Raw genomic sequence first — 136,163 nt, forward strand, 5'->3', positions numbered from 1 at the left:
AAACTATACCGATTATAGTTTGCATGTATAGCGTAGTGAATATCGAGTCCGGAAAACTATACAATTTAGTGATAAGTTGAAAAACTTCCCTTATGCTGAACATAGCACAAAAGGGTTAAAGTATGAGAATTGCATGAGTTTTATACTTGTTAAAAGCTCTTTGTATTAGTTCACAAAAGCATTTATGTTTGGCTTGCATTCCCCCTGAAAACGTTTTAAAAACCAGTAAAAGCGTAGGGGTATGAACTCACTGTTATTGTGTGAAAATGTCGGCTGGAAACGAAGATCCTCAGGTTGTTGCACGTGACACTTAACGGAATCCTATTATCAAATAAATACATATATGTATCTAAATTAGCGATTTCGTTAGATAAAGTGTTAGAAAAACACCTGTTTTCGGTTAAGAAATGTTACCGGGACTTGATCGAATCGAGGAAAGTGGGTTTTCAGCCAAAAGCACCACTTAAAAAAAGTGTTTACGGCCGTGAACTGTTTACGGCCTTTGAAGATTCGATGAATTTACGGTCGAGAACGAGTTTACGGTCTTTGAAGTTTGACCGTAAACGGGTTTACGGCCTTTGAAGATTGGCCGTAAACTCAAGAACAAGGGTGCTGATTTCGAAGAGAAAAGTGCTCTAGACGTCCCGAAATGACTCCAAATGGTGTTTCTCGATGTTTTCCCGAAGATTGAAGGTGTTTTTAGGTGTTTACGGTCAAGGTTTTTTAGAGAGAGAAGGAGAGAGTTTTCGGCCAGCAATGTTCAAATGAGGGTGGGGGTCTCATATTTATAGGGGTCTTGTGGTCGGTGGTGGTGTAACAATTGGCAAAAATCAGTCCAAGATTTGTCAGTCAATCATCCCGAATATTATTATAATAAAAGCTATTGTGTATTAACCGGTATTATTATAAATAATTTAAGTCATTATTCACCTATTTGCGATTAAATCCTTTATACTCAAGTGAGATCAATATTTTATATTTAAGTTTCATAATATCTTAGGATAAACGAAATCAAACAAATGGAAATGATTGAGTCGGAACCTAATTAAAGTGAAACTTGAACGATATTTCACGAATTGCCGGAAAAAGGAAATCATTTCCGGTTACGCTTTTGAAATCATTACGAGTAACGATTATGTATAAGATAATCCCAGTGGATAAAATCATTTTCTAAAATTAGACTACAAAAATGCTTATAAGAACGTATTTATGCAAATATGGGTATGAATCACGTATCTTAAAATCAATTATAACATATTTAACGAGTGAATAACTTGGGTACAAAAAGAATAAATAATATATAAAAAAACCCTTCGAATAATGATATGTACGTATGAATAAACAATAGTCAGTTATAATTTCTCATTCCCCTCTGGTTAGCTTCACTCTCACATTCCCACATGCAAAAATTGAGGAATTAAGTTTTGTACTTCTAAACTCCTTATTAGATTGCATCATAATAGTATCTTTCTCAAAAACTTCCAGAACATACATGTAGAACATGGTAGGATGGTCCCACTTGTCACTCACCTCATCCTTCTCTCTTCCTACTCCATACTTTACTCCATACTTCTCAGTTCTCACCATACACAAACATTTTTCATACGATTTATCTTGGGGATCACTCAAAAAAAAATCGTACTCTCATATCTCAATTGATTTACAATAGTATAAAGAAATCTCAAAGAAATTTGCTCAAATAATCTATCCTACAGCTGATTTCATTCAACCAAAACACCTTCTTTCCTCTTGAATACTCTCTCTCTCTCTCCCTTTCCTCTCTATCTCTCTCACCTGCATTCTCACAAATACCTCACATGCTTGATATCTTTGGAACTATTTCAAATGTACTTCCACATCTTCATTCGATCATCAAATTGCACAAGAAATCTGATCAAATATCTCACCACTGAATTCATTTTTTTGATAACACTCTTCACACTCCCCCTTCATCTTCTCAACTCCCTCTCTCTCGTGTTCCACTAGATCACAGAAAAACCCAGAAACAACCGAAGTGGTTGCCTTCTTCAACCCAACCTCTCGTCTTCCTTCCATTTTAATGGCAGACTGACCCGATAACCATCAAACCACCGCCATGGCCAGTTGAAGCAAGCCTCCGATCGCAAACAGGACCGTCGACACTACTCACTGGAGAAGAAGAACCGGCGACAACCACTATTTACCCTCCTGCTTCATCTCTTTTCGACCCTCAAGCAGTTGCTCGTTGTTCTTCCTTACTCCTCCATTGATCTCAGGTAACCGTCTTTCTTTTCTGTTCAGAACACATTCAAAAATCTCGAAGAACAGTCACCACCTGCCATGGTGGCCGGTGGCATGAACAGTTCCGACGAGATAATCCCGATGATGGGTTCGGTCCTAAACAAACATATATAGTTTCCTTATTCCGTTACCTTTCTGTTTCGAGGTGTATAGGTCGACTCCAAGAATCCCGGAGCAAAACCCGCTCAAAACTCAATCTTCCCGACACTTCCCGACTCTCGCTACTAACGTGAGTCTCCATGGCCCCTTTTTACTTTGTTAAACAATTATGGGGGGGAATACACACATGCATATGATATTACAGGTTCAAACTATAAGAAATTGCATGGATTCATAAAATTTTAATGTTACATTTATTACTTATATGACACTTTTAAACATATTGTGACAGTTTTTGTGTCGCATAAAAGCTTTTATCCACAAAAATACATTATTCACGTAAAATGGAGTTATGAACTTCTTACCCTATAAAACTTGATGTACTTATTATTATATCAAAATGAAACATTAAAAAGCTCCAAATTTTGTATCTCTACCTTATTGCATGTTATTCTATTATTTACATATATGTAAATAATTATACATAATATGTACAAGTGTACTGTTATTATATATATGTCACTTTTTGGTATAAAAATATGCAAAATTATAGATATATAGACCTAATAAGACATACATATGTATATGTCGACTAATTGTTATATTTATAAAAATAATAATAATAGTAGAAATTTTTGGATGTTCGATATTGTCATCTTATAAAATATTAAATTTTTGGTTACTAGAATATTCGTTAAATTTCTAGCTTTTATTATAAACTGTAGGTTTATATCTAATGATCGTTAAAATTGTGGATTTTCACTTGGATTGAAAATTTGCTATTGTTCCGAATACAACCATTATGCGGCTTGAGTTTCGCTAATAAGTTTTTATTTGTTAGTGTTCAAAGATAAATAAACTTTATATAACTAAAGAATTGTGAACAAAAATACGGGATCTTTATGTGAGTTTATTTTTCATCAAACTAAGAATATAAACTTAGTGAAGCCCTCTGTAATAACCGTTAATCCCCAAGGAGCGGAGAATGTTATGTATAGATCTATACGGATTGACACCCCGTCCGCGGTTGCTAGCTACAACCTTCGTATGACGAGACAAAACGGACGATAACTTCTTATTTTATCTCATTGTTGTTTTGATGTTGATGAAGCGTCGTTGGAACTATTTTATATTTAACAGAGGCGGATACAAGTCTTATAGCTCGGTTATTAAACTCTACATAACCCCGGAAATCCATTACCAAAAATATTAATATAAATCAAAACGGAAGGTATTGGTGTTATTGTTTTAGTGATATTATTTATTTACATAAGGTAAATAATTGGTAATTCACTTATTGAAAATATATAAATTGCTATTTATATATTCTAAATAATATTTATTTTGAGATCTTATATTGATTCAAGAAAATATGTTCATCTAATTTATATTTATTTGAAATTTATAAAGATGTATGTTTCCTTCATTTATAGTTCTTACATTCATAAAAATTGCATTTTATTTTATAAAACTCTCGGCGTCAAAACCTATGGAACTCACCAACAATTTTTGTTGACGTATTTTTAAAATGTGTGTATTCTCAGGTAAATAAGAAGCCGAAGGTATGACGTCGGTGCTAAGGAAATATTATTTCCTTACTATTAAATAATCGCGATATGTTTCTTTTTCTATCGTTAAATGTTAAAGTATTGTAATGCTTTCTAATTAAAAATTCGAAAGTTTGTAATATATTAATTATCATATTTTAAATGTTCAATATATGTGGTTGACTGTGATTCAATTTATAACGTCGCGACTCCGGCATTTTCCGCCGTTGGTCGGGGTGTGACAGGTGGGGGGTCCACCCTTTGCTGGCCGTAAACGGGTATACGGCCGTAAAAGAGTTTACGGTCGTAAACTCACTTAGGCCGGAATTTGTTTGATTTCTTTCGAGATATTCGGGTTTTCGTGCGATTTTGGTTCCGACTCGTAAATAAATTTAATTATATATAACTAGATGATTTTCTAAACCAAGAAGTTTGACGGGAAATTAATGAAATTTAAATTTTATTAACGGAAATCGCGTAACGGTAACGGAAAAAGTTTCGGGTTGTCACAACATACTTCAAGAATAAAAATGTAATCACTATAAATAGAAGTACTGCTACGCAAGCATACTTCTGAGATAAAAATATAATAATAGAAGTGTAGCACCCTGTTCCGAATCCTTTCCTAATTCAGGGTCGTGACCCGAAGATCAGTTATCATAAGGCCTTGGGCCCCGGGGAAAGAGAGATTTAGGCCCTTTGGGCGGGGATAATGTAGATTGGATGATCCGGGAGTTAGGTTTGCGTTTTGGAGCCCAAGGGTATAACCGTAAAATGTCAGTTTGGGCCTTATATGAATTTTGGATTTAAGTTTGGGTCTTATATGAATTTTAGATATAAATATCGATGGATGTATGTTGCTAAGTTCTCGAGGTAACTGGAGTTTGTATGCTACGGGACCGATCCTAGCGAGGATCTCGAATGGTCCGATGTATCTTGGGGTTAGCTTTCCACGCTTCCCGAAGCGTATCATGCCTTTCCAGGGCGAGACCTTCAGAAGGACACGGACACCAACCTGGAATTCCAAGGGTTTTCGTCTTTTATCGGTGTAACTCTTTTGTCTATCTCGTGAGGCTTTCAGTCGTTCCCGGATTTGTACGATCTTTTCTGTTGTCTCTCGGATGATTTCAGGACCAGTGAGAGTGCTGTCGGGGACTTGACCCCTGGCTAGCTGCGTGTCACCCACCTCAGCCCAGCACAGAGGGGATCTGCACTTGCGGCCATAGAGGGCTTCAAATGGCGCAGCCTTGATGCTGGTGTGGTAGCTGTTGTTGTAGGAAAATTCGACCAAAGGAAGATGAGTGTCCCATGACGTGCCGAAGTCGATGACACGGGCTCTCAACATATCTTCCAATGTCTGAATTGTCCTCTCACTCTGTCCATCTGTATGTGGATGATAAGTCGTGCTCATATCCAACTTAGTTCCAAGAGCCTTCTGCAGTGATTGCCAAAATCTCGAGGTAAACCTGCTATCTCGATCGGAGATAATGGATACAGGTACCCCATGGAGGCGAACTATTTCTCGAATGTAGATTCGCGTGAGTCTCTCCATTTTGAAGTTTTCTTTGATTGGCAGGAAGTGGGCGGATTTAGTCAACCGATCGACAATTACCCAGATGGCGTCGTGCCCACTCGGAGCTCTGGGTAACTTGGTGATAAAATCCATTGTTATCCGTTCCCACTTCCACTCAGGTATTTCTGGCTGCTGAAGTAAACCTGAGGGCTTTTGATACTCCACCTTCACCTTGGCGCAAGTCAAGCACTTGCCCACGAAGGTTGCAATTTCCGCTTTCATGTTTGGCCACCAGTAGAGTTGTTTGAGATCCAGATACATTTTATCTGAACCTGGGTGAATGGAGTATCTAGACTTGTGAGCCTCATTCATGACGGCATCCCTGTACCCGCCGTACTTTGGGGTCCGGATCCGTTTCATGAAATAGTAAACTCCGTCTCCCTTGACCTCTAAGTTCTTATCCATTCCCCGCATCGCTTCATCTGCTATGTTTTCTGGCTTCAAGGCTTTCAGCTGAGCCTCTCTGATTTGCGCGGATAAATGGGAATGAATGGTCATTGTTAGTGCCTTCACCTTACGCCCTGAATACTCCTTTCGACTGAGGGCATCTGCTACCACATTGGCCTTGATAGGATGGTAGCGAATTTCGCACTCGTAGTCACTGAGTAGCTCTACCCATCGCCTCTGTCTCATGTTTAGCTCTTTCTGATCGAAGATATGCTGTAGGCTCTTATGGTCGGTAAATACTGTGCACTTGGTTCCGTAGAGATAATGTCTCCAGATCTTTAACGCAAAGACCACTGCTCCCAACTCTAGATCGTGAGTTGTATAATTGACTTCGTGTGTTTTCAACTTCCTCGAGGCATAGGCAATAACCTTTCCTCGTTGCATAAGCACAGAGCCTAGGCCCTGATTGGATGCATCACAATAGACAACGAAGTCTTCCGTCCCTTCGGGCAGGGACAAGATAGGTGCGCTGCATAAAGCCTACTTCAATGTTTGAAACGCAGTGTCTTGCTTGACTCCCCAAATAAAGGTTACACCCTTCTGTGTTAGGGTAGTTAAAGGCTTGGCGATTTTGGAGAAGTTCTGGATAAACCTGCGATAGTAGCCCGCGAGACCCAAGAATTGCCAGATTTCTGTGGGTGTTTTTGGTGCAGACCAATTCTCAATCACTTTGATTTTGGAAGGGTCCACGTGTATGCCTTCCTCGCTAATCACGTGATCGAGGAAAGTCACCTTCCTGATCCAGAACTCGCACTTTGAGAATTTTGCATAAAGCTTCTCCGCCCTTAACGTTTCCAGTACCTGCCTCAAGTGCTGTTTATGATCATTCTCACTCCGCGAATAGACAATTATATCATCGATGAACACAATCACAAAATTGTCTAGGAAAGGGCGGCACACTCGATTCATCGGGTCCATGAATACTGCCGGTGCGTTGGTTAGACCAAAGGGCATTACTACAAATTCGTAGTGTCCATAGCGAGTTTGGAATGCTGTTTTAGGCACATCATTCTCGTGAATCCGTAACTGATGGTACCCTGATCTTAGATCTATCTTTGAAAATTAACTGACTCCCTGAAGTTGGTCAAAGAGATCGTCGATCCTGGGTAAGGGATAACGGTTCTTGATGGTCAGCTTGTTCAGCTCTCGGTAGTCAATGCACATCTGAAAGGATCCATCTTTCTTTTTCACGAATAAGATCAGAGCTCCCCAAGGTGAGGAACTCGACCTTATGAATCCTTTGCTGATCAGCTCATTGAGCTGGCTGGATAACTCTTGCATTTATGTTGGCGCTAAACGGTAAGGATACTTAGCTACAGGAGTAGCTCCAGGGATTAAGTCGATACGAAACTCGACTTGATGCTCGGGAGGGATTCCTGGAAGATCTTCGGGGAAGACATCAGGAAAGTTGCAGACTTCGGGGATGCTCTCGAGATCTTTAACATTTTGCGTCTCATCAACCACATGAGCTAGAAATGCATGGCACTCCTTCCGCAGATACTTTTGGGCTTGGATGCATGATATGATACGAAGGTTCGAACTGGGTTTATCACCGTAAACCATGAGAGCTTCACCAGAGGGAAGATTGAAACGGATAGCTTTCTCGCAGCAAAGGATATCAGCACGATTGGAGCTCAACCAATCCATGCCGATAATGACATCAAAGCTTTTGATGGAGATTGGCATAAGATTGATGGGGAAGGAATGGTTGTCTATGGTAAGAGTACAACCTATGAATATGTCGTTAGTGCTCTCTTTCTTCCCGTTAGCCATCTTGACGGTGAATGTTTTGGTTAAAGGTTGGGATTTACATTTAATTAGATGTTTGAATGCATGACTAACAAAACTCCTCTCCGCACCAGAATAGAAAAGAATGCATGCATAAGAGTTGTCAAGGAGGAACGTACCCGTAACAACGGTAGGGTCAGCGATCACTTCCTCCTGGCCCATCGCCATCACCCTTCTTGTATTGCCACCTGTTGTTGCCTTGGGGCAGTTTCTCCTAAAGTGCCCAGCCTCTCCGCATCCATAGCAAGCTTGACCAGCAGCCGCTCCCGGAGCCTGGTGGGTTGGTTGGGCTGGTGCCTTGCAGTATCGAGCTGTGTGTCCCTTCTTTCCACAGTTGTTGCAATTCAAATCACGGCAGAGTCCATGATGATGGAAGTTACACTTTTTGCACAGTGGTAGGTTTCCAGCATAACCACCAGTAGGAGCTTGAGTGGGTGGAACAACAGCTGGAGTAGCAGCAGGAGTAGTAGCAGCATGAACTGCCACTGTTTGTTGTTTCTTGGAAGGCTCCTGCGAAGACTGGCTCTTCCGCTTGTTCCAGGATTTCTTCTTCTTTCCACCACTTTCCTTTTGTGGCTCAAAGACAGCTGCCACTTCATCTAGATCGACTCCATGATCGATCAGAGTCTGCGCCAGATCCTTGGCGCTTTTAAATGTAGTCGGCCTAGCAGCCAAGACGTTTCTTTTGGTTGGTTGCGTCAGTCCCCAGATGTACCTCTCGATCTTTTTGCTTTCCGGGGTGACCATTCCCGGACAAAGGAGAGCCAGATCACAAAATCTAGCAGTGTAGGCAGCGATGTTAGATCCCTTCATCTTCAAATTCCAAAGTTCGTGCTCCAACTTTTGCACCTCGCCCCTCGGGCAGTATTCCGCAAGCATGAGTTCCTTCAGTCTTTCCCAACCCATGGCATTAGCCACTGGCAGGGTTAGGGTTTTGACTCGACCATTCCACCAGGTCAAAGCTCTGTCAGTGAAGGTGCAGGCGGCGAACTTCACCTTGTTGGCTTCGGAACAGGCGTAAATTTCGAAGATGGATTCGATCTTCTCGAACCACCGAGTTAGAGTGATAACACCTCCATTTCCGTCGAAGGGCTTGGGTTTGGCGGTCATGAAGTCCTTGTAGGAACACTCCTTTTGGTGTCCCTGACTTCCGTCTTGTCGTTGAGGGTCGGTTCCACCTCCATCCCCACCAGAGTTCACTTGTGCCATTGCTGCAGTTACAGCGACGGTAACTGCTGCCTGAAACATGGCGGGGTCGAACTGAGGGGGTGGTGGTGGTGGCGGAGTGTTGTCGTTTCTTTTGATGGGTCTTCTTCGCGGAGGCATTTTGTTCTAGAAACAGTCAGGAAGAAGAGGATGGTAAGTCCTCAAGATATATGAAACAAGATATATCTCATCCTGATAATAAAAGTGTTCTACCAAGCGATAACAAAGAAGAGATTACTAACGCAAGTAAATTACCGCTTAGGAAGGAAAAGGTAGCAACACTTGGAATGAATCTATATACGAAATTCGGCTCTAACTAAAATACTCCTATAGTATTTTATGTTGAATGTTTTTGTTATTGGTAAGTTTTAGGCTTGTTGTAACACCACAATCACTCCCACGCACATGTTGGTCATGTCTCGACTGAATATAGTTGATCAGGCTATATTCACCCTATACATGATTACATAATTGCCCAGGCTTAACCGCAGCGTCCCAACATCCAAATACTTTTGTTTTGTTCTACCTATGACACGGATTCAGGTACCTAGGTATACTTGTATACTTTTATAAAAATACTTATATTTCTAAAAGTATAGTTTAGAGCACTTAGGCCCCTTAGTATTTATAGTTGTATACCATGTAAGGTTTGGTATACTTAGTTCACTATAAACAAGGGCTCTGATACCAATCTGTCACACCCCCAAACCGGAACGGCGGAAACGTTCGGGGGTGGATGACGTCATGTATAGCATCACAACCAATGGATAATAGCAATCATAGCAACACAACCATTACAATGAATACTTAAATGAAAATGATTACACCAGTTTGGAACTTTGTCTAAAACTTGTTTGAATTACATCAAATAGTTTGTAAAATATAAACATAAAACTCTTATTGCTCCCGCTCCTCAAAAATCCAGCAGGTACCTGTCTACTGATTTCCTGAGAATACAAGCAGTTTGAAAAATATCAGCATAACGATGGTGAGTTCATAAGCGGTATTTTGTAATGAAAACTTGTTGATGAGCTTGTAAAGGTGTTCGTATAGTTTTCAAGAAAATCTGATATTTTTTTAGTGAAAATGTAGTGTTTTCAATTCTGTATAAAACCATGAATGTTCGTTACTGAAAACTGTAGTGGTATACGAAAATAATACTTCATGTGACTAGCTAATGCTAATCATGATGTATAAGTATTTCGTACGTGAAACCATTGTATGATCGATTTTGTTTGAAAACCCTGGAAATTCTCCAGTTGTAGTGTGTATTAGTTCTATTTAGTATAAATAAAACTGTTGAAGAGTACCAACTTGCAAACTAAAGGTGATTTATACATATTGTGAGTTGTATAACCATACTTGATATGACTAGAGACCTTTCCAACGTTCTCCAGGCGTTGAGTTAAATGACATTTGTCACCCCAGGCATGCCTGCCTAACTGTAGCTAGCAGTTCAGGTGTGAGATTGTCAGTCCCGAATAGATCTATTCACAAATCTCACGCTCTCCCTCCAGGAGACTCTGGTTATACTATGATAGGATTTATCCATGTACACCTAAGGGTACAGTGTTGAACTAGAGCCTCACAGTATCGTACAATCTAGTTTACATGTGGTGTTGTAGCGTTATACCGTAGTGAAATCCGTATGTATACCGTATGTAGTGACAATTACTGTTATGAAATACCATGTTCATGTTGTGATGTAAACTATAATTAAATTTGTCATATATGTTTAGTAGTGAAGGTTTTTGTACTTGTTATGTTTCGAAAATCCCAAACTATACCGATTATAGTTTGCATGTATAGCGTAGTGAATATCGAGTCCGGAAAACTATGCAATTTAGTGATAAGTTGAAAAACTTCCCTTATGCTCAACATAGCACAAAAGGGTTAAAGTATGAGAATTGCATGATTTTTATACTTGTTAAAAGCTCTTTGTATTAGTTCACAAAAGCATTTATGTTTGGCTTGCATTCCTTCCTGAAAACGTTTTAAAAACCAGTAAAAGCGTAGGGGTATGAACTCACTGTTATTGTGTGAAAATGTCGGCTAGAAACGAAGATCCTCAGGTTGTTGCACGTGACACTTAACGGAATCCTATTATCAAATAAATACATATATGTATCTAAATTAGCGATTTCGTTAGATAAAGTGTTAGAAAAACACCTGTTTTCGGTTAAGAAATGTTACCGGGACTTGATCGAATTGAGGAAAGTGGGTTTTCAGCCAAAAGCACCACTTAAAAAAAGTGTTTACGGCCGTGAACTGTTTACGACCTTTGAAGATTCGATGAGTTTACGGTCGAGAACGAGTTTACGGTCTTTGAAGTTTGACCGTAAACGGGTTTACAGCCTTTGAAGATTGGTCGTAAACTCAAGAACAAGGGTGCTGATTTCGAAGAGAAAAGTGCTCTAGATGTCCCGAAATGACTCCAAATGGTGTTTCTCGATGCTTTCCCGAAGATTGAAGGTGTTTTTAGGTGTTTACGGTCAAGGTTTTTAGAGAGAGAAGGAGAGAGTTTTCGGCCAGCGGTGTTCAAATGAGGGTGGGGGTCTCATATTTATAGGGGTCTTGTGGTCGGTGGTGGGGGGTCCACCCTTTGCTGGCCGTAAACGGGTATACGGCCGTAAACGAGTTTACGGCCGTAAACTCACTTAGGCCGGAGTTTGTTTGATTTCTTTCGAGATATTCGGGTTTTCGTGCGATTTTGGTTCCGACTCGTAAATAAATTTAATTATATATAACTAGATGATTTTCTAAACCAAGAAGTTTGACGGGAAATTAATGAAATTCAAATTTTATTAACGGAAATCGCGTAACAGTAACGGAAAAAGTTTCGGGTTGTCACAACATACTTCAAGAATAAAAATATAATCACTATAAATAGAAGTACTGCTACGCAAGCATACTTCTGAGATAAAAATATAATAATAGAAGTGTAGCACCTTGTTCTAAATCCTTTCCTAATTCAGGGTCGTGACTCGAAGATCAGTTATCATAAGGCCTTGGGCCCCGGGGAAAGAGAGATTTAGGCCCTTTGGGCGGGGATAATGTAGTTGGATGATCTGGGAGTTAGGTTTGCGTTTTGGAGCCCAAGGGTATAACCGTAAAATGTCAGTTTGGGCCTTATATGAATTTTGGATTTAAGTTTGGAAAGCTTTAAGTTTGGGTCTTATATGAATTTTAGATATAAATATCGTCGGAATCAGACTTAGAACAAAGAAGTTATGGCCTTCGGAAGTTTGGTGGTATTATGGTTAAGCCTAGTACGCTGGGCGTACATAGGAGTACGTTGGGCGTACTTGGCAGAAGGATCGCAAATTCCCTATTGAGTACGTTGGGCGTACTCCAGTCAGCTGCAAACCCTAATTTAGGGTCTTGGACCCTATTTAATGGCCTCAACTCGACTCCAAACCCTTCTACCTTCAGGCTCCATCCCATTAAACCCTAGCCTCCATTGGTGTGATTCTTGAGTTCTTTGGGTGATTTCATGTGTTTTGGTGCTCATTTAAGAAGAATGAGCTTCTTCAAGGAGTATTGGATTGCTTGAAGCTTGTGGATCCGGACTTTGTGTATCTTGATCTATCTTCTGGAGGTATAAAGCTTCAAACTTTATTGTTCTTTAGTGTAGATCTAGTTATGAGAGTTGTTATAAGCATGTTTGGTCCCAAGATTGTGGTTCTTGTGAGTAGAAGCTACTCCAGGACCTTTAAGCCTCATATTTGGTCTTTGTTGAGGTTATAAAGTCATAAAAATGTCATCTTGTGGGGTTTTACTCCTTCTTGCAAGTATTAGTGACCTTTTATGAAGATTAAAAAGCTTAGATTATGGTTTGGGTCCCATTAAGTCATGCAAAGAAGTAAAGTTGCCAACTTTACGTGTTACGACACCCCTTAAGGGTCAGATCTATGTTTGGACGTTCTTGACTTAATAAATAAGAGCTTATTATGGATTTTGGGATGTTACAAGTTGGTATCAAAGCCTTGGTTTGAAGGATTTGGGCATACTCTTGGGTGTGTTTGAACTCAAACTGAGGGTTTGATAGATTTTTCATAAAATAAAAGTTTTATTTAAGGATTTTCTAATAACCAAAAGGGGTGTGGTGTGTGCAATCAACCGAGCTCAAGTAAGTGATTCCCATAATACTCATACATGTTTGTTATGATTTTATGTTATGAGAATTGCATGCTAGATTAGGGATAAGGATTTGCTTAGGATTTCATGCTAGGAGAGATGCCTTTATATGCATAATTGGTTGAGCTTATGGAATTGCATGCTAGAATGGATTTTCATATGGTTGGATGGATTTGCCTGATATGTGATGCCTCGTATCCTAGGAGGATCAGATGTTGTGCTAGATTTGGAAATCTGTATTGGTAGAAGTAATTGCTAAGTGTATGCTTTAAAAATGTATACGGTTAGGATCATATAGCGCTAGAATGATTGATTTGGCCTTATTTCCTATTCCTCGTTTGGATGTGGTCCTAGGGTAGTCTTTTATTCGACAGTCTATTTGATCCCATATTCTATATAATTTGCATGCATAAGGCAACCAGTAGTGAGAGTGGAAGATCCTAGCATGGGTTGTAGTAAGTGAGCTTCAGAGGTTCTTTGTTGTTCTGTGGATTAGAGTGTTTCTGCATGAATGCTGATTGCTTTGTGCTTTCTGGGACTATTAGTGATATGAGTTAAATATTAAGTGAATGTGTCAAGTCACATGATGTAAAGGTTAAATAATCTCAGAGTGATGGATTTGACTCTATTGCACAACTCTCGTTTGAGTCTAACCGTTGTAGGGTTGAGTCTGTTACTTGAAGGATGATCTAAGCTTTGTGGAATGTGATTATATTCATGAAGTAGTTAGTTGGTACTAGTGGGAGTTCTTCAGTAGCTGATGGCATGGGGGTCGGGAACCTAGGAGAGCCTAGGAAGTGTTTTTTAGCGGGTTCGGATACGCTGTTTAGCGAGTACTTGGAGTAACAGTTTGAGAAGGTGACTTAGAGGATTTGGGATGATTCTTGAGGAAAGTATGGATAGGTATGGAAGGTAGTATTGGGCCCGTACTGAAAGCACAGGATCCATACTCGAATCAAGGATAGTTACGGAGAATCTAGGAAGCCTATGGATGAGGATTCTTTGGGTATGTTTTGATCATGTGTATGGTTTCTTTTCAGTATGGTGATAAGCACTCGTAGAGGAGGATCTGATTTCAGGCTCAGGTGCTGGTGTTGAGTCGATGGATGAGCGCATGTGGGAATTTATCTCGTCGGAGATCACCCACGATATTTTGGACCAAACTCCTGTATTGTTTGGTACCATCGAGGAAGGGATCATGGAACTCTTGGATGATCGTCTTGGATCTTTTCGGTCCGAGATTACAACCGAACTGTTGGATTCTCATCGGGAGCTCAAGGATTGTGGATCCTTAGAACTTTTCAGGGAGAAGGACCCTATTGCTAGATCTTTCCAGGAGGGATCGAAGTTGGGGTATTCATCATGCTTTCAGGGGGATCGATTCCGTGATTGGATTGCCACTGAGATTTTACAAACTTTATAAGAGGATTTACCTTGTATTATTGGTCTTGTCACTGACAGATTGGTCGTCAAGTTCGAGGATCATATGACGGTCGTTCAGGCAACTGATGGGATAGTCGAGGTGACTCGGGAATAGGGATGCAAATGGGGGCGGATATTGGCAGAGGCTGCATTATCCATCCCCGTACCCGACCTCCGATCCCCACACCCATCCCCGCCCCCGCCCCGCCTAATCCCCGATGGGTTCGAGTGAAAAAATCCCCGCCGGGTATGGGGAACCCGATGGATACCCGTTTAATGGAATAAAAGTCAAAAATGATAACTACATTCTCATTTGGTACATGGGTTCTTGTTATGTAACGAATTTAAAAAATGATAACATTCTCATTAAAAAAAATTATAACAACCATCCATATTTTTGTCAATTAACAGCATAAACAACAGTAGTTGATTTCACAATCTTCTTGGCGTGAATGTATCTAGCAAGTGCTTTTTATCCGAACATAAATACTTTAAATGAAAATTTTCTCATTCTTTTATAAGAACCCACTCTTTCAGCTCTATGTAATCATATGAAATTCCCATTATATTCAACAAATTTGTTTTGTGCTAACTGGAAAGTTACCTGCAGAAACAACAATCAAGTTTCTAATTAAAGTCCAATCAAAATAGAAAATTAACAAAATAAAGTCAACAAATTAGTTCATGTATACATCAATTTTCTGTAGTTGACAAAATAAAGTCAATAATTAACACCTGTTGGAAAAGGCAAATTGAAACTTTTTTAACATTTGTACAAATTGAACAATAACCTCAATTTTCTGATGCCAATTCTAGACTTCACATACATACATGTGCTTACACGGATTGAGTGAAGAAATCAAGCGCTTTAAGATAAATTTCCAGACAAAAAAAACATTCAGATATTTGTTCTTAACAGTAATCGATTGCAGAATAGAAATCGAGTTCCATAACAGAAATCAAGTTGAAAGAGTGCAACAGAATCTGAAATCAAATTCATGAAGGGCTTGAAGATTAAAACCTCGACTTCCAGTCTTCGAATATAAATCGTTTGGTCAAAGGCTTCCAACTGGAAAAAATTGAAGAATTGAAGTACCGATAGGTCCGATACCCTGAATCTCTTGTATGTGATTTAAATTCAGTCTTGATTGTTGTAGAAATCGAAGTGTCGCTGCCTAATCGAAGAGCCAGTCTCGGGTTTGGAATCTTAAGCTGATAAATATGTGAACGAGAGCTAGGTCTGAAAAAACAACTAGGAAAGAGGAAGCGAACTCATGATCCGACTCTGCTAACATCATATGAGAAGTTTGATGTTGTCATGCCTGGTGTTAGGGATCTGAGTGGCCGCGAGATTTATGCTAAGGGTGGAGGAACCCATGAGCATGCGCGCGACAAGTCCAAATGCGACAGGTGCGGGTGTAAGGGCCACCTTCGCTAAGAATGCACCTTGGAGGTAGAATTATGTCATCGCTGTCATCAGCCTGGTCACCTTAGGGAAAGTTTCCCACGGTTATTGGTTGGGCGGCTCAGACCCCATCATCCATGATTTTTCAGAGGGGGGAGGAGCCAAGACTTCAGGACCTCGTAGGTATGTATTTTGTTCATGCATTTTAATTGCTTCTTCTTATGTAAGTGGGTGTTGAGACATTATGTTCAGTTTAGTGTAGTCCCCATCTAAGAATCATAGTCCCTTGTGATCGTCTAACTTATATTATCAAGGATTGCTATATGCCAATTTTGCATGCCTAGAGTTATGAGTGGGATACGTCTTGTTGAGCTGGATTTAGATGGTCAGGAAGCTTGTTGTGGGCCATTGGTGAAAACAATTATGGGGTATCGCTTGGAAGATCAGTATTCGGACTAGCGTGATTAGTCCAGTATCGGGGGCAGAGCCAGTTGTAATACAGGTTTATTGCCTTTTAGAATTATGGATAGATGAGGAATATAAAGGGTTGATTGGGATTCGAGTGAAAGTGTGTTGCTGCTAGGATGATATTCTCAGAATGTGAGGGTAGTCCTCACATCATAATCTTTAAGGAAATGATCTAATGGAAGTTGGTTGTCCCCTTCTGGGACAACAAAGTCAAAGTTCAGAAGTGATTGCGTCGCTCAGTATAGATGGCAGTGGTTATTGATGGACTCTCGGGTCTGATCGCTACTGTTACTTGGGAAGGAGCGGTGGCGAGTGGATGATAATGATGGTCGCTTGGGCTAGAACTGACAAAGGAATTTCATAATCATATTGGTTGAAGATGGTTAGAATGCAGAAATCCTTCGACGAGTGGGTAGTTGGAGTGGTGATCCGTCTGTTCCGGTCAAGGGTTATAGTTTTTGTCACGAGCAGTAATGACTTAAAGGTTTGGAGCTGTATCATGGGAAGTTCTTGGGATTATTGAACTTACAGAGATTTCGGGAAGTATTCATCTGGATATGGAATGTGTGTGTGATCGCTAAAATTGGCTAGTGATGGAACGCTAGTCCTTGTAAGCTCAGGTTGTCGATAATTTGAATTGTAAGGATGTAAGGCGGGTTGGAAACCCATCAATTTTGTGAATTTGAGAAGGTGTAGTCAAATCCAAGTGGGAGAAAACCGTTTGGATTCCGGGGATAGATCAGGTGCGAAACCAGGAGGAGTTCCACATCCTAGACGAGTGGGAAGCCAGTCCAAGTGGAAGTTTGGATTGAGTTTGCGCAAGGTTGGAGGTTCAGGACTTCCAGCGATAGGTTGGTGCATTCGTTGTTATGCATAGCATATATGAGTTTGGATCCAAGGTGAGGGTTGTGTTAGAGCCTCTCTTCCTATTCTTGTCTAATGAAGGCCTTGGGTTCGGGGCATGACCCGAACACCTGATGAAGATATAGAAATTGTGGTTTGACCCATGATTGATCATGGGTTGGTATGGTAGATGGATGGAAAGACCATGGGTTGAGACCATGGTAGTGTGGGAATGTTGTAAGACTACGGGGTAGCCGTAGCATACATAAGGATGAAAGGTTGTTAGGGAAGTGTTGTAAGTCTGTGACACCATAATGAGGTAGGCCATTGTGGGAGTGGTCGTGGAACTGAGGAATGATCAGTGCGTGCCCGGGTCGGGGCGGATGGTATTGTCGGAAGATTTCTCTTAGTTGGTATGAGGATTGTTGGAACCAATGCGAGGTTACGCCTGTACAACACTCGATTGGGTGAGACCAGTGGGCGAGGCTCATATGGTTATGATAGTACGGGTGAGACCCAATGGAGATTAGTTAACGTAAGGTATGTGATTACATTTAGAGTGGGACAACTTTGTGGTCAGTGATTGGTATTTTATGATGTATAGGCTAAGGTAGCCTTTATCAGTTAGACTCTCAATGGGGGCCTGGTGGTGGGACCAGGAGTGAGGCATCCATGCATCACGTCGTGGCATAGGATTTTTCTCCAAAACCCTAATTTTTTAGCCCTTTAAGTCTCTACCTGATACTTCTGGAAAACGAGTGTTACAGCCGTCGTCTCTTTCATTGCTGTTTGTGTTGGCCGTACCTCCGTTACTTAATCACGGTATCCCATGATGACAACGTGTCCCTAAAATTAGCTTCGATTGCAATCGAGCCTTTCGGTTGGCGGCAAAATTCAGTTTTATAGTTTTCCCAAACCCTAACAAGCAAGCAAAGAACCTTGGTTGTTACTTTCTTCAACATCATCAAGTCTTTTATCATTTGCAAAGCTGACCCAAAGGTAGGCGATGATCCTGGTTCAAGTTCTCACATATCACTTCTCAACCATTCCTCCTTGTCCTAGTCTTCTCTTCTCTTCTATTCTCGGCCCCTTAACCTTTAGGCAAAGGTATGACTAATTGATTAATGTTCTTATTCCTTGTTAATTTTCAAGATGTTACGTTTAGGAAGCAAGCAAAGAACCCTGTCTGTTCTGCAGCATCATCAAGTCTTTACGTTTTTTAGGGTGTTTGGCTAAACTTATTACTGGTTCCACACCGATATAAGTTAAAAAAAATATTTGGATAAGTATTTTTTTTTTAATAAAACAACTTATAACATTTTGGAAAAGTGATTTTCGGTAAGTTGAACCTAAAGAGTATTTGTGATTACTTTTTAAGTTTAAAAGCTCTTTTGTAAAAGTTTTTTTTTTTTTTTTTATATATTTTTTAACTTTTGAATGTAATTTAGCTTTTAAAAAACTAAATGTCACAAAAAATACACTTTGCTGATTTTTGAAATTTTTTTTTTAAAACAAAAAGTTACTTTGAATTTTTTTTTTTTTTTTCCCAAATATTTTTTTGACATTTTGAAAAAGTTAAAAACTAAAAATTCATTTCAAAGTAATCCTAAACACCGTCCTAATAAGTAATAACGTTTGAACCTAATAAACCTCATACGTACGCCTCCATCCATTGCGTGCTTCTGTCTATCGTTGCCTCCAAGTGAGGACTCCCCTGCTCGCCGCCTTCTCCCCTGTGAAGCCACCGGCCGGAGACCGTCGCACTCCCACAACTAGGTTCATTTTTGTTCAATTTTTCGTTCTATCGTTTTTTTTTTTTCTAGCTTTATTTTCCTTCTGTTCCCTGGTTTCCGTTAGAATAATTTGTTGGTTCATGAATTTATCAATTGATACATAAGAGCTGTAAAGTAGAAACATTTGTAATGAAAGTTGTTTATCTTTGAATGTGAATTGATTTTCCTGCTGTAAAGTAGAAGCATTGGCAACTCCTTTCATGGTTTTGTAAATCTGATTGTTTTGATTCTAAATAATTAGAAAACCATAATGAATTAAACATAATAAGTTTTTATCAACCATCATTCTAAACTAAGATTGTGATTCAGTTCAAGAACAACCTGTAACAATGCTGAATAACAATGTTGGCTTATGTTTAAAAACTCTCTTTTGACACCGCCCGCCATAAGCTAATAAGTTATAAGTCAAAAAAGTAATAAGCAGTTTTAATAAGCTTAGCTTTGTTTTTGATTTTTTTTTTTTTAAAAGTAAAATCCGGACTCGAGTTGAAAGATGGTGCAGCATAAGGCTCAGTTGAAGAAGCAGCAAAAGCGCGGTGTAGACTTCAAAGTAAGTCTGATTCCTTTCCTTGGATGATGATTTAAATTGCAACTGCAACTGTGTTTTGATATGATATTCTGCAGAAAATAAAGCGGAAAATTGGAAGGAAACTGCCGCCACCAAAGAATACCACCAATACTGAAGTCAAATCGAAAGGTGATCTTAAAGTATTACTTGTCATATCCCCAAACCCAATGTATTTTCTGGCTTAGTGCATGTCTGGAAAGTGATGCATTATTTATCTGACATGCAAACAATAGCCTCATCTTGCTTTGCTTGTCATAATGTAAAACAGCAGTTTCCCACTTCATATTAAAATTTAAATCGACATTAGACAAAGAAAGTGTCCGTTTTTATGACACCATCCCCCCTGACCAGCATAACCCTAACCCTGTAGTTCCACTTGAGCACACAGACTTTCCTCGCCCAACAAAACGAAAGCTGTTGCTGTTGATGTTGATGTGCAGGGATAAATTTGAAAAATAACCATCAACCCCTGTTTCCTTTGTTCTATGTGTCTGATAAGATGGATTAAATCAGGCTCACTCAACAATCCACAAAGGTTTTGTAGAGATTCAATCCCACTAAAAAGCTGGAGTGTCATGATGGTTTCTAAATACACCTGTCTGTTGATGTTAGTATGATAAGAAGAATATGAAAAGTATTAATTGGATTGATGTTAATTGTTATGTGCAGCAATCATATTACCGGAGCAAAGTTTGGCATCAGAGAAGGCTGGTCTAGCTGTCAGCAAAAAAGGTTTGACCTTAAAAGAACTGCTTCAGCAGACATCTCATCACAATGCAAAAGTTCGCAGAGGTACCATCTGTTTCTCTTCTATTAAGTATTAACATTTAATATTTAATTTGTTTCAAATATGATGAAAGGAAAACTCTAAGGCTTAGTTAAATAACTATATAATATGCTTTGAAGTTTGAAGTTAAAGTAGCTACTCTGGTATTAAGACTAAAAGCAGTTGAGTTGTTTCTGTTTGAAGATGCATTGATTGGGATCAGGGATATCTTCCTAAAACATCCAGCACAACTGAAAATGCACAGACTCTCTGTTATAGAAAAACTGCGTGAGCGCATGAGTGATGAAGACAAAATTGTCCGTGAGACGCTCTATCAACTTCTAAAGGCAGTCATATTTCCTGCTTGTAAAGAGGTCTGTAGCTGTAGGTTGTTTTTGTAATATATTATGTCAAACTGAAGTTATTTGATTTTTCCAGGATAACCAGGGGACTTTTATATCTTTGATGATGACGTATGTCTTCAATGCAATGACACATTTGGCATTTGATGTTCGTTTGATGGCTTTCAAATTTTTTGACTTGCTTGTCCAGCACTACCCAATGTCATTCTCCATGTATGCTGAAAAGGTATAGAAAAGAGCATGGCTGCATATTAAAATATTTAGGTCCAAGTGCCAGTTCAGTCGGATATTGAAAAAACTGTTTTCATGTTACAGATCATCCAACATTACAAAGAGATATTGCAGAAGAACCAGTTTAATTTGCATGACAAGGGAAAGCTTAAGAGTGTTCTTGCTGGCTTGGCATACTGTCTCTCTCTGTTGCCAGATGATAAATCCTCAACTGAAAATGTATTTTTCTAACAACTTTCAATCAAACAACATCATGTACAATGTCCAAAACTCCCTGCATTTTTTTTTTTTTATGTTTCCATTTGGGAAATCTTGATGTCACACTGCATGTTCAACCATAACTTGTTGTAAAGTTGTAATTTCAGACTTTTATATTCTTTTTGGATTTTGCTATCTTCTCCTTTTTCCCTCTTGCAAATAGGCAGTTGCTGACCCAAGAATTTTGCATGCTTTTGAGTCTCAAGTGCATGAAGATCGTTCTGGTAAGTGAAAGAACCCAGAATCTGATATTTTCTTCATAAGATTGTACATGTATGTTACTTAACATACAATTTGGTTCCTTTTATCAGCTTTTCCAGTGACTGCAAAGGAATTGATGGGCCTTTTGCCTATTTTAGTTGGTGGTCTCCAGGATTTTATGCCCTCAGTTCAGACAATGCCTAATTTGGAAACACAGTCATTTGATTGTGTGCTTTCTATATTGAAAAGTATACATCTTGTTGTCAAGTTTTTTGTTTATGGGAATCCGAAAGTCTCACCACCTTCCAACAGAAGAGATCAAGATGTGTTGCAGATGTTATTGAAGAAGTTGTTTACTGTGTTTCCCCTGAACCCAACACATCAGTCATCAGAGAAGGTAGTGTTATACAACTTCCTTATTATGATGTCAGTATTTTTTTTTTTCACCATCTAATTTTTAAAAGCTTCAACACTGTTAATGCATGCGCAGGAAGACAATAGGTATTTTATCTTGAATGTCATAGTTTCAGAGATCTTCTTTTGTTTAAGTGATTGGTCAGCTCCCCCATCTGTCTTTCTGGAAAAATTCCTGGTGTTCCTTGTAGATGCATTGTCTGAGAAGGTATGTAGTTTGAAGCATGTTTCTGATATTATAAAGATTTTATGGAAACTTAAAAAAAATAAAAATAAATAAATAAATGATTAGAAGGCTCCTCTGATGTGGTCAAGTGTGGAGTGAATTGGCATCATAACATAATGGAAATTATTTGCAGGTCTGTGGCACTGGCAAAGCATTTTTTCAGAAGCATTCACTTCCACTCATTCCTTTCATTCCTATACTGATGATGCAAGTGGATGGTAGTTGGAAATCACACATTCTCCAGGTATGATAGCTTAAGCATGTACAATGTTGGCATAAGAGGGAGAATGATGCATAATCATATGCATATATTTCAGGCTTTTACAGAGGTTTTCAAGAAGTGTGATCCGGAGTCTTCAATGAAATTAGTTTGTCTTTCAGCAATCGAAGAAATGCTGTTTCCTCCTGTAAGCCTGCCTGCCTGGTTGTATGTTTTTCTTAATCTGTTGTTATCCTGGCTGAATCTATATAGTTTGAATGATATATACAGAAAAACATGTGGGCGAATGCAACAAGTGATTCAGAAATGTTAGAGTTTAAGATTAGTTGGATACGAGAGATTCCTTTGGTGCTAAGTCTGTTAGGTGATAAAAATCCTTTGTCGTCCAAGGTATATTATATTATATTAATTTTCTTTTGTAAAGAAAGCAGATAAGAGCATTTGGGTATGAATGATGCTGTGGTTGTTGGATTGGAGTGCAGGCTGTGTTGCGTGTGCAGCTTGAGTTGGGACAAAGTGGTATTATGAAGTCGGAGTTTGACAGCATGCAGTTGTCGTTGAGAGAATTCTACAGTACAAGCCATGATGGTGATGCTTATAATTTTGATTTTGTTTTGTTGATTATATACGAATAATAGTAAAGTAATATTATTAATATATATATATATATATATATATATATATATATATATATATATATATATAATATTGTTATTGCAGGAGATATTTCGTATGGGGCTTTCATGAAGCTGCCAAGAGAGATTCAGGAAGTCTGTATATCTTGCCTCTATTACTTCTCCTTCCTAGACCCATCTCTGCTTCAGTCGGTGGCTGCTTGTTGCTTGCGTGAGTATTTGTTGATTTGATTTGATTTGATAGATAGAAATAAAATATAAAATATGAATATGAATATGATATGCAGGTGAGGATGTGGATCCATTTCTGTTATTTCGTTTGTTGGAAGTTGTGAGTTGTGGGTACAGAGCTGGACACATCCAGATTGCTGACTATATTAGTTTTCTCATCACGTTACTCTCACGATACACAGTTTTTCCTGGTTGCTATTCTTCTCTCTTTATTTATTTATTTATTTATTGATTTTGCCAATGCTTATGCTTATGCTTATGAATTTGCTTAATCATCAGAAAATAGTGACAAGTCAAACTCTGGATTATTTAGGCGCGTGACTAGTGGTGTTTGCTGTTGCCTGTCTCAGATTGGGGATGATCATCTTGTTTTGAAGACGGTAGAGGGAACGCTTATTCATCAGATTGTAAGTTGCTTTGCTTTGTGTGTGTGTGTGTGTTGACTGTTGATTTGATGCTTAAATTAATGGTGTGATATTAATATTTTTTTCAGTCGAATATGAATACAAGTAATGAAGCAGGCTTGGAGAATACATGTGCATTGCTTAGAATGATTACCACACTTGATTCGAAGCCCACAAGGCTTTCTGAAGAGAGCATCTCCAAACTAGGCAACCTCCTTCCAGGATACTTGCTCCATGTTGTTTCTGTAAGTCACTAGCTATTATTCTTAGATCTCATGTCATTTTTGCTTTGCTTGCTTACTTTTTTCTTTATTATGGAGCAGAATGTTGGGGAAGAGGAGGATGGAAGAAGCAGAAGAAGGGGTTACTATGTTTTGCCATGTTTTGTTTTGTTGTGTAGGAGTGACAGAATTGTAAATCATGTGTTGAAGGTGATGAGGACATGGACATGTGAAAAAGCAAGCATAATTGCAGTTGTTGGTGTCCTCCTGCTAATGCATGATGAGGATGTTAGAAGAGGTGGTGGCAGTGGCCAAATATTTAACAAAATAGCAGCAGCACGTAATTGCAAGGAAGAGATTGATGGCATACTCCACAACATAATCAGAGTAATGGTAATCAAACATTTCCAACTTTTTTCTTTCTGCTTTTATTTTTTTAAACGTGATGATCCAGATTGATTATATATATCTTGACTTGCTTAATGGTTTTTCTACATACAGTCTGATGATGATGATGGATACAAGTTGAACATGGAAGAGAAACACAAATTGCAATATGCATATGATCGCCTAAAGATCATTATTGGTGGATAATGTCATTATCAACATTTTGCTTTTAGTTAGCTGAGAGGACTTACTTTGATTTGACTTGGAAGAAACAAAATGCTGAATGGAATCATCACCCTCCCCTAATACCGATACTGATACGGAAGGGATGAGCGTTGAAACCGGACCGATTCGGAACCGGAACCGGTATTGCGATATTATAAGAACAAGTAACCAGACCGCGGTTCCAGTCCGGTTCTGGTTCTGGTCCCGTTTTTTCGGTTATTTTTCCAAACAAAAACTGGTTATAAATTAGGTGAAACCAATGACGATGCAATTCATAATACTTACATGTTAAGTTGGCTTCCAAAAAAACATAATATTCAATAATCAAGTTTCAAAAAAACATAATATTCAATAATCAAGTTTAAAAAAAAACATAGTATTCAAAAAACAAACCCACCCTCACATATCAAATTTAATACAATTCAATCAAATTTAATAACAATGTTGCATTGATATGTTGTTTTTTTGGGTTTGTATCTAATTCAATATTTAAGCAAAATATGATTTTTTTTACAGTCTAAACTGAAGTACAAACATTAAATTATACGTTGGAAAAAAAAACTCAAGAAGTTCGGACTTCATATAAGTGAGTTATGTTATTTTAAAAACCGGGACTGAATAACAAAATGTGCTAAAACAGAAAAAAAAATATTGTTTTGATAGACTGTCTTTTCAGTTTTGTATCTAATTCAATATTTAAGCAAAATATGATTTTTTGAAAGTCTAAACCAAAGTACAAACACTAAATTATATGATGGAAAAAAAGTCAAGAAATTCTGATTTAATATAAGTGAGTTATGTTTTTTTAAAAACCGGGACAAAATAACAAAATAGGCTGAACAGAAAAAAAGGTTGCATTGATAGGCTGTTTTTCCAGGCTTGTATCTAATTCAATATTTAACCAAAATATGATTTTTTTTAAAAGTAAAAACTAAAGTACAAAACACTAAATTACATGTTGGAAAAAAAAATCAAGTAATTTCGATTTCATATGAATGAGTTATGCTATTTTAAAAACTGGTACATAATAACAAAATGTGTGATATGTTGTCTTTCTAGGCTTGTATCTAATTACATGTTGGAAAAAAATCAGGTAATTTCGACTTCATATGAGTGAATTATGCTATTTTAGAATCAAGTACAAACACTCTTACACTTTCGGGCTGGTTCCGATTTTTAACCGGTTTTTGTTAGAACCAAACCGGTTTTAGAACCGATACCGGTTTTGTTATAAGTTGAGAAACGGTAACTGAACCGTTTTATTAATTTATGAACGGTTCTGGTCCGGTTCTAGTTCCAGCGGTTCAAAAGCTCATCCCTAATAGTGATACAAACGAGAGGCTCGTGAAGATTCAGGTAGAGAGTAGTTTGTTTGTTTGATTCATGACTTCTGCTACTCTCTCAGTCATGTGTTTTGTTTCTTTTTGTGTTGGATCCATTAACTTTATATATATATATATATATATATATATATATATATATATATATATATATATATATATATATATATATATATATATATATATATATATATATATATATATATCAAGGTTGTAAAAATCGTTTGACGGTAGCTCGACGGTCGACTGGTGTTAAGGGATTAATCGGTCTTGACGGGGATTAATGGGGGAGCATAGATTATTAATAAAATATTAAAATTAATTAAATATTAATATATCTTAAGAAAAACAAGTACTTCAAAATTAGAAAATAAGAAAATTTGTAATTTGGAAATTTGGAAATATGAAAATATTAACATTTTGGTATAATATTTGAAATTTTGAAAATTTGAAAATTTTGGAGTAAAAAAAAAAGTTGGTTTTTTGAATTTTTTAAAAAAAATTTTAGAATTTTTTTTACCTTTTTTTTTTTTTTTTTTTTTACTTTTTTTGACTTTTTTGACTTTTGTTGGCCGATTAATCCCGCCAAACCCGATTAATCCTAAATTTCCGATTAATGCTCTAATCCTCGACGGTTAGAGAACGTCAAGCGATTAATCTACGATTAATCGCCGATTAATCAACGATTAATCGCCGATTAATCATGATTTCTGCAACCATGATATATATATATATATATATATATATATATATATATATATATATATATATATATATATATGTATATATATATATATATATATATATATATATATATATATATTCTCATTGATTGATTTATAAATGTTGATTATTTGATGGTTTGGATATGGATTGGTAATAAATAGAGATGCACAAAGACCCGATTCGATCCGATCCGATCCGGTTTGATGACGTCACAGCAGATCCGAAGCAGCCCATAATCCGAACCGGTTTCAAACCGGATTTGACCGGTTTTTCGAGCCCCGAATCCAAATCGGTTTAATCCGATCCGGTTACAATCCGATCCGAAATCCGATCCAATTTTGGCTTCTTTTTTTTTTTTTTTTTTTTAAACATTTTTTGGACCTCATATATAACACAAAATGCAACATAGGTTCATTAAAATAGTTAAAACATACATCAAATGTCGAATTAGAAAGAGTTTTTAAACTAGTTAACTAATAATAATAATAATAAAGTGGCGTTGTAACATATAGCCAAATAGAAATAGTTTTTGTGGTCTTCCACTTCGTGTCGCCTTCACTAAAATATTCTTCAACCGCCACGCAAATAACTAGGGGTCTCATCAATACCATATTCTTCATCTTCGTCTTCGTCTTCCGGAGGTGTTGATAAGCCTTGTGCATATTCTTCATCCATGATCTCCGGTTCAACATTTTGTGGTAGTGGGCCTTCTAGTGATGCCAAGTGTTGTATACGTTCCACCGAATCCAAGTAATCCTTCAAGCAAACGCAAACCTCTACCACAACCGGGGTAAGATTCGTCCTCAACTTTGATAAAACTCTACCACTAAAAGAAAAAGCGGATTCCGAAGCTATCGTGGAAGCTTGGACGGTTAGTAAATCGCGGGCCATGACGGAGAGAATAGGAAATTGTGCTTCCTTTTCTCTCCACCAAGCCAAAAGATCCAAAATTTTAAATTGTGGTGCACTCATGAATTTTAAAAAGTTTGACCCCATATAAATTCCAAGTTCGCTACTAGGGGTTAATGTGCGTGCTCTTTTGTTTTGTTCCTCCAAAAGGTAGTTATAGAGGTCGATATGAAAATCTGTTCGACCCCCACCACTACCCGATGCACCACTAGTAGAGTCGGTTACACTTGCAAAAGTGTTTGACATATCGCCATACTTTGTAGCGTAAATGTCAAACAAATTAGTAAAAGTATTATTAAAAGTGTGTATTTGGTTACAGATGTAGTTTGAGTCATCTTTGTGCAAATTTAAAGACATAGAAATTTTGGTAATCAAAGCCTCTACACCCGTAACATTGATACATGGGTTTAATGCCGCGGCACAAGTAAAAAGTGGTGGCATTTCTTTGAAATATTTGACTAGTTTTTGTCTCATTGGTCTCGTAACCAAAACAAATATTTTACTTCTTTGTTCAAAACGCTCCAATTGTGCGGACATCAACCATAATTCATTTAGTAACAACGGACTTATAGGGTAATACACGCCCCATAAAAAAGTGGTTGATTGTTTAAAAACTTTTAACATTTCCACAAACTCTTCCATCAAATCTCAATCATAATCCGAAACCGGGTTTTTTCCTTTTGAAATTGTGTCGTAAAATAATTGTAAAGCGATTCTTTGACGTGTCAAACTTTCAAACATCATACATGTTGAACTCCATCTAGTGTCAACATCTCAATGAGGACTATATGGAGTTACGTTTATGGAAATGGCAAACTTTCGATATTTTTCCATTGTAGCTTTATTTTTTCCAAAAACTCTAGTTAACACAGTTTTGAATTTTTCAATCGTCGAATCTATCATTTTTAAACCATCTTGTACCGCAAGATTAATAATGTGACAAACACATCTAGTATGAAAAAACGAGTCATCCAAAATAGGTTTATATTTTGCAATTAATCTTTTTGACGCGGCGGTATTATTACTTGCATTGTCAAACGAAATAGAGAAGATTTTGTCGCGTAAATTATAAGTCTCTATAACGCTTACTATAATTGCAAATAATCGTGCCCCCGTGTGAGGATGCGCAAAAAGTTCAAAAGCAATAACTCGTTTGTTCATTACCCAAGTAGTGGGATCTATCCAATGTGCAGTGACGGCAAGATAGCTTTTGGGACAACTACCGGTGGAGGACCAAACATCACACGTTAAAGAAACACCGGTTTTTATATTTAAAAATCCCAATTGCATATTCTTTTTTGCTATATCCCAAAACTTTAAAGCATCACGTCTAAGAGAAGTGCGACTTACTTGCCGGTATCGTGGTTGCATTTTTTCCCGCAAAATCCTTGTTAATCGTGGGTTGTCGAAGTGGTTGAAAGGCAAGCCCTCTTAAATGACGAACTTGCAAAAGCTTTCACGAATGTCATCATTGTTGTAAATAAAGATCGAACCGTCGGGAGTAATATTTGGTTGATCCGGATCGCCTTGACCTTTTACAACCGGACACGTTTTTGTTGTATGACTCCTCAACGTACTATTGACATCTTTTCACAAAAACATCCCGCATTGCTTGCACCTTGCTTTTTCTTTCCCGTTCGACAACAAACACAAATCGTAATGTTCTCACACATCTTTACTCTGAGTGGTTGGTAAGATTTTAACCACCGTTGCATCCGACTCTTGAGACGCGGTAGAATTTCGGGAGCTCGTTTCTTGGAAGATTATGAAAATAGAAGTATAAAGTAGAAGTATAAAGTAGTAGAAATGTGTGTAAAATGTAAATGGAGCAAATGAGTTGTATTTATATGTGTTTGGAAGGGCAAAAAAGTCAAGAAAAGTCAAACTAGCCGTTTTTCCCCTTTCCAACAGCTATAAAAAAAATTCAAAATTCCCGTTGCTCAACAGTCAAAAAAAACAAAAACCGGTATCCGGTTCTCAATCCGGGGTTAAATCTGATATCTTGTCCGAAGCTTCAATCCGATGGCCGGTTTAATCCGATCCGGTTCGGTCAAAACCGGTTTTGACCAAATCCGGTTTTCGGATCGGATCGGATCCGAGAGCACAATCCAGTTTTTGTGCCCATCTCTAGTTATAAACAATACATACCTTGACTTGTAAGCAACATCATATCATGTAAAGCCAAGACAAAACTGTAAAAATGGTCCTTATGGTATGTTGAAAATTGTCATTTTGGTCCAAGAAGTTTTGGACTAACACCATTGGTCTAAAACTTTGATTTTGTTGCAAGTTTGGTCTAAAAAATCTGAAAATAATTAAAATGATGAAATTGCCCTTTTTATTTTGATTATTCAATTTTTTCATTACAACATTAAAAAAGAGAAAAAAAACCCCATTCCTCTCCCCCTCCCTCTATTTCTCTTACAATATGTTCACACAAAAAGAGCAAAAAACTTTTCAGATGAATCACTCTTGTTGGAACTGCAACCTTCTCATCGAAGCCAATGTCTCATCGGAGCCAATGTCTCATCGGAGCCAATGTCTGAATCGAGAACATTAGTGATGAACAGATCTACAACTCCCAAACGGAGAACGTGACCACCTTATCCAGAGCTCCAACTCCTCACCTACTCCGGCGACGAACAGATCTGAACCAAAGAACGTGACCACCTTCTCCAGAGCTCCAACTCCGTACCTACTCCAGCGACGAACATATGTGAACCGAAGAACGTAACCACCTTCTCCAGAGCTCCAACTCCGCACCTACTCCAGTGACGAACATATCTGAACCGAGAAAGGCAGCGAAAGAACTACGACCGTCAGAGCTTTCCCAAACGAAGATAGGGTTTACAATCCCTTAAATTGGTGAAGGTGAGAGCGAGGCAACGGCGGAGGATTTCCGGAGCAGCAGCAGACAAAGATTTCCCACACAGATTATCAGCAGCTACTCGTTCGAGGTGAGTTACCTTCCAGTAGCGGTGGGTCTACGGCCACAATGCCGGCCCACCAGTAAGAGTTGTATGTTGGATGATTGTCTTTGTGATATTCATCTAGGTTTGCTACTACCTGATATGTTATATGCTAGCATGATATGTATATGTGACTGTAGTAGAGTCCGGTTGTTAGGACCGGAGGGTAGGTCAGACACCCCAGATATGTCTGACAGTATGTTATGATATGTTTATATGCTGGCATGATATGTTATATGTGATAGTGGTAGTAGGGAGGGAATAGTCCTCAAGTTCGGTTGTCAGGACCGAAGGGTAGGTCGGACACCCCAGAAACGTCTGACAGTATGTTTACGTTATGATATATGTGATAGTAGCAGTAGGGGGTGGAATAATCCCCAAGGTTCGGTTGATGGGACCGAAGGGTAGGTCAGCACCCCAGAATGGCTTGACATGGGTAGGTCAGCACCCCAGAATGGCTTGACACGGGTAGGTCGGCACCCCAGAATGGTCGTACTGGGTAGGTCGGGCACCCCAGAATTGCCCGGCAGTATGAATGTGATATGTCTGTATGGTATGTGGTATGATGGGGGGAACTCACTAAGCTTTGTGCTTACAGTTTTAGTTTTGGTTTCAGGTACCTCTTCGTCTAAGGGGAAGGAGCCGGCAGTGTAGCAGCGCATCACACACACACATGATTTCCGCATGGAGTTTTCTGGGATTGTACTCTGATTGATTTTACTTTGACATTATGATTTCAGACACATTGTTATAGTTTTGTTTGCAAATGATATGGCTTGGGAAATGTTTTGGTAAACTATGTTGAGAATTACTTAATTTTAAAAAAAAAATTGGGCTTGGAAATTGGGATGTTACATTTTGCCACATAAAGTCTTAGGGTTTCAAGACTACAATTTTATACATCAGAAAATATAGGATTTTCTGGGGAAAACGATTTTTATACGATTTTGAAAACGATAAACTAAAACAGACATGCAACTACACTCAATTGGAAACAAAACTTATAACTATTTTGATAAGAAAATATAGGATTTTTTGGTTTTCCAACTATCACAGATTTTTATACAAAAATGCTTATGAACTCACCAACATATTTTATGTTGACGCTTTTTAAACGACTTGTATTCTCAGGAAATCAACAAGCAGGTTAATGGAAATGTGGATTCAAGTTTCTTTTGACGTAGTTTGAAATGTACTCAATGTTGTCTCTTTTGTGTAATTCAAGAACATAAACAAGATGTAAAACAATGTAGGTTTGTTATCTCAATGTATGATGTTTGGATTTGCTATGTTTCATTTATATTCAATCATTATGATACTGCACAATGACGTCACCCGCCTCCGGACGTTTCCGCCGTTCTGGTATGGGGGTGTGACAAAGTGGAGTCGCTTTGAACTGTGTATCGGAAGGGTTTTGTACGTCGGAAGTCAAACAAGTTGTGGATCTCTGGAAATTGGGCAGAGCAGCAATGATTATTCTTCATTGGTTAAATGAGTGGGACAAGGATTCATTCGTCGTCCGGGTAGGTGAGTCCTGCTAAATTTGGGTTTCGATTTTGGCATTATAGCCGCCGTATGTACGAGTCGATGTTTAGCCCGAAGAGGGGTTCGGGAAGAATTGGTCGGATCGTCTGGGTGCCTGGAAGGTAGTAAGGAGATATTTCGAGGACAAAATCCAGTTTAAGTGGGGGAGAGTTGTAGCATCCTGTTTCAAGAAGTTTCCTATTTCGGGAATTATTGGTCATTAGGCAATGAATGGATCAATTTAGGTCCCTGGACTCCAAAGGGTTTGGGTTTTAGACCCAATTTGATGTGGATTATCTAGTTTATGTGGTCCAAGTTCTCGGATTTTTTATTTTGGATTCAAAGGGTATAATGGTGAAAGCGATGCTTCAGACTTCTCCTTGAATTAAGGATTCTAGTTTGGAAGGTTTTAAGACAAAGGATATTAGATGGGATTATAGGGATTTTCATTACCTTTCCGAGCATATAAAGAAAGCCGAAAGCAGATTTGGGATGTAGAAGTTATGGCTTCGGAAGTTAGAATGGGAAAGGGGTTTGGCTTGTATGTTGGGCATACAAGGTATGTACATTGGGCGTACTTGGCTTAATTGATCGCGAAGGTTCTCCCTAGTATGTTGGGTGTAGCTGGAGTACGTCGGGCGTACGCGAGGCAGGGTCAAGCTCTATTTTGGGTCTTGGACCCTATTTAAAGACCTTAACTTATTGGAAACCCTTCTTACCTTCAGCTTCCACACTATAAAGTAGTTCCCTCGAAACCCTAGCCCCATTTGTGAGATTATTGAGCCTTTGAGTGTTTTAGACTATTCTTGGTGCATCTTGGAGAAGAATAAGCTCATTGGAGAATTGTTGATTGTCTTGGAGCTTGTAGATCCAGACCTTGTTCACCTTGATCTTTCTTCTAGAGGTATAAAGCTTTAAACTTTATGGCTCTGTAGTGTAGATCTAGTTTTAGGTTAGATTATGAGCATGTTTTGGTCCCATGGCTTGGATCTTGTGAGTAGAAGTTACTCCAGAACCATTGAGCCTCATCTAGCCATTTATGAGGTCATTAAGACATAAAAATCAAATCTTTATGGGTATATCTCTTCCATGCATGAGTTAGTGGTCTTTTGTTGAAGTTATGAATCTAGGACTTTGGTTTGGACACCATAAAGCCATGCAAAGTCATCAAGTCAAGAACTTTATGACTTAAGACGTCCCTTAGAGTCAAATTTGGGAGTTGGACTTTAAGTCTTAATGTATTAAGAACATGGAGTGGAGTTTGGGCAGCAGCGGCGTACGTTGGGCGTACCGTCCCGGTACACTGCGCGTAACGGGTTTCAGCCCGTTACCTTTTCTTTGAGCACGATGTACGATGGGCGTATAATGGTGGTACGCGGGGCGTACTCACCATAAGCAATTTTGGTCCATTTTGGGCTTTAGATCATTTTGGGTTTGGGCCATGATTGGTTAGGCCAAGTATGGGAAGGGTAAAATAGTCTTTTACCCCTTAGCATGATAGAATATGATTGGACCTTTGATTATGGGTTATTACCTTAATTATTGATTAGGATTGATATTTGATATGTTCGGTGTGAGAAGTCGTGGTAGCAGCAGCTCGAGTGTGAGATTTATTGACATCGGATTGAGGTGAGTCTCCTCACTATACTTGTGGGTCGAAGGCACTAATGTCGTCCCACTGGAATGTGTTATGTAGAATGCTAGTTGTCTTTATGACTCTTGCATTGTATGTTGGGTTGGGTCCATGGACATGCATGTAGGGCTAGGCCCATTGCATGAGTGGGTGGGGCCCGTTGTATGTTAGGCTAGGCTTATTGTATGACGGGCTAGGCCTAATTGTATGTTGGGTTGAGCCCATTGATTAGGACGGGCTAGGCCCATTATTATGGGTTGGGCCCAATATGCGGGCTAGGCCCAATGATATGTATGGTATGTGGTATTTTGGGAAACTCACTAAGCTTTGTGCTTACCGTTTTATGGTTATGGTTTTAGGTACTTCCAGTTTAAAAGGGAAGGGTCCGGCGTGACTGCACAACATACCCATGGTTTTATTCCGTAGTAGTTGTTTACGACTTTTACTTTGATGTTTAAATATTATTTTTCACATTTATTGTTTTTGGGAACAAATTGTTGTATGGATTAATACTTTAAAAATGAAAATTTTTCCATGTGATTTTCGAGACGTTACACAAAGTTAGGCCTTGACCCACCCGACACAGATGTAAGTCTTATATACCATATATATTTTTGTTAAGTAAAAAAATTGCTTCATATGGTCTGGATTTTTCCGATCAAAGATTTGATAACCGCCACTTTTTGAATTGTTAACTTTTTGAATTGTTGCTCATTATTTCATATTTCGTTCATTATTCACCAACATCATTATTCATCAGCCATCAACCATCAGGTTAGTATATTAATTTTTTTTCTATTATCTTAATACTCAACTACTTGTTTTTATTTTTATCATAGACAACTTTTGTTGGATTAGGTGTCTAAGCCCATAACTATAATTGGTATGTACTTGAATTGATAGCAGCACAGTCCTTTTGGGTTGCCCTCAACCTAGCAACTAGACAAGGAAATTATGAAAAGAGAGATATTAATTTATAAGATTAATGAATTAATATAAATGATTTATTAATATGTTAAAAGATTAATATATTAATTAGAAATCATTATGTTTAATTAATAGTTAGCCAGAAATTAATCAGAATTAATTTTGGGGTTAAAAGAATTGATTATAAAGTGCAGGGACTAGTTTGCAATTAACTAATAGTTGAGTGGAAGGTTCCAGAACCCCCTTGGAAGGAGGTGGACGAAATTCTTAGGGGAAACCCTAGAGATTTCGTCCAAGGGGTCCAAATAAGGCCTTTGGATCTTGCTTAGGCCCTAAGCAAAGGATAACTAGGGTTTTCCCTAAACCCTAGATCCCTCAGCTATTTAAGGAGCCTCCTGGCTCACATTTGAGGTCACTGATTTCTTTGGAAGAAACCCTAAGGCCGAAATTGCATACTCTCTCCATCCTCTCTCCTCCAAGTTTCCTTCTTGCTAGTTCTTGGATGTGATTCCATTAGAGGCATTACATTTGTGGTGCTAAGCTTCCAAGAAGATCAAGATCAAAATCAAGAGGATTATCAATTGTTTGCTATAACAATTGAAAGGTATGTAACTCCTAAACCCTAGTTTGTTAATTTCGAAATTAGCCTCTCTCCTCTAGGGTTCTTTTTTTGCAATTCAAAGTTGTATGTTCAATAGTTAAAACATAGATCCAAAGTAGGTTGCATGTGAACTTAGGAATTGTTTTCTAGTTTATTTGTTTTACCTAAAACCCATCAGTGGTATCAGAGCATTGTTTGTTTTAAATTGAATTGCTATAATTGTTGAATTACAAATTAGGGTTTATAGCTATTAAACCCTAAAGGCCAAATTTTCGATTTCTAGGGTTTTGGATAAAAGGGTTTTTTTTTCGAAAACCCTAGCCTCCAAAGAACCCTAATCGAAATTAGGGTTAGGGTTTTGAAAACCCTAGCCTCCTCCCTTGTAAATTTCGAAATTGCTAGAAGTTTTAGGGTTTCTTGTTTTGGATAATTGTTACTTAATTAGATTAATTGGATAATTATCCTTACCCTATTTTTCGAAATTTTGAGGGATAAGGATTAGGATTAAATTAATTGATTAATTTAATTAGATAATCCTTACAAGATTTAATAATTTGATTAATAGTTAATTAAAAGATAAATATTAAATCTAGTTAATTGGTTTATTTAAATTTAAATTTAATAGTTTGAATTTCGAAATTTATATAAACCCTTGAAGTTTTAAAATGTTTTAAAACACACCCTATATATGTATTATGATTAAAAGTTTAATATTATATATGTATAAGAATATGGCCAGTCAAATCGCTAGTATGCCTCATTCACGAAGCTGATCTATAAGGGGGGTATAAGGAAACTGCCTATAAAATGGTAGTTGAATGGGTGTCCACTCTCACCCACCGCTTCCTTGATTAGTGGAGGGTCGTTAGCAGAACGGATTTGATAGGACAACTACTTCTCATTAAAAGTATAATGACATTAAAGAAAGTACTAGAACATTATTTTTAAAATCCCAACTCTAGTTACTTTAGGAAAAATGTGAAAAGTATGCTAATCCATGAAATTGCACATTATGCTTTATTGGTCGTTAGTGGAGCGTGTGTGGTTAACCAGCACACTAAAGGGCACTAATAAAGAGTAGTAATGGGTATCTCATAATTGTCATTTTGATGGAGCGTGTGTGGTTTACCAGCACATCAATAGTTAATGATAAAGACAATGAGGTTACCAAGCACATTTGCATGGTTATTCACATCTTGTTTGTGATCCTCGGCATCCCAGTCACAAATAGAAGAGCATAATCTGAGATTAAAACATGCCATTGAATAGTTTCAATGTATCTCAAAAGAATTAGGAATTTCACTTCGTTTGTTTCGTCTAATGGTGGAATTGGTGAATCGTCATTCACCTACCTTTATGAAATTTACACTTGGATCTCGGCATCCCATTTCTAAGTTGTGAATCTTCATAGTTGGATCCTAACCTTGATATTTTATCTTTGGGTTATTATATTGAGGTATCTTGAAATCTAACTAAAACTTTCTTTCTTTTCAGATGGCTACTCCTGGAAACACTTCTGCTTCATCCTCCTCCAACCAGAACTTCTATTTGCTCAATATTTGCTCCAAAGTCGTTATGGATGGCTCAAACTATAACGATTGGATGCGCAACATCAAGATGGCTCTTCGTTTTGAGAACAAAGAATATGTTCTTGAAAAGGAGCTCAAAGAGCTTGATGAGTCTGAAGCTACTCCTGAAGATCTTGCTGCCTACAAGAAACATTACGATGATGCTACCAAAGTGGCGTGCATCATGGTGGCAACCATGTCCCCAGAACTGCAGAGGTACTATGAGGACTACTGGCCTTTTGAGATGAACAAGGACCTTATGGAAAAGTACCATAAGCGAGCTCGTCAAGAAAAGTTTGAAGTAGTCAAGTCACTCATGGCTTGCAAGATGAAAGAAGGGGAATCGGTTGTGTCACATATGCAAAGAATGCAACGCTACATAGAGCGTTTGGTCAAGCTCAACATTCACTTTGATGAGGAATTGGCCATTGACATGGTCTTGAACTCACTACCTGATTGTTATGGTCAGTTTATTCTAACTTACCATTTGAATAATACTGAGCAGACCTTGGCCCAATTGCACAACTTGTTGCAGACAGCTGAGGCAGGAATGAAGGGTAAAAGTATACCCTCCACGCCTACAAGTGCCCCTGTGTTGGCTATTGGACAGGGAAAGGGGAAAAAGAGGAAAGGTCCTCCCAAGCAAAACTGGAAGAGCAAGGCTCAAGCTGGGTCGTCTAGTAATGGCCCAAAGGCTAAGCCCAATGGTTCCACTCCCCATGTTTCTGATCCAAAAGAGGCCGTTTGCTTTTACTGCAATCAAAAGGGGCATTGGAAGAGATCTTGCCCACAATATTTGTAAGATATCAAGGATGGCAAAGTGAAGCCATCTTCGGCAGGTATTTACACTATTTCTGCTAATAACTCATTATCTTCTCGTTCATGGGTCCTTGATACAGGATGTGGTTTTCATATCTGTTCTGATTTGCAGGGACTAAAGGAAAGTGAGGAGATAGAGCGAGGAAGGATAAACTTGATCATGGGAAACAGAAAGTCTTCACCAGTGACCAAGATCGGAGTTTATCAGCTTCTGCTTAGCAATGATGTTAGATTAGATTTAATAAATTGTTGCTATTCGTCTGAGATGACGAGAAACATTATTTCATTTCATGCATTGTTCAGACAAGGTTTCAAATATTCTTTTAATGATTTGAATGGTTCAATTTCTGTTTATAAGAATGGTGTTTTTATGTTTGAAGCTTTACCTTGTGATGGTGTGTATGAAACAGTGACTTGTGTTGATAGCTTAGGAAATAGTGTACTTAATATTGACTTGTCTAATAGTGTAGACAAGGCATGCTTGTGGCATTGTCGTCTTGGACACATTAACAAGAAACGCATAGCCCAACTCCAAAAGGATGGAGTGTTGGAATCATTTGACCTAAAATCAGATGATATGTGTGAATCTTGTCTTTTGGGAAAGATGACAAAATCACCATTCACAGGGTCTTGTGAAAGAGGTGAAGGTCTGTTGGATCTCATACACACAGATGTGTGTAGGCCCTTCAGATCAACTACAAGAGATGCTAATCAATTCTATGTGACTTTCACTGACGATTATAGCAGATATGGATATATCAACTTGATCAAGCATAAGTCAGAAACTTTTGAAAAGTTCAAAGAGTTTAAGCATGAAGTCGAAAATCAATTGGGCAGAAAGATAAAGATACTTAGATCTGATAGAGGCGGGGAGTATCTTAGTATCGAGTTTAACGACTATCTGAAAGAATGTGGGATAGTCTCACAATTGACTCCTCCTAGGACACCACAGTTAAATGGTGTAGCTGAGAGGCGTAATCGAACCTTGTTAGACATGGTTTGTTCTATGATGAGTCGGGCTTCGCTTCCCATTCACTTCTGGGGGTATGCCTTAGAGACAGCCGCCCACATCCTCAATCTTGTCCCTACAAAGAAGGTTGCCAAAACACCTCAGGAAATGTGGACAGGGAAAGTTCCCTCGTTAGCACATATTAAAGTCTGGGGTTGTGAAGCTTTCGTAAGACGAGAGACTCACGACAAGCTAGCAGCTAGAAGTGAGAAATGTGTTTTCATTGGTTACCCAAAGCAGTCTTTTGGATATTTGTTCTACAGACCTAGTGAGAACGTGGTCTTTGTAGCACGAAGAGGAGTCTTTCTTGAAAGAGAGCTCATATTCAAAGAGGACAGTGGGAGCACTATTGACCTTGAAGAAATTCAAGAGTCAGCCAATGAAGGAACCTTAGATGACACTAGCACCCAACCAGAGGAAACAGTTCCTGTTGAACCAATCGATAACTCATTACCTCTTAGAAGATCCACTAGGGTGAGTGTGCCACCTGAGTTGTATGGTTTTCATATTACTTCAGATGGTGACACATTCATAAGTGACAGAACACTGGTAAACTTAGATGAACCAGTCACTTATAAGGAAGCAATGGCAGGCCCAGAGGCTTCCAAGTGGAAAGAGGCAATGGACAACGAGATTAAGTCCATGTATGACAACCAAGTTTGGAATTTGGTTGATAGTGCACCAGGTCGTAAGACAGTTGGGTGCAAATGGATCTTCAAGAAGAAGACAAACATGGATGGAAATGTGCACACATTCAAGGCTCGACTGGTTGCAAAAGGTTTCACTCAAACCCCAGGGGTTGACTATGATGAGACCTGCTCGCCAGTGGCTAAGATTAAATCTATTAGGATATTGCTCGCCATAGCTGCCTTTCATGATTATGAAATCTGGCAGATGGATGTCAAAACTGCTTTCCTTAATGGGAAGTTGGCTGAAGATGTTTACATGAGTCAGCCAGAGGGTTTTGTTGATGCAAAGTTCCCCAATAGAGTGTGCAAGCTTGAGAAATCCATTAATGGATTGAAACAAGCATCTCGCAGTTGGAATCTTTGCTTCCATGAGAAAGTCAAAGAGTTTGTTTTCTCTAGAAGTGAAGATGAGTTCTGTGTGTATATCAAGGCTAGTGGGAGTATAGTAACTTTTCTGGTGTTGTATGTCGATGACATATTACTCATTGGTAACGACGTTCCAACCTTGAAAGAAGTTAAGTCTTGGCTTGGAAAGTGTTTTGCCATGAAAGACCTTGGAGAAGCTGCCTATATTCTTGGGATTAGAATATTGAGAGATAGAAAGAAGAGACTAATTGGACTTAGTCAGAGCACATACTTGGATAAGGTACTAAAGAGGTTTAGTATGGAAAATTCCAAGAAGGGAGAGCTACCTATCCAGAGCAATACCAAATTGAGTAAGACTCAATGCCCGAGTACAGATGTTGAAATAGATGACATGAGTCGTGTACCTTATGCTTCCGCTGTCGGATCGATCATGTACGCTATGACATGTACTCGCCCTGATGTGACATTTGCTTTGAGCATGGTCAGTCGCTATCAGGGAAACCCAGGTAGAGCTCATTGGATAGCAGTTAAGAATATACTCAAGTATTTGCGAAGGACAAAGGACTGGGTCCTTGTGCTTGGTGGCAGTGATACTTTGAGAGTAGATGGTTACAGTGATGCCAGCTTTCAGACGGATAGAGATAACTTCCGTTCTCAGGTGGCTGATTCTACTTGTGAATCAGAGTACATAGCAGCAAGTGAAGCGTCGAAAGAAGCAGCTTGGTTGAGGAACTTCATTGGGGATCTCGGAGTTGTTCCAACCATCCAGGAGCCTATGGAACTGTTCTGCGATAATGAAGGAGCGGTTGCCTTCACAAAGGAACCGAGAGATCATGGTAAGACCAGACATATCGACAGAAAGTACCATTCATCAGACATAGAGTTGAAGAAGGCCATCTTATAGTAAAGAGGGTGTCATCTGAAGATAACCCAGCAGATCCCCTCACAAAGGGTCTGAGTAGGGCTAAGCATATTCAGCATGCTCGGAGCATAGGACTGAAAGATGATATTAGTTTTAGTAGTTAGATTAGTTTTATACTGAAACTTGTAACAAAGTAAATGTAATGGACTTTTGGTGATTAAATAATAAAGTATTATTTATAAGTTTGGTTTCTGCCTTTTGTCAATTGTTTATTATTGTGTTTCATTTTTGCATGTTTTACTTCCCGAATAATAAGATTATTCAAACTCCACAGTCACTCATACTTTTGGAAGTAAGTAGTGAATTAAGACTGTCATGAACTGGATTGTAGATTGTCTAAGGATAGACATGGCAATAGAATTGCTGCAACGTTCATGAGTACTCAGAAATTGAGATTTGAGTACTGGATAAACCCTCGCTCAGAGTATCACTTCATGGAATTCATCACGAGTAATACTGAGACGATAATATCTTATAATCTTGAAACGAAGATATATGAGTTGTGATTTACAACTCGGTCATGCATTGGTGATACGAAAACGCATCAGTAACTTGGTGTTATAAAACGTATTGTCATGCATAATTTGATGAGTAAAAGATACAAGCATATGAGTCAACGTTTATTCGTTCCTTTTGCCCTAACAGGAAAAGCGATATCTGTGGGCCCCTTGATGATTTGGTGTTGACTTATGTGCTGGGCCCAGCCAGGACTAAATTGATGTGTTCAATTAGAAGTCCTACATCATCACAAATCAGGAATCGGGAAACATAGATTCTGGACAAAGAGATTGATTACATTCCATGTCTTATGTCTAGGGATATCTAGCATAACGAAGGATTATATGATCACTTATCTTAGGACACGTAACTAACTGGGTCAGAGTTCGGCAGCAGCTTTTTGGAAGCTACAATTTGCTGGTCAAATTTAGAAGGCATACTAGCAATTATAGTTACAGACTTATCCAAGTGAGAGACTGTTGGATTAGGTGTCTAAGCCCATAACTATAATTGGTATGTACTTGAATTGATAGCAGCACAGTCCTTTTGGGTTGCCCTCAACCTAGCAACTGGACAAGGAAATTATGAAAAGAGAGATATTAATTTATAAGACTAATGAACTAATATAAATGATTTATTAATATGTTAAAAGATTAATATATTAATTAGAAATCATTATGTTTAATTAATAGTTAGCCAGAAATTAATCAGAATTAATTTTGGGGTTAAAAGAATTAATTATAAAGTGTAGGGACTAGTTTGCATTTAACTAATAGTTGAGTGGAAGGTTCCAGAACCCCCTTGGAAGGAGGTGGACGAAATTCTTAGGGGAAACCCTAGAGATTTCGTCCAAGGGGTCCAAATAAGGCCTTTGGATCTTGCTTAGGCCCTAAGCAAAGGATAACTAGGGTTTTCCCTAAACCCTAGATCCCTCAGCTATTTAAGGAGCCTCCTGGCTCACATTTGAGGTCACTGATTTCTTTGGAAGAAACCCTAAGGCCGAAATTGCATACTCTCTCCATCCTCTCTCCTCCAAGTTTCCTTCTTGCTAGTTCTTGGGTGTGATTCCATTAGAGGCATTACATTTGTGGTGCTAAGCTTCCAAGAAGATCAAAATCAAAATCAAGAGGATTATCAATTGTTTGCTATAACAATTGAAAGGTATGTAACACCTAAACCCTAGTTTGTTAATTTCGAAATTAGCCTCTCTCCTCTAGGGTTCTTTTTTTGCAATTCAAAGTTGTATGTTCAATAGTTAAAACATAGATCCAAAGTAGGTTGCATGTGAACTTAGGAATTGTTTTCTAGTTTATTTGTTTTACCTAAAACCCATCAACTTTTAGTTAACGTACTTTTTACCAATTTAGGTTTGCATTGATTTTATATTTTTATCGTATGTTTCTAATAAATTAGGTTATTACTTCTTGCTATGAACAAATTATTTGTATTATAAGTTTATTTTGTATAAAAATATTGGGAAATTGTCAATAAAGCCCTTAAGTTTTCCAAAAAGTGACGGTTTTACCCTTGGATGAGTTTTGGGGGCATTAAAGTCGGATACTTTCATTAAACCTATCAAATATCTCATTTAACAAGTTGGACCCTTTGTAGCCGGTTACCATGTGCTGATTTGGCACTTAATTGACATGTCAAACAACGTGGGCCCCAACCCTCTCCCCACATAACCCTTCCCCACCCCCTGTTTCTTGCATCCTCTCGCACCGCAATATCCCACGCAAAATATTCTCCCACGCAAAATGCCAACATCTTCTGCAAAATCAAGCTCGAATTCACATTCACAATTCAAGAAGAAGATCGAAGTGAAGTGTTGGTGTGAAGATTTATGCCATGTGTTTGTTTCACGCACACCAGAAAATCCAGGCAAGAAATTTTGGGGGTGCCCTAATTATAAGGTAAAAATCATTTTCCCTTTTCTTTAGCAGGATTGCAGTAAGGGTATTATGCACTGACCTAATTATGTAGGGAGAAGGAGGTTGTGGGTTTTTCAGATGGGTTGACAATGAAGGAATTCAAAAGCAAGACATGATGCCAGAGTCAAATCGCATTACAGAGCAGTGACAAATGATGGCATTAATGCAGATGGTTGTTGTTTTGTTAGGGGCTATATTGTTCATCCTTGTTCTAGTGTTATGCAAGATTTAATGGCAATAAAGGGTGTTTTCTGAAGGGAGTAGTAAAGGGTGGCTTTTCTGAAGGGAGCAGTATTGTGATCTTGAAATATGTAGCTTTTGAGCTTTTGATGGTATTTGATAGTTTGTTAGGTATATGTAATGTTAGGATTGTAATTTGTAATGTGTGGATGCTAATTGCAATGTATGGATGTTAATTTCTAATGTATGGATGTTAATGGATGTTAATTTCTAATGTATGGATGTTAACTGGAATTCAAGTTGGTTTGCAATGTATGGATGTTAATTTCTAATGTATGGATGTTAACTGGAGTGCAAGCTGGTTTGTTTTGTAAGTATATTGAATTAACAACTGGTAATTGGTATAAATTTCTGAATGGTAACAACTGGTGAATGGTAACATTTGGTTTGTTTTGTTTTAGATTGAATTAAAATGGTAATTGGTATAAATTTGTAGTACAAGTTGTTGAATGGTAAGATTTGGTGAATGGTAACAAGTGTTTTGGTGAATGGTAACAATTCTAAAAGACTGAACAATTGGTGTGTATTTGCAAGTTTGAATGGTAACAATTGGTGTGTATTTGCAAGTTTGAATAACATTGCATAAAATGGTATATTGCAGAAATAATTAGTGAATGGTAACAATTCTAAAAGATTGAACATAATATAGAAGGGGGTGTATCCATTACATATAGTTTAATTACATACTACCAATATGTAGCAGCCATCCATTTGTACCAAAATGCCTAAACATTGCACAAAAAAGGCAACCTAAATGGTAAGAAAATTAACAATTGGATGCATGCTACAATCAAAATGCCAAAAAACAAAGTTTACAAAAGTGGCAACCTATACCATTCCCCCTACACCCCCATCCCCCTTCTTGCTAACAAACTACTCCAAGTTGATTGGCTTTACAAAAGAAGAACCACCACCATCTTTGTCATAGACACCCTTTCTTAGCTTTATCTTGGTAATCCTCTCAGAAGTTTTCCTTATTCTCCTCCTAACGATTAGGACAACCTGATGTCCTTCATCATCACCCTGGTTTTCCTCACCATCATCAACATCTCCACCACCATGACCTTCTTCATCACCATCACCTTCAGGCCCATCACCATCATCAACATCTCCACCACCAGGACCTTCTTCATCACCATCACCAGCATCCAGACCAACATCATCATCCAGACCACCATCACCAGCAGCTTCATCTCCAGCACCTTCAGCTCCACCATCCAGACCAACATCATCATCAGAATGATGACCATCAATGAAATCATTTACATCCTAGTGTAAAAAGATATAATTAGGTCACAAGAATCACCATAAAAATTGTTAATTAATAAAAGATAATAGGTCTTACCAGTTCAACTGGTGGGGAATCATCCAATTCCACTTGTACCCCTGGCATAGCTTCTATTTCTGCCATGCTATAACCAGCTTCTAGCATACTAGCAATTTCTTTAGGTCCTAATTGTATCTTCTCTGGGAGAATATCATCCTCTTTGCCCTCAGTAAACTCAATAAACTGATTATCTTCCACCTCATTGTCACCATTTAGTGGACTGGACTTTGTTTTGTTTGTGAAGTTAACCCCTTCTAAAATTGAATCAATACCTTGTTCAATTTCATCATTTATTGATTTAAGCTTCCTACCAATACTGGACCCTACTTGCCCAAAAGTGTCACTACCTTCCATCACACTTGCTTGACTACTTTCTCCTTCTTGCATCATATGACCATCTTGAATATGAATTACTTGAACTTCCTGCACAACTGGAACTTGTTGAACTACACTTTGACCCACATTATCACCCATCACATTTTCACCCTCATCAACAACTGGAACTTGTTGAACCACACTCTCTTGAGTACCTATAGTTGCAGAACCAATCCTCCCACCACCTCTCCTTGTGCACAACTTCTTCCTTGGTACATCAATACTATTTCTCCTAAATCTTTTAGAACCTGCCTGTTGCTGATGTTTTCTGAGACTCATCCTCAATGTGTTATGTTTTCTTGGACTCCTCCTCACTGTGTTAGAGCATGGAGGTTGACTTGGGACATTTGGTTGACCAGGGCTTGTAGACACATGGGGGATGGGATGTTTTCTTGGCCTTCCTGTCTTCTTTGGTGGGGGAGGCACATATTGTTTTCTCTCATTCTTACATGCCCTCTTGTTATGACCATATTCCAAACAATTACCACATCTGGTAGTTCTTGCAACCTTCACTTTTGTTGTTGAAAACTTGCTCTCCTTCTCACTGGCATGCCTCTTTCTTTTGGTAGCAGGCCTACCAGGCATCCTCTTAGACATTGGAGGCAATGGCTTAATGTATTCAGTTTGGGCCCAAAGATTGCTGCCATTAACAGGTTCAATGTTTGTTGAGTAACATTGCCTAAATTTATCTTTAGAGAAGTATGCATTGATGTATGCATCTGGTGTTTGATGGATAAAATTAATTGCTGCATTTGCATGCACACAAGGGATGCCAGCCAAATCCCACAGCCTACATGAACATGTCATATCATCTAAGTCCACCCTATAACTGTCACACCCTCTTCTGGCCTCAAACACATGCCCTTGACTATGAATTATTCCCCAGAACCTACAATCAAGTATCTAGTTAGTAACAATAATTAATGATTAAGATAAGTTTTAGAAAGCATAAAATATTACCTCATATTTTTCCCAAATCTATTCATTTTTTTCAAAAATTTTGGACAAACATTTGAATTCCACTTTTCACTTTCCACATTCATGTAAGCAAACCTGTCCATGATATAAATCCGTATCTCTTCAAGCATAGTGATCAAAGGTTTTTTCCTAGCATCCAATATTATTGAGTTGAAGCACTCTGAGATCCCATTCTCAACTGCTTCACATGCATATCCTGTTCCAAAATAGGCTCTACACCATGTTTCTGGTTGCTTTGACATCAAGTATTCATATGCAGAAGGGCTCAATTTCTTGATGCTTTCCATATGCCTCTTGAAGTCACCTTCTGTGCAACTCATAGAGGCAGCCCAAAACAACTTCTTATACTCCACACCTGTGAAAGCCTTTCTAAAGTTGACATAAATGTGCCTAGCACAATTCCTGTGTTCAACATGAGGCAGTATATCTTTCACAGATTCAAGCAGACCCTACCAGACAACCATTTAATTAGTTTAATAGAGGACAAATATGTAATAAGATAATTATGCAATTAAGTAGAGGACAAGTATGTTAAATTTTACCTTGTGTTGATCTGATATCACTACCAAACCTCTTCCACTATCAAGATCTAAATCATCCCTTAGAAGCTCAAGGAACCATGTCCAGTTAGCCTTATTCTCAACATCGACAACAGCCCAAGCAATTGGGTAGACCTGATTATTGGCATCTCTACCTATGGCTGTCAACAACTCACCCTTTACTGCTCCCTTCAGAAAGCACCCATCCAAACCAATAACTCTTCTACACCCTCATTTCCAGCCTTCACATATAGCTTTGAAACCAATATAAAACCTATGAAAATAGTTTATCCCATCTGGATTGACAGTAACACACACCTTACATGTAGAACCTGGATTGGATCTTAACAACTCTTGTGCATAATCCCATATTTTGGCATAATGTTCAGTCAATTTACCTTCAATTAGCTCCTCGGCCCATTTCTTTGCCCTACGACATTGGCCTATAGACACAGCACACCTAAACCTTTGTCTGATGTCAGTAATCATCTCTTTAAGCTTCACCTTAGGTTTATTTGCAATTTCAGTTATGTAGTGTCTACCTATCCATTCAGGAGTAACCATACAACCAAGTTTGAACTTCTTACCACAAACATGAGTAGCTTCTAAAGTCTTGATTTGAATAGATCTTTCATTGAACATCCATGAGGCATATAGTCTAAAAGGGCAACAATTATCCTCATTTCTTTTCCCACATCTTACAACTATTCTTGTACTGTCACACTTCTCAAAGTAGGGTTGATACCCATTGTGGACTGCGTAGTTTTGGATACAAAACTTCAGTTGTGTAACATTCTAAAAAATATCACCAAGTTTTGGTTCCATTTTGTCCCATCTTGTTTTTGGATCATGTAATCTGTACTTGTTTATCACCTGTTCTTGCTCTTTTTCATTTTCATCACTTTGCAAGTCACCACGATGATACACTTGTGCTCTTACATCATTAGTCAAACTAGAGTTTCTAATATTTTCATCACTTAGTAACACATTAAGAAATGCATCCTTACACTTGTCCAGTGGAGTAATGAACTCTTCGTCTGGTTCATGATCCATGTAGATGCCATGAAGCTCAAAATCCATCTCATTAAGACCAGAGAAAGGCTCACGTAAACCAAAAAATGGGTATGTGTTACCTTCGTGTTCTGAATCCCAATCCATCATAACAACCTGAAAAAAAAACACAAACACATATTGTCGTTATTCGTTAACCTTTGAAGAACAAAGAACTGTAATAACACAATCTTCAAAGAAATTACACATACCCTGTGAAACCGACTCTTCAATAACCTAATCTTCTTCAAAAACCATAAGCCCTAATTTTAAGATGAATGATGTCGACTTTCTGAAGAATTCTGAGAAAGTGTACGTATATGTGCAAAAGGGTGAGATTAGGTGGTGGGTAAACGGACGTAACAGAGTAACGTCTGTGCCAACATGTCAATTAAGTGCCAAATCAGCACATGGTAACCGGCTACAAAGGGTCCAACTTGTTAAATGAGATATTTGATAGGTTTAATGAAAGTATCCGACTTTAATGCCCCCAAAACTCATCCAAGGATAAAATCGTCACTTTTTGGAAAACTTAAATGAGTACATGGAGTGGAGTTTGGGCAGCAGCGGCGTACGTTGGGCGTACCGTCCCGGTACACTGCGCGTAACGGGTTTCAGCCCGTTACCTTTTCTTTGAGCACGATGTACGATGGGCGTACAATGGTGGTACGCGGGGCGTACTCACCATAAGCAATTTTGGTCCATTTTGGGCTTTAGATCATTTTGGGTTTGGGCCATGATTGGTTAGGCCAAGTATGGGAATGGTAAAATAGTCTTTTACCCCTTAGCATGATAGAATATGATTGGACCTTTGATTATGGGTTATTACCTTAATTATTGATTAGGATTGATATTTGATATGTTCAGTGTGAGAAGTCGTGGTAGCAGCAGCTCGAGTGTGAGATTTATTGACATCGGATTGAGGTGAGTCTCCTCACTATACTTGTGGGTCGAAGGCACTAATGTCGTCCCACTGGAATGTGTTATGTAGAATGCTAGTTGTCTTTATGACTCTTGCATTGTATGTTGGGTTGGGTCCATGGACATGCATGTAGGGCTAGGCCCATTGCATGAGTGGGTGGGGCCCGTTGTATGTTAGGCTAGGCTTATTGTATGACGGGCTAGGCCTAATTGTATGTTGGGTTGAGCCCATTGATTAGGACGGGCTAGGCCCATTATTATGGGTTGGGCCCAATATGCGGGCTGGGCCCAATGATATGTATGGTATATGGTATTTTGGGAAACTCACTAAGCTTTGTGCTTACCGTTTTATGGTTATGGTTTTAGGTACTTCCAGTTTAAAAGGGAAGGGTCCGGCGTGACTGCACAACATACCCATGGTTTTATTCCGTAGTAGTTGTTTACGACTTTTACTTTGATGTTTAAATATTATTTTTCACATTGATTGTTTTTGGGAACAAATTGTTGTATGGATTAATATTTTAATAATGAAAATTTTTCCATGTGATTTTCGAGACGTTACACAAAGTTAGGCCTTGACCCACCCGACACAGATCTAAGTCTTATATACCATATATATTTTTGTTAAGTAAAAAAAATTGCTTCATATGGTCTGGATTTTGCCGATCAAAGATTTGATAACCGCCACTTTTTGAATTGTTAACTTTTTGAATTGTTGCTATTTATTTCATATTTCGTTCATTATTCACCAACATCATTATTCATCAGCCATCAACCATCAGGTTAGTATATTAATTTTTTTTCTATTATCTTAATACTCAACTACTTGTTTTTATTTTTATCATAGACAACTTTTAGTTAACTTACTTTTTACCAATTTAGGTTTGCATTGATTTTATATTTTTATCGTATGTTTCTAATAAATTAGGTTATTACTTCTTGCTATGAACAAATTATCTGTATTATAAGTTTATTTTGTATAAAAATATTAGACTATGTTTATAATTGATATCACTAAGCTTCTATTTTTAGACTCTATTCTAAATAATTTTAATGGTATAAGAGAGCATTGTGTGCTACTTAAATGAATAATTTGTTTTAGAATGCATACATTGTTACATTTTGTTATCATTTGAAGTATTTTGCTAATCGATCATATTTTATAAATTTATGACATATCCTAAAACAAAATCTTGGCTACGTCATGTAGGCAATGACATGCATCGATGGAGAAAGAAAGAGGAATTAAACAGGTATATTAAAGAATTAAACAGGCAGATTGCTGGAGAATTTGGAAACAAGTTACCCAAAAACCGAGAAATATTTTCACATGCATATCACCCAACACCAACCGAAGGCCAAGCATTCAAGCACATATATGAAATATCTAATAATTTAATCAAAGTATTTCAAATTAAGTTTTTTTTTTTTTTTGTGGTTGCTGTTGCCATTACACATAATTTCAGGATACGTGACAGTAATAGAATAAAATATAAATATTTGATAAATAGTCTAAAAGAATTTTCCAAAACCAACGTCGTCGAAAAGAATAAAGTGTCACAATTTTGATGATAAAGAGGAATATTAATATTAGTATAATGTGGGTCCATAATCGGGGTTTTAAGCATGTACTTATGCTCGTCTTTATAGGGACAAACTCAACACAACACAAGAGAAGAGAGCGTTTAGTTTTAGGGTGGCAACACCTTACCTTAATTTATGGGAGACAAGAACTTACAAGCACAGGATTCAAGTCTTATGTTTATGTTACCCATCATGTCTGTCTCTCCACTGATCTCATGACTGACCCCTCACCCATAGTCCATACTCCATAGTTTATATATATATATATATATATATATATATATATATATATATATATATATATATATATATATATATATATATATATATATATGGAAAAGTTCAATAGAGAACCATAATTATTGGTTCTTCAAGGAACCAAATCTTTTTTTCAATTTCTAGAGCATTCAAGCACATATATGAAATATTTATATATGGTTCTCTATTGAACCTCACCCTATATATATATATATATATATATATATATATATATATATATATATATATACTCCTTCCGTCCCAAAATAATAGTCCACAGACAAAAAACATACATTTTAAGAAAACATTAATTACCATTAACTTTATTAAAGGAAATGACAGTCTTACCCTTCTGTTGCATTTAATTCTATGGTAGTTGCATTTAATTTTATGGTAATTTAACTAATAATGAGGGGTATTATGGTAAAAGACATATTTATTTTTAGAAGTAGACAATTATTTTGGGACAAACCAAAAAGGAAACATGAACTATTAATATGGGACGGAGGGAGTATATATATATATATATATATATATATATATATATATATATATATATATATATATATAGAGAGAGAGAGAGAGAGAGAGAGAGAGAGAGAGTTGAGTTGAGTACTTGATAGAGTTCCAAAGTTTTCCTGTGGTTGGCATGCATATCACACATGTACATCTTTGTTTCTAAAAGGTTGGTTAATGGTAATGCCCAATCTCATGAGAATGAGTTGTACGTGTACCCACAAGCCCAACATTACATGGCTTTGTCTCATTTCATTATTTTTAATTGCACCAGAAACCTAAATTTATGATGACTCGATTGTTATTTGTGTTGTAATTTTTTGATGTTTTTTTTTTTTCTTGTGGATATAGACTGGTTTTTTGAGGGAGGGAAGCTAAAGAATGGAAAGTGAGAAGTCAGGAGAATTGATTCCACAACCAGAAACACCAATGGAGCCGATGGAATTTTTGTCCAGATCCTGGAGTCTTTCTGCTGATGAAATTTCAAAAGCATTAATGGCACATAAATCAAGAAAAACGGAATCATCATTGGTTGCACCACAACCACAACCACAACCTGTGAGGAGTTAGTTGATGATTTCTGAAATCCCAAAATTTAAGAAATTCAAAGGAATATTGGTTTTAACTGATAATTTGTTGCAGCAAACAAAGGTGATGAAGGTATCAAAAGTTGAAAGGGTTAGATGGTTTAATCACAGCAGCATACGAGGGGGAGGGAAGAAAGATAAAGTCCGGGCAGAAAAAGCACAGACCCATGCCGCCCTGTCTGTTGCGGGTCTGGCGGCGGCTTTGGCCTCCATCACAAGAGCGAGAAGCATGGAGGAGGATTCAAGAATGAGCAGTGCTGTTGCATCGGCTACAGAGCTGTTAGCAACCCATTGCTGTGAGTTGGCGGAATCCTCTGGAGCTGATCATCATCTTGTCTTGTCTGTCCTCCAATCAGCCATCAACATCCAAACTCCAACCCATCTAACAACTCTCACAGCTGCAGCTGCAACAGGTCCTCATCCTCATCCTCATCAACTCAACTATATTTTTAAATAGAATATATATATATATATATATATATATATATATATATATATATATATATATATATATATATATATATATACACTCAATTATTCAATTACAATAATATAGCTTTGCGAGGTGAAGCAGCCCTGAAAGCTAGATTTCCAAAACAAGCAAAAAAGAATGCTACTGTCATTCCATATGAAAAGGGAATGCCACCTCCTGCTGCTCACACTCAAACCATTAAATTTAAACCCCACGAGGAGGAGGAGGAGGAGGAGGACGACGACCACCATCACTCTTCTACTCAACACATGCTGCAACAAGTATACAAAGGTTGCTTGCTTTCATTTCATGATTTCATCTCATCGTATGTATCATGAAAATACTACTAGTAATATATATATATATATATATATATATATATATATATATATATATATATATATATATATATATATATATGAGAAAATAAGTATATGAAAGGCTGACCAGCTTTCTGATCAATCAATGCCCAGGAGGGTTACACTGGAAGCAAGTATCCATATACATAAACAACAAGTCCCAGGTAAAAAAAATTTAGAAAACCAAAGTATGAGATTTGTGTAAAACAAAAATTATGGCACTAAATTTTTGCATGACAGGTTATAATCAAGCTCAAAAGCAATTATGTGGGAGGGGCCTTTTCCACAAAGAATAAAGGCAAGCTTCCACTTCATGGCATGGCAAATGTAATTTAAACCGATGATAAAAAAATTTAAAAAAAAACTTTTTGTTTACTACCTAGGACCATTTTGTGGGTCCCACTCCCATCTCTCTTCCTAATATAATACTCATTTAATTAGTATATTTACATCTCAAGTGAAAGAAAGAGAGCATTGCTCCTCCTCACCTAATAATATATAGTATTATAGTAGGACTAGGACTAGAACTAGGACCGGACCCACAAACAGCAACACAAAATGAAAATGAAAATACTTGAATTAATCAAATGACAGGTGTTGTGTATGGTGTGTGCAATGAGAAAGGGTCTTGGCCATACTGCAAAGAAAGGGAAAATGCAGATACCTATTTTGGGGTTAAAACAGCCAAAGGTCTTCTGGAGTTCAAGTGCAAGACAAACATCCACAAACAGAAATGGGTTGATACAATTCAATATCTTCTACAAATCAAACAAACTACCAACCAACCAACATCAGGCATTCGCATTCCATCAAAAAGCTTAGACTAGACAACCATCAACCATGTGTCATGGACTCATGCTTTATGACTGCATCTAGTCTAGCTATTAATTATAGCTTTGGTTTTTGTAACCCTTGTGACTATGTACACACTACTCTACTTAACATATATGCATATGCTATGCGCCTTGTCTCATTGGTGATTTACTTTATTTTTTTTTTCTGTTTGCTTCCACTATATATATATATATATATATATATATATATATATATATATATATATATATATATATATATATATATATATATATCAATCAACATCAACAAAAGTTTCCGTGTTCAAACAAGTATCACACTAGAAAACACAAAGTTTGACAGAGAAGAAAACTCCAACAACAATGAATTTAAGAAGGAGAATTGAGAATGCACATATATATGATTATGAACACACAATTAGAATGACTCTTTATCTTATTATTATGCCCACTTGGATTGGATTGGAACAACTTAAATTAGAATGTGAAAACTGAAATACAAAAATTTGCAACAGCATCATTTTGACCTTACTCAAAATACAACAGTCCTGTTGTCTTCATAAGGTAGAACGCGTAACTCACAATATGACTTGATTGCCTTCATAAGGCATTGTTTTTCAAGATTCTCAGATTTCTGAATAAAACTCAGCAAATTATCCTTGTGGGAGACTCTCTCAACCTGCAACCCAAACAGAAACTACTGACTACTGATACTTGCTTTTGTTGAGAAACTGAAAACTCTTTTATTACCATCTGCTCAATGATTGGGCCTCCATCAAGCTCCTCCGTGACAAAATGGGTTGTGGCACCAATCAATTTGACCCCAGCTTCAAAAGCCTGCCATTCTCCAGTAAAAAAAAAAAACATAAAATAAAAAGCTTAAAATATATTTTTTGGAAATTGAAAACACAGAACCTGCCTGCCTAGATGGATTTCCTCCCTTGAATGATGGCAATAAGCCATGATGTATGTTAATCACATCCTTCCCATATCTTTTCAAAAAGTTTCCAGACAACACCTGTCCTGGGTAAAATGTAAATAAACAAATAAGACCTTTACCCTATCCTGCTGCTATACTAGAAAGAACATTTACCTGCATGTATCTAGCAAGGACCAAGAAATCTGTATCTTCAACCAACCCCAATATCTCATCTTCTACATTCTTCTCCTTTGACTTGGACAGATAATGATATGGAATCTCATGTCTTTCAAGGAACCGCATCACATGGGTATTCCCCACCCTATCATGATTGCTGTTCAAAAATACAGATATATATACAACATTTACTGGTCAAAGATAACAAATAAAAAATCAAAGTCCCATGCTTTACCTGATTACAGAGCTTATTTGAACCGGAAGTTTTCCATCTTGCCAAGCATGCAGTAGATCAACAAGACAATGGTCCTGCACCAGCAACCTCCTTACTAATCTAATACTATTTTTGGTTTTCGCTTTTGAATTATATCCTAGAAAGAACAAGAACAAGAAGAAGAAGAAGAAGAAGAAGAAGAACCTGCTTAGAAGCAAGAAGAGCAATTTTATATTTGGGGTCTACAGAAGGCACTCGAACAAGCGATTTAACTGCATTGAACATCTTTGATAGGTCAAGGAAGTCCTCGTTCATTTGCTTCCGCTGCCATTTAATTGGGTCGAACACAAACTCACTGAAACACAATTTATTCTTACTTGTTACTTATCAACTTCATGTGAAGTTGGGATTATTAGATTAATATACTTGCACTTGTAAAACCAACACACATCAAACTCATGTACAACACTAGGGTTTAATTGCAGAATTATGAATGATTTAGAGTAAAATCAAAGTGATTTCTCACTCAACTAATTCTGTTCAAAGATACTCACTCCCTAACATCCATCTCCTAACAGAATGACCAAAATACCCCTCAATCTCACAGCTATTGTAATTCTACTTATTTTCTACCTTTACAACTACTATCAAGTGTAGTGTAACACAAACTCTTCTGCTTAAATTTATTTTTTTATTTTTAAAAAGAGTATATATGAAGAACTATTCAGTGCAAATTTGGCAAGGAGCCTTGCAGGTATTGTAAATGCTTGCATGGGGAATCTTAGTAAGAAAGGCAAACTCCAGCGAGTCTTAGATTGGTGAAAAAAAAATGAAATCCAATGCGAAAAGATAAGTTAGATGGTAAACTGAGTATATGAGTTTTTGCAAGCCATTCAGTTATAACTTCATTAAAAAGCTTACAGTGACACCACTAGAATAATAATAATAAATAATAATAGTTGTACCATTTAGGGTTCCTGTTAGCAGCAATGGTAAAGGTTGCTGGTTGGGTGTCAAGCGAAGTGCATTGGGTATGGGTATGGGTATATGGCAGTGTAAGGTTTGGTTTGTTTGGGATTGGGGTTGTTTGGTATTTAGAGGAAGGGGCAGTAGGTGATAGGTGTGAATAAGGGCTGTTCATGAGGTGAGGTAGGTGTTGTATCTGCTTCTGGTGGGACAGATTGTGCATTAGGTATTTGTGAAAGGTAAGGCAGGATTTGGAATGGTTGTAAGAGGTTTTTGAAAAGGAAAGGATTGTTCATTAAATCGAACATTACGGGCCACACAGATACAGATGCATTCAGATTGTGGTTGGTAGTCATGTTGTAACCAAGAAACACACAAGGTGTAGAACGCAAGTCCATTTAGTGTTTATTGTATGGACGGAAATGAGGAAAGCACTGACATTGACATGACATCCAAAAACCCGGAGAAAGGAAAATCCGGGTTTATGCTTGAACACATGTTCAAAGGGTGAGGTGTTGGAGGACATTCGGTTAATAAAATAAGATATACAACGGTGTCAAAAGCAAAATGCCAAAACCGTTGTGGAGCAAGTAAAGTAAGACCGGACAAAACCATTTTGTTCACTAGTATGCGGACATGAAAGGCGATGCGTGATGAGTGATGCCGAGAGGAGAGAAGAAATGGGAGAGATTCCGAAACTCGCCTCCCCAATCCATTTGGACTGATTTTTGTTTGGCTTGAAACTGTCTTTCAATCATCGCAAGGAATTTTTTTAAAGTGACATAAACATCAGTTTTTAACTTTAATGGAAAAATCCACATAAATCTAGAGTAATGATCAACACACAACATAAAACAATTTGTGACCATCATAAGAGGTAACGGGAGCATGACCCCATCACAGAAAATAATGTGCGAACTTTTATGAATAGATGGTGATAAATGAAGTTTAGACGATTTACCAACAAAAAATATTAACACACTTATTTTGTAAAGGTAAATGATATTTAGATAACATGGACTTCAAAAGCTGAGGATGTAGATATCCAAATCTTTGGTGCCATGTGGTGGAAGAAGCACGACGGGTAGAAAACACAATTTTGTGAACCGGTTGAGTTTGAGGAAGACGGAAGGAGTAGAGACCTCCATTACTTGGATCCATGAAGAGGATAGTGTGTGTAAGCTTGTCCTTAACAACAAAGAAAGTGGAGTGAAATTCAAAGTACACATGATTATCAAGACAATTTTTGGACAGAAAGTAGGCCTCAAAGTTATCGAAGGTAGATAGGTCTGGTGCAACATGATGACTAGAGCCGGTATCTGGAAGCCAAGAGCTAGTCGTTTGTGAACGGTAGTCTATAGTAATGTTGGCCGAAGGTGGCTGCCTCGTCCTCATAGTAGTTGGATCACAATTAGGGCATTAAGACGGGATATGACCAATCCCACACCTATTGCATGTGCCAAAAACAATGTTTTGATTAGAAGCCCAACTAAATTGATTACGGTTACCTCTTCCTTGATGTTTGTTGTTGTAGTTTCCTCATCTACATCTAGAATCACGACCACAACCACGGTTATTTCCAGATCTGTTTGTGTAAAGGGCTTGTACAGGTTGTGCATGGACGAGCTGAACTTGAAGACCAAGCTGTAAAAGAAACTATTGAATAGCGCGTTGATCCGGTGAACGAATAGACGAAGTGGCACTTAGAATCGTTGAGGTGCGACTGTTTGTGACAGTCGTGAATGCTTGAGCCGGAGAGACGTCGATTGGTGATTTCTTGATCATGTAATCATGGTCAAATAACAAACATGAAGTTCTACAAAGGCAGATGGGAATTGACAACCAAGAAGAGTTGATTTCAACCCATTGTATTCTTCTTCTCTAAGACCCGAGATAACCAACATCACCAAATCTTTGTCTTTCATTGGTTCGCCTATATTGTCGAGCGCATTAGAGCATTCCTCATTCTTCTTGTCAGTTATGCAGATGAGGTTTCATCATCATTCATCTCTAGTTTGAGAAGTTGAGCCTTTAGGGTGTATTTCCTAGAGGATGTGTGATGAGCATACGCACGCAGAGAGTCAACTAGAGATCACAAAAAGTAATTCCTTGAACGTGTCGAAATGATGCCTCAGAGACCCATGTTATGTAATTAGGGTTAGGTTGTGGTGGCGGCACTGTGATGCTGTCGAGAACTTGTGCCATCAATATAACCGAACAGGTTGTTAGTGACAAGGAATGATTGAACCATTACTTCCAGAGCCATAATTATTTGAAGAAGAGCCATAATTATTTGGAGATAAAGTGAAGCCAAACTTGTGAGAGTTATGTGTGGTTTTCTCAGCTGAGGTGAAGGCTACAATGAGAGTCATTCATAGACAGACGACAAAAAAAAAAAAAAAAAAAGACATGTCTTGTCTTGTCTTGTAGTCGACAACAACGACAGGGAAGGGAGAAGAAAGGGCAATCGACAACTTTTAGGGTTTGTGGGATATGGCTCTGATACCAAGATAAACTTGGTAATCAATATGTTGTATTATTGTATGTAAATCACGATTACAATAGAGTATATATAAGAGATATACTTACACTCTAAACCCGCTTATATATATATATATATATATATATATATATATATATATATATATATATATGGAAAAGTGAATATACCATTAAGGGTATATAAACTTAGGTACGCAAACTCACAATACTATGTCGTTTTGTATCATATATATACATTATAATTGACCAATGTTCTTATTATTCAACTTATAACTTAATTTACTTCCAAGATTTTTATAAATTTCACATTTATCTCCCTCTTACATAATTTTCATTTTCAACTATAATATATATAGCCTAGTAGGTGTTCGGCAAAAAGATGTGATGTAAGAGGAATATAATAGTGAAATTTCGAAAATCTTGATTGTAAATCAAGTTAGGAATTGAAGTTAAAGAACATTATAATGAATATATCAAACAAAACGACGTATTATGGTGGGTTTGGGTACCTAAGCTTATATACCCTTAAGGGTATATATATATATATATATATATATATATATATTACGCTTAATTGTCTAATAGAAAATCATGGCAAACAAAAGTTTGCTTGATTTTCACATCTAGATGGTAATTAGTGGTTCACCAAAATCTTGACTTCAAGAGCAAAATAAGTGAAAAGTGAAAACACCTAAAAAATACAAACAATCTTATCAACATAAATAAATAAATAAAACACAAGTAGACCACACCACATACTAACCTTCTTGAGTAGAAGACATTTTTGTTGTGGGGCACAAAAATATCAGCTACCAATATGTTCCCTCCCCTTGACGCAATACACTCGGATATTTTTGCCACGATTCCAACTTGATCCTATTCAGAATACAATAAACTCCAAGTCATCGAATTGTCAATTTGTTTGAGACATAGTCAAAATATATATTATATACAATACAACTTGTAGAGTGGGTAGTGAAGCCGTGATCAAAAAGACACAAGACTTTCTTAATTACATCTACAAAGTAGGTATGGCAATAAGAATTTCTTAATTACATTACATCTTGTGGTTATAAGGAATTCAATGTAAACATTTATAAGTTGGTTAATGCTTTTGTTATTTTCTGCTAATTTGTATATACCAAAATAGCTCTAGTCCATACAATTCAATAAATCTATTCCTCGGTTCAAACACATTTAAATCCCTAATATGCTATTCCGATTAAGTCCTAATGATTTACAATAGTATTGTATAGTTCATAAAGAACAATGTTCACGACTTTTATGATAAAAAAAAAAAAACAAGAGCAAATTCAAATACATATGAGAGGAGGGGGAGACTTACAGGGCAATGAAAAACGTGTATACCATGAGCAAGGGAAGGATCAGGGGAGATTCTGAGGGTGTTAAATGATCTTTTCATGGTTGCCAGAACAATCGGCCAGCTTAAGGAAGCTCTTCCAAGAACGTTCATGACCTCTCTCTCTCTCTCTCACAGCGTCCACTCAAATCATCGCCATTCCCATCACCTGCGGCTGCGATTTAGAATCGGCATACTTTTCAAAACCCAACCGGATAATAATAATTAATCTTAAAATTATAAAATATATAAAAATATCTCCAAAATTAAAATACCCAACAGCAAAAACTTTAATCATTTAGTAAATCAACAATCATAGCGCATTCCTTATACAAACCAGTAGAGAGATTACAAGTATTGCACCGTGTAATCATTTGTTAAAAAGATTTCATATTTGACAACACATGGACCAGTAGACAGATTACATGTAGCAGCTAAAATCGACACTCAACAGGCCAAAATACTACCAGTTTACCAAATCACTATCATATGTGATTCACACGAGAGAAACTAAAAGCTTCAAACATCCATGGGTTCATTCTAATTCCAAACAGATTTGAAGTTTTGAACTATTTTAGTATTTTGTTTATTACCTTTGTCTCCAGTGGTGGGGGAGCTCGCTGGTGGTGTAGCTCACAGGTGGTTTGAGGAGCTCACCGGTGGCCTCGATGCTGATTTGAGAGTGAGAGGCGAGAGATCAGCGAGGAATGAAGAAGTGGTTCTCGTGGTCTTCTGGTTCGTATACGAAAGGGGCACAAACGTACGCAAATAGCTGAGAATTAGGTTAGGTTTAATTTTAAGATTTTTTTTTTTTTTTTTATGTGGCTGAACTTTTTAAGATGTTTTATTTGATCGTTATATTTTCTTTAAGTTACCATTAACTATTGAATTTTTTATTTTTGTTCATTTTGATTATTCTAACCGGTGATAGTAAGGTTACAATTAATCATTGAACTTTTCTTGATGTTTTATTTTAGTCGTTTCGAACAACATGTCAAGATTATACTTATAATTAATCATTGAACTTTTTCTTAGTTTTTTATTTTCGTCATTATATTTTGTTTAAGCTATCATTGGTCATTGAACTTGGTTATTCTTTTCATTTTAGTCGCTTTATTTTTTTATTATAATTTCAAAAAAATTTAAAAAAAACTACTATTTTTTTTCCTTTTTATTTTTTTCCTTTTTTTCAACAAGTAAATTTGTTACATCAATGATTTTAGAGTAAATTATATGAATAATCCTTGTGGCAACGTTACATTTAGTCTTTAACTTTTTTAACTCAAACGCTCTCAATGACTTTAAATGGATTATTGTCCCTTTATCCACCTCATCGCTTTTGTCGTTGGTAAAAACGTATCCAGTCATCATCAATAACTAGTTTTACTTTGGGTAACCCATGGGAAGTCTTCGTATCGGATGGCCCAAAGCAAACAATATCTTGGTACATAGGAATCAACCGAAAACACTAACAAATCCACTTCTTCTTTCAGAAGCCCGAATCAGGGGATACGATCATCCTTCAACGCACAAGGGCTATGTTTTGTATAAAGCAATTGAAAACATTAAACGTGCATACTACCCTAAATCACAAGAATTATTCATATAATTTAATCTAAAATAATTAATGTAACAAGTTTAGCTCAGGAGAAAATGTAACTCCCGCATTTTCTTGCTAGGCATTAATAAAATGATGTAATTGTAATGATCAACAATTGTAACCTTTTATGAAGTAATAAAGGAAATTATTTGAGTATTATGTGCTTTGGTGTAATTTTTTTTTATTTAGTACACACATATGTCTATTGAAATCAAATATAGTTCAATACATATCGATGGAAGGCAAACGGGTATGCCGCTAGCCCTTTCTGGATGGCAAAACTAATTCTGGTGTAATTATATGTAATATACAAGCTTATAGCGATATAATATGAATAAAATACGTGTCTAAAATAGAATAATGATTAGGCCGAATATCCTTGATGAAAGATGAAGTAGTAGCGATGAAGATTTCGCATATATAAGGAACGCTCTAATCCGACTTATAACGAAGAGGCTATGGTCATTTGAAGTTTCACGTTCAACCCGATACGGCAACGAGCGTTGTAAAAAGTGAATTTTAGATAGGTTGCTTATTAGACTAAGTAATCTAAACGAAAGTCGTAGTAATCTTAAAACCAAGAGTGTGCATATAAAGAACGTCCAAATCAGACTTCGTATGAGGAAGTTATGATTTTTCGAAGTTTCAGCGCAGCAGTGCAGACACAGAAATCGAATTTTAGATCGATTGATTTTTAGCCGAAACAATATAAACGAGAATTGGAGATCTCGTTAATAGAAGCTCAACGATATAAAGAGAGTCAAAAACGGAATCCATATGTGAAAGTTATGAATTTTACACGAACGTTAACAGTGTAATCTTCGTAGACTGTTAAATTTAAGATCAGCTGAGAATTAGCCGACATGGTCTAAATGAAAGTTGTAGTACTCGAAAATACATATGTGTAGATATAAAGAACGTCAAAAATGGAGTTTGTATGGCCGAGATATTATTTTTTGAAGTTTTAAATCTTACCTACCCATCAGCGACGTGGCTCCACCCACCAGACGTCGCGTGTCCATTTCTGAGAGGATGAGTAGCGACCACGCTTGGGCGAGGCGCACGCTCTATCTCTGTGTGTAACGCTTGATTTCCTGGTATGAATTTATTTCCAAGTTGTTTATGTTTTCTCTTTGGGGCACGACGTGTTGGAGCCTCAACACGGTGTGTTGAGATGTCTTTAGTCGCGGAGTTTAATGAGCCCACACGACGTGTTGAGATGTCTCAACACGACGTGTTGGTAGCTGGGAAGGAAACCCTAATTTTAGGGTGTTGCATCCTATTTAAAGGCCTTAAGTCCCCTTGACCGGCCTCCTTACCAGCCTCCTTTGTTATCTAAAACCCTAAATCGAGTTTTGAGCTTTCTTGGTGGTGTTCTTGAAGTTTTGAGTGAATTCTTGTGGATTTTTGTGCTCATTTGAAGGAGATTTGGAGTTTGAAGGTGCCTAGCTTGGAAGGAAGGTCATAGATCCAGAATCTCGCCAGTTGTTGCAGTCTCCTTGAGGTATCAAGTTCATACCTTGGTTTGTTGTTGATTATATCTTCTCTTATGGGGTTTTTGTAACATACCTTTTGCAGGTATTTCCGAATCCTCTCTTCTATTATTATTTTGTCATTTGTAGTCCTTGGGGTTATAAGAGTCAACCCATAAGAAGCCTAAGGGCTAAAGTTGCAACTTTGAGAACAAGACTAGTACGCTAAGTGTACACAAGGAACGTTAAGCGTACTAAGGCGCGCCTTAGTACGCTGCGCGTACACTTGTGTACGCTAAGCGTACTCGTGTCAGATGCAAACCCTAATATTTAGGGTTTGAGTGCTATATAAACAATCATACTTTGGAAGTAGGTAATGAGGTTAGACTGTCATGAATTGGCTTGTAGATTGTCTAAGTGTTTAGACATAGCAAGAGTTTGCTGCAACGTTCATGAGTACTCCTGAAATAAGATTTGAGTATTGGATCAAACCCACGCTCATATGAATCACTTCATGGAATTTATCACGAGTGATTCTGAGACGATAATATCGTATAGTCTTTAAACCGAGATATATGAGTTGTTGTTTACAAGTTGGTTGTGCATTGATAATGTGTAAACGCATCAGTAACTTGATGTTATAACACGTATTGTTGTGTACGATTTAATAAGTAAATAGTACAAGCATATAAGTCAAAGTTTATATGTTCCTTTTATCCTAAGAGGATTAAAAGCGATATATTGGGCCCCTCGATGATTTTCTGTTGACTTATGTGCCAGGCCCGGTCAGGACCGAATTGATGTGTTCAATTAAGTTCTATGTCAAACAAATCAGAAATCGGGAAACAAACTGTTGGACAATGAGTATGACTTTATTCCATGTCTTTGTCCACACGATATCTTGAGAACGGAGGATTACATGATCCCTTATCTAAAGGACGCGTTATTGACTAGGTCAGAGTTCGACAACGGCTTTTGAGAGCTACGATTGCTAATCGGATTTTGAAGTCATACTTGCAGTTATATTTATTAGACTTATCCAAGTGGGAGACTGTTGGATTAGGTGTCTAAGCCCATAACTATAATTGGTATGTACTTGACCCAATAGTAGCATGGTCCTTTTGGGTTGCCTTCACCATAGCAATTTGATAGGATGAATTATGGTGAAAGAGGTTAATTGTGATTTATTAATATATTATAAGAATAATATATCAATTGAGAAATCATATTAATTTAATTAGTATTGATCAGAAATTAATTTGGAATTAATTTGGTGATTAAAAAAGACTAATTAAATTAAGGGGACTGGTATTGCAATTATCTAATAGTTGCAAGTTGAGCTTGTGGCTCCTTCTGGAAGGGGTGGACGAATTATGTGTGTAGCCCACATATATTTCGTCCATATGATAGCTTCTGGAAGGATCTACTGTGTAACGCCCGTGTTTCGGGGCTAAGTATTATTAGATGATGTAATAGTCTAGGTCAACTATTGTAAATCTTTTTGAAGTAATAAAGATGAAGTATTTGAGTATTATGTGATTTATGTGCTTATATATTTGATTATAAAGAAATAATAAATGATAAAAATAAGCGTCAAAATTAAAGTGTGAGATAAACCCAATATCTCTACATAAAGTTGTAGTGGTCGAAACAAGGATTTCGGGTATATAAAGAGCGCCGAAATCCGGGTTATAACAAAGAAGTTATGACCCGTCGAAGTTTCGCGACAGAACCGGCACGGCACCGGGAAACATAAACAGTGAATTTACGATAGAAGAGTTTTTAGCCTTAGCAATCTAAACAAAAGTTGTAGTATACGTTAAACCGAGAGCGTGCATAAAAAGAACGCCCAAATCTGACTTCGTATGAGGAAGTTATGATTTTTCTAAGTTTCGGATCGGCAGTGCACAACCCGAAGTTCGAATAGTAGATCAGTCGATTGTTGGCCGACACAACCTAAACGAGAGTCGAATATCTCGTCAATAGGAGCTCAACAGTAAAAATACAGACGAAAACGGACGTCGGATGAAGAAGTTATGAATTTTTAACGGACCAATCATGTCCCGACCTTTTAAAAAAATATAACTTTTAAAATAAAGTCAAAATTAGTCGGCAGAGTCTAAACGAAAGTTGTAGAGTACGTTCCCTCTGATATTGCCATACTTATACATATTTTTAGGCAATATTTATTTGCATTTTTACTAATAATTTGGTTATTTGCATAGAATAATGTTACTTATAAGCTAAAATTATATTTTGCAGCCAAAGTAGAAGCATTTTCGAAGAAAGGGACCGAAATTGACAACACTTGGAACTTTGGAGACTTGGTGAATCAAAAGACAAGAAACCCACGAAATCTGATAAATTCACATCGTGAGAAGTTTATATTCACGACGTGAGTTGGAGTGTTCTAGAAGATATGCATCCGGATGGAGGAATCCTTGTCGAACACGATTATCTCATATTCACGACGTGAGACTTATTGGCTCACGACGTGAACTCGGCAAAATCAGAAAAGTATATATATCCTTGTCCATTACGACTTGGGGGACTTTTGGCTGATAGAAGGCAGACCTAGAGACGATTTTGAGAGAAAAAAAAGTTCTGGAAAAGGCTTTTATCACCTAAGGAGAGAAAAGTACATCAATAGTTTAATTGTTTGGTACTTTCATTATGATTTCTATTTCGATTTGTGTTTGTTTATTTGTTGCCATGAGCAGCTGAATCTAGCTACTCTTGTTTAGCTAGATGAAACTTCTGACTTATGGTTTAGCTTATTGATATTGGATTTGCTTAGTTGGTAATTTGCTTGTGTTCGATTTGTTATTACCTAGCATGTTAATATTTGCTTCTTTAGTTACTTGAATTCATGTTCTGTGTAATTGCCGGGGAACGGCTTAGTAATTGCTAATTTATTTGCTTTAAATTAATCGATCCTTTTTGTGGGGTAAAACCTGCAAAGAGTTATTTTTTTTTAGTTTCAATTTTTTTCCTGCATTACAGAACTCACGACGTGAGCCTTACAAACTCACGACGTGAATCCTGTGATCCTAGTTTTCTTTGTTTTTAGTTTGCTTTTCTATTTTAGTTCAGTTTTACGTTTTTATTTTGTTTATTTTTTCAGGAGTACATGACCAGAGGGTCCAATACACCTTTGGTGTCACCACTTGAAGATCCAGAGTCAGCCCTTCACAAAAAGAAAGATAAGAACGTAAAGGAAGATCAAACACCAAAGAAGACACCCTTACAAGAACTCAAGTCAGTGTTCTCAAAGAAGTCGGGGAAGAAAATGGGAGAGTCAAGTTCATCTTCAAAGGACAAGAGCAAAGTTGAGAGCATCGATCAAATACCAATCCCAAATGAATCTGAATACGAATCTGAAATCGAGTTTGGACTATTTATAAGTGAACCCGAAGACGAGCAAAGAGACGAGATGGCAAACATTGAAGAAATGTCCATGGGAGCTTATAAGAAGCGGATTCGAGATGATGTTGGTCCCGGTTTAGTACAACCCGCGATTCCTGCCACTGCCACATTCGAGCTGAAGGGACATATTTTGACTGCACTGAAGGATATTCCATTCTATAGAAAGGATCATGAGGATGCTTTTAAGAATCTAGATGAAGTGAATGACATTGCAGATTATTTCAATGTTCCAAATGCCAATAGAGATACTGTCTTGTTAAGGATGCTACCAATCACTTTCAAAGGAGCTTCAAAAGATTGGCTGAAAGCACTTCCACCTGGTACAATTACTACTTGGGCTCAAATGCGTGAGCAATTTCTAGATCAGTTTTGCCCACCTTCCAAGATAGCTAAACTCAAGAAGGCAATAGCCAACTTTGAGCAACAACCGGGGGAGTCATTATACGAAGCTTGGGAGCGCTACAAGGGGTTGTTAAGGAATTGTCCTCAACATGATCTAAATGTTCAACAAGAGATGTCTATTTTCTACGATGGGGTCAATGTTATGACAAGACAACTCCTTGACTCTCAAGGGGCATTGACAAAGAAGAATCCAAGGGAGGTCAAGGAGTTAGTTGAAGAATTCGCAAGACACTCTCGTAAGTACCACAACCCAAGACAAGATGGAGTAAAAGGCAGTGGAGGTACACATTCTGAAGAGATGGTTGCTATGATGGCGATGTTGAATACTATGGACCAGAGATTGACCCAAATGGACCAATCAATTCATGCAATAAGAGCTGGATGTGAAAGGTGTAGTGGGCCACACTTGACTAAGGATTGCCATTTGGATTAACATGGGAACAAGAAGGCTCAAGTATGCTACTCGAGTGGGGACGAGTATGATGAAGATTGGAGAAAACCAAAGAAAGAGTGGCTGCCATATGATGAATACAATAAGCAAAAGGAAGAGAAATTTAAGCAGACAGGTCGAGGCTTCTATCAAAAAGAGCAACCACCAGCCGAGAACAAAGTGAACTTGGAAAATATTTTGACCCGATTTATGGAAGCATCCGAGAAAAGGCATGATGATACTGATGCAGTGCTAAAGGAATACATGAATATGATGAAAGAACAGCACAAAATGATGATTGACCAGCAAGCTTCATTAAGAAATCATCAAGCATCAATCAATAATCTAGAAGTCCAAGTCGGTCAACTCACTAATTTGGTGAACAACAAATTATCCCCACAATTTCCCGAAAAAAATGCTCAATCCCATGTTATGATGATTGATACTGAAGAAGAGGCAATCTCTGAGTTCCTAGAAGCACTAGAAGTGGAGCCAAAGCCATCCGGACCAAAGTCAAAGAAGACGAAGCTCGAAAACGAAAATGTTGTTGAATTACCAGACTCACGTCGTGAGCCCGTCATGCTCACGACGTGGGCTCAGTCTGAACAGAAAAATTCAGATTTCATTCCGGTTTACCGACCACCTTTGCCATTTCCGTCTCGAGTACATCTTAGTCCACTGGAAAGAGAACATCTGGAGTTTATCAACCAAGTAAAGGGTATTCCTATTAATACCCATTTTATAGATTCACTATCCAAAATTCCAGAATACGCGAAGTTCCTACAAGATCTTGTAAACACTCGCCAACAACTAAAGAAAATTTCTAAGGTCATTCTTAGTGAACAAAGCTCAAGAGCTGTATTGGGAGAGTTGCCTAAGAAAATGGGAGATCCTGGCCGCCTCACTCTTCCATGTGAGTTTGGTAACAATTTGAAGACCTATGCTTTAGCTGATTCCGGGGCTAGCATAAATTTGATACCATTTTCATTCTATCAAAAGCTGAACATTCATAAAATGAAGGCTACAAAGATGACCATCCACATGGCCAATCGCTCGGTGACGCACCCAAGGGGAATTGTAGAAGACATCCTTGTTAAAATTGGGAAGTTTGTATTCCTAGTTGACTTTGTGATTATGGATATGAAGGAGGATGCAAATGTCCCAATTATTCTTGGTCGCCCTTTGCTTAATACTGCTAGAGCTTTAGTTGATGTTCGTGAATCCAAGCTTACATTGAGGGTTGGTGATGATGAGGAGACTTTTGGAATACAATATGGGTTTCAAGGAGAAGATGCAAAAGGTGAGGTGTTTAATATGGATGAAGATAATGATCTTGAAGAATTGGAGAAGCTCATGGAGGAAGAAATCAAGACAATTCATCGAGTCAAACGCACAAAACCAAGAGAATCTGTCCCGTTCTTCGTTGAAGTCATTACCTACACAAAACCAACAACTTTGATAAGTGAGGAAAGCGATGAATTGTCGAGTGATGAAGACGAGGCTACTTCCAAGGAAACGAGTCCATTGGTGAAGGAAGAAAAGATTCAAAGGGAACTTAATAAAAGTGAAGAAAAATTAGAGACTAAAGGGATCAAACGCAAGCTCGATGTAGGTGAACTAAAAGCTAAAAAAAGAGAATTCAAAGAAGGCGTACATTCGACGGGTCCAAGCTTACAAGAGGCGTTGGAAAGAGCAGAAAATTCAGATGGTGGAATCCTCTGACAGCTCAATGTAGGAGGCACGGAGTCCGGCTCACGACTTCATAAAAAAAGAAGCGCTTCTCGGGAGGCAACCCGAGTTGGTTTGGATTTTCTTTTCTTTTTCTTTTTAGTTTTTGCATTTTCATTTTTTTTAGGAAAATTGATCATATCATCTACGACATTTTATAAAACACTGAGTATGGGGTCCCTAAAAATTAAGCGGTAAAAGATTAAAAAAATATAGGTGATGAAATGAAAAATTATTAAGAAATTATATGATCAGACAGTATTCACAACGTGAATCATTTAGGATTCACGACGTGAGGCCAGGAGGACTTACGCACTTCTATTTGTTAGCCCAATGCACGTGTCATCCCACTTATTATTTAAATTGGATAAACCAACCACACAGCCCAAGGACCACTCATGACGTGAATCTTTAGGATTTACGACGTGAATTGTTAAAAAAACTCGGGACCATAGATAAGGGGCAAGGAACACTTTGACCTAGCCTCTTTCTTTATTCCTCACGAAGTGAAGGTGTTCTTTGGTCCCCCCCTCCCACTCTATTTTGGCTGCATTTGCTTCTTTTTACTTTTGTGCTCACGTAATCATCCATTTTAGGTAAACTAATCTTACTCTTGGAATTTAATTTTTTTACTTATTTGGTTGATTTAGGGGTCAGGGTTTATAGTTCGTTTGAATGTTAAAATCGTTGGTTTAAATATGTGAATCCTTACTGCATGTTGAATGAATGGCCTTAGAATCAAGTTAGCATAAAACCCCAACTCTTAATTTGGCCCGATTCAAACACTGCCATGGCCGACTGTGACTTCGCTGTCGAACTCACGACGTGAATCCTTAGGAATTCACGATGTAAATTCTGGGCGTAATTAAATTGGCTTCTATTTAATTCTAATATATGTTGGATCTTTCTTGTTTGGTTTTTGTTATTTCTTGTTTTGCAGGAATGGCTCCTAGGCGCGAGATTCCAGCAGGGGTGGCCAATTTGCACCCGTTTTATGTCTTCCCAACAACTTTGCCTCGGGATATTTTGACATGGTGCAACAACCGTTTGGGGTGGCTACACAACCGTGAGTTTGTTGTTGCCCCTACAGTTAATTGGGCAAGGTTAAGGGAGGTTGGGCTTGTTGATCGAATGTCCCAGTATCTCACAAAAATATTTTTGGGAAATGGATTTTCATTTACGTGTAAAGGGTGGAACAACTTGTTCAGGATTCAAGAAAGGGTGTACAAAGAACTTTGTGTGGAGTTCTTTGCAACTATGACATTTCATGAGAATGTCCAAGATCCTACCTATCAGCGAGCACTGGGTTTCCGTCTCGGGGGCGAATACCGAGAATGTAGTTTGGTAGAGTTCTCTTGGCGTATGGGGTTGTATGAGGCACATGAGGCCATGACTACTGAGTTTGAGATGTTTTTGAGGGAGGCTGTCCGTGGATATGAGGGCGGAATTTCCGAGTCCGAGTTCTAGAGCAACATTGCATCGGGGGTGTTTAATTCTGGGGTGTCACCAGAAAGCAGTATCAAGTCCCCAATTCACCGTCTCATTCACCGACTTAGCACTTTTTCTATCCATCATAGGCGCCATGGAGACAAGGTTACAAAGATTAATTTGTTCTTTTTATGGTCTATATTGCAGCCGGGAATATGTTGCAACATTCCGTACTTTTTAGCCCACTACTTGGCGGAATATGCTGTGAGTTCTCGCCCCGGGAGCCCTATTTGTGGAGGCCACTTTATCACCCGTTTGGCCCGGTCCTATGGGATAATAATTCCTAACATCACAGGAACTTTGACTTGCATGGATGGGGGTGAGTTTTCATTGGGATATTTGGAAACAATGCGGGTGGTAAGGAACTATGGGACGCACTGGGGGATGGTACATTCCGATGGTGAAGAAGATGATGAACAACAAACCGAACAAGGTGACCAACCCGCACCCCAACCGAGGCCAAGAGGAAGAAGAAATGTGAGACGAAGAGGTGAGAGAGAACAACCGGTGCACCAGCATGCGTCCATGGGAAGACCAAATTTTGGAGGAGATATGGTTGGTTATTTTGATCAGCTGTATTTGAGTACTAATTGGATTGGTGGTACAATGGAGAATATGGTTCGACATTTCCAGATTGAGCAACCACCACATTTGGGTCACTACCCCATTTGCCCAACGTGGAACTCTTATCAACATTCAAGGGGAGATGGAACCGGTACAAGTGGAGCACAAGCTGACGAAGATGATGATTGATTTCTTATTTAGTTTTTATTTTTATTTCGTTTGGTTTGAATTTGTTTGGTTTTTAATTATGGTTTTTAAGACTTATAAGTATTATGTTACTTTTATTTGTCTTTTGGTTGTTAATTTTCCAGATTTGCTAAGGAGTCTCGGGAAGAAAGTCTAAAAAAGGAAAGTCGAGTCGAGAGTAGATACGTTTAGACAAGTGTCGTTTAGAGTCTAAAGTCGAGAGTCGAGACCCACGATTGGAAATAAGTGTGGGGTGAGTCGAGAGAAAGGATAGAGTTAGAAGAGTCGTCAAATACTGCATTTAGAAGGGTCTTAATTCATTAAGACATTGGTTGGAGTTCATTCATTTACAAAGAAAGATGGGCTATTTCAGTTTCTGTTTGCCCAGTTTTCACGTAGTGAGTCTTTCTTTCTCACGTCGTGAGTTGGGTTACGAAGGAAATCATAATTCCGATTTAGCGACTTCACGTCGTGAACATCAAGATTCACGTCGTGAGTCGTATATTCTCACACTATTGCAGTCTTTTCATTCACTGATTCTACATGCTTCACCACCATTCTCTTTGGAATTATTTTGAAGATTATTCTGGCTCGTTTCCTCCAATATATAATGTGGCACAAGTTTTCCCACAAGTTATTTTGTAAATTTGCACCACCTTTATTGAAGATTGAAGTTTCGATTCGTTATTGGTGCTTTTTATATCTCGCAATGATCAAGATCCAAGTTCTGATTCAGAAGAAGTCCATATTCGAGATGCACATTTTATCCGCACGACTGGAGTTCGATTTTGTCACTGCTATACCAGGGGAGTTTGTTCCTTTTTCTCCTTTTTATTGTTTTTACTTTATTTTATGCATACAATGAGGGCATTGTATGTAATAATGGTGGGGTAGGAGGTCGAAAAAGTAATTGCTTAGATTGCTAAAAGTAAATTGCTAGAAATTAGAAAATTCAAAAAATTTAGAAGAAAAAAATAATAATAAATATATAAAAAAAAATCTAGTAATGATGATAACTTAAACTTAAGTTGCTAGTTTTGTGTGGGATGATCCGATGAGGGCTTAAATGTTTAGTTGAGCCAATATACGTTATAGTGCATTTGTGGCCTCCTTTGTTCTAGTGAAATCATGGGACAAAAACACAACCTCGCTTAGTTTGAGGGATGCAATATGTTTAGCAGCATGTACTTGAAATGTATCCAGGAAAACTAAAACCTTAACCAATAAAGGTTAAAGTTAAGCGCCCCTGCTTAAGCATGTAGGTTTTGAGTGGAAAAAGTGAGATATTTTAAAAAAAAAGAGAGAGAGAGAGAGAAAATACCAAAAAGGTTAAAGAGTTGAAGAATTTTGGAGCTATCAAGTTTGAAGATCAAAGATCAAAAATTCTGAAAAAATCAAAAGTTGAAGATACCAAAAATCACACAAAAAGGTGATGAATCCAAAGTACAAAATTGAAGATCAAATGTCAAAGCAAGAAGAATTCAAGAGCTCCATTGTGGTATCTTAAAGTTGTATTTCTCTAGTTTATGTATGCTCGGGTGGCTTTACAAAAATACCTTGAGGTTAAAAAGATTTTCTGCGGATGGATTCGGAGGGATGCATAAAATGAGCATTGTTCAAAAGAAGTGGGCGAGTGTTTATGAGGATTGTGAGTATTTAGAATTGAGGGGGGTTACTTAGGAAAATTTTTAGAGACAAATGCACGCGCTGAGGTCTTGGTATAATGACTGAGTTTGAGTTGGATCGTTCTATGTGATGTTGGTGATGAAGGTTTAATTTTAAAATAATTAGATTTGCTTGAGGGCAAACAAAGAACAAGTGTGGGGTATTTTGATATTGTCATACTTATACATATTTTTAGGCAATATTTATTTACATTTTTACTAATAATTTGGTTATTTGCATAGAATAATGGTACTTATAAGCTAAAATTATATTTTGCAGCCAAAGTAGAAGCATTTTCGAAGAAAGGGACCGAAATTGACAACACTTGGAACTTTGGAGACTTGGTGAATCAAAAGACAAGAAACCCACGAAATCTGATAAATTCACGTCGTGAGAAGTTTAGATTCACGACGTGAGTTGGAGTGTTCTAGAAGATATGCATCCGGATGGAGGAATCCTTGTCGAACACGATTATCTCATATTCACGACGTGAGACTTATTGGCTCACGACGTGAACTCGGCAAAATCAGAAAAGTATATATATCCTTGTCCATTACGACTTGGGGGACTTTTGGCTGATAGAAGGCAGACCTAGAGACGATTTTGAGAGAAAAAGAAGTTCTGTAAGAGGCTTTTATCACCTAAGGAGAGAAAAGTACATCAATAGTTTAATTGTTTGGTACTTTCATTATGATTTCTATTTTGATTTGTGTTTGTTTATTTGTTGCCATGAGCAGCTGAATCTAGCTACTCTTGTGTTAGCTAGATGAAACTTCTGACTTATGGTTTAGCTTATTGATATTGGATTTGCTTAGTTGGTAATTTGCTTGTGTTCGATTTGTTACTACCTAGCATGTTAATATTTGCTTCTTTAGTTACTTGAATTCATGTTCTGTGTAGCTTAGTGACCATTAAACTGCATGAACTTGTTTACCTAGTGATTTAGTGAACATTAAATTGCTAGAGCTAGGATCGACCAAAATCTTAGATAGTAATTGAAGTAAATAAATTTAGTTGTGCTAGAGAACATAAATTATGACCATAATTGTGTTTACACAACCTTACATAGCAAATTCATAATCATAACTAATTTTGTGTTTGATTGTGTGACCATGCATAGTTTTACATGAATGAGTTAATTATTGGTAAATTTAGACCTAAATTACTAATATAAAATAAATTAGATAACCAACTTTGATAATCCATAATTGTTAGCTAGCCATAAAGAAGAAGTGGATTCGAACTAAACGGGAGTGTTTTTAGTAATTAATTGAACCTTTGTTTAGTAATTAAGTTTATCTAGACTTGCAAAATTAGATAAAAACCTTTTTAATTATTGTTTGACTTTAGATTAATTTTGAGTAATTATTTTAGTTAATTGAATCCGTTCCCTGTGTTCGACCCCTACTTACTTTACTACACTACAATCCGACTAGGTACACTGTCTAGGTGCATATTAGTTAGTTAAGTTAGTTAAGTTATAAATTTAAAACTAGTAAGTACTTTTGTGCATATCACCCGCCTACGCGTGGATATAAAGAACGTCGAAAACGGAGCTCGTATGCGAAAGTTATGATTTTTAGAAGTTAAGTGTGCAATTTGCGAAGCTGATACATGAAATGATGATGTGGCCAAACCACAGCCGTTCGATGAGCCCACTTCGGATTGCGACACGTTGCCTTCGCATTTACGCCCCATGTCCGAGGTCGAGTACGCCCAATGTACTTCGGTCTTATCCGGTTCCGAGACAAGCCACGCTCCACCACCGAAACCTCGCCACGTGGAGACCTTATCCAAACTACGCGCAGCGTAGGGCTCGGTACGCCCAGCGTACGTCCGGGCTTTGCTGCTATAAATAGAAGGCCGAGGCTGCCGACTTCTTCACTCCAAAGTTCACTCTCTCTCTAGTTTCTTTCTCTCTCTAAGGTCCCTAACCCCCCCCCCCCCTAAAGTCTACGTAAACCCCCTAGCACCCGAAGGAAGCCCCGAGGCTCCCGGAGTCTTCGAGAAAAAAAGTTTTTCAGTTTGAAATTCTGCCCGTGCAGAGCCCGGTTTTCAAGCAAACTTCCCGGTTTCGTCAAAGAAGATTATTTTTAGAAGCGAGGTGATGTCCGAATCACTCCGTATTAGGTGAGTGTATAGTCACTTTCATCTTACACATAGATATGAAGTATTTTATATAAATTACGTGCTATGTGTATAAATATGTTATCTGTTTACCTGAGATGTTTGCTGAATGAAAGATCTATACCTCTTTCTTTCAGATCTGAAACTTTTTCCTTCAGATCTACACTTTCTCATCTCAGATCTAAACTTCTTCTTCATATCTAAACTGTATACCTTGAGATCTATGTTGGATGAACGATCTGAACTTCTTTCCTTCAGATATGAACTTTTTCTTCAAATCTAGACCGTATAGATATTTTATGCTTTGAAAGTCATGCTGGATGAAAGATGTAAACATTATTTTTCATATCTAGACTGTGTAAATATTTTATACTTTGAAAGTATGTTGGATGAAAGATGTAAGCTTTGTTTTACAGATCTGGACCATGTATGTATTTTGTATCTACAAATATGTTGGGTAGAACAATGGGTAGATGAAATAGATGATGTGTGTTAAAATGATGAGAGGCCTCGATATTTACGATGTTTAAGATGATCCAGTCGTCTAGCGGAGTATAGATGACGACCACAAACTTTTCTAAGCAGTCCAGTGGAATGCTAGCAGGCTCGCAACCTGTAGGTGTTTTTGAAGATGTACTCCATCCCCTCCCCCCATGGTTGCCTTACGAACACATATAGTTGAGGAATCCCCTTAGCAGTAGTGCCCATCCCGATGAAATTCCTTAGGATAGGTCCCTTATAATAGATGCTTCAGGGATGTGAAGTGAGGATAACGGGAACGGGTAATCGGGTTAGTAATTTGATGAAAATAAATAATGAACTTGTTATTGTGGGTTGAAAACCCTATATGCTCACCAGGCTCCCCAGCCTGACCCACTCAGTTTCTTGTATTACAGGTAGTGGCAAAAGCCTAGTTGGATGACTTGACAAGAGATTATGGAATTGAGGCCAGATTATGTTTTGTGGCCTAAGATGTTTAATTCTTTTTGGTTTATGCTTATGGTCTGTATCAATGATTGACATCCCAAGTTTTTTTTAATGTAATGAAAATACATTTCTTTAAAAAATGTTTTGATAAATTTATATCATATTTTGTTTTGGGAACAAATTCCGCAATACTTTTCTTAAGAAGTTACTCTGATTTATATTAAAAAGCATAAACAAAATCGGTCTTTTCTGACCGTAAAAATGGGGATGTCACAGTTGGTATCAGAGAATTAGTTTAAGCGAACTAGGAATTTGTAGGATTTCTAGACTTAAACTTAGAATGTTAAGCGATGATCGTGAGATGAGTGTCTCCCATATTTTAGACACGAGCACTAGTTTATTTTAGGAAAGATGCCTAAAATGCTTTTATGTGATAAATGCTTTATGCTTTTCCTTATGTGCTATTATTTGTTCGGATCTATGGTCTGTTGCCGAACGGATCTGGAAACCTTATGTGTTTAGGATTCTAAGCGTTCGAATACGATAATAGAACTAGCATGTAACGTTTCGGAGCGATAAGGAGAATTTAAATGTCTATCGTGAAAAGAGATCTAAATTCACCTAATTTGGTGTATAGATCGAAATGGCAAGAACCCAGAGTGGAGCTGGAAAAGCGAATGGGAACAGGAATTAGCAACCTCGTCCCGAAGTGATTGAGCAGGTGCCGATAGTTGAAGTTGCACCTGAGCCAGTCACTATGGCTGGCGTACAAGCCATGATTCGGGAAATGATGGCTGAGCAAAGGGAATAGATGAGACAATTGTTGCTGAATAACAGAAATGAACCTTCGATGCCTGTTGAACAACCAGAACGAAATGACGGAGAGTCTGAAGAAGGGAATAACAGCCACACTGTCAGTCAGGTGGAACCCCCGGTGATCAGGAGGAACAACCATGATGAAGGAGTCGAGAGGAATGAATGCAAGTATAAGGACTTCACAACTTGCAAGCCATCAACTTTCACGGGGAAGGAGGATCCAATTGGAGTCATGGACTGGATTTCGGAGATGGAATTGGCCTTTATAACATGTGGTTGCAAAGGCAAGTTACAAACCACATTTGCAGTACGTCAGTTCAGAGGTGGCGCTGTTCGCTGGTGGAACACCCTAGGGAAGACCCTAAGCCCCAATGAACCACTGCAGCTGACTTGGGCAGAATTTTTGGTACACTTCAAGCGCAAGTACTGCTCAGCCCAAAATCTTCTTGTAACATCCGGATTTCCAGGTATTATGTTTGATCATGTTTTCTTTTTGTAAAAGAGAGGGACTCGACGAGTCGACGCTTGGACTCGTCGAGTAGGATCGCGTTTGCTGACTGGATTAATGAGCGGACTCGACGAGTCGGAAAGGGGGGACTCAACGAGTCCACGCTGTACGTTGAAAGCCTAAATCCCCGGGCCTGAGCCCTATTTAAAGGACCTTATAGCCCTCTTGTGCGGCTACCTGCCCTGAGAGAGTGCCCCTTGAGAGCTTGAGCGAGTTGAGAGAGTGATAAGGCCATATTGATCGATTTTGGTGTGATTTAGCAAATGAGAAGTTGTTTCCAGCAAGAGGAGGTCAAGGGAGCTGTGGATCCAGGGTTTTCAAGTTCAGATCTACACTATTGAGGTATCAAATCGAACTTCCTTCCTGTTTTGGGTTAAGATCTATGATCTAGGGTTTTCTATAACCTTTTAGGACTTGAAAAGTTGAGTTTATGGTCCCTTGCTGTGTTAGACCTCGGATCTGGACCCATAGAGGTCCAGAGAACCTTCCCCATTCTGCTTTATGTTGGTTTATAGAGAAAAGGAGACCAGGTTGCCATTTTAGAAGCTATTTCACCAAGGAAAGCCTTGTGTGCTTTGCATGTGAGTCAAGTTTCGACCTTTACGTGGTTATTGGTCGTGGAGAAGTCAGATCTATAGTTTAGAGAAGCAGATCTGACCTCAGAAGGTCATTTGAGGGTTGTTATGGGAGCAACTCGCCGAGTCCAGAAGTGGACTCGACGAGTCGAGTCGGGGTTGCCCTGCGATTCGTGACCGGAGGAACCCGTCGAGTGGAAGGATGACTCGACGAGCCAAGAGAGGCTGGAAGGATTCAGAGGACCCGCATGGACTCGCCGAGTCGTCCTTGTGCACTCGACGAGTCGGGTCAAAGTTTGACCGTTGACTTTCGTTGACTTTAGGGTTCTGGTCAAGACTGATTCAAGAGAGTTCGGAGAGGGGTAGAATGGCCTTCTACCCAATCTTTAGAGATGAGACTATGAGAGAATATTGATCGGGGATGTTATTTGAATAATAAGAGGAGGCTAGTTCGGGACGTTGAGCACGAGAGTTTATCCGACTTCATCGAGGTGAGTCTTCTCACTATACGGTACCTGGAAGGGTACCTATGTGTAACCGGAAGGTCTTATATGCTATGAGATGTATGAGTTGTATGTTGTTATGTGATATTTATGTGTTATGTATGTTATGTACGATATGGACCGGAAGGTCAAGATGATATGGACAGGAAGGTCAAGAGGTTACGGACCGGAAGGTCGATACGGGTAGGATCGGAAGGTCTACCGGGATTCGGGACGGAAGTCCCCTGAGACACATGGATCGGAATATCCTACAGAGTTATGGCCTGGAAAGGCGTATGTGTTGTATGTGGTATTTTGGGGAACTCCCTAAGCATTTATGCTTACAGTTGTTATGTTATGTGTTTCAGGTACTAGCGAGGATCGCGGGAAGGCGCCGACATGATCCGTACACACTCATAGAGATTATGTTTTGAGATTCTGGGATTTGTTTGTTATGATGACATTGGATACAGTTTGTTGATATTATTTTTGATGATTTAAAAATGAAAAATTGTTTTGAAAATTTACGTTGTTACAAGTTGGTATCAGAGCCTTGGTTTGAGGGATTCGGATGCACCTTCGGGCGTATCTGAACTCAAACTGAGGATTTCAGAAAGTTTTTCATAAAAAGGAACAATTTTTCTAACAGAGTAAAAGATTTTGAGAAAAGTAGAAAGGAGCAGTGTGTACGATCAGCCAACGCCCGAACGGTGATTTCCCAAAATACCCTTATATTATGTGTTATGAGATATGTTATGATATGCATGCTAGAGTAGGCTAGGTATTCATATTAGGACTAGAGTGGCCTGATTTATGATGCCTTAGCCTAGGGAGATTTCTGTTGCTATGTGATGCTTGAGAGTGAGTAGGTAGCAGTGAGGAGCTTATGAGAGGTCTACCGAAGGGTAGCCTATGCTAGCGAGATGTAGAGTGCTTGTGATCTGGGATCCAAGGAGGAGGAATTAGGGTGAATACTGATGCAGTGTGGACGGTAGTATAGGGCCCGTACTAGTGAAGACACCGGAGCAGTGCGCACTCTAAGTAAGAATCCTTAGGGTACTAAGGAACAAGTAGGGTTGAGTTATTGAGTGCGAGTATGCTCGAGCAAGTCTATGATATTATGATGTTGTATTTCAGAGACATCATGGTTAGGACACGCCATAGACCTGAGACGAGCGGCGTGAGTGACGAGGAGCTTCGTCAGATGATCCACGATGAGGTGGCAGCGACGATTCGAGCCGAGATTCCGGAGATGTTTGGGTCTATCAAGACCACATTGATTGAGACTTTTGATGAGCGGTACGCAGCGGTGACTGAGGCTGCGGCTGCTGCCAGGCCTCAGGGAGGTGACTCGTTGTTGCTTCGGGAGTTCAGCAACACGAAGTCACCAGAGTTTGATGGGACGCAGGATCCGATCGCTGCGATGAGATGGATTTCTGATATCGAGGGATGCTTCTACACGTGTTCATGTCTGGAGCATCTGAGGGTACGGTTCGCGCTGAACCAGCTTCGCTTGGGAGCGAAGGACTGGTGGAAGTTCGTAACGGCGAGCTTCACTCTTGCAGAGATTTCAGGGGTGACCCGGGAGAGGTTCTGTTGGATTAGTGTCTAAGTCCATAACTATAATTGGTATGTACTTGACCCGACTCGGCATGGTCCATTTGGGTTGCATGGCATCAGAACATTTGGATAGACCGTTTATGAGGAAAAGACATTTTGTGACATATTAATATATTATAAGTTCTAATATATTAATATGAAATCATGTTATTTAATTAGTATTGATCAAGAATTAATTTGGACTTAATTTAGTGATCAAAAAGAGACTAATTAAATATATGGGGATTGATTGTGTAAATCATTCATTCTTATATATGTGGGCTTATGATCCAAGATTCCTTTATGTTGGGTTTAACCCATATGGTGATCCATGGATACTCCATGGAGGTTAAAACCCATGGAGCATAAGGAATGGGTAAAGTCATGAGTTACATGGTGTAACCCTAATAGCCACACTATATAAGAACCCCTTTAGTTCAAGAAATTGGCACTAGTGATACATATTTTGAGGGCTAGCCGATTTGAACATGTATGTCTTCTTCTCATGGTTATTCCAAGAGTTCATGATGTTGTGTGAACCATTTCAGGTGTCACACTTGGGGCACTAGGCTCTCAAGCTTCATGGAGTCAAGCAACAACAACAAGGTATGTATTCTATCTATTTTAGTATCCTAGTATCAATGTTTTGGTATGCTAGTTAGGATAATACCTTGGATAATCATATTTAAATGTATAATAGAGAAAACATAGATCCAAGGTATTTAGGGTTGCATGTACACTTAGGAGTGTTAGAATGCTCAAAACCCATCAGTGGTGTCAGAGCCTATGCTTGTTTTCAATTATACTTGATGCAAATTGCTGAAAAATGCTGAAAAAGTCGAATTTCGGGCATTCTGGGCACTGGACTCGCCGAGTCCACTGATGAACTCGCCGAGTACATGAAGAAAATCATCCTACTCGGCGAGTAGGTTGATACACTCGACGAGTAGGAGCCCCTGACAACATATCTTCGAGTTTTTTGGCTAGAAATGGACTAGAAACATTACCCTAAGATGTTTTTGAACTTATAAACTTGTTTTTGATGTGGTAATGTTCATACTAATCCAATTTCAAAGATAATTGTCAATAGATTCATGTTTTGTATTAGTTTAGTGATTAGGCTAATTACATGAAAAAGTTTGATTTGAATTATCTTGTTCTTATGAGTTGCTTAGATTAATAGAAAAGTTAATTGATTATGTGTTTTCAATCCATTTTAATCTAAGATTTGATTCTAAAATGTGTTTTTGTAACTTGTCCTCAAGTTATATGAAAAGTCACATTTAAGTTTCATAAAACTCATAAAAGTTGGCAATGGTTACAAAAATGAAGAGTCTTGTCCTCAAGTTATGGAGGTTCAATAGTCACTTCATTAAGTAATAAAATGTGTAACCTTAATTAATTCCATAAATTACAAAATAAAGAAAAGTTACATTCTTTTATTAGTTTAAAGTCTTCCATAATTTGTCCTCAAGTTATGGAACTTGAAGAGTTTTTTAATTAAAACTACTTTAAACACATAAGTTATGGAATTAATTAGTTTTGAATAGTTTCAAAACTTGCCCTCAAGTTTTGGAATTTGAAAAATTTTCTCTTATGAATACTTTAATTCCAAGTTAGCCCTTAGAATTTTAAAAGTTAAAATTCAAACCCTTATACTATTATTATAATTTTAATTATATAGATATGTATAAGATAAAGTCAATCTTACCGTTAGTAGGCCTCATTCACGAAGCCGGTCTATAAGGGGGGTATAAGGTTACTGCCTATAAAATGGCAGTTTAATGGGTGTCCACTCTCACCCACCGCTTCCTTGACTGGTGGAGGGTCGTTAGCCGAACAGGTAGGAAAGGACTATAATTCTCCCTTCATTAAAAGTATTAATGATAAATACTAAGTAACTAAACACTTGTACATTCCCAATCTTAGTTACTTAGGAAAATGTGAAAATGTGCTAACCCATAAAATTACACTTTGTACCTTACCAAGTCGTTAGTGGAGCGTGTGTGGTTAACCGACACACTAACATGGACTAGTAAGAGTGGCAAAGGGTAACTTAACTTTATTATAGATCGGTGGAGCGTGTGTGGTTAACCGGCACATCGATTAGGTAATATTGTTGAGGGTACCAAGTCAACTTGTATGGTTATTCACACCTTGTTTGTGATCCTCGGCATCCCAGTCACAAACTTGAGAGAGCACAATCGAGATTCAAACATGCGATTGAAAGTTCAATGTATCTCAAAAGATCTAGGAGTTTCAAATCCAATTAAAACTTAATTATATTTCGTTTTTCATGGTGGAAATTGGTAAATCGTCATTTACCTACCTTTAACTATTTTATAATTTGGATTACGGCATCCCTCTTCCAATTATAAATAGGTTGTTGGATCCTAGCCTTAATATTTCATATTGGGTGTTATATTAAGGACTTTAAATCAACTCTCTTGAATATCTCCCAAAAAAATGATCTTCCCAAATCTCTTGAAACAAGCTTTCCTAAATGAAGATGATGTCCCATGGAAATCATACTTCTTTCACCTCCTCCAATTATTCTCCCTAACCCACAAGTTCCTGAAAAGTTTAAGGTCACTCAAGCCCTATTGGCAAGCAAAGGTCTATATGTGATCACATCTTGGAGATGTAGTCAGATATTGACAAGCCGGGAGAGTTGGGTGTCAAAGTCTTGAGAAAGTTGGTGACTCAACTATTTTCTAAGTCACATAGTGAGTTCCTTTGGGACTCCTATGAAACAGACTATGACAAGACCCTTAATGATCTTATCTAATTGCTAAGATCAACTTCCTAAAACTTTATGGACATTGACAATGATGACATTGGATATCCAGTAAAGCTCTCTCTTCCCAATGGAAAGGGATCGGCCATAGTCAACTCGGTTGACCAAATGGTAAAGAGAACGGCTAAGTCTGAGATAGTCCCATTATCAAGGGTCTATTGCCAAAGAAAGGGGCATTGGTTGCGAAGCTGCCAAATTTACCTAAGGATATTAAAGTCAATAAGTTTGACTCTACTTCGGGTAAAGTCCACTATCTAACTCTGCTAAGTTTCTATTCTGAGATTCTTGATACATGATGTGACTGGGTCACATGTTGATGTTTTAAGAATCAAAGAAAAAGTGAAGAAACTTAAAGAAAGAATATGCTGAATCTGATGGCATAGATGGATTTCTATCGCATAGTTTGAAGATCAGATTCTTGAGCTACTTCTTAGGAGTTATGATATTTTGCTTAGGAATAGATAACAACAAGTTTTCATATGGATTGTAAGGATGAGTTTTTCCGCAAAGTTTTAAAATAAAAGGTAAATCTTTTGATTTTATTTATTTTAAAATATCCTTACAATGGCATTTGTGAAAAACTGTGTTGCTTATAAGATTCCATTAAGAGCAAGAGTGGAAATATAAATTTGATTCTTTCATTTGTGGTAGTGTCTAAATTTACCAAATAAGAAAATATTCTCATCACCCAAGTTTCAATTGGACCGAAACTTGGAATCATGCAATTTGTAGAGCATGATGAATGAGAACCTTCAAGCATTGGAAAAATTAAGACTAACTACTTGTTCACATGGATGTGTAAGTCAAGTAACGGACTAAGGGATCGAGTACACATTCTTGTGCACTGATTAAGTCCACCACAAAAGATCGATAAGACTATTCGTCATGATTTACTAAAGTTTAGTAAATATGGTTATACTTACAGGCTTAAGTATAATTCTGAAGCATTGGAAAAAATTTCAGTGTATGGCGGAACGAATGAGAAGAATCAAATTAGGCAGAAGGATAAAAGTTTCTCAAATCTGAAAAGATGGTAGAGTACTTGAGTATCATGTTATATAATCATCTTAATGATTAAGAGACCTTATCACAATTCATCCTCTAAGTGCATTCTGGTAGCTAAGAAGAGGAGTTATGAATTGTTGAAGTGGTTAAATCAAGAAGATGAGTCATATTTCATTCCAAAACAATTCTTAGAGTCATACTCCAAGATTGTAACTTGAGTGACATGTCTTAAAGAAGGTTTAAAAACACTTGTCAAATGTAAGAGTAGAAGGTTTCTACTCTTGTACATTTGAAATTGGTAAGTTGTGACGTTTTTGGATAAAACAAAGACCAACTAAGGCCAATTGTGTGAAGTGTTTGTCTTGATTAGAATCCACACTATCTCTTGAATATTTGACAGGAGAGGCTTATATGTCAAGAGGACAGTGGGAGTCTTAAAAGGTCTTGAAAGTCTCAAGAACTAATCAAGAGTAAAACCTAAAGTTCTTCACTAGCACACGACTTGAGGTTTATAACCTATCGTGTTGACTATTTCTGTGTCCATTCCAATTATAGTTGGCTTTGCATATGAGTTCTTAGAGTTCTCAATTGGTTGCACAGCAACTTGGAAGCAATGGCAGGCCCTTGAGCCGCCAAATGACAAGAATTTAAGATTGCACAAGTTTAATCCATATAAGTTTGAATTTGTCATTATCCTTGCCTTGTGACTATGGTTTTGACAATTCACATGGATAAGAACACATACACCATTAAATCTAAGTGTCATAAGGTTTCTCTCCGATTCATGAAAATGATGGTGAGGAAACACTTTCACTAAGTAGATTTTAGCTAGATAGTAATTGTGATATTTGCATTCTCAAAGTCGTTAGTGGAGCGTGTGTGGTTAACCAGCACACTAACATGGACTTGTGAGAAGTGGTAAAGGTCTAAACAATCGAGACTATGATTACGACATCCCTTTTCATAGTTCTTAAAATTGTTTAGACACACCTGTGAGCTATCTAAGATAAGGTGTATGATATTGATAAAGTTTTATCAAAGCAATCTAGTATCAGAAATCTGAACTTTGGTAAGAAAGTCAATAAAGTATTGATTTCTAGAAGTCCAGCTGATTTCTGATTACATGTCAAAGCTAGTGGGAGCATGAGTGTTATGCTAATAATCATCATGTTAGTGGGAGCATGATAATTATGATAAAGATTGCAAGTTAGCAATGTTAATTATAGAAAACAAAAGTTTCAATTCGTGAGGCTGCAGGGGTTGAAAAAGTTGTTTTGCTATAATTAAGGGAGAGAAAATTATACTTCATTTCAATTCTAAAAGCTTAGATTGAGATTTTAATCGTATTTAGTCAAGGATATATATATGAATTTCATGTTGGAATGGCTCAACACAAGGAAATTCTATATATGGGTCCATTATTTGCGTTCTAAAATTCGATTATGATTACGGCATCCCTTTTCATAATCTGAATTATGAGAACTTGGCAAATAGAAATGGAAATGTTATAGCAAAAGACTGGTTTAGTCTTTATGTGAGACATCATGACTCGTGTCCCATATGCTTCGGATATAGGATCGATTTCATGTGCTATATTCATCCTTTCTAAAATTTTCCAAATGACTGGGGCATTAAGAAGGGAAAAGGTCTAGAACTGGATATGACTAAAAGGATTAAGCAATTGTCGAGGACAATCTAAGGTTTACCAAAGATTGGTTGTTCAAGGACAGTTGGAAGTATAGTGTTAATTCTGGAAGGACCATATTGACATAATCTGTAAGGAGGCAACTCTTGTTCAGAAGTGATAGTCAAAATGGAATATGAAAATGTTTCAAAGTTGGAAATTATTCAATCTGTGTAAGATTAGGAAACTTAATGCAAGAAGGATGTTTCCAAGGAGCTGATCTCCTTTGGAATGCTCTGTAATGGTTGTTGTCAAGTCTTTCTGACTCTGTGCATAATCATTACAGGAGGATCAATGCATATAAGTTTAGAATCTAACAGATTTCAGTAAATGGCATGAATTTGGAATTCTTGCATTTGCAGTAAGGATTTGGGACTGTGAAAGAGGATCATTGGAGTTATGTTCAATTGATCTAATTCACAAAGTGAAGATCATAGACAAACATAGTATGCATACTTGGTGTATGGCATGACTAGTGTTTAGAAAACATAGTGTACATGCTTGGAGCATGGGACAACTATTGTTTTAAATTCAAGAATAAAGTTGATAGCTGAAACAGTATACAATGAATAATGTGTAATCATATGGTGATAAATAAAAGGTGTTTTATTTATGTTCATAGGTTTTGATACCATATTAGATTCTATTATTATTGTGTTTCATTTTGCATGTTTTGACTTCCAGAATAACTAGGTCGTTCTTCCTGATTGACTAAGTTATTCAAACTATCCATAGTCGGTCATATGTTGGAAGTAGATATGAATCAAGACTGTCATGGGTTGGCTTGTAGAGGTCTAAGATGTTGGACAAGGGGTTACAACACTCATGAGTGCTCATAAGTTCTGAGTATTGGATTCAACCCGCGCTCATTGGAATCACTTCATGGATTTTATCACGAGTGATCATGAGACGATAATATCTTATATTCTTCAAACCTAGAGATATGAGTTGTTACTATGAGTTGGTTGTACATTGATTGCACGAAAACGCATTCGGTAACTCGGTGTTATAAAACGTGCCTTTGTGTATGATTCAACAAGTAGTAGAACAAGCCATATGAGTCGAAGTTTATCCATTCCTTTTACCTTCGGGATAAAAGCGATATCTGTGGGCCCCTCGATGATTTGATGATGACAAATGGAAGTGCTCGGCCGAGCCAGGACTGATTTGATTTGTTCAATTAGTCAGTCGTCATAAATCGAAAATCGGGAAACAACAAATGGACAGAGAGAATGATTATAATCCATGTCTCAGTCCATATGATATCTAGAATGGAGGAATATATGATCCCTTATCTAATGGACAAGTCATTGACAAAGGTCAGAGTTCATCTACAAGGTCATAGTTCGACAGCGGCTTTTGAGAGCTACGATTGCCAGTTGGTTCCTGAAGTCATACGCAATAATAGTTTTAGACTTATCCAAGTGGGAGACTGTTGGATTAGTGTCTAAGTCCATAACTATAATTGGTATGTACTTGACCCGACTCGGCATGGTCCATTTGAGTTGCATGGCATCGGAACATTTGGATAGACCGTTTATGAGGAAAAGACATTTTGTGACATATTAATATATTATAAGTTCTAATATATTAATATGAAATCATGTTATTTAATTAGTATTGATCAAGAATTAATTTGGACTTAATTTAGTGATCAAAAAGAGACTAATTAAATATATGGGGATTGATTGTGTAAATCATTCATTCTTATATATGTGGGCTTATGATCCAAGATTCCTTTATGTTGGGTTTAACCCATGTGGTGATCCATGGATACTCCATGGAGGTTAAAACCCATGGAGCATAAGGAATGGGTAAAGTCATGAGTTACATGGTGTAACCCTAATAGCCACACTATATAAGAACCCCTTTAGTTCAAGAAATTGGCACTAGTGATACATATTTTGAGGGCTAGCCGATTTGAACATGTATGTCTTCTTCTCATGGTTATTCCAAGAGTTCATGATGTTGTGTGAACCATTTGAGGTGTCACACTTGGGGCACTAGGCTCTCAAGCTTCATGGAGTCAAGCAACAACAACAAGGTATGTATTCTATCTATTTTAGTATCCTAGTATCAATGTTTTGGTATGCTAGTTAGGATAATACCTTGGATAATCATATTTGCATGTATAATAGAGAAAACATAGATCCAAGGTATTTAGGGTTGCATGTACACTTAGGAGTGTTAGAATGCTCAAAACCCATCAGGTTCACCACCATGTTCAGAGACGAGCATGTTCCCCCAGTGGAGAGGGAACGGTTGGTTCAGGAGTTCTTGACCCTCAAGCAGGGTACTGATTCTGTTACTGTGGTTACCAGGAAGTTTCATAAGAGGGCGATGTTCTACCCTGAGCAGGTGTCTACTGAGCAGGCACGCATGAGCCGGTATTTGGGCATTTTGAGGAGGGATATTCGGGAGTTCGTGTCGAACTCGACTTACCAGACATTTGCTGAGCTCCAGGCAAATGCCCGGAAGAGGGAGATTGAGTTGGAGACTCAGGCCAGGGAGGAGGCCGAGTCTCAGGGGATGGATCGGCGGCCGGCACAGTCTCAGCCAGCAGCCAAGCGGGCAAAGCCCGCCGATTCTAGATCTGGAGGCCAGAAGGGTTGCACTTGCGGAAAGTGCGGCAAGGGACATGACGGGGTTTGTCGATCGGGTGCTTGCTACAAATGTGGCAAGGAGGGGCATATAGCCAATGATTGCCCTAAGGGGTTCATGGTTTGTTTCCATTGCAACCATACGAGCCATCGGAAGGCCGAGTGTCCGCAGCTGCGGGGGACAGCACAGGGAGCACCGCAGGGATCTGCCCCTGCCGCCGTGCGAGCTACTGAGGTTCGGTCGGTGAAGGCTATGTGTATAAATATGTTATCTGTTTACATGAGATGTTTTTTGAATGAAAGATCTATACCTCTTTCTTTCAGATCTGAAACTTTTTCCTTCAGATCTACACTTTCTCATCTCAGATCTAAACTTCTTCTTCATATCTAAACTGTATACCTTGAGATCTATGTTGGATGAACGATCTGAACTTCTTTCCTTCAGATATGAACTTTTTCTTCAAATCTAGACCGTATAGATATTTTATGCTTTGAAAGTCATGCTGGATGAAAGATGTAAACATTATTTTTCATATCTAGATTGTGTAAATATTTTATACTTTGAAAGTATGTTGGATGAAAGATGTAAGCTTTGTTTTACAGATCTGGACCATGTATGTATTTTGTATCTACAAATATGTTGGGTAGAACAATGGGTAGATGAAATAGATGATGTGTGTTAAAATGATGAGAGGCCTCGATATTTACGATGTTTAAGATGATCCAGTCGTCTAGCGGAGTATAGATGACGACCACAAACTTTTCTAAGCAGTCCAGTGGAATGCTAGCAGGCTCGCAACCTGTAGGTGTTTTTGAAGATGTACTCCATCCCCTCCCCCCATGGTTGCCTTACGGACACATATAGTTGAGGAATCCCCTTAGCAGTAGTGCCCATCCCGATGAAATTCCTTAGAATAGGTCCCTTATAATAGATGCTTCAGGGATGTGAAGTGAGGATAACGGGAACGGGTAATCGGGTTAGTAATTTGATGAAAATAAATAATGAACTTGTTATTGTGGGTTGAAAACCCTATATGCTCACCAGGCTCCCCAGCCTGACCCACTTAGTTTCTTGTATTACATGTAGTGGCAAAAGCCTAGTTGGATGACTTGACAAGAGATTATGGAATTGAGGCCAGATTATGTTTTGTGGCCTAAGATGTTTAATTCTTTTTGGTTTATGCTTATGGTCTGTATCAATGATTGACATCCCAAGTTTTTTTTAATGTAATGAAAATACATTTCTTTAGGAAATGTTTTGATAAATTTATATCATATTTTGTTTTGGGAACAAATTCCGCAATACTTTTCTTAAGAAGTTACTCTGATTTTTATTAAAAAGCATAAACAAAATCGGTATTTTCTGGCCGTAAAAATGGGGATGTCACATACTGGGCTGCTTAAGGCATAAGTAGTCACATTAGGGTTTTACCTGAAACCCTACCAGCTCAGCTATATAAGGAACCCCCTGGATCCCTGAAATCCGCCAGTTGTTCCCTAGAGAATAATCTAGCCGATTTTAGAGCCTCTTCCTTCCTCCAATTGCTACTTGGTGTTTGTGACTCATTAGAGGTGCAACACTTGAGGCACTAAGTTCTTGAAGGTCAAGATCTACAAGCTACAAGAAAAGGTATTCATCTAACTTTGTTTTATGTTATAAATCTCGAAAATTGTATGCTAGTTAGGGTTCATGCTTTGGATGTTTAATATTGCATGTATAATTTGAGAAAAACCTAGATCCAAAGCATTAGGGTTGCATGTACACGATAGGAATGTTGTAGTGCTAAAAACCCAACAAGAACAACTTAGAAGCTTAGAAAAACCTTGGATCTGGAAGTTTTGCACCATCATACATCTCTAGAAGGTATAAAGTTCATACCTTGAGGCTTATTTGATTAGATCTATCTTGTATGATGTTATTACGAGCTTTTGTCTCCATCAATGATGCTCTTGAGTATGACATGTTCTAGACCCAAATAGATTGTCCTTCCAGACGTTTTGGAGTTTCTAAGGTCATAAAAATGCAATCTTGATTATTAGTTTCCCTCTATGCATGAGTTTCAGTGTCTTAATGAGTTAAGGAGTTAGGGTTTTTGTTGTTGGGCACTTAATAACCATGCAAGACCATAAAGTTGGAAACTTTATGGTTAAGGACGTTAGTTTAGGATTAGATCTGGAATTTGGAGAAAAGAGCTTAAGGATTAAGCTCTTAATAAGAAGGAATCTGGGTGAGTCGCGTACGCTGCGTGTAACCCAGGTACGCCGCGCGTACAAGGTCAACCAGCCCGTGTTTTGGTCAATGCTCGTGTACGCCAAGCGTACAAGCTGAGTATGATGGGCCTATGCCACCAAAATATAAAACTAGGGTGACAAAACTCTAAAATCAATTCACTATCCATAAGAACTTTGTTTTTAATATATATTATAACTATATTGATTTAATTAAAGAGAAAATGACAATAATAGTTTTTTTTCCAAAGGTTTCCATAAAATAGCCAAGAAAAAATACCCAAAATAATCACAATTTTTGACTTTTCGCATGTGGGCTACATGCGAAAATATATATTTTGCGTAGTTACCTGCAAAAAAAGTTTTCTTTCTTGCAAATTCAAACATTCATAACTTTTTTTATACGATTTTTTAAGCTGATTTTTTTATTGCTTTCTTCATAACAAGAGCTCAATGGACATATTACACTCAAAATTTAGATGTCAAAGAAGTCATATGTTCTTTAGCTCTCTAAAATAGGCTAGTTGGTGAAAAATATGAAAAAAAAAATAAATTTGATCATTTATAAATTTTGTATACGAACTCCACTTGAGTTGTATTTTATTATGTCTTTTGTAACAAGAGATTTCCATGAACATATTATACTCATAATTTGGTTGTTGGGAATAATACATATGTAATTTCAAAGTAGGCTATTCGGTGAAAATTATGAAAAAAAAACTCCATAGTTTTCGCATATAAACTTCATAACTATTAGGGCTGTGCATGAGTCGGTTTTGGACCCAAACCCAACTCAACCCATAAATGGTTAGTTTCTGGTTTTCAGAACCTAGTAGGATGGTTTCTGGGGTTCTGAGGTCGGTTTTTCGGTTTCTTGGGTTCAACCCATACACTTACGGGTTCTGGGTTTTAAACCCATGGGTTTTGGGTTTTAACCCATGTTCCATAAATGAAGCAACAAGTTAAATACTTTAAAAAAGACCAAATTTAAGTTAAATACTTTAAAAGACACGAGTCTTACAACAAATAATTTATTACAAGTTACAACCAAAGGCCAAAATAGTATATTACAACCAAAACACAATCAAGTATGGGTCGGTTTCTCGGGTTGGATGAGTCGTTTCTTGGGCGGTTTGTTGGTTTTAAGTATGGGTCGGTTTCTCGGGTTGGATGGGTCGGTTTCTGTGTAAAAACCGAAACCGAGCCTGATTTTTCGGTTTTAAAAAAATTCAAACTCTAACCGTCGGTTTTGCTTCGGTTTCGGTTTTCTCGGTTTCGGTTTCGTCGGTTTTAGTCGGTTTCTCAGTTTCTTGGTTTGGGTTTGCTCACCCCTAATAACTATCATCATACCATTTGAGGTATCTCAATCACAAAAGGTACCCTACAATTTACAAAAGTCTAAAAAAACATTTTGCTTTCGTGTACAAACCGAATAATAATCATCATATACCATTTGGGGTTCTTCCAATCACAATGGTAACTTACAAAGAGCTGAAGAAAAAAAATTACAGGTCATCTACATTTTTGCAAATGGTGGTCTATGAAAATTAAATTTGATATTTTTTATTTTTTGTGACTATTTTGTTGTAAGAACTTGGAAAAAATGGTTATTATGGTCATTTTTCTCTTAGAAGATAAAAATGATATAACATAAATAAATTAAAAAATAAAAACTATAAAAAAATATATGTATATAATTAAAAGATAAAAAGTGAGATTATGTAACGAACAGTATTTGATATTTGGTAAAATTTTGAACTACCATTGAAATGCGGTCAAGGTATTGTTTCCGTTTTTTCCTTTTGAGCAGGAACCTTTGAATCTATAAGTCAAACATCGAGGTACACGCTATTAATGCATCGTCCTTCGATGTAGATACAAGTAATTACAGCCTCCTCCGACGCTTAAAATAGGCGCGCATTCAGAAAACAAAAATAATATCGAAGTTACTTTTACGGTTGGGGTTTTCTTTCAGAGAAGTGACCATTTGAGTGGAAATGGAAGATGACACGGGAGAGCGATCAAGCTTCGTGATTGGACTCATAGAGAATCGAGCGAAGGAGGTATCGCTGCTTAGCTCTCATTCCCTATATATGTGTTTTGTGTCTGTGAATCTGTATATATAGATATTTGTATGTATACGTACTTGGTTCTGCATTGGGATTAGGGCATGATATATGATGAAGTTATCGTTATTCGTTAATTGTCACTCAATTCCTAAAACATATCGCTGGGTGTTAAGAGCAATTATTATTCTTTTCTTGTTCATTCCTATTTTTTTCATTGTAGGACGAATTCGTGCTTGCTTCTTAGATCAACATTGCAACTGAAAAAAAATGATTATTGTTGTTTCAATTGTAAGAGATGAAGATTTTTTTCCTTTTACTTTTGCATTTGGTGTAGGCCTCATTTAGAGGCAATTGTGGTTTTTGGATTAAGAATTGAAAGGGTGGAGGGAAGGAGATACAATGATCGGCTTATTTAAGTTACTTAAAAGACTTCAGAATGTGTGAAGGATAGATTCCAAATCCAATCTCTCTCCTGACTCGGATGATCATAGTTTTCGTTACCTGATTCATATAAACAAACCTGTTACAAACATGGACGTTTGGGGATTTAGATGGATCAAGACATGAAAGACACATATTTTCTGCGTGGCCATGCAGTTTTTGCTCATATACTGTTGGAAATCTTGTATTTTATTACTGATAATACACCTTGGAACCATCCTTTTCAGAATTCTGTGATCTGCTATGAGATTCGGATTTAGGTAGCTGATCTGATGATGATTGTTTGCCTTTTGTTATTCCAAATCCTAACTGGAGGTATCCATCTTATCATCAGGTTGGAGTGGCTGCTTTTGACTTGAGGTCGGCTTCACTTCACCTTTCTGAATACATTGAAACTAGCAGCTCATATCAAAACACGAAGACACTGCTGCATTTCTATGATCCAATGGCAATTATTGTCCCCCCTAACAAGCTAGCACCTGATGGCATGGTTGGGGTATCAGAATTAGTTGATAAATTCTATTCCTCAATTCGAAAGGTAGTATCTTCTACTCTATTTCTGATTTATAGTTAGACTCTAAGTATGGGCTAACATTTGCAGGTCACTATGGTTCGTGGTTGCTTTGATGATACAAAGGTATTCAGTTGTTTCTCATTCATTAATACGAGTAGTTTGAAATATGCTATAATGGGTATTTTTGAAGGGAGCTGTGCTGGTAAAAAGTTTAGCTGCTAAAGAACCTTCTGCACTTGGTCTGGATACTTATTACAAGCAATATTATCTCTGCTTGGCTGCTGCTGCAGCAACTATCAAGTGGTACCATTTGTTTATTGAAATTTAATTACATTTATCTGATACATGATTCATTCTTTTTTGGTGACAAGAGATGGGATTCTAATCCTCCAAAATATTTGAGATGCTACCAAATAAGAATTTGTTAACTGCTTTGTCAAACACAGGATTGAAGCAGAGAAAGGAATCATCATTACAAATCATTCATTGTTAGTAAGTCTCTATTTCTTCTCACATCTACTTTTAACAGAGGAAGCTGTTCTGTTGTGAGCTAGTTCCTATTTACCTTCCAGTATTTGTCTCGACTTATTACAGGTCAAAACTCTTCCACTGATTCTTCTTTCCTTCCATTTTTTTTTCACCTCTCAGGTGACTTTCAACGGATCATTTGATCATATGAATATTGATGCAACGAGGTAGGTTTTTTTAACCTTTTAGAGTATGTTATAAATCATCCTGATGGGATGATTATGGAAGTAGAATGAGGTTATTATTTGTTATAACTAAGTATCTGCTTGATAGTGTACATAACCTGGAGATTATAGAGCCACTGCATTCTACACTTTTGGGCACAAGCAACAAAAAGAGAAGTTTATTCCAGACTCTCAAGTCGACAAGAACTGCTGGAGGGTATGCCATTGCCATTGCCATTGCCATTGATGGCGGCATATTACTGGAAGATAATTGTGTTTATTTTGTTGTGGTTGTTGCAGGACTAGACTTCTTCGTGCCAATCTGTTGCAACCTTTGAAAGATATAGAAACCATCAAAGCTCGACTTGATTGCCTGGTGAGTGAGTGATTCTTTTTGACAATAAATGTATGCATTATCTGCAGTTAGGTTTCAGAAGATGATTTATTAACTAAATAAATGATGCAGGATGAATTAATGAGTAATGAAGAGCTGTTTTTTGGGCTGTCACAGGCTCTTCAAAAGTTTCCAAAAGAAACTGGTTAGTCTGTGGTGATTGATTATTAGTTACCATGATGTATGTACTTATGTTTTGATTCAGACAGGGTCCTCTGTAACTTCTGCTTCAAGAGGAAGAAAGTTACTAATGAGGTCTTGGGGGGCATTGACAATGCTAGAAAGAGCCAGGTTGTAATAGGAAACATTATTATTCTGAAAACGGCTCTGGATGCCTTGCCATTTCTCTCCAAGGTATATATATATATATATATATATATATATATATATATATATATATATATATATAACTAACTTGTATGCTCAAACTCGAAAACATTTGAGGAATTTAAAGTTGTAACTGGTGTTAGGTACTGAAAGATGCAAACAGCTTTCTTCTTGCAAATATATACAAATCTGTTTGTGCAAACGAGAAATATGCTTGTATGAGGAAAAGGTAACATCATGCTTTGTTTTACACAAACATCATCATAAATCATAAATCATAAATTGATAAGTAGTAGTAAAATACGTCAGGATCGGGGAGGTGATTGATGAGGATGTAGTTCATGCAAGAGTTCCTTTTGTTGCGCGGACACAGCAGTGTTTTGCTGTGAAGGCTGGGATCGACGGATTTCTTGATATTGCACGAAGATCCTTCTGTGACACCAGCCAAGGTAGGTACCAGTACCTTATACTCATATTGCTCTCGTCTTTAATCACTAAGTAATAAAATCATAATCTTTATAGCTATACACAACCTTGCAAATAAGTATCGTGAAGATTATAAGCTTCCGAATTTGAAAATCCCATTCAACAATAGGCATGGCTTTTACTTCAATATTCCTCTCAAGGACATACAGACACAGGGAAAGCTTCCCACCAAGTTCATTCAGGTACCAAGCAAAGGAGATACTTGTGCATACTTCAATACCATTAACCATTTGTTCTCCTCTGATTTTTAGGTTGCCAAGCATGGGAACAGTATACATTGCTCAACTCTGGATCTTGCTTCTGTGAGTATATTTTTGGTAAACAGTCTTATTTATTTACTGCTAAATAATTGTCATTAATGAAATGGGTAATGGGTTGGTTAGTTAAATGCAAGAAACAAGTCTGCAGCGAAAGAATGTTATCTGCATACACAAGTTTGCTTGGAAGGTGAGTGTATCGTATTGTGTATAGTTTGAGATTTTTGGTTTGATGTTGAATACTTGATTAGCATTAAAGCATATAAGCATAAGCCTTAGCAGCACTAATGGATGCAATTCGGGAGGATGTGTCGGTGCTGACCTTGCTTGCTGAGATCCTGTGCCTATTGGATATGATTGTTAATTCATTTGCTCACATGATTTCAACCAAGCCTGTAGATCGATACACCAGGCCTCATTTCACTGGTAATTATTTGTGTATATTTTTTTGTTATTGGAATGGAAGAATGACTGTTGTTAATATGTTTTTTTTTTTTTTTTTACTGATAGAAAATGGACCGCTGGCAATTGATGCTGGAAGACACCCTATACTAGAAAGCGTGCACACTGATTTTGTTGTACGTTCTCATTAATTGCTGCTTTATTTCTGACTCTCTCTCTCTCTCTCTCATTTGCAATTTGCAATTTGCATTTCAGCCCAACAACATCTTTCTTTCAGAGGCTTCAAACATGGTGATTTTGATGGGGCCCAACATGTAATGATTTATTTGTCGTCAACTACAACTGTCATAACTGATAATAATATTAATAGTAGATGTTTGCTGTTTGTTGTTTTGGTTCAGGAGTGGAAAAAGTACATACCTTCAGCAAATATGTCTGATTGTGATCCTTGCTCAAATTGGTTGTTACATTCCTGCCCGGTTTGCAACCCTAAGAGTGGTGGATCGTGTTTTTACAAGGATGGGCACACTCCATAATCTTGAATCAAATTCCAGTACGGTACGCCTTTCTTTTCTTTTCTTTTCTTTTCCTACTCATCACTTCACTTGACACAACTAAACTAACAAATCAAACAACCTACCTCTCAAATCCTAACATCTTCTAATCACCCACACACCTACCTTATAAATCTCTTTAGAAGCTGAGTTGTGTAGATGATTGAACAAGTTATGATTTTGCAGTTCATGACAGAGATGAAAGAGACAGCTTTTATCTTGCAGAATATCTCTGAAAGGTAACATATATATTACACAATTTACAATCAGGGCTTCGTTAATTTACTCCACAGATACATATATATATATATATATATATATATATATATATATATATATATATATATATATATATATATATATATATATATATTCGACAGGAGTCTTGTTGTGATGGATGAGCTTGGGAGGGCTACATCTTCCTCTGATGGTTTTGCAATTGCATGGAGCTGCTGTGAACAACTCTTATCACTCAAACCGTAATTTTATTTTTATTTCTATATCCCATATGCTATCATTATATGGTTTTTCGTTCACTTACTTGTTAATTGGGGGATGGGGTTTCAGTTACACAATATTTGCCACACACATGGAAAAGCTATCACAAGTAGCCAGCATATATCCAAATGTCAAGATTCTTCACTTCAATGTTGAAGTAAAAAACAATCGCTTGGATTTCAAGGTAAACTTCATGTATGTATTACCAACAGCAGCAGCAGATTAATATGTTGTTGATAATGATATGATATGATATGAATTCCACTACAGTTTGAGCTGAAAGATGGGTGGCGCCATGTACCACATTATGGGCTTCTATTAGCAGGAGTAGCAGGGCTACCAACTTCAGTTATCGAGACTGCCAAAAATATCACTTCAAGGATTACAGAAAAGGTAATCAAACTCTTCCTCCCTTGGTTTCAACAAATGAAAGAGGAGGATTATATAATTAAGCTTAGTTTTGGAGGGTTAGGATGAAATAAAAAATAATTTGGAAGCATTTTTATTAGAAATGGTTATGATGAGATGTGTAATTTTGCTGACTTTTGGTTGGTTGGTTAGGAAGGGAAGAGAAAGCAGTTGAACTATGAGGCATATGAAGGTATTCAGATGGCATATACAGTGGCTCAGCGTCTAATATGCTTGAAATATTCCATCCAAGATGAGGATTCCATCCGACAAGCACTTGAACATCTTAAAACCACCAATTTACAGAATTTTAGAATAGATAGATAGATAGATATCTCATATCTTGTTGGTTTAATTTGGATATATGTATCAAGACCATCTCTATCCCTTTGATTTGTTATACATATTACATAACATAAATAATCTTACAAATACGGTACCATGCATGTATGTACTTTTCAGTTGTAAAAGCTCATAACCCATTCACTTTCTTCCTCCTTCATCCAATCAATGTAAATCTTTTCTAGCATCAAGCGATATTCTAATTCACGGAATCAACATCAAAGCATGTATGGCTATAATAACATCTTTCAGATCAGCAAGAAACCAAATTTAACTTCAATTATCTTTTCAACTCGCTCACACAGTGTATTTGTTTTGTTGCAAATATCAGAATTCAGAAGTCTGTATATAGCACGAGCACAAGATAAGCAAGAAAGGAAAAGACGAGTATCTGCATCAACAACCTTGGATTGTCCCTCAACCTCATGTTTGGAGATGTAACCACCCTGCATCCATTCCATAACTGTAAATAAGAGAAGATATGTGAAAGTTTAAAGGTAAAAGGTGATGACTTGACTCTTGAGTGGGTGGGTGGGCTATATATATTAACCTAGCAATGCTTTGAGAAAGGCGAGGGAAGGGCATACTCTGGATAAACACAATTCCTGGTCCTCTCATCATTGCTGTCACCATATTCTGATTCTCCCCCTGCTGCATGCATGCCCAACCATTTTACTTGTTAGAAACTAACAAAAAAACAAGCAACTGTTACTCTAATTTTTTAATTTTTTATTCTTTTTTAAATATATTACCCCAAACACCACCCTTCTCATTGGACCATTATATTTGATTTGTACATCCACCGTTGTTGACAGAGCAATAATGCTACAAATGTCCACTGAAAGTATCTCACCAACCTCAAGATTTTTCTGCACAACTACAAAACCACAAGGAACATAAACACATTCACAGGCCATATCAAGCAGAATGTAAGGCAACATGAATTAATATCATAATTACCAGATCCACCCCCAACCATGAATGCCAGGCCTTGCCCAGATACTTTTTGTCTCAACAATCTCTGTAAAGTAACACATTTTAAATTATATATATATATATATTATGGGAATGGGACAAAACCTGGAAAAAGAAAATGTCACCTCAACAACATTACGATTAGGTCCCCTCTGATCAAATGTGTTGCTACTGACTTTCACATCACCAATGGAGCAAAGAAATGCATCTGGCTACAGACAGATTCAGAAAATAACAAAAACTGAGACAATGATGATGATGAATGAATTAATATTTAATATCATACCTGGCATAGTATCTCACCACCGAATCTTGCCAAGTCAATCTACAGAGTTAAAAAGAAAGTATACAATACATCAGAATCAAGCATCAAATGTAGCAACTAACTAACACTGACAGATTGACTAACTGGGAGAATTCTTCCTAGAGAAGGTGCAGCCATGGCAACAAATCCATCGGTTGACCCACTGTTTACAAAGATTGTTTTAGTTGCATTCTTTCCAAAAACCCATTGCCACATTCCTGCTTCATTCTCTGGGGCATAAACATTTTCCATTTGAATGGAGCCAGACATATAGCACATGCAGCCTGTTGTAAATAACTCACTTACCATCAATAAATACTAATAAGCCTATTTCAGCACAACAAGCAAGCAAATACCTGGTTTTGCACTCACCTTGTCTTCTGGCTTCAACATAATCTGGCAAGAAAAATCAGGATGATGAACATGGAAGGAAGCAAAACTAACATTAATGAACATACCTGAACTATCTGAGCTTCACCACCCAAAATCTGAAAAGGCGTAACAGCATCGTCTGGACTCTATTATTGTACATTAACCCCAAATCCAATGACTAACAAAATATCACAAACAAATCCAATGAATACTAGCAATTCTAATAAACTGATTAACATATATAGAATCATAGATTTAAGTATAATAAGCTAATTAAAACAGTTACTCTACTTTTGCTTTAACTACAAATCACTCGTTTATGTTATAAAATGCTCAATGTTATACTCTACACAACATTTCACATTGATTAACCTAACCTTCACCTTAACTACCACATCATACACCATTTATCTAATCATCAATCCATACCAAAACTTTAAAACATAAAAACCCACAAAAACCTGTTTCTCAATGTAACCTTCAATTCGCGTCTGGTTAGAATAGTAATGTTGAATCAAAACACGTTCAGATACAATCACATTAACATACACACACAAAAAACCAATGTTTTAAAACCCGGGTTGACCCGGCCGGTTCAACCGGTTGGACCGTGACCCGGGGTAGAAGGCGAGTCAATTAAGAACGGTTTTTTGTAAAAATACGGACCAGATCGAACCGGCCGGGTTTCTCCTAAACCGCGGTTCGACCGCTTATGTTGAACCGGTTAAAACCGGATTGACCCGTTTTAATAAGGTTTGGATAGTTGGATACAAGTAGCGAACGCCAAAACAACGAGCCGTTTGCGGTTTCTTCAATGTTTAAACTTTGTGGACATCAAATTATTGATTTTATATGTTTATGCATTATGCAGGAAAGTAAAAAATATATAAAAATAGAAAAATACCATAAACCGGGTTGACCCGGCGGTTCAACCGGTTGAACCGGTTGACCCGTGAACCGGGCATCACACCGGGTCAACTAAAAACCAGGGTTTTAAAACATTGCAAAAAACCTACTGAAATTCTGATTTCCACACCTGATAAACGAAGGGTTGGAAAGGCGTTGAAAAGAACCGAGCCGCCATGAACAGACAGGCACCAAAATTCAAACACGGATCAAACAATAAGCGCTGAAATAATAATAATAAACATAAAAGATCAATCGAACGATTGAGTTCAGGTTTAAATTCCTAAATCACGAGTCCTTTCACTTCAAATTACCTGGGTCTAGAAGGGTTGATTTAGGCATTATTTTGTTGACGTGGATGGTAACATGTCAGCAGCTGGGTGACGCGGTATGATTATGATTATGATGACATGTCAGATTTTTAATGGAAATGTTTAGCGTTTAGCATGTCATCGGTTGGTCATCAACTAAAATGTATTTATCCATTAGGTTAGGTGTATTATATGGGCTAATTAAAAAAAATTAAATATAAAAGTTTAAATATTTAAGAACTTTGGATTTATAAAAAAATAAGAAAAATAATAAATTATTAAAATTAATTTTTTTATATTTTAAATTTAAATAAATAAACAAAATCTCTCTTCCTATCTCTAAGGCGTCACGTGTCCCTCCTGTAAGCTCCTTCAATCCACGTGTCAGTTTCACACATCTCCTCACAAAACTTTTCCCGCCCAATGCATTTTTAACGGAAATTAAAATACAATCACAATCAAATCAATTTAATTTAAAATCATAATCATAATAAACAATAGAATTATCAACTCCTACTAATTAGCAACTCAGTTACCATAATATACCAATCTTTTTGAATTTCTATATCTTTTACCCATTATATCTCCATTATAATAGGGATTATAATAGGAATGAAATAATGTTTGCTATATTATCATATTTATATAAATCGAAGATCTAAAAATCTTTCTGACCTTTGCATTTTTCAAATTTTGGTTCCTCTGTACGTCTTCTTCTCTGCAAACCCTGGTAAACCGTTCTCCTTTATACTTCTTATTCTGTTACACTAAGTATTGTTCTTCTCTTACAGTTCTTCTTCTCCACCTGTTATCCGTATATGTATCTGTATACGCCATATGTGTCTTGCTTGTTATGTGTGATTATCGATTTCTGTTCCTGTTCAGGATCAATTGCTTTTTTTTTTCCAAAAATAAAATGAACAACTCTATTTTGTAGCATCTTACATTCAAAGTCATCCGATTTAAAGCACTTTACTTTAACACTTACTATGTATGAGTGTGTGTTGTTGTCGATCTCTGTTATGTGTGTTTCTGTTCATCTGTCTGTGTTTTCATCCACCAAAAAAAACCTACACAAGGTAATTTCTATCATATTTATACTTTTCATCAAATTTATATAATTTTGTATGTTTTCAGTTAAATGGCTACAAGAAAAGACATTAAACTAAATAAGGCTGGTTAAGTAAATCTCTGCTGAAATGGCCTAATTTTAACATATTAAAAAAAAGTATGACAATTTTTGCCCTCAGATTGAAGTCGCCATATACACGTAACCCCTAAAGGCCTAATCATCATAAATTCTAGATGATGTAGATTACAATTATGTAAATGATGAATCTAATTCTCATAACTTGCCTTAGTAATCATCCCAAAAGAATATTTAGATCAGATTCAAGTTAATCTAAGGCACACCAGATTTTTTGATCAATGAAATTTTTTGAAGTTCCTTATTATTTATTCACATTTTTCAGAATTACTAACAAAAGATGACAAATTTTGACCTATATTGTCATATGCAGGACTCATAATATACGGATGATGTTAAATGTTATAGTGATTTCTCTTCATACTGCCATTTTTTGATTTGTCTAATGTTTTGGTTACAAATGCATCAAATATCCGGTTGCATTTGTAATTTGTATAAAAGTTGACAAATAATCATTTATGTCATGTTGTTCATTCCACATGGAGCATCATTATTTTATTTTATTTTTTATAATTTGTGTATTACAACCAAAAGAAAATGTACAATACGGAAAATCTGGGTAAAGGTCATTTTCGTCCTTTTATCTTAAATTTATTTTCTCTATTTATGAAGTGGCTTTATCCTCTTAGCTTAATGAATTAGACTAAACTAATATCTTTTTATGTTTGTGTTTCTCAACCTCAAGCATCATCATTTCTTGGAACTATCAACTAATCTATTTGGTTGTAAACAGTTTTTAGTCTGTAAAATATATTGCTTTCTCTTGCATTTAACCAAATAAGGGTAGGGGCAAATGTAACTGGAATCAAACTAGGAACGACATTTGTTTATGGCCAGAGGCATAATTGTCCATTATGTATATGGGCATTGTACTTGAAATTACATTCTACTAAAACACAATATTTTTTACAAATTTCATGTCAAATCTTAATAATATCATGTTTGGTTGAATGTTTTTCAAAATAGTCAATGTGGTCACTCAAATGCATATGTCTTTTTCAACCTGTGGTATAATAAGATAACAGAAATGGTTTCTGCGAACAGTGCAGGGGCATTTCTGTCAAAATCATTTTGTATTTTAAAAAAGCATAATAGGACAAATTGTTATTAATCAATTTCAATATTTTTCCTTCATACACTGCATTCTTATACACCCAAAATCTGAAATTTGTAAGTGGAATCTTAATCTTATATATGTACAATTACCACGTCAATCTAATTTGGAAGGTACCTGATTCAAACAAATACTCACACAGTATGAAAGTCATAATTTCAAGGAAATTGAAAGGTACCTGATTGTGTCTCCAGTCTTAAAGTATTTCGAGTTATTCCTTACAACCACTTCAGTTTTCACTAACATCTTCAAAGACAACATTTCTGCCAAAAATAATCAGGTAAAATTATCTTCCAACTAATGTATGTTCTGTTAAAAAAAAACTGAGATTAACAAGGATTTAGATAATTTCTTACCGAAAATTTCCCGTCTTCAACCCCCAATGTTTCGTTTCTTCATTCTCTGAGTTCTACATCGGATATTAATCAACATAAGTTTCTCTTCAGTTCAAAATTCTTCTATGGTTGTATATTCGTATCTGCCTTCATCGACAGCAATGGAGAAACTTCCATACCCTTTCTGAAATGAATACGGGGGAGATGTTCCAAGTGCTGGCGGAATAATTCTAGGTCTTCGTTTCTATTACAGCCAAAAGGGGTAGGGATGACTGATAAGTTTTCGGCGGGTATTTTGGTAAAAAAATATATATTTTTTTAAATAATAACATTATATACATAAAAACACTTATAAGAATTGTTCAAATAATTTTTTTTCTCATTTTTTTATTAAAAATATTTACATAATTTTCATTGGTATATATCCCCGATTAATATTACTTATTAAATTTATTTATGATCATTGCTCAACAATTATGTTATAATTTAAATAAAATTATTTTTAATTTTATTATCCGTGTTGTCCACGGGTTATAACCTAGTAAACTAATGAGCTTTAATTTGGGATTTTTGAAATAAGAAGGTAAGTCCATTGATGAATTTGATATTCATTTATTACTATATTTATTTAATTATTACATTAAAGTTTTATGTAGAATTTATTAAAATAGAAAACCCATAAAATGACATGTGGAAAAGAAATTAATTCAAAATAACCACAAAATGACATTTGACAAATTGAATGATAGTGTGACATGTGACAAAAAAACTTTCATTTATTAGAGTACATTAGCCCTCCTACATTTCTTTTATTCGATAAAAAAAACTTATTATTAAATACTTATAAACTTTTAGGAAAAGTTTCAATTTAGGTCCGATTTTTTTGAACAAAATAACCTAGAAAACCAAGTAAATTGAACAAATTAGTATTTTTCATCCAGTCACATTTATTTACCCTGTTGCATTTGCTGACGTGGCATTAAATGGTTTATGTGGACTGAGGTAAAAACAAACACCCTCATTAAGTGAGAAACCTCCGACATATCCTCTCTTCCTTCTCTCGTTTCACTCTTAGTAAAATTAGGATTTTAACCTTCAGGGAAATGGACAACGTGTATGATTTAGATAGTATAGATGTGGAAAGTGACGAGGGTATGTTAACCTTTGGTAGGTCACTTGACCCACCTATTTTTTTATTTTTTTATAGCAATATATATACAATTAAAATTAGTGTCCCACATTTAACAATGTATAGATGTGGACAATGTATTTTTCTCGGGTTTAGTTTTAAACCCAAACTTTTTTTTGGATTGGTGGTTCTTTTAAGCTATTTTCGTTGCATATTTGGTCCCTCTGAAAATTAAAATGACTGTACGACCTTTAGTCTATTTATTTTGTATTTTTCTTTCATTTTCTTTTAAATTTAATAATTTAAAGAAAAAAGTAAGAGCTCTCTTTCTCTCTCTCTCTCTCTCTCTCTCAAGAAAACATACATACACACTACATATTAGTTTTTCAAGAAACCGAAACAAGTCCTGATCATTACCACCACCATTTTCATACTAAAAAAATCAAGATTTGAAATGAAAGAAACGAACAAAAATCCCCAGATGTTCAATTTAAAACTATTATATATATATATATATATATATATATATATATATATATATATATATATATATATATATATATATATATATATATAGAGAGAGAGAGAGAGAGAGAGAGAGTTAAGATCAAATAAGAAAGAAATTTTTGGTAGGAAGGTAAGAAGTTTTTTTTCTACATATTTTTTTCGCGAACAAACAAAATGAATCATTAGATGATTCATTTGTAAGATGATTCACAAGAAAAAATTCTCAAAAAAACATCTCGATGATTCATTTATACAATGATTTTGTTGTTATGCACTAAAATTGTCATAAAAATGAATTTTTTTCTTAATTTACTTAAAAATGAATCATAAAGATGTTTTTTTGGGAATTTTTTCTTGTCAATCATCTTACAAATGAATCATCTAGTGATTCATTTATTTTGTTCGTCAAAAAAATATGTAGAAAAAAAACTTCTTACCTTCCTACCAAAAAAATTTCTTACCGGATATATATATATATATATATATATATATATATATATATATATATATATATATATATATATATATATATAGACAGAGAGAGAGAGAGAGAGAGAGAGAGAGAGATAAGTTCAATTGAGAAAATAAAAAAGGTTGAGAATGGGGGAATCATTCTCAGTCAATCATTTATTTTTGCCGTAAAACGCTCCGGCGTACCGGGCCGACGGAAGTTGAGTAATATTCATATATGAATATAAATATATGTATATTCATATATGAATACACCACCTTCCTCTACCACCAACCACCACCACCTCCACCAACCTCCACTGCCACCACCACCACCAACATCCGCCACCACCCATCGTCGTATTATTTGTATATGAATAATCACTTCCGTTATACTTATTCATATATGAATATATGAATTCATATATGAATATACGTATGCATATATGAATATGATCTTTTCCGTCGGCCCGGTACGCTGGAACGCTTAAGCGACAAATTCGAAAAGAGTGACCCAGATTCATTCCCTCGTTTTCAACCTTTTTTTTTCTCAATTGAACCCTCCATATATATATATATATATATATATATATATATATATATATATATATATATATATATATATATCCCCTAATCTAATAAATAAGTAGATTTTTGCCACGTGACATTCTCCAAGCCCCCCAAATCGATTTTTTCCACTCAAAATACCAAAATGAATTTCCCCAAATGCCCTCATGCTTCAGCTTTAATAGTTATGCATTGACATTTGAATTGATATACCAAATTATCGACAATCAATTTGGAATTCGATAGTAAGAAATCAGGAATTCCATAGCAAGAAATCATGAATCATAATCATATCCAAACTTAATCACCAATTCTTAAAGGTAGATTTTCTCTAAAACCCTAATCCTCTTTCCTCTCTGTCAATGGTTCGTTGCAAGAAACGGCACATTAAGTGAAATCAACGAAAATCGGAGAAGGTATCACAGAGCGTTAAGTGAAATCAACAATTCTTTTTTCATTGTAGAGAAACGAAATACCGACATGAAAGAAACAACGTTCGATTCCATTAATTAGGTAAACTATTTGATTATACCGTTTCAGATTTCCGTCTTAACATGTTCGTCTCTCTCTTTTCCCGTTTACTCTGTTACCTACAGGCGGTTTGAGCTTTGTATAGCCTATCTTCCGCTCTTCCTACAATAAACAGCACTCACGTCGATACAATCAATTACAAATACACCTCCATCATTATTTCGCCTACACCCACAACAATTACTGCTTTGGAAGGGCTTTAACCCTAAGCTAGGGTTTCCTTTACTTTTTCCCTTTGTTATTTCACTTCTACACAGTCACTACATTTGCAGAATACCAAGCTTTGCATCCGTTCACTTTAATATCTCAGGTAAGTCCACGGATTTGATGCCCTTGGTTTTGAATTAAGTAATATCTTTGTTTTCAATTGGTTTTTACGCTATGTGGTCACTTGCGGGATACAACTATGCAAAGATCAATCCGGAAATTTAACCCATTTACTTTATGTTAGAAGAATATATATGTTAACTAATTTACAATATGCAGCAATTAATGAGAAAATTGAATCCATTTGTTTGTGTTTGGTTTGTAGATATGCCCTCAAATGGCAGGTAATCAATGTTCATCAGTCCATCATGAAGCTATCCAGTATCATTGTATTATGTATTGTGGTGTTTGTAACTCTGACCTTAATATGTTTTTCATTTCTCCATAGGAGACGATAATGTGAAGTTCAGCAAAAGATACACATAACAACACCTGATGTTTCAATTTAGAGAGGCTCCGAAAACTGCAATTTGATACATGCAGTTGATAAGAATTATAAAGTTTTGCAAAAACAAAAGTGCATGTTGATTTGTATGACTTCAAACTCGCAGATCTTAGCATCACCTTTGTATGATTTGTATCTAAGGTTTTCCTTTTTTTTTTCAAGGTCGATTAACTGGGGAAATGCGGCTACCATTTAGTTGTGAATATGCATTGTACATCGAAAATTTTGGTATGTATTTTCACCAATTGATACATATTTATGTTGGTTTTTTTATTGGAAACTTTGTTGCCGTCTATAAATCTGAATATTCTAGAATGTGTTTTGATGATTTTATTAGAAAGAAAACGATCTAAATGTGAATATTCTAGAGGAAAATAATTTTATGGAGGAAAACAATTATATATACAATTGTAACCTGGAATAAAATAAAATCAAAATTTACAGAAGGATATCGAATTTAATCCAGAAGAAAACTATATTGTGGAAGGCATAATAAATTGATAAATTGAAGGGGTTTTGTACAAAAGAAATATTATTGTATGTTGAGAGGTTTGAATTAAGCTTCTGTGTCTCTTGAAAATTTATGGTTGTACTGTAGGAACTTGATATTAAAAGTTTTATTAACAGCGATCTTCAAAATTTGTTGTTGTAGGAACTCGATTTTTCAAAAGGCATTGAAATCTTGCGTTCTTTCGAGGATGTATGACCCGATTGTGATTGATATTGTATAGAATGATTTTTGAGGTATGAAGGATTGATGAGTTTGAAGGTTTTTACAAAAAGGATTAGGATTAGAATGAATGTTGATATTGTGTATAACAATTTGTTGTCACTAACTTTATCACTTTGAAGATTGATGTATAGATTTTGGCCACTCAATCTGGTTACAAAACACCTTGAATCCAATACAGTAACAATACTGTTTTTATTATAATTTATAAAATAATATTAATTGTACACTTTTTAAATTTTATATCATCGTGTTTTCAAGTGGTTGCGGGTAGAGGTGCAGTTGAGGATGGGTTATCTGTGTATATGGAGTAGCTTGTTGTAACATTGGGTCTCACAAATAACCTCATGATTGCAGAATTTGTCAAGTCATTGTTGGGTAAACTTTGACCATTTTGTCTAAATTTATGTGTTTTCTTATGCCTTTTTAGTTTTTAGTTTATAAAACCTTACACTTATTGTAACATTGAGTCATGTTTCTAGCCATTAAAAATAATTTTTTTGTTAGACATCAAAGTAACTTTTTTTATTAATTAATGTATATTTTCAATAATATACAATATTTTGTTAATTTCACCACTTTAATTAAAAATAATTAAATAAATAAAATTTTAAACATATAAGTAAATATATGATTACTACAATATCAAATTTTGGGTTTTCCTATTTAACATCGACCCAAAAAATCAAAGTTGCAGAAAAACAAACAAAACTAACAATATATTAATGTTTTTTTTTGAAATATATGAAGACACATATAGGCTTTAAAAAATGGATTTTTTTTATTATTATTTTTATCATTTTTTTTATATTAGACATTAGAAAATGTATCTTCATTTATAGGTAAATATATAAAGATAAATAGGTATGACTTAATGTATATATATTGTCATAATGGATAAAGTGAAAGGATGTATGTTCTTTTTAACTTGATAATGATACAATGGTCATTTGTAAATAATAAATAATTTTGGTTTTCGTAAAAATTACTTGAACACCAACATTTTTTTTCATACGACACAACACCTAATAAGAAAGAAAATAACAAGCCCTTCAAGGTACTCACTCTCAATTTAAAAAATATACTTCATTTTTTTAAACCATAATAAAGATGTATTACTATTATTTTATTTTCTTTAAATCATTTGTCATAAATTATATTTCTTTATCGAAAAATATAAAATGTATATTCTATGCAAGATAAATGATTTTAAAAACATAATAAAAATTACAATAAAAAATAAATTTTTAAATAATCTAAATAAAGTTAGTAAAACTGTAAATTTTGAAAAATCTACACATTAGGTTGATTTTTAAATGTACATTGCCTTAACATAGAAGGATTGATTTTTAAATGTACGTTGCCTTAACATGGAAGGTACAATGATTCATTTCTAGAATAGAAGTTTGAACTTTTATTATTTAACATTTTATATCCTAGATGGTTAAGTCAATATATTATTAATTTGTATGGTATACTAATTAGAATTCTTCGTCCCTATATGTTTCATTCAATTTGTAACATTTTTTAGTTCCTAGATGATTAATCCAATCTACATTATTTTAAAATTTTATATTCTAACATTTTTTCATTGATATAATAAAAATTTTTAGTTTGTAATATTTTTTGTAATTTGAAAGAAAATTATTTATTTATAATAACATCATATATTCATTTCTTCCGATTACAACATTATACTTTGAAGAATCTACTTATTTGGGTTGATTTCTCGAAGTATATTGCATTCACATGGAAAGTTCAATGTTTTGTTTTATTATACGTTTTGGGTTGGAATGTTTTGGTTTATTATAAGTACATTGCTATGTTGTTAATTAGATGATTATTTTTTTTATCTATGTGTATAAGTTGATCATTACTGAAAAATAATGTTAAGATTAAGTAGGTTGTTGGTATTTTACATAATGATTTGAACTCTTCCATCTCATTCAAAAGTGGAGATGATACACAAGTGGTTGTTTGATTTGCTTTTTTCAGTTATTTACCGACATCTAGCAAATGGTTTCGCAAGTTTGCAAAAAAAAAAACTATTATTTATTTTAAAAATTATATTATAATATAACCGCTACATAATTTTTTTTTACAATGACATAGTATATTAAAGGAAAATGTGGTTTACTTTTAAATTTAAATAATAGATTATAGTTACATGTTAAATACCAATTAGATTATATCAATCAAATATAGTATGTTAATTTATCAAAAATATCATTTTCCATTCTATCTATTACTGTAATTAAGAGACACTACATTTTAATTTGATGATAAAATTTGACTATATAAATCTCAATTGTCTTGAATGTTATAAATAAGGATGCACATGGCTTGGTTTTTGGCTAAAACCGAACCAAAGCCATATATGTTTTTTTTTTGTTGCAAAATCCATGAGTTTGGGTTTACGAATATTCAAAATAATATATATATATATATATATATATATATATATATATATATATATATATATATATATATATATATATATAAACTTTTAACTAATCATTATAAATTTATAGGCAAAAGTTATATCGATCTAAATTAATAAAATTTTATAAATCTTTTATTTTTCATTATGAGTTTTATTTATCAATAGTGTTTTTATTTATTAACTTGTGGTTTCCACGGGTTTTAACCTAATATATATATATATATATATATATATATATATATATATATATATATATATATATATATATATATATATAGGGTTAGGATCAAATGTGAAATACAAATATTGTATGAATGTATGACCAATTCTAGTGCATTAGATTAAAAAAATTAAGGGTTGAGATATTATGGTATATATTATTAATATGAGGTAGCATTTACTATATAGTTGCATTTAATTAATTGTAAATAGAAAATCATAAAAATTGTTAAAAATATATATGGACAATGAGATTTTCATGGGATATCAATTTAAATTTTATTTCAATGTTAGTTTTCGTACTATAATCATTTTTTTATACAGGAGTAAAAAGAAAATGAAACATATTTCATTCTTTAAGAACTAAGTTTTCTTTTCTCAACACCTATAGAATTTGATTTTTTTTCTTGATCATAGGGATAATTGAGAACTACAATCTTTTAACAATTCTTATGGCTGATACAACGTTAAGAATTATTTTTAAAAAAAAATAATGTTACTTATATATCATGAAAATGGTTAACAGTCGAATTTTTTAGTTAAAGCTTCATGTTTGATGATAAGAATGACATTCTCATAAGATATTCTTGTAGAATAAGTCATTAATTAGATGGACATAACTGTCATTCTTGAAGAATAGCTTAACATTCTTAAAGAGGAGTTTAAAATTCTCGAAGAACAAGACATTAATTCCAAGTGCATAACGAACATTTTTTAAGAATAATTCAACATTCTTGATATAATAAATAACATTCTTAGAGAATATGACAGGAAGTAAAAGAAAAACCTAAAATTCAAATATAAAAAGATGACATTCTCATAAGAATGAAGATAGCTTACAACTGTAAATCTATCATTCTCATGAGAAGAGTACAATTGTATAAACTTTATGGCCGATGTATATACAATGTTAGAAGCTGAATACAATAATGAAGGTGCTATACATCTCTATTGCTTCCCAAAAAGTGGATAAGGAACAAAAGGGTGTGAAAGCTCTTCCTTGTTCTATAAGAGGAGCAGGGTGTGAAGATTTTATAGTGTCGTTGCTTGAAAAACCAATCATATATCCCATTCAAGTCTTGATCATCATGTTTCTCTTCAAAAACTATTTATCTCTACTGCATTTAAACCCTTGATCATCAAGCTCCTCTTCACACGCCATTCTATGAGAATAACAAGCTTTTATACCCTTTTAATGACCTGCAAAACAAGTAAAATGAATTAAAAAAGAGTAAAGTTAAACAAAAAAATCAAAATTCTCAAACTTCAAATGCATGTTTTGTCTCTCAAATCAAAAACAATTTAAATAGCTTGATAATATCATCACAATACATTCTGAAAGAATATTCCAACAACAAAGAGGAAGAACAAAGTCACAACTTTTGTTTCTTCCTTTTTTTGAATAGCTTAACCACAATTGATAAAAAAAAATTAAGAAACATTCTAAAAGAATATACATTCTTGAATAATATTGTTGTATTCGTTTTTTAAAAAAAAATATTGAGTTCAACTCTCCTATTTGATTATCTCCTATTTGATTATCAAATTACATGTCCTCTAGTTCAACTTCAAAGTAGATTTAAAAATTTAGATGTCAGTAGAAGAATGAAGCTCATTTAAGCCTCTGGCCATTATAAATACATTAATTATACTAAAAAAATTATGGTCACTAACCAACAATAACATTTAGGCACTTAACAACAAAAACTAGTATCTAATTGCACTCAATTATGTATGACAAAACATGTGATGTAATTAAATGACTAACTATTTGTCCCGTCACCATATTGTATTAGAAAAATAATAACAATAATATTATCTATGGACATATAAGTATCTTAATAGACAATGAAAAGAATTCAAAGACGCACAGTGAAATAAAACCCCATATCTCTCTTACAATAGGAACTTGAACTCAAAGAAGATACATAATTGCTTGCACAATCTATTTTTTTTTACTAAAAACACATCTTCCGCAAAGCAACGAATCCAAAAAAACAAAAAAAAAACTCATAATTCCATTATAATCAACCCCCTATTAAAACCAATTAATACATATTTGTAAAACACGTCGACTAGAAATTGAAAATTAGAAAAGGGAAAAAACATATTACCTTAATTTAAATTTCCATGACATTGATCATCAAGGGGTACCAGCAGTACCCTAACAATCACAATTTCGAGACGTTTGAATCAATCTGTTTAGTTCTTTATACGTGATTGATCAAAATAAAAACCCAAATATGAAGATAGCGGATGATGGTTGGTGATGGAATGAAAATCCAAATCCCATAGGTCGTCGTCACAAAACCAAGGCAACATTAAATCGAATTGGATTAAGAAATAATCATATGAACATGTTGAAAAGGTACTCAATCGAGACATTATCGAGGCTAGACGATCGTATTGTAGGGTTAGAGAGAAAGAGAGAGGTATAGCCGATGATTGTGATTAATCTTTAAAATTGTTTACTTTAAATTGATAACGTTTCCAAAATTGTAGGGATAAATTTTTATGATAATTAATTTAAATAATCAAATTATTATAATATCCTTATCAAATCATTGGACCATATTTAGTCACACATTCACACAATAATTATAAGCTATATATGATCCTAACTCTATATATGTTTCTTTACCAAGAGCCTCCACCCATCATTCCATTCCAGAACCCATCCGGATCACCATTTAGATCTCTATCTTGCGCAACATGTTGTTCATCACGAGTTGTTAATGTGTTCGTGAACTAGGGAATCATCAACTGCCCTGACTGTGAATAAATATAACTAGGGTCAGGGATCGGAACCGCCACATCAAGCAATTCATTATATCCCTTGTTTTGATTCCAGTCAAGAGATCTAGAGCTGAAAGTTGAGTTGAAGTTGATATACTGTAACACCCTGAATTTAGAAGGTTAATTATGGGAATAAAACCTCATTTCTAAGATCAACTCGTCGAGTTTGGGGGTAAGAAATTCGACGTGTTGGAATGTAGGGCGCGCATTTTGGAAGACCAACTCGACGAGTTGGGGAGGATTAACTCGACGAGTTGGACGGGGTTTGGGAAACCCTAAAATCGGGACTTTGCACCCTATTTAAACACCTTAAGCTTTAGGGTTTGGCCTCATTTCCAGCCTCCAAGTCCCTAACCCTAAACCTTGAAACCCTAATCCATTTTTGGTGATTGTGAGCTAATCTTGTGCATTCTTGGTGAGTTTGAAGAAGAAGGAGCTTAAAGGAGGAGCAAGAACGTGTATGAGGATTGTAGATCCAGAAGTTGGGCTTCGTTTCTGATTCATTTGAGGTATAAAGCTTCAACCTTGTCCATGGCATGCTTAGATCTAGTCTTAGGATGCTTTATTTCATGTTTTGGTCCAAGTATAATGATTATGGTGATTTGGACGTCCCATTTGGGCAAACCCTTTCAGATCTAGGGTCTTGTTGTGGCCTTTCAAGCCCTAAATGGCCATGCTTGTGGACAAAGTTTAGGACTTTACGTGATATTTTGGGTCTTATGATCCAGATTTATGACCTCATGGTCTACCTTGTAGTTTTGGTGGTTTTGGATTAAGACTTTGGCCCTTTTTGGGTTAGGGTTTGAGCTTATTCTCTTTAGGAAGAGATTAATGGGTAAAGTTGGAAACTTTACCCTTCTAAAAGGTATTTCCAGTCTAGGTCTAGAGTATTGGGTTCAGATCTGAAGAATAAAGGCTTAATGCATTAAGGAGTAAACAGACTGAAGAACTTGACGAGTTCACGAAGGAACTCAGCAAGTTAATGTGAGTATGACCCGATTCTGTTAAAAAGGAAAGAACTTGACGAGTTAAGGGATAACTCAACGATTTGATTCGTAGTATCACGATTCTCTGGTTTATGGGAACTCACCGAGTTTAAGGAATAACTCAACGAGTTGAGTCAACTCGGAGCGTTGACTTTGACTTTGACTTGGATGTTGACTTTGACCTTGACTTGACTTTGACCAAGGTTGACCCCTGGAGGGTTATGAAGTACAGAATGGGTTCTAAACGGTAGTTCCATGTAAGGGTTTGGGCCCAATTTGGAAAATTGGGCCATTGATGGGCTTTCATAGATTTTATAGTTTGGGCCTTGATGGGTCGGGGGTGAATCGGTCATTTCACCCCAAGTAAGGATTGTGGATCATGGTTTGAGACCCAATTGCTAATTGGGTGATGTTTTGGTATTGATAGCTTAGGGAGTTGTCAGGGCAGCAGCTAAGGATCTTTGCAATGAGCTTCAGCATTCGAGGTGAGTCTCCTCACTGCTTGTATGGGTCGAAGGCACCAATGCTGGCCCATTTGGTTTATGTATTGTAGGAAGACCTGGGGGTTAGCCCTAGGCATTATGTATGAAAGACTAGGAGGCGGCTCCTGGCACATTGCATGCTATTATGTATTGTAGGAAGACTCAGGGGTTAGCCCTAGGCATTATGTACGAAAGACCAGGAGGTGGCTCCTGGCACACTGTATGCTAATTAGCTAAGTAGAGTTGTATGTATGCTAGTTTTCTTTGTGATGCTTGCATGGAAGACTAGAAGGTGGCTCTTGGCACTTGTCTGTAAGACCCAGGGGTGCCCCCCAGCTTGGCAAGAAAGACCACGAGGCGGCCCGTGGCATAATGGCAAGACTATGTGTGGCACATAGCACCTTTATTGATTATGATATATGTATGATATGTATGACTCACGGTTATGTATGGCATGTATGGATCAGTTGATATGTATGGTATGTGGTATTTGGGGAACTCACTAAGCTTCGTGCTTACGGTTTTCAGTTTTGGTTTCAGGTACCTCTAGTTTTCAAATAAAGGAGCTCGGGACGATCGCAGCGCATACACCCGTGATTTCCGCAAAATGTGATTTCTGGGAATGAACTCTAATAAATGTTTTATTTGAAATGTTTTTCAATGTGTGAACCAAGTTAAAAATGTGTTTTAGTTATAATAAAAATGAAATTTTTGGTTATGAATTTTGGGATGTTACATGTACTGATGTTACTGTAGAGGGTACAATTAGATCAGAAAGATTCTTTACCACTGAAGTTTGAGATGAAGTACAAGAAGACGATGAGCTCTTGTTCCTTCTAGGACCACTACCAACAGGGATGTTTCTGAGCGACCGATATGGAATGTTGAAATTAATCCTGATTTGATTCATGTTTAACTCAGTTTTTAATGCATTAAAAATGAATAAGTGGTTACCATATTATTAGCTGAATGTGGTTAACCAGGTAGTAAAGTATTTCAGTTTCAGTTCTTTAGTTTAAATCTTTTTATTTCAGCTTTCAATGTAGTAGTCTATAAATTTTCAATCCCTGTTGAATTGTCAAAAAAGCATTTAGAATAAAAAACTTCCAAAAGTTCTTCCAAGTGTGTGTGCCTCTGATTCCTAATTCAGTTTGCATATTTGAGTATGTAGCTTGATATCTTGTTGTCTGATTTCCAACATTTGGTATCAGAGCATACGGTTCATGCCCAAATACATCCGCTATGAATCCATGTTGTCATCCAGCCAACTTGTTACAAGAGAGAATGGTGGAGTGCCATTTCAAGGTCCGATCTTGACTCCCACGAACTATACCACGTGGGCGATCAAGATGGAAGCTATAATGGATGCCTAGGGAATATGGGAATCCATTAAACCAGTAGAAGGAGCAACTGTGGATGAGAAAAAGAACAAGTTGGCTCGGGCTTTTCTTTTCCAAGCAATACCAGAAGACATCTTGTTACAGGTGGCAAAGAAGAAAACAACAAATGAGGTGTGGGATTCTTTAAAAACGAGGTATCTTGGTGATGATCGAGTACAAAAGGCAAGATTACATACTCTTAAAATCGAGTTTGAGGCATTGCGAATGAAAGACAGAGAGTCTATAGACGAGTTCGTGGGTAAATTGAGCGGTATGATCTCAAAGTATAGCAGCCTTGGCGCTACCCTTGAAGATGAAGTATTAGTTAGAAAGCTTCTTGACTCGGTACCGGATAAGTATCTCCAACTGGTTGCATCTATCGAACAGTGTTCAAACATCGATATTATGTCATTTGAAGAAGCCATTGGTAGACTCAAGGCGTATGAGGGTCGCATTCGACTCCGGAGTGGGATTGCAAGCACATATGGAAGTCTTCTTCTTTCTAGTACCGATGGTCACACTATGCAGAAAACTTCAAGTGAAAGTTCATCGAATGGGAGAGCTCGTGGTTCACCGTCCCATGACAGAGGTTGACGGAATAGTGGACGTGGCAGAGGGAGTACCAGGGGTAGGAGAGGACGTGGAGGTTCCGAATGGCAGAAAAATACAGGGAACAACTATCAAAGGGGTAGAGATAAGAAGCATATAAAATGCTTCAACTGTGCGGTCTAGACTTTGGTGGTAGCTGGGATACCTACCTTCCCTTGGCAGAGTTTTCGTATAATAATAGCTACCACGCCAGTATCGACCGGCCTCCCTTCGAGATACTTTACAGGAGGAAGTGCAAGACCCCAATATGTTGGGGTGAGATTGGTCAGAGGGTCATGGGGAGTACCGAGGTGGTACTCAAGACGACGGAGAAGATCCAACAGGTCCGGAGTAGACTCCAGACAGCCCAGAGTCGGCAGAAGAATTACGCCGACAGACGCTGATCGGACTTGGAATTTCAGGTTGGGGATATGGTCCTTCTGAAGGTGTCACCTTGGAGGTGTCATTCGCTTCAGAAAACGGGGCAAGTTGGGCCCTAGGTATATCGTACCTTTCAGGGTAATAGCCCGGGTGGGCAAGGTGGCGTATCGGTTGGATCTTCCGGAAGAGCTTAGACAGATCCACAACACTTTTCATGTTCCGCAGCTGCGGAGGTGCATAGTCGATGATACCGTGGTGGTTCGTTTGGAGGATATTCAGGTGGATGACAGCCTGAACTACATCGAGAGGTCGGTAGCCATTCTCGACAGGAAGACGAAGGATCTGAGGAACAAGAGGGTAGAGTTGGTAAGGGTGCAGTGGCAGCACCGAAAGGGCTCGGAATGGACGTGGGAGCCGGAGGATGAGATGAGGGAGCACTACCCAGAGCTATTTCCAGCCGCAACAGACTTCGAGGACGAAGTCTGAGTCAGGTGGGGGAGAATTGTAACGCCTGGTTCCCGTTATGTATTTAAAATCATAATTTATGCAATTTTATAGAGAAACTCAACGAGTTGGAAGCCCCAGACTCATCGAGTAGAGATGATTTGGGACGCGGGTTAAGAAACCTGCTCGACGAGTTGGGAGACCTCAACTTGACGAGTAGGCTGGCATAAATGAAACCCTAATTTTCAAGGTTTTGTACCCTATTTAAAGGCCTTAATGTTTCATTGTGGCCTCCCTCATCGTCCCCTCAGTCCAGAGAAATCCCTAATCGTGCCTCTTTCCCCATTTTGAGTGTGTGTGAGCCTACAGAGTGTTCTTTGGTGTTTCTCTTGAAGGAGTGTGAAGTTGGTGGTGCAAGGTTGAAGGGCGAAGCTTTAGATCTGGGATTCTTGGTGTTGTTGCTGTTAAGATTTATGGAGTCTTGAACAAATTGACAAGTTCCTAAAAATTCAAGGGCCATAAATGTAACTTGACAAATATTAAACAATTCAATTGTTTAATATTGAATGGACGTACATGTCGGCAAATCAATTGTTTATTATTTGGACGCATCTTTTGCATGGTCAAACAATGGACGGCAAGAAATATTAAATTATTAAATGATGGCTCCTTTTTTCTCAATTGCGGCAATTTTGTCAATATGGACGGCAAATTTGTGTGAATCAAGAAAAGTTTACGGCACATCTCCTATATATATATATATATATATATATATATATGTATGTGTGTTGTGTAGCAGAGAGTGTGTGCATCAAATATAACTTGTAGAGTTATAAATTGTAATCTTATTGAGTTAATAAGAAAATCTAGTTGCAGCCCGTGGACGTAGGATTTACACCGAATCCGAACCACGTAAAATCCTTGTGTTCCTTCTTGCTTTATTTCCTTCGTGTGTTTGTGTGTGTGATAGTGTTTCCGCTGCATGTACCCGGTCCGATTCCTAACAACTGGTATCAGAGCCTGGTTAGCAAGGTTTGGAGGGTACGATCGTTTTTTTTTTTATCACGCACGAGTGTACCTGATTTGTCTCTTGTTTGTCATAATGGCTGAAGACAAGGTTGTAATCGAAAAGTTCAACGGTTCTGATTTTAGCTGGTGGAAAATGCAATTAGAAGCATTGCTATGTCAGAAAGACTTGGACATGGTACTCGGAGACAAACCGGAGAAAATGGAAAAAGCTTTTGAAGATGCGTGGAACTCAAAGGACAAGAAAGCCAAGGCGGTTATTACATTGTCATTGACGAAGAGCGTTGCTTTCAACATCATGAATGAAACCACGACGCGTGGTATGATGGAGGCTCTGTCAAATATGTATGAGAAACCATCGGCGGCTAACAAGGTGTTCTTGATGAAGGAGTTGTTCACTACAAGGATGAATGAGGAAGGCTCAGTTACGGTTCACATTAATAATCTAAATTCAATTCTATCCAGATTATCATATGTGGGAATTAAATTTGATAATGAGACTCAAGCTTCGCTGCTACTAGCTTCTCTACCTGATAGCTGGTCCGGAACAGTTACTACTGTTACGAGTTCCGTGGGGACCAGTGGTATGACTTTTGAAGGGGTTAGAGATTTGGTTCTAGGCGAGGATATCAGACGCAAGAATCAAGGTGGATCTTCCTCTTCTGATTTATTAAATGTCGGAAGAGGTAGAGGGAATAGCAGGAGCAGTGGGAGTCGGGGAAAAAGTTCTTCTAGAACTTTGAAGAATGTGAAATGCTGGAACTGTCAAGAAGTGGGACATGTTAAGAGTCAATGTCCAAAGAAAGAATTGAACATTGCTGGTGCTGAGAGTGTGTCTGAGGATGATGCATTGATACTCAGTATGGAAAGTTCTGTAGACTCTTAGGTCATGGATTCAGGGGCTTCGTTTCACGCCATGGACAACGGGGAAACGATGGTGAATCTAAAAGAAGGAGATTTTGGGAAGGTACGGTTGGCAAATGACGAGATGCTTCAGGTAACGGGCATGGGAGATATTGATCTGGTTACTTCATTGGGAACTACATGGAACCTGAAAAATGTCAGGGTGATTCCGGAGCTGAAAAAGAAATTGATTTTTGTTGGTCAGCTGGATAAACAAGGACTGGAAGTAAAGTTTGGTGGTGGTAAATGGATGGTGGTCAATGGTAATTCGGTGATTGCTCAAGGTTTGAAGCGTGGGTCATTGTATATGGTTGAGGTACCTGCTGAGGGAAGTATGACCATCCCGATTAAGCAAGACAAAATCTGGTTCGCTAAATCTACGGCTAAGAGAGTTCATTTTGCAAACATGAATTCTGAAGCCAAGGGGATGTTAGCTGAACGAGTCGGAAAGTCTAAACCAGTCAGGAGATTCTGTGACAGTGGGAGCACAGGGCGTGTTCCGGGTACAGTTACAAAGAGCCATTGGGTTTTGAAGACTAAGACTAAAAATTTCTCTCCTATTGGATGTTTGCTATGTTTGGAGAGTGTTAGTGGTCCTTGGTGTATCTCTGGATCCGGTGGAGTGTCCAAACCAGTTGAGACAGAGGATGAGTCGATGGTGGGATTAGCCACGGCTGAGTTGGAGCTAGTGGGAGCTTCAACTGGCCCTTCTAGTAATTGATGATGATGGGCGGCTGCAACTAGAGAAATCAGACTAAGTTTTAGCTTGTTCATTGGAACTGGAAGCCTAAAAGGACTTGGTTGTTTTTTAAGATTACTGGAATAATTGAGAGTTGAATGGCGGAGAAAAGCTAAAGTTGTTCAAGCCTCCAAGTGGGAGATTGTTAAGATTTATGGAGTCTTGAACAAATTGACAAGTTCCTAAAAATTCAAGGGCCATAAATGTAACTTGACAAATATTAAACAATTCAATTGTTTAATATTGAATGGACGTACATGTCGGCAAATCAATTGTTTATTATTTGGACGCATCTTTTGCATGGTCAAACAATGGACGGCAAGAAATATTAAATTATTAAATGATGGTTCCTTTTTCTCAATTGCGGCAATTTTGTCAATATGGACGGCAAATTTGTGTGAATCAAGAAAAGTTTACGGCACATCTCCTATATATATATATATATATATGTATGTGTGTTGTGTAGCAGAGAGTGTGTGCATCAAATATAACTTGTAGAGTTATAAATTGTAATCTTATTGAGTTAATAAGAAAATCTAGTTGCAGCCCGTGGACGTAGGATTTACACCGAATCCGAACCACGTAAAATCCTTGTGTTCCTTCTTGCTTTATTTCCTTCGCGTGTTTGTGTGTGTGATAGTGTTTCCGCTGCATGTACCCGGTCCGATTCCTAACAGTTGCAACCATTTGGAGGTATAAAGTCGATACCCTGACTATTTATTTGCTAGATCTCTTCTTTGAGAAGTTTATGGCCTTTAGTAGCTTATTTTAGAGTCATTCATGGATTTGAACATGTTATGAAGTTATGACTTCAGATCTAGACATTTCATGGCCTTTGAGACTTAAAGTTGCCAGCTTTATCAAGTCTTGGCCCTCCTCCATGCCCTAGGTCCCTTATGAAGCTTAGTTTTAGTGATTTTAGCCTCTTGATACAAGGCATGGACGTAAAGTTAGCAACTTTACGTGATATCTCAGCCGAAGGGGACCAGATCTATGGTTTGGAGGCGTTAGACTCGCTTGGAAGTGACTGAATGAGTTAATACTAAGGAAAACTCGACGAGTTGCTTACCCAACTCGGTGAGTTGGATCGTGGTCCCCTGACCTTTTTGATTACTGAGCAAACTCGACGAGATGAAGAGATGACTCGGCGAGTTGGCTAGGGTTTTCTCGTTTTTTCTGAAGACTGGAGGAACTCGATGAGTTGATGGATGCACTCGACGAGTTAGGTCAACATGGATTTTTGACCTTGACTGTTGACATTGACTTTGACCATGGTTAACCAAGTTTGACTTCTGGGGGTAGTTTGGGTATTTCGGGATTTTGATGGATTAATCAGTTGGTGAATATAGGCATTGAGTAGAGAGCTGATATACGGAGTCATGCCTTAGCAAGTTCTGTGCAGCTTTTGAGGTGGGTTACCTTCCTGTAGAAGTAGGTCGAAGGCACCAATGCTGGCCCACTAGTAGCTGATTATAGTAGAGATGATTGTCTTTGTGATAATTGCCGGGTATGCCATTATTTGTTATGCTTTATGTGCTAGTATGCTATGATATTATGTGATAGTGGTAGGAGGGGTGGGTTAGACCCCGTAACCGGTTGAGATAAACCAGAGGGTAGGTCGGGCACCCAGATATGCCTGACAATATGGTTATGATATGTTATTATGTGGTAGTGGTAGGAGGTGAAATAGACCTCGTAACCGGTTGAGATAAACCGGAGGGTAAGTCGGGCACCCAAATATGCACGACAGGGTAGGTCGGACACCTAGATATGCTTGACAGGGGTAGGTCGGGCACCCCGGTATGCCTGACATGGGTAGGTTGAGCACCCAGGTATGCTCAGCAGGGTAGGTCGGGCACCCAAATATTCCTGACAGTATGTTTATTGTATGGTATGTGGTATGATGGGGGAACTCACTAAGCTTTGTGCTTACGGTTTTTAGTTTTGGTTTCAGGTACTTCTTCTTCGAAAGGAAAGGAGTCGGCATGATTGCAACACATCACACCATGATTTCCACACATGAGATCTTTGGGAGTTATACTCTGATGTTGTTTTATTATGACATGTTTTGATTATTGACATATTGGTTTTGACATTGGATGACACTATGGATGTTTTAGACTATTGGTTTTATAATTACTTAAATTAAAAATGAAATTTTTGGTCTTGAATTTTGGGATGTTACAAAACGTCAACTAACAGCACCTCATTCCCCACAGCAAAATGGGGTGGCTGAACGTCAGAACAGAACCATTATGGAAGCAACCAGATCATTGTTGAAAACGATGAGTGTACCAAATGAATTATGGGGGGAAGTTGCCCGTCATGCAGTACATATTATAAATCGAGTACCAACCAAGGGAGTAAAAGATGTGACTCCGTACGAAGCATGGAAAGGAAGGAAGCCGTCTCTTGGGAACATTAAAGTTTTCGGTTGTGTAGCTCACGTGAAAAAAACAGCAAACAACCTTTCAAAGCTTAGCGACAGAAGTGTGAAAATGGTGTACTTAGGAGTTGAAGATGGAAGCAAGGCATATCGGCTATTTAACCCTAGTCAAAACAAAGTGTGTGTGGCCCGTGATGTAGTTTTTTAAGAAAAGGTCAAGTGGAATTGGGATGGAGCCCAAGAAAGTCAACCCACATCAAACCCAAATTGGCTTAGAGTACAAGTCGACACAACAGATGGTGAAATCGGCGATAATGGAGGTCACCCATTTTCATCACTCGGCACAACTGATTCATCCGGCTCAGATGCTCTAACGCTGACTCAAAGTGAATAGGGGGATTCATCAATTTTTATGTAACACTCCAAATCAGGTATAACCTTTAAGCCCTTGAACAATTTTAAATATAGCATAATAAGTCCCTTAAGTACGTTGGGCGTACTTATGGGTACGCTTAGCGTACTTTTCAAGGAGGATCGCGGAGGGGCAGCACGCACGCTGGGCGTACGTGACGGATGACCAAAACCCTAATTTCCAGACTTGAGGCCTATTTAAACCTCCTTAAGCCTCTTGGACCTAACCCTAGACAGCCTCCATAGCCTTATTTCTCCCTTCTACTACAGAGAGAGTTTGTGAGATCATTTTTGAGCTTAGAGAGTGCATTTGTGGCCATTTTAGTGTCCATTCAAGAAGGAGAAGTTTTCAAGCAAGCTTGGAGTGACATTGGGCTTCAAGAATCTGCACCTAGTTCACCTTGAGGAGCTTCTGGAGGTATAAAGCTTTGATCTTTCCCTCTTATTCATTAGATCTAGTTAGGGTTTTCTAGTTTTGCCCCCTTTGTTGGTTTTGAATCTCCTCTTGTGAGTTGAGCAACTCCAGAGGCTGGAAATGTTAGATCTGAGATCCTTTGGTCCATTCATAACATAAAAATGAAGTCTTGATGGGTGTTTTGACCTCATGCATGGATTAAGACCCTTATAAAGGTCTTAATGGGATTGTTGGGAACATATGAGACATGCAAAGGCATAAAGTTGCCAACTTTATGCCCTAGGTCGTCTTAATAAGCTTAGATCTGACTATTGGACGTGAGAAAATCGAGTATTAAGCACTTAATGGAGAAAGTGCTTAATCTGTTAGTACGCTGGGCGTAACCTAGCGAACGTAGCGCGTAAGGCTAGGGACTCAATACGATGCGCGTACCAGGGTGGTACGCTAAGCGTACGCACATCACTTGGATTCGTTTTGGGCCTTTGACCTGTTGGGCCTGGTCGTATTTTGGGGTTGGTGGGGCAGTTTATCTGTTTTGGGCCATGGATGTTATGATTAGGCTTTATTGGGCCATGAGGCCCATTAATGATTTGGGACATGGACTTTGGGCCCATTATCAAAGGAATACTATTTGGGCCTGTATTAAAGGACTTGAGGTTAGGGTTTTCCATTTGATTTTATGAAGTCCTAATCTTGGGTAATGTTGTCGTTGTTCAGCACAGGAGGTTACAGACAGTTAGGAGAGCAGCTTTCGGATTCTTCGGACAGAGGTGAGTCTTCTCACCATACCAATGGGTGTAAGGCACCAAGGCCGGCCCATTTTATGTTATGTGGTACACTAGCGTTTGTAGAGATCTGTGGTATGATAATTAGCTTTGTGCTAAGTAGTATGCTAGTGATTGTATGTTATTGCATGGAAGACCCCGGGGGAGCCCGTGGCAGTTGGATATAAGACCATGAGGGTTAGCCCATGGCATTCCTAGGGAAAGACCATGTGGGGTAGCCCATGGCACGATGGTATAAGACCTTGGGGGAGCCTACGGCATCCTTATATGTTTATATATGTGTTATGTAGTATGATAGATACTTCTGTGATATATGATATGCTAGTTGATTTTGTATGTTATTGCATGGAAGACCCCGCAGGGAGCCCATGGCAGTTGGCTATAAGACCATATGGGGGAGCCCATATCATTCCTAGGTAAAGACCATGTGGGGTAGCCCATGACACGAAGGTATAAGACCCTAGGGGAGCCCACGACATCCTTACATGTTTATGTATGCATGGCTTATGTGGTATATGTAGCTTTCATAGCTAATATGATATGTGTTATGTGGATTGTGTGTGGGGTATGCTCTGGGGGACTCACTAAGCATTAGCTTACAGTTTGTGGATTTGTTTCAGGTACATCTGATGTAATGCCCGTGTTTCTAGGCTAGGCATTAATATTGATGTGATAGTCTAGGTTAACCTTTGTAACTCATTTTGAAGAAATGAAAAGGAATTATGTGAATATTATGTGTTTTATGTGTTTTATGCTTAATTATTAGGGTTTAATTAATTAAGAATAAAAATGAGCGTCAAAAATAAATATTAGATAAAGCCGATATCTATTAAGAAGTTGTAGTGGTCGTGACAAGGATTACGGATATATAAATAATACCAAAATCCGAGTTATAACGAAGAAGTTATGACCTGTCGAAGTTTCGTGACAAAACCGGCACGGTGCCGAATGTCGTAAAAAGTGAGTTTTTGATAAACTACTTTTTAGCCTTAGTGATCTAAACGAAAGTCGTAGTGTTCGTTAAACCGAGAGTAGGTATAAAAAGAACCCCCAAATCTGACTTCGTATGAGAAAGTTATGATTTTTCGAAGTTTCAGCTTAGCAGTAGACAACTAAAAACTCGAATTGTAGATCGAGTGATTTTTAGCCGACACGACCTAAACGAGAATCGAAGGTCTCGTCAATAGTAGCACAACGGTAAAAAGACAGACGAAAACGGACGTCGGATGAAGAAGTTATGAATTTTTAACGGATTTCTTGTCCCGGTCTGTTAAAAATAATAATATAAAAATTAAAGTCAAAATTAGCCGACGAAGTCTAAACGAAAGTTGTAGAGCGTAATTTTACCTACGCGTGGATATAAAGAACGTCAAAAACGGAGCTCGTATGTGAAAGTTATGGATTTTAGAAGTTTTGGCGCGAAAATCGAGAAAAAATGTCAAAACCGAGAAATTTCGCATACGTGGACTTCGGCCACCTCACCCTCGTTTAAATCGTGCCACGTGTCCGAAATTTTGCTGAGTCATCCGAACCGGAGAGCCATCCGAAGTGGTCCACTAAAAATTTGACGCGTGTCCCTTATGGCGTATCCGACCTTCGCACCAGGCGCCACGAACCCCCCTTTTCGGACTAGACCTAGGTCCACTTAGAAGCTGCCACCGAGCCCCTCGCATGCGCAACCCACGTGCGAGCCATCTGCCCCCTTCGGATCTGCTGCCGCGTGGCCTCTTTCCAACCGTTCGATCAGCAACCTCCCCCTATAAATAGAAGGCTGCGAGCCTTCTCGGATAATTTTAAGAAATTGTCCATTTTCACCCCTTTGTTCATATTTCTTTCATTTTAACATCCCCCAAAGCCCCGGTATCAATTATAACCCCCGGAATACGCCACGAAGTGCCCGAGAAGCCCGAAAAATTTATCTTTTCGGTTTCGAAGCCCGACCCTTGCAGAGTCCGGTTTCTCAATAAAACTCCCGGTTTTATTAGAAACGAACGTTTTAGGAAACGAATTGCTGCCCGATTATCATCAAATCATGTGAGTGTGTAGTCACTTTCATCTTACACCTAGATATGAAGTATTTTCTACAAAATACGTGCTATGTGCAATTATATTAAGTATTTATTTGAGGTGACTGTTGAACAGATGTTTTATACAAGTTTTAAACTGTATATGTATTTTATCTACAAATATGTCGGGTAGAACACGGGTAGATGAAATAGTCGATGTGTGTTAAAATGGTGAGAGGCCTCGATGTTGTTGTTGTTGTTGTTGTTGTAGTCGTCTAGCGGAGTATAGATGACGACCACAGACCTTTCTAGACAGTCCAGTGGCACACTAGCAGGTTCGCAACTTGTAGGTGTTGATGAACTAAAAGTTCATTGGCGTACTCCATCCCCCTCATGGTTGCCTTTAAGACATGTATGGCTGAGGAGTCCCCTTAGCAGTATGTCCATCCCGATGATATTCCTTAGGCTAGGTCCCTTGTGAGAGGTGTTTAGGGACGTAAAGTGAGGACAACGGGAATGGGTAATCAGGGTTATTGTTGATTGGTGAACTTAATAAGTTTCTTATTATTGTGGGTTGAAAACCCTATATGCTCGCCAGGCTCCCAAGCCTGACCCACTCAGCTTTTTATGTTACAGGTAGTGGACCCCGAGCATAGTCGGAGGACGATGAGAGATTTTTGATTATAGGTCAGTAGTTGTAAATAACTGTTGTAAGGCTTATAATGTCTTGTTTATGCTTTTGATCTGTATCGGAACATGACATCCAGAGGTTTTGATATGAAATGCAACTATACATTTCTTAAAGAAAGGTTTTGATAAACTTTTATCATGTTTTGTTTTGGGGACCAATTCCGCAACATCTTTTAGAAAAGATTTCTCTGATTTTATTTTTAAAAGCATAAATTAAATCGGTCTTTTTTGGCCGACAAATTAGGGGATGTCACATCTGAGCCCAAGGGCAAGGGCAAGGCTTGATGGCGCGGCGTGCACTCTCTCACCGACATTTTAGGGGACACTCTGATGTTTTTAAATAAAGTTGTAATGAATGTGGATTTGAAAACAATTATGTTGGGATTTCAGGGTTTATGGAAATGTGTTTGATTAGTTAAAAATAAAAATTTTATTTTGAAAATTTGGGTCGTTACATTTTAATTCTGACATGATGAATACCCCAATCACATCTTCCGGGAGCAGTCAAGAGGTAAATTCTTCAGCCTATGATCACACCCCTATTCGAGGATATCGATCACTATATGATACCTACAATGAAACACAAACGATGGAGGATGAGCTAGAGGAGTTAATGTTTGTTGGTGATGAACCAACAAACTACTCAGAAGCAGCATTAGTTGGTGACTGGAAAGAAGCAATGAAAAGGGAACTTGAGTCGATTGAGAAGAACCATACGTGGAAGCTTACAGATCTGCCTCGTGGTCAAAAACCCATAGGGCTGAATTGGATTTTCAAATTGAAAAGAGATTATGGTGGTAAAATAGTACGACATAAGGCAAGGCTTGTTTTGAAGGGTTATGTGCAGGAAAAAGGAGTAGATTTTAACAAGGTTTTCGCACCAGTGGCTCGGATAGAAACAATATGCTCGTTGTTAGCCCTGGTTGCTCTTGAAGGGTGGCAGGTTCAACACCTCGATGTAAAGTCAACCTTTTTAAATGGTGACTTAGAAAAGGAGGTGTACGTAACTCAGCCTGATGGTTTTGTGATTACAGGGAAGGAACACATGGTGTACATGTTGAATAAAGCTCTCTACGGATTACGACAAGCGCCGAGAGCTTGGAATGTCAAGCTTGAAAAAACACTCAAGAAGTTAGGTTTTCAAAAGTGTCGCCATGAACAAGTCGTCTACAAATGTCAGGAATCGAAATCCGTATTAACTGTAAGAGTGTATGTCGATGATTTGATAGTAACCGGTTCAAGTAAAGAAGGAATTTGTGTGTTTAAAAGGCAGATGAGGGTAGTATTCGATATGAGTGATCTTGGGAATCTATCATACTATCTTGGAATGGAAGTTCAACAACAAAAGAATGGTATCTCTATTGGAAAAATGGGGTACGCGAAAAAGATATTGCAAGTAGTTGGTATGTTTGATTGCAATTTAGCAAAAAGTCCCATGGAACCCAAGCTTGACCTGACCAAAGATGAAGAAGGGGTGCCGTAAATGCCACACATTATCGGTGTCTCATTGGGAGTCTGCGCTACTTAACTCACACCAGACCAGACCTCAGTTATTCAGTGGGAGTCGTGAGTAGATACATGGAGTCACCACGAGAAAGTCACCTCAAAGAAGTTAAGCAAATTCCGCGATACGTCAAAGGAACTATCAACTATGGGTTAGTGTATCGGAAAGGATGAGACGGGAAGATACTCGGCTACAGTGACAACAGCCACAATGGGGATCGTGAATATGGGAAAAGTACACCTGGGATAGCATTTTATTTTTCAGGAAATCTAATCACTTGGTGTTCAGAAAAACAACGAACAATAGCTTTGTCTTCTTGCGAAGCCGAGTTCATGGCGGCGACTTCAGCAGCATGTCTAGCTTTGTGGTTACAGAGTTTGTTGAAATATCTGACAGGTTATAAAGTAAGTTGTGTAAAGCTTCTTGTAGACAACAAATCCGTAATTGAGCTGATGAAGAACCCGGTATTCCACGGGAGAAGTAAGCACATCAACACCCGATATCATTTCATACGAGAATGTTTTGAAAAAGGTTTAATCTGCATTGCACATGTAAACGGGGAAGAACAGAAGGCAAACATTTTGACTAAGGCACTCTCACGAGTCAAATTTGTAGAAATGCGGAATTTGTTGGGTGTTGAAGACCTGCAAGACATAAATCAGGATTAAGGGGGAGAATTTTGAAATTAATCCTGATTTGGTTCATGTTTAATGTAACATCCCAATTTTTAAGGCTAAAAATTTCATTTTTAATTAAATAATCATGTGAAATCATTTATCAAACATTGCTAATATTATATTAATTCATAAAACCATTACGTCGTGTCTCAAAAACATATCATCGGATAATAGTAATAATCAGAGTACAATCCCAGAAAACTCAATGCGGAAATCATGCGTGAGTGTGATGTGCTGCTATCGCGCCGGCTCTTTCCCCTTCGTTGAAGAGGTACCTCCGTCTGAAGGTCTCAAAGGCCAACTGCTGATCCGTGCCCCACCGAAATGTCACATTCTTCTTGGTCAAGCGGGTCAGTGGCACAACAGTCTTGGAGAAATCCTGTATAAATCTCCGATAATAGACCGCTAAACCCAAGAAGCTACGGATCTCTGAGCATTCTTCGGTACTTCCCAACGCATCACTGCCTCAACCTTGGCTGGATCAACCGAAATGCCCTCTTGGTTAATGATGTGCCCCAAAAACTATACCTCTCGCAGCCAAAAATAACACTTGGAGAACTTGGCATACAGCCTCGCCGCCCTCAGGGTCTCCAATACCTCCCTCAGATGCTGCCCATGCTGCTCCCTGGTCTTAGAATAGACCAGGATATCATCAATAAAAACGATTACCAACCGATCCAGCATCGGTCTACACACCCTGTTCATGAGATCCATGAACGTTGTTGGGGCATTGGTGAGCCCAAACGGCATCACCACAAACTTGTAATGCCTATACCGAGTCCTGAAAGCTGTCTTTGGTATGTCCTCACTCCGAATCCTCATCTGATGGTACCCCGACTGAAGATCAATCTTGGAAAACCAAGACGCACCCTGCAGCTGATCGAACAAATCATCGATCCTCGGCAACGGATAACGGTTCTTCACCGTTAGTTTGTTCAGCTCTCGGTAATCAATGCACATCCTGTGAGATCCATCCTTCTTTTTCACGAACAGGATCGGTGCTCCCCACGGGGAACTGCTCGGACGGATGAACCCTCGGTCTAGCAGCTCCTGAAGCTGCGTAGATAACTCCTGCATCTCGGGCGGTGCTAACCGGTATGGTGCCTTCGCTATCGGGGCGGCACCCGACACCAAATCGATGCGAAGCTCCACCTGCCTCTCCGGAGGCACTCCTGGTAACTCTTTGGGAAAGACATCCCGAAATTCCTATACTACCGACACACTGCCCACATCCGTCGTGGTCTCAACCCTCGTATCTGAGATATAAGCCAGAAATCCCGTACAACCTGCTGTAGAAATCTCCTAGCCCTCGCAGCCGAACAAAGAGTTGGCCCCTGCGAGGCCCTCTCACCATGTATAACCAGTTCTCCCCCACTTTGGGTTCGAACCCTCACCAACTGGCGCTCACAATCAATCATGGCCCCGTTGGCCCCCAACCAATCCCTCCCGACAATCACCTTCAACCCTCGCAACGGGTTCGGGACTAGATCAACGTGAAACCTCTCACTGAGCACATTCAGGACGCAGTCCTGATACACCATCGCAGCACTCACTGTACGGTCATCTGCAATATCTACCTCGAGTGGGGAATCCAAAGTTCCCGACGCGTGTAACATCCCAATTTTCAAGGCTAAAAATTTCATTTTTAATTAAATAATCATGTGAAATCATTTATCAAACATTGCTAATATTATATTAATTCATAAAACCATTACGTCGTGTCTCAAAAACATATCATTGGATAATAGTAATAATCAGAGTACAATCCCAGAAAACTCAATGCAGAAATCATGCGTGAGTGTGATGTGCTGCTTGTTGGGTTTTGAGCATTCTAACACTCCTAAGTGTACATGCAACCCTAAATACCTTGGATCTATGTTTTCTCTATTATACATGCAAATATGATTATCCAAGGTATTATCCTAACTAGCATACCAAAACATTGATACTAGGATAATAAAATAGATAGAATACATACCTTGTTGTTGTTGCTTGACTCCATGAAGCTTGAGAGCCTAGTGCCCCAAGTGTGACACCTCAAATGGTTCACACAACATCATGAACTCTTGGAATAACCATGAGAAGAAGACATACATGTTCAAATCGGCTAGCCCTCAAAATATGTATCACTAGTGCCCATTTCTTGAACTAAAGGGGTTCTTATATAGTGTGGCTATTAGAGTTACACCATGTAACTCATGACTTTACCCATTCCTTATGCTCCATGGGTTTTAACCTCCATGGAGTATCCATGGATCACCACATGGGTTAAACCCAACATAAAGGAATCTTGGATCATAAGCCCACATATATAAGAATGAATGATTTACATAATCAATCCCCATATATTTAATTAGTCTCTTTTTGATCACTAAATTAAGTCCAAATTAATTCTTGATCAATACTAATTAAATAACATGATTTCATATTAATATATTAGAACTTATAATATATTAATATGTCACAAAATGTCTTCTCCTCATAAACAGTCTATCCAAATGTTCCGATGCCATGCAACCCAAATGGACCATGTCGAGTCGGGTCAAGTACATACCAATTATAGTTATGGACTTAGACACTAATCCAATAGTCTCCCACTTGGATAAGTCTAAAACTATTATTGCGTATGACTTCAGGAACCAACTAGCAATCGTAGCTCTCAAAAGCCGCTGTCGAACTCTAACCTTGTAGATGAACTCTGACCTTTGTCAATGACTTGTCCATTAGATAAGGGATCATATATTCCTCCATTCTAGATATCATATGGACTGAGACATGGATTATAATCATTCTCTCTGTCCATTTGTTGTTTCCCGATTTCCGATTTATGACGATTGACTAATTGAACAAATCAAATCAGTCCAGGCCCGGCCGAGCACTTACATTTGTCATCACCAAATCATCGAGGGGCCCACAGATATCGCTTTTATCCCGAAAGTAAAAGGAATGGATAAACTTCGACTCATATGGCTTGTTCTACTACTTGTTGAATCATACACAAAGGCACGTTTTATAACACCGAGTTACCGAATGCGTTTTCGTGCAATCAATGTACAACCAACTCATAGTAACAACTCATATCTCTAGGTTTGAAGAATATAAGATATTATCGTCTCATCATCACTCGCGATAAATTCCATGAAGTGATTCCAATGAGCGCGGGTTGAATCCAATACTCAGAACTTATGAGCACTCATGAGTGTTGTAGCCCCTTGTCCAACATCTTAGACCTCTACAAGCCAACCCATGACAGTCTTGATTCATATCTACTTCCAACATATGACCGACTGTGGATAGTTTGAATAACTTAGTCAATCAGGAAGAACGACCTAGTTATTCTGGAAGTCAAAACATGCAAAATGAAACACAATAATAATAGAATCTAATATGGTATCAAAACCTATGAACATAAATAAAACACCTTTTATTTATCACCATATGATTACACATTATTCATTGTATACTGTTTCAGCTATCAACTTTATTCTTGAATTTAAAACAATAGTTGTCCCATGCTCCAAGCATGTACACTATGTTTTCTAAACACTAGTCATGCCATACACCAAGTATGCATACTATGTTTGTCTATGATCTTCACTTTGTGAATTAGATCAATTGAACATAACTCCAATGATCCTCTTTCACAGTCCCAAATCCTTACTGCAAATGCAAGAATTCCAAATTCATGCCATTTACTGAAATCTGTTAGATTCTAAACTTATATGCATTGATCCTCCTGTAATGATTATGCACAGAGTCAGAAAGACTTGACAACAACCATTACAGAGCATTCCAAAGGAGATCAGCTCCTTGGAAACATCCTTCTTGCATTAATTTTCCTAATCTTACACAGATTGAATAATTTCTAACTTTAAAACATTTCCAGATTCCATTTTGACTATCACTTCTGAACAAGAGTTGCCTCCTTACAAATTATGTCAATATGGTCCTTCCAGAATTATCACTATACTTCCAACTATTCTTGAGCAACCAATCTTTGGTAAACCTTAGATTGTCCTCGACAATTGTTTAATCCTTTTAGTCATATCCAATTCTAGACCTTTTCCCTTCTTAATGCCCCAGGCATTTGGAAAATTTAGAAAGGATGAATATAGCACATGAAATCGATCCTATATCCGAAGCATATGGGACACGAGTCATGATGTCTCACATAAAGACTAAACCAGTCTTTTGCTATAACATTTCCATTTCTATTTGCCAAGTTCTCATAATTCAGATTATGAAAAGGGATGCCGTAATCATAATCGAATTTTAGAACGCAAATAATGGACCCATATATAGAATTTCCTTATGTTGAGTCATTCCAACATGAAATTCATATATATATCCTTGACTAAATACGACTTAAAACCTCAATCTAAGCTTTTAGAATTGAAATGAAGTATAATTTTCTCTCCCTTAATTATAGCAAAACAACTTTTTCAACCCATGCAGCCTTTCGAATTGAAACTTTTGTTTTCTATAATTAACATTGCTAACTTGCAACCTTTATCATAATTATCATGCTCCCACTAACATGATGATTATTAGCATAACACTTATGCTCCCACTAGCTTTGACATGTAATCAGAAATCAGCTGGACTTCTACAAATCAATACTTTATTGACTTTCTTACCAAAGTTTAGATTTCTGATACTAGATTGCTTTGATAAAACTTTATCAATATCATACACCTTATCTTAGATAGCTCACAGGTGTGTCTAAACAATTTTAAGAACTATGAAAAGGGATGCCGTAATCATAGCCTCGATTGTTTAGACCTTTACCACTTCTCACAAGTCCATGTTAGTGTGTTGGTTAACCACACACGCTCCACTAACGACTTTGAGAATGCAAATATCACAATTGCTATCTAGCTAAAATCTACTTAGTGAAAGTGTTTCCTCACCATCATTTTCATGAATCGGAGAGAAACCTTATGACACTTAGATTTTATGGTGTATGAGTTCCTATCCATATGAATTTTGCCAAAACCATAATCACAAGACAAGGTTACTGACAAATCCACACTTATATGGATTAAACTTGTGCAATCTTAAATTCTTGCCATTTGGCAGCTCAAGGGCCTGCCATTGCTTCCAAGTAGCTGTGCAACCAATTGAGAACTCTAAGAACTCATATGCAAAGCCAACTATAATTGGAATGGACACAGAAATAGTCAACACGATAGGTTATAAACCTCAAGTCGTGTGCTAGTGAAGAACTTTAGGTTTTACTCTTGATTAGTTCTTGAGACTTTCAAGACCTTTTAAGACTCCCACTGTCCTCTTGACATATAAGACTCTCTTGTCAAATATTCAAGAGATAGTGTGGATTCTAATCAAGACAAACACTTCACACAATTGGACTTAGTTGGTCTTTGTTTTATCCAAAAACATCACAACTTACCAATTTCAAATGTACAAGAGTAGAAACCTTCTACTCTTACATTTGACAAGTGTTTTTAAACCTTCTTTAAGACATGTCACTCAAGTTACAATCTTGGAGTATGACTCTAAGAATTGTTTTGGAATGAAATATGACTCATCTTCTTGATTTAACCACTTCAACAATTCATAACTCCTCTTCTTAGCTACCAGAATGCACTTAGAGGATGAATTGTGATAAGGTCTCTTAATCATTAAGATGATTATATAACATGATACTCAAGTACTCTACCATCTTTTCAGATTTGAGAAACTTTTATCCTTCTGCCTAATTTGATTCTTCTCATTCGTTCCGCCATACACTGAAATTTTTTCCAATGCTTCAGAATTATACTTAAGCCTGTAAGTATAACCATATTTACTAAACTTTAGTAAATCATGACGAATAGTCTTATCGATCTTTTGTGGTGGACTTAATCAGTGCACAAGAATGTGTACTCGATCCTTTACTTGACTCACACATCCATGTGAACAAGTACTTAGTCTTAATTTTTCCAATGCTTGAAAGTTCTTATTCATCATTCTATACAACTTGCATGATTCCAAGTTTCTATTCAATTAAAACTTAGGTGATGAGAATCTTTCCTTATTTGGTAAATTTAGACACTACCACAAATGAAAGAATCAAATTCATATTTCCACTCTTGCTCTTAATGGAATCTTATAAGCAACAATTTTTTTCCTCAAATGCCATTGTAAGGATATTTTAAAATAAATAAATAAAATCATCATTTTTCCTTTTATTTTAAAAAACTTTGCGGAAAAACTATCCTTACAATGCAAAAGCACATGAAAACTTTGTTGTTATCTAATCCTATGCAATATATCATAACTCTTAAGATGTAGCTTAAGAATCCGATCTTCAAACTATGCGATAGAAATCCATCTACGCGATCAGATTCATCATAATCTTTCTTTAAGTTTCTTCACTTTTTTCTTTGATTCTTAAAACATCAACATGTGACCGAGTCACATCATGTATCAAGAATCTCAGAATAGAAACTTAGTAGAGTTAGATAGTGGACTTTACCTGAAGTAGAGTCAAACTTATTGACTTTAACATCCTTAGGTAAATTTGGCAGCTTCGCAACTAATGCCCCTTTCTTTGGCAATGGACCCTTGATAATGGGACTATCTCAGACTTAGCCTCTCTCTTTACCATTTGGTCAACCGAGTTGACTATGGGCGATCCCTTTCCATTGGGAAGAGAGAGCTTTACTGGATATCCAATGTCATCATTGTCAATGTCCATAAAGTTTTAGGAAGTTGATCTTAGCAAATAGATAAGATCATTAAGGGTCTTGTCATAGTCTGTTTCATAGGAGTCCCAAAGGAACTCACTATGTGACTTAGAAAGTGATTGATCATCAGCTTCCTCTAGACTTTGACACCCAACTCTCCCGGCTTGTCAATATGTGACTACATCTCCAAGATGTGATCACACATAGACCTTTGCTTGCCAATAGGGCTTGAGTGACCTTAAACTTTTCAGGAACTTGTGGGTTAGGGAGAATAATTGGAGGAGGTGAAAGAAGTATGATTTCCATGGGACATCATCTTCATTTAGGAAAGTTTGTTTCAAGAGATTTGGGAAGATCATCTTTTGGGAGATATTCAAGAGAGTTGATTTAAAGTCCATAATATAACACCCAATATGAAATATTAAGGCTAGGACCCAACAACCTATTTATAACTGGAAGAGGGATGCCGTAATCCAAGTTATAAAATAGTTGAAGGTAGGTAAATGACGATTTACCAATTTCCACCATGAAAAACGAAATATAATTAAGTTTTAATTGGATTTGAAACTCCTAGATCTTTTGAGATTCATTGAATTGTTCAATGGCATGTTTCAATCTCGAGTGTGCCCTTCAGGTTTTGTGACTGGGATGCCGAGGATCACAAAACAAGGTGTGAATAACCATGCAAATATAATTGGTACCCTTAAGTGTTTACCCCTCAATCGATGTGCCGGTTAACCACACACGCTCCATCGATACTATGATAAACATTAAGTTACCCTTTGCCTACCTTGTTAAATCAAGCTAGTGTGCCGGTAAACCACACGCGCTCCACTAACCGACTTAAGCATAGTGCAAAGTGTAATTTCATGGGTTAGCACCTTATTCACATTTTCCTAAGTAACTAAGATTGGGAATTTATAAGTGTTTAGTTACTTAGTATTTATCATTAATACTTTTAATGAAGGGAGAATTATAGTCCTTGTCCTACCCGTTCGGCTAACGACCCTCCACCAGTCAAGGAAGCGGTGGGTGAGAGTGGACACCCATTAAACTGCCATTTTATAGGCAGTAACCTTATACCCCCCTTATAGACCGGCTTCGTGAATGAGGCCTACTAACGGTAAGATTGACTTTATCTTATACATATCTATATAATTAAAATTATAATAATAGTATAAGGGTTTGAATTTTAACTTTTAAAATTCTAAGGGCTAACTTGGAATTAAAGTATTCATAAGTGAAACTTTTCAAATTCCAAAACTTGAGGGCAAGTTTTGAAACTATTCAAAACTAATTAATTCCATAACTTATGTGTTTAAATTAGTTTTAATTAAAAAACTCTTCAAGGTCCATAACTTGAGGACAAGTTATGGAAGACTTTAAACTAATAAAAGAATGTGACTTTTCTTTATTTTGTAACTTA

General features: G+C 37.2%; 5 protein-coding genes and 1 non-coding gene across 27 annotated transcripts; 3 read left to right on the plus strand and 3 right to left on the minus strand.

The window, feature by feature from the left end:
• Positions 1-18,857: 18,857 nt before the first annotated feature.
• On the plus strand, positions 18,858-24,649 carry LOC145165111 (uncharacterized). Its single transcript, XM_079083752.1, has 20 exons — positions 18,858-18,991; positions 19,478-19,558; positions 19,633-19,705; positions 20,246-20,368; positions 20,547-20,716; positions 20,781-20,930; positions 21,020-21,154; positions 21,357-21,417; positions 21,505-21,791; positions 21,885-22,016; positions 22,168-22,278; positions 22,352-22,441; positions 22,525-22,644; positions 22,737-22,842; positions 22,975-23,100; positions 23,177-23,311; positions 23,400-23,527; positions 23,614-23,769; positions 23,848-24,138; positions 24,247-24,649. Exons 2-20 carry the CDS (start codon positions 19,502-19,504, stop codon positions 24,337-24,339), a joined length of 2,544 nt encoding a protein of 847 aa, XP_078939878.1. The 5' UTR covers positions 18,858-18,991; positions 19,478-19,501; the 3' UTR covers positions 24,340-24,649.
• Positions 24,650-50,657: 26,008 nt separating this feature from the next.
• Positions 50,658-52,967, plus strand: LOC145165112 (auxin canalization protein (DUF828)). Of its 3 annotated transcripts, none has more exons than XM_079083753.1 (7): positions 50,658-50,745; positions 50,928-51,134; positions 51,219-51,576; positions 51,720-51,926; positions 52,109-52,158; positions 52,235-52,292; positions 52,589-52,967. In XM_079083753.1, the coding sequence occupies exons 2-7, from the start codon at positions 50,958-50,960 to the stop codon at positions 52,819-52,821; spliced, it is 1,083 nt and encodes a 360-aa protein (XP_078939879.1). In that variant the 5' UTR covers positions 50,658-50,745; positions 50,928-50,957; the 3' UTR covers positions 52,822-52,967. The 3 variants fall into 3 exon arrangements, with proteins under 3 accessions (XP_078939879.1, XP_078939881.1, XP_078939880.1); XM_079083755.1 differs by having other exon boundaries at positions 51,738-51,926; XM_079083754.1 differs by having other exon boundaries at positions 50,668-50,756.
• A 257-nt stretch (positions 52,968-53,224) lies between these two features.
• Positions 53,225-59,722, minus strand: LOC145165113 (formyltetrahydrofolate deformylase 1, mitochondrial-like). Of its 2 annotated transcripts, none has more exons than XM_079083758.1 (9): positions 59,538-59,722; positions 58,930-59,119; positions 58,348-58,460; positions 54,321-54,471; positions 54,138-54,211; positions 53,900-54,047; positions 53,726-53,824; positions 53,557-53,643; positions 53,225-53,485 (listed from the first exon to the last, which is right to left on the minus strand). In XM_079083758.1, the coding sequence occupies exons 2-9, from the start codon at positions 59,056-59,058 to the stop codon at positions 53,339-53,341; spliced, it is 948 nt and encodes a 315-aa protein (XP_078939884.1). In that variant the 5' UTR covers positions 59,059-59,119; positions 59,538-59,722; the 3' UTR covers positions 53,225-53,338. The 2 variants fall into 2 exon arrangements, with proteins under 2 accessions (XP_078939884.1, XP_078939883.1); XM_079083757.1 differs by having other exon boundaries at positions 53,900-54,059.
• Positions 59,723-65,833: 6,111 nt separating this feature from the next.
• Positions 65,834-65,940, minus strand: LOC145168235 (small nucleolar RNA R71). Its single transcript, XR_013741803.1, has one exon. It is a non-coding gene; the product is annotated as a small nucleolar RNA R71 (small nucleolar RNA).
• A 25,072-nt stretch (positions 65,941-91,012) lies between these two features.
• Positions 91,013-96,746, plus strand: MSH4 (MUTS-like protein 4). 6 transcript variants are annotated; one of them, XM_079083760.1, is made up of 25 exons: positions 91,013-91,034; positions 91,130-91,317; positions 92,099-92,302; positions 92,366-92,401; positions 92,469-92,581; positions 92,725-92,770; positions 92,927-92,973; positions 93,080-93,187; positions 93,271-93,346; positions 93,437-93,509; positions 93,570-93,718; positions 93,835-93,920; positions 94,001-94,140; positions 94,214-94,359; positions 94,429-94,479; positions 94,561-94,624; positions 94,708-94,860; positions 94,945-95,012; positions 95,092-95,150; positions 95,238-95,394; positions 95,577-95,629; positions 95,771-95,869; positions 95,958-96,072; positions 96,159-96,281; positions 96,450-96,746. In XM_079083760.1, the coding sequence occupies exons 2-25, from the start codon at positions 91,252-91,254 to the stop codon at positions 96,621-96,623; spliced, it is 2,406 nt and encodes an 801-aa protein (XP_078939886.1). In that variant the 5' UTR covers positions 91,013-91,034; positions 91,130-91,251; the 3' UTR covers positions 96,624-96,746. The 6 variants fall into 6 exon arrangements, with proteins under 6 accessions (XP_078939886.1, XP_078939890.1, XP_078939885.1 ...); XM_079083764.1 differs by lacking the exon at positions 91,013-91,034 and adding an exon at positions 91,544-92,024 and having other exon boundaries at positions 91,035-91,317; XM_079083759.1 differs by lacking the exon at positions 91,013-91,034 and having other exon boundaries at positions 91,035-91,317.
• A 145-nt stretch (positions 96,747-96,891) lies between these two features.
• LOC145165115 (uncharacterized) lies at positions 96,892-102,429 on the minus strand. 14 transcript variants are annotated; one of them, XM_079083769.1, is made up of 14 exons: positions 102,184-102,428; positions 102,006-102,090; positions 100,495-100,576; positions 100,182-100,330; positions 99,326-99,662; positions 98,376-98,435; positions 98,274-98,313; positions 98,011-98,201; positions 97,900-97,938; positions 97,739-97,825; positions 97,599-97,659; positions 97,391-97,515; positions 97,189-97,289; positions 96,892-97,084 (listed from the first exon to the last, which is right to left on the minus strand). In XM_079083769.1, the coding sequence occupies exons 5-14, from the start codon at positions 99,371-99,373 to the stop codon at positions 96,973-96,975; spliced, it is 864 nt and encodes a 287-aa protein (XP_078939895.1). In that variant the 5' UTR covers positions 99,374-99,662; positions 100,182-100,330; positions 100,495-100,576; positions 102,006-102,090; positions 102,184-102,428; the 3' UTR covers positions 96,892-96,972. The 14 variants fall into 14 exon arrangements, with proteins under 14 accessions (XP_078939895.1, XP_078939897.1, XP_078939894.1 ...); XM_079083771.1 differs by having other exon boundaries at positions 100,182-100,383; XM_079083768.1 differs by having other exon boundaries at positions 100,182-100,400.
• Positions 102,430-136,163: the final 33,734 nt, after the last annotated feature.

This window comes from Lactuca virosa, chromosome 3 (assembly GCF_052849685.1).
Source record: "Lactuca virosa cultivar CGN04683 chromosome 3, Lactuca_virosa_CGN04683_v6, whole genome shotgun sequence".
Lineage (NCBI taxonomy): Eukaryota > Viridiplantae > Streptophyta > Magnoliopsida > Asterales > Asteraceae > Lactuca > Lactuca virosa.

Coding starts and splice junctions, on each gene's coding strand:
- LOC145165113 (XM_079083757.1), bottom strand. CDS start 59,058: ATGAACGTTCTTGGAAGAGCTTCCTTAAGCTGGCCGATTGTTCTGGCA. Junction 53,644..53,725: donor GAGGAAATCCATCTAGGCAG/GCAGGTTCTGTG, acceptor GGAGAATGGCAG/GCTTTTGAAGCTGGGGTCAA. Junction 53,486..53,556: donor GCCCAATCATTGAGCAGATG/GTAATAAAAGAG, acceptor TTTGGGTTGCAG/GTTGAGAGAGTCTCCCACAA.
- LOC145165111 (XM_079083752.1), top strand. CDS start 19,502: ATGGTGCAGCATAAGGCTCAGTTGAAGAAGCAGCAAAAGCGCGGTGTA. Junction 21,792..21,884: donor CACATCAGTCATCAGAGAAG/GTAGTGTTATAC, acceptor ATGCATGCGCAG/GAAGACAATAGGTATTTTAT. Junction 23,101..23,176: donor GGTGGCTGCTTGTTGCTTGC/GTGAGTATTTGT, acceptor TATGATATGCAG/GTGAGGATGTGGATCCATTT.
- LOC145165115 (XM_079083769.1), bottom strand. CDS start 99,373: ATGGCGGCTCGGTTCTTTTCAACGCCTTTCCAACCCTTCGTTTATCAG. Junction 97,939..98,010: donor TTCTCCCAGTTAGTCAATCT/GTCAGTGTTAGT, acceptor TTAACTCTGTAG/ATTGACTTGGCAAGATTCGG. Junction 97,826..97,899: donor GTGGTGAGATACTATGCCAG/GTATGATATTAA, acceptor ATCTGTCTGTAG/CCAGATGCATTTCTTTGCTC.
- MSH4 (XM_079083760.1), top strand. CDS start 91,252: ATGGAAGATGACACGGGAGAGCGATCAAGCTTCGTGATTGGACTCATA. Junction 95,151..95,237: donor ATTTTGATGGGGCCCAACAT/GTAATGATTTAT, acceptor GTTTTGGTTCAG/GAGTGGAAAAAGTACATACC. Junction 95,870..95,957: donor CAACTCTTATCACTCAAACC/GTAATTTTATTT, acceptor ATGGGGTTTCAG/TTACACAATATTTGCCACAC.
- LOC145165112 (XM_079083753.1), top strand. CDS start 50,958: ATGGAAAGTGAGAAGTCAGGAGAATTGATTCCACAACCAGAAACACCA. Junction 51,577..51,719: donor CACAGCTGCAGCTGCAACAG/GTCCTCATCCTC, acceptor ACAATAATATAG/CTTTGCGAGGTGAAGCAGCC. Junction 51,927..52,108: donor GCTGCAACAAGTATACAAAG/GTTGCTTGCTTT, acceptor ATCAATGCCCAG/GAGGGTTACACTGGAAGCAA.